Consider the following 144179-nt stretch of genomic DNA (forward strand, 5'->3'; position numbering starts at 1 on the left):
AGTTGAATCTTACAAGTTTGGGTGTACTCTTCCTTTGGCAGTAATGGATCAAAGAGTTCTGAGAGTGTCCAGTGGAACAGGGGCTGGACCCTGCTGCTGGGGCAGAAGGTCACTCGGAGGTGTCAGGGGTTGGAGCGTGCCTATCGCTAACCTGTGCAGAGAGAGCGAGGCCCGCAGAGGCCTGGCAGGCAGTGCTTGTGTTGCCAGAGACCGGTGGCTTCAGGGACCAGATCCACAGCAGGCACAGACAAGACTCCCTAATGCTAAGGGCAGGTGGTAGTGCGGTGCCTCACAACCCTGGGTACCCCTAGGAAGTGTCGCACTAGGTTGTGTCAACATGTCATGACACCACGCAATGACCAGCCAACATGACAGCAAGGCAACCCAGCGGTGTTTCATGGGGCCCCCTGAAATTATGTTAGGGTGTGACTGTCCTGCACGTGGGATGTGGGATCTTAAGAACATCCTGGCGGTCCTGATAATATTGGACCAGTGAGTAACCCTAGGTGGAACAATCAGACCCTTCATTACAGTATGTGTTACTCAAAAGGTCTTACAGCCAGAGTTTCAAAAGTATTTAGGCACCTAGAGATGCAGATAAGCACTTCTGAAAAAATCTCACTAGGTGCCTAACTCTCATGGACTTAAAAAAGTCCCACCGCCCACTGAAATCAATAGGCATTAGGTGCTTTTGAAAATCTCACTTAAGCACCTAGAGACCTGTGAATACTTGGCCTTAAGAACAAAATGTCTATTTTGGATGGATTACTCAGTGCTGAGCAAGACCAAGCTACAAATTACCACAGCTAGGAGGGCCTAAGCCTAATCTTTGGAACCCATGGGACAGTCCTCTCTACTATGACCTAATTTCTAGAGCTGGGAATTTCAAAGGCTCTGCGTTGGCTTAACCATTCTCCTGTTTTAGTCAATGGTAAGATTCCCTTTGGCTTCAATAGAATCAGAGTTGGGCTCAAATCCTTAAGAGGTATTTAGAGGCCAGACTCCCATTGAGATAGTGGGTCTAACTGAGATCAGCTATACGCTAGTGCTTTTCCACTGAGGTTGGTTGAATTATTCCTACTTACCATATACCAAGTTTTAGCTTAGCCTGGAATTATTATAATTTTGATTTATTACAACAGCACCTAGAGGCCTACACAGAGAATAGGGGCCTATGGGGCCAAGTACTGTACAGACACATAGCAAGAGACCATCCTTCTCCCGAAGGACTTGCAATCTAAATAGGCAAGACAGAATCAACATCCCATTTTACAGACAGGAAACCAAGGCAAGAGGTGTGACCAAGGTTAGAGGAACTTTGTAGTAGAACTGGGAATTGAAGCCAGGTCTCCCAAGCTGAAGACTTAACCCACAAGACCATGCCCCCTCTTCCCTCAAACTTGTTTACTAACCCTTGCTCTGGGTTTGTATTTATTAGTATTCCAACCGGACAACTGATTCCAAACATCTACAAATACATACAAACAGCCTCTGCAGATGGCTTTAGTGTCTTTTCAGTCAATGGGCTATCCTTTCCCTTCCATCAAAGGATGACCTCTCTTTATTTTAGTAAGCCTTTTGACATATTCCCACATGATAGTCTCCTAAGCAAGCTAGGGAAGTGTGGGGTACATGAAGTTACTGTAAGGTGGATGCACAACTGATTGAAAGATCATACTCAAGAAGTAGTTATCAATGGTTCACTAACAAAATGGGATGGTGTATCTAGTGAGGTCCCACAGGGGTCAATCCTGGATCCAGTACTAGTCAATGTTTTCATTAACGACTTAGATAATGCAGTGGAGAGTAGGCTTATAACATTTAAGGATACCACCAAGGTGGGATGGGCTGCAATCATTTTGGGGGACAGCAATAGAATTCAAAACAACATTGACAAATTGGAAAGTGGGTTTGAAATCAAAAAGATGAAATTCAATAAAGACCAGTGCAAAGTACTTCACTTGAGAAGGGGGGAAAAAAATCAACTGCACAACTGCAAAATGGGGACCAACTGTCTAGGTGATAGCACTGCTGAAGAAGATCTGGTGGATCACAAATTGATTATGAGTCAATGTGATGCAGTTGCTGAAGAGGCTAATATTCCGGGGTGCATTAACTGGACTGTTGAATGCAAGACATAGGAGGTAATCATTGGAAATATTCAGCACAGGTGAAGGCTCAGGTGCAGTACTGTGTCCAATTCTGGGTGCCACACTGCAGGAAAGATGTGGACAAATTGGAGACAGTCCAGAGGAGAGTAACAAAAATTATCAAAGGTTTAGAAACCTGACCTCTGAGGAAAGACTAAAATAATTGGGCATATTTAGTCTTGAGAAAAGAAGATTGAGGGGGACTTGATAATAGCCTTCAGATATGTAAAGGGCTGTTATAGAGGATGGTGATCCATTGTTTTCTATGTCCACGGAAGGTAGGACAAGTAATGGGCTTGATCTTCAGCAAGGAAGATTTCAGTTAGATAGCAGGAAAATCTTAACTATAAAGGGTAGTTAAGCACTGGAACAGGTAACAAGAGAGGTTGTGGAATCCCCGTCACTGGAGGTTTTTAAGAACAGGTTGGACAAACACCTGTCAGGATGATCTAGGTTTACTTAGTCCTGCCTCAGCACAGGAGCTGGAGTAGATGACCTCTTGAGGTCCCTTCCAGTCCTCCATTTCTGATTCTAAGCCTGCTGGCCTCTTTTCCTAGGTTCATTTCACTGGCTGTTATTCCTTTGAGTCATCTCATTGCCACTGAACGTTTTCTTAATTTGTTTAATTTCAAAGCTAGAGGAGGGCTGGAGAAAGTCACCAGACTGGAGGCCTTGGAGGGAAGAGAAAAGGTCTCAGTCCCCTGCCTATGGCAGATACAGCATCCACAGTGGCAGTACCAGCTTCCTCCAGACTAGAGTTGGGGCAAAGAGAAAAATAAGGTCATGAAATATCTGGTATTTCATTGTCTCAATTCTGCTGGAATCAAAATGCAACTCTTCCTCCTGCCCCCGCAACACATGTTGAATTTTCAGAATTAAATGTTCCCCCTTTTTGCTACTGCATAAAGTGACCACCACCCAGGGTCCTCTCCTCCGCTCCTTCCCATTCTGTAACTTCTCAAAGGTTCTTTAACTTTGTGAATGTGCTGCTTTGTCACTTTTCCAGAGTTAAGGAAGTTTTGAAGAGTTACAGAGTGGAAACAATGAAAAAAGGGATATAAACAATACTTTTAGGCAGTATCTACTCCACAGCATTCAGCACCAGGAAAGGCAAGGGGGGGGGCGGAGAACAAGTTTCCCAGTTTTCAAAAAACTTAATAGTTTCAATTCAAATCAAAACAAAAATTCTCATTTTGATTCATTTCAAGATTTCCCTTTAACAGCACCAGCTACCCCATCTGGCTACCGGCTAACCAGGGCCTTATGTTTCTCCTCTGTCAGCCCAGACCCGCTGCTGGCCTTCTATTCTGGTTTGGGTGGAGAAATAACTAGGCCCTCTGGCTAAATCATCAAAAGAAAACCTCAAAATAAACATGGAACACAAAAGTCTTCCACTCCAATCTCAAACTGGTCACAGCCCCCAAGGGTATGTGTTCTCATGTCAGTCCTGCCTGGGCTTCTTTGACGTGCTCCTTACATGCTATCAAGCTGTAACTCTCAAGGCTTTCTACCTGGAGTTATTTGTCACCCTCCGAGTTCTCCACAGGCTTCTCCTAGCTACCCTTCAATGGCCTGATTTAACCACATGATCTGCCTGTTGTGTGACATTGCTCATTTTCTCCACCTGGGGAGGTGAGCTAAGTGTATCACAGGTATGGCTGGACCCAGTTCTCTTTGAAGGGCCAGCCACCCTATCAGCTTTTCATTGAGAATTACAACCCTCTCTCCCCAGTTTTTGGTTGAAAAGTTTCAACCAACTCTACGCCCCGACTGATCCACACATGTGCCTCAAACCTCATCTGAAAAGCCCATCTGTAGGGATGAGAGGTTAACGGGGCTCTGTGCTCACTCATTCTTTGGCCTCTCTACTTAGACTGCCGATAGTGGAGGGGGTTTGTGGCATGGACACCTGCCCCATGACAACTAGTCGGAGACCAACTCGTTTAATGTACGACACCAAAACCCCCCCAAACTGTCAGTCAGTTTTGGTCTCTACCAATTTGAGCCGATCCCTTCATATCCCCTTAACACAGCCAAAGTCTGAGTTGCCTCCCATTTGCTAGCCTGTTTTTTGCACACTTATGGTGGATTTCCAAGATCAGAATCTGGCCCCAAGTCTTCTTGCAACTGGCTTGTTGCAAGTTTATTCATTGACTTTGATCAATCAAGTTCAGGAACACAGGGTTCTTTTTAGAAAGCTAGAAAGCTGGGCAGACATCCCCAGAGACTTGCAATGGGGATTTGTTATGTAAGGAAATGTGCTTACCCATGCAAGGGGAAAACAGTGCCCAGTAATACTCAATGCGTGTGAAAGTCACAGCTTGCATTGTATGCCTCGGTGTATATCACCATTCCCCTTGCAGATGGCTGCTGCCTCCTGACATGACACTGCTGGGTTCTAAAGCAGAAGACAGGGTCCATAGGTAATACAAGGACCCATTAATCTGGATGGACTCGCTAATGACCCAAAGGTAACTCACTGCTCTGTGAGCCGCCTGTTATTCTCAGTGGATCAGGCACAAAGTGATCATTACAGCTGCCAGCAAGCAAAAGTAAATCTTTACCTCAAGCTATAGAAGCTTATGCTCTTAGTTCTTGAAGGCCTGAGCTCAGCCCTCACCCCGTAATGGAAAAGTAGGTGCAAGACTGCATCCCACTGACAGCTTGAAGTGTTGCTGTTTCAACCTCAAGTCAAGCTTCCTCTGCCCAGTGCGTGTAGGAAACCCTACTGTTATAGAGGTTAAGTGTACCCCTTTGTGCCTCAGCCACAGGCAATGCAGCTGCTGCATGTGGAAGCTAGAAACTTGGCCCTTTGCTCTACATGGTAGCAGCTTGAGTTCTCCCTCTGGAGATGCTGAGCTCAATCCCCAGAGAGGATGGTTGCTGTCGGCATCAGCTTTGAAGCACCTACACTAAGCCCCAAGGTGCTGGATGCCTAATTATTCCTTCAAGTGGCCATTGTGACACCTGCCCTCTTGCCTGACTCACTGGGGACATCCAGACCAAGAAGCATGAGCTGCTTGAGCATGAGAGCCCTGTCTGGGGATGTAAGAGACTCATCCTCTGTGGATCGGCACAGGAGGAGACGTGTAACACACAGAAGTGTAGGATAGCGTTAATACCAACATGCATTACTGCCTGTCTAGTTCCTGTTAGAACTCTTTTCACCTTGGTCACCAAACACACAGCTGGAAGCTTCCAGTCACTAGCCACCCTACGCTGGGATAGAACTGGGGATTTCCCTAAATATCCTCTTCCTTATTTTCCCTTGCTTTGATTGAATTAAAAAGCCCACCTGGGAAGCAGGGAGTCTAAAAAAGATTTGGGGGCCATGGTGGATAATCAGCTGAACGTGAGTTCCCAGTGTGATGCTGTGTCCAAAAGAGCTAATGGGATTCTTGGAGGCATCACCAGGGGATTCTTGAGAGGTTGTTTTACCTCTGTAATGGGCACTGGTGTGATCACAGCTGGCACACTGTGTCCAGTTCTGGTGCCCACCATGCAAGAAAAATGTTGATACATTGGAGAGGGTTCAGAGAAGAGCCACAAGAATGATTAAAGGATTAGAAAATGCCTTATGGTGACAGACTCCAGGGGCTCAAGCCATTGGATTTAACAAAAGAAAAAGTTATTGGGTGATGTAATTTGTCTGTTAAATATTTGTTCCCTGTGTGGATGCTTATAATAGTGCCTTCAATCTAGAAGTTGAAGCTAGACAAGTTCAGACTGGAAATACTCGATCAAAAATTTATGCCTTAACCATTGGAACAATTTACCAAGGGTCGTGGTGGATTGGATTCGCAACTTTTCAATCAAGATCCAATAACTTTCTAAGACATATCCTCTAGTTCAAACAATTTAGTTCAAGGAAGTCCTGTGGCCTGTGTTATGCAGACTAGATGGTCACAGTGGTCCCTTCGGAATTGATAAGAAATGAATATTCAGATCTGGTGTTCGAGACTTAAATGCTACAGATCAAAAGGCCAGAACACCAAATCTGGCTTTATAATAAATCAATATTCAGAAGCGATCACTGTGACCATCTAGTCTGACCTCTGGCATAACACAGGCCACCAACACCACCCAGCACTGGCATGCTGACCCCCCCAAATCAAAACTAGACCAAACTATTACAGCCCAAAGGGTATTAGACTGTTAGGCACCACAGTCAGAGATCAGGAGGGACCAAGGTGCCAGAATGCCTGAGGCCCCTGCAACGGGAGGAATTGATTAAGTGCGATTCTCCTGGTGACAAAGGAACTGGTGGCAGAGATTGGATCCAGAACAGAACTTCCCCAAAGTTCAGATGGGATAAGGGTTTGTTTTGGGTCCATTTCTCCCTCTGGGCTTAATGGTGGCTGCAGCCAGAGGACAAGTGAAGATAGAGCTGCACGAGGAGCTCAGGGAGCCGTTAGAACCTCTGGAGCACCCTGGCATGCTTTGGGGGCTATGGTATGCGTGGTTGGCTCTCTCTTGGGAGCACCTAAGCCCAGGAGAGCATTAGCAGGGCATCATCGTTGTACCCAAAGAGTAGGGGTGGTGCAGAGGCTGGTTTGTACAAGAATGAGTGGGGACTGGTTCTATCCTTGGAGTGGGTAGGCATTATCTGTCCCTCTGATATTAGATTTGGGATTGGCACACAGTCAATGGACTACATTGACTAGGACCCATGCAATTCACACACTCAGCATAGGACTGGTGCATCCCAGACATGTGTATGTTTCACGCCCACTTAAAACAAGCCCACTGAAGAGCAGCTTGTTTAGCCCGGAAGGGATAGAGAGAAACAACATGACCGAAATTGCCCTCTCTCTGAGAATGAAGAGTTTTCAGCAGTCCTGGAAAATACTCGACACATATTCGGTGGGTGGGCTTGATAGTGTGACAGCAAAAATATTTTTCCTCAGTTTGTTTCTGGCTCTTTTGCAGCCGACCAGAAGCCAGATCTCTTGGCTGGGTCCGGTAGACCTCAGGATGTGTAGGACAGGCCTGCTAGCTAAGCCAGCTGACGTGAACAGAAGCAGTGGATGCGGGAAGTTCTGCTACAAGCATTTCAACTTAATTTGGTTGCTTTTAAACACAGTTTCAGAGAAGGAGCTGCCCTGGAGCTCCTTGAAAGACATCCCAGGGCTCCTCCTTCTGGGCGCTGAAGTTTGAAGCAGGCTGTTGGGGGGTGCAGGGGGAACTAGGGAGGGGCAGTTTCCCCCTTGTTCAAATAAATGCACCTATTTAACATGCAGAACATGGAAGGAAGGGGAGATCCCCTAATGAAGTGGTTGCCATCTGAGCCCTGACTCAGAGTGCTTTCTGAGAGTTCTCTAGGCTCCCCTCTCACAAGTCAGTTCAGCTAATCAAAGCTCACCACTCCCGGACCAACACACATTCCAGTCTCCCTCACTCCTCCACATACATATACAAACCACGACTGGTCTATAGATGGTAAATCAGGTACTGCCACCTGCCCTTTCTCATGGCACCAGTACAAGAGGCCATCCAGTGAAAGTGAGGTAAGAAAATAAGAACTGACTTTAAAAAAGAGTGTGTTTCCTTGTTTTACATAGTGCATAATTAACCAGGGGAACTCGCCTCACCGTGAAAATACTGTGGCAGAGACCTCAGAAGAATTCAATGTTTCTATGTGTTTCTCATCAGTTCGGGGGGCAGGGGGAGGAAGAGCTCAGTGGTTTGAGCATTGGCCTGCTAAACCTACAGTTGTGAGTTCAATCCTTGAGGGGGCCATTTAGGGGTTTCTGGGGCAAAATTGGGGATGGGTCCTGCTTTGAGCAGGGGGGTTGGACTAGATGACCTCCTGAGGTCCCTTCCAACCTTGATATTCTATGAATCTATGACAAACGAAAGCTTCCACAATTCTACTAGATTGGATCAAAAATGTACATAAACCCACATTACATGGCATAATGCAGCTAACTTACCAGCAATATGAAGGAACTTCTCCTGTGGGTGGAGGGGGCAAAATTGCTGCCCTCATCTGACTGGCGGTGGAACTTTGACTCAGTTTCCCCCATCTTCTTTTGACCTACTCCAGCCATAAGAGTGTCCAACCAGACCACATTAGTGTCCAGCCCCTTCCAGGGTCATAGAGTCCTTTGTGAAAGTCCAGCAAAAACAGACACAAACTAAACCTTCAGCCTGGCTGGGCTCAGGGCAGGTGTGTGTAGATTGCTCCTGCTGCATTTCCTGCCCTGTGGTTTGATCATCCCAGGAGCTGCACGCTACTCCTCTTACCCAGGCTTTCCAGATGGCTCTAACTTGTCAGGATCCCTCTCTCAGACAGGCTTCCAGATCACCCCTGGAGGAGCATCTCTGGTCTTTTCCCCCCTTCTCCCTCTTTGTTTCCTTTCAGGTTGCTTTCTAGAGAGAGGGCACTTCCCACCTTCTCCTTCCCGGGTCCTTTCCTCACTGGGCCTCACCCAGCTGAGCTTTATTTCTAATTAGGGTTGCCAACTTTCTAATCGCACAAAAAACCGAACACCCCTGCTCCGACCCGTCCTGCCCCTTCTCTGAGGCCCCACCCCCTGCTCACTCCATCCCCCCTCCCTCCATTGCTCACTCTCCCCGACTCTCACTCGCTCATTTTTGTCGGGCTGGGGCAGGGGGTTAGGGTGCAGGAGGAGGCGAGGTCTTCAGGTGGGGGTGCGGGCTCTGAGGTGGGGCTGGACATGAGGGGTTTGGAGTGCAGAAGTGGGCTCTGGGCTCGGGCCAAGGGGTTCAGAATGTGGAGGTGTGAGGGCTCTGGCTGAGGGTGCAGGCTCTGGGGTGGGGCTGGGGATGAGGGCTTTGGGGTACGGGGATGAGGAGGGGGCTTTGAGCTGGGACGGGGTTGGGGTGTGGGCTCCGGGTGGTGCTTACCTCAGGCAGCTCCCAGGAAGCAGCTGGCATGTCCTTTTGGCTCCGCATGCTGCCCCTGCCTGCAGGCACTGCCCCACAGCTCCCGTTGGGCATAGATCCCAGCCAATGGGACCTGCAGAGCCAACGCTAGGGCCAGGGACAGTACTTGGGGCCCCTATGGCCACCCCTGCGCCTAGGAGCTGGACATGCCAGATGCTTCTGGGAGCCCCACTGCGCTGCCAACCGGACTTTTCACGGCCTGATCAGCAGTACTGACCGGAGTCACCAGGGTTCCTTTTCGACCAGGTATTCCAGTCAAAAACCGGACACCTGGCAACCCTATTTCCAATTAGGCCTGGCCACCCTCCAGGTGCACCCAGGCTGGTGAATTGGCCTCTCGGGCCCATATTAACCCCATCACTGCAGGTTATTCCATTATGGGGTTTCTTGCTCCTCAGTCTGAAGCGTCTGCTGCTGCCCGCTGTCGGAGACGGGATAACGGACAAGCTGGACCATGTATCTCACCCAGTCTGGTAATTTCTTTTCTTTTGGTTGGTTTTTTAAAATTTATTTATTGCTCTCCCTTCTCCACCCTGCCACTCATTTTTCCACTTCTCTTTTCCTTTGTGGGGCCCTGGCATGTCCTTCACTTAGCTTGTTTCATACATTTTCAAGGTCAGTGACCCCTGCCTTGGTCATGCTATCAATAACAGATATACAGGTAAGGTGGGTGACCTTAAGATAGAGGTACAAGTTGCCAGGGGCAACTGTCACTCTTGTGGGTGTGTTAAGCAATGGGCATCCTTAGAGACTTTCCTGTAAATATGTGTTTTATTTTTATTGGGCTGGAACAGAAACACATTAAGGCCCCCGTCCAGCAAAATGTTTAGCTACCTGCTTCACCCCATTGAAATCAGTAGCATTTCTTACTTGCTTAACTGCTTGGCTGGACTGGAACCTCCAAGGCCCCGGGAGGCTTTCTAGAATGATTTCCTCCAATCACCAAATAAAACATGATTTCCTCCAATCACCAAATATGACAAAGCTAATCAGGACCCTATCTTGCTATGAGGCTAATCACAGTAGTAAGCATTCTGGGCTAGATTTTTAAAGGTATTAAGGTGCCTAACTCCCATGGGAGTTAACTCCCTATGTCTAATAAGGGCTGTTTGAAGGTTTGAGCCCATAGAAAGTGCTAATTAAGACCCCCCTAGTCCTGCAAAGACTTGTGCACCTATTGAACTTTAAAAACAGGCGTAGTCTCGCTGACTTCACTGGGCTTACCCAGGTGCTTGACCATAAGAGTGGTCATACTGGGTCAGACCGAAGGTCCATCTAGCCCAGTTCCCATCTTCCGACAGTGGCCAGTGCCAGGTGCCCCAGAGAGAATGAACAGAACAGGGAATCATCAAGTGATCCATTCCTTGTCGCCCAGGCATGGGTCACTTGATGTTTGCCTGTTCTATTCATTCCCTCTGGGGCATGAGTTAAGCATGAGCATAAGTCTTCGGAAGATCAGGGCCCAAATCAATAAACTACCTATCTGAGCTCATCCAAGTGAACAGGGGTCTCTGCAACGGGCTTTGGATCAGCTCGCTATCGTCCACCACAGTCAAAGGACAGACTCCTGGTGATGTCTGTGGGACATGGATCCAGGCCGAAGAGGCCAGGGTTCGGTAAAGTGTTTAGGCAGCTGCTTAACTCTGAGCATGTGCTGCAGTGCTGTGCGACATGCATCTGGAACAGGATGTTCTGCCGCTTTCGGAGCCTGGGGCCAGCCAGCCCTGTTCAGAGGTAGATAGCCCTGTTAAGAATAGGTTGGGGGCTGCTAGTTTGCAAGGGGTCAAGTGCTGAGCACCTGATTCCTGCAAAGGCTGAAAGCTCAAGTGAGGGGAAGAGCTGTTAAGAACCATGGAGACTCTGGCAAGGAAGCCCTGGGGCAGGAGAATTGTTTAGCTGTTGGATCGATGTTGAACTGTTTTGTTTTGGAGTTTGGCTGAAAACTGATGGGGCATTAAAGAAGTGGTCTGGACAGACTGGTTCTTTGCTGGGCTGGGAGGACAGCCAGGCAGCCTGCAGGGACCAAACACAACGGCTTGTGGCAGGTCACAAGGATCAGAAGTGAAACTGGCTAAAGATCATCACAGACTAAACGAGTTCAGGTTTGTAATTCAATTTGATCTACATAGGTGCAAAGTACTGTTAGGGTTATTACTGCAGATCAACCTGCACCCTGAGTGAATACCTAGTGTAAACCAGACTAATGGCGAAAAGTCAACTAGAGCTTTAAAATCTGTTCGCTTTTAGTAAACTAAGGTCCATAGTAATACACTGTGATAATAGTTAACAAGACACTAACTAAAATCAGATTTCTGTGTCAAAATATCTTGCCTTCTGCTGTTACCAGTACTGCAAAAGGCTCTGATCCTGTAGCTGGTTTTGATAGCGTAGACTCCTGTACAAATGTGAAGTTCAATTGACTGAATTGTGGCTGCAGGAGCATAGGGGCCCATGCTAGGGGATCTCATGTAGGATCAGGGCTTATAATAACTGAAAGGTATGAGAGGAAAAAAATCTATCCTCTACTTTTTTTACCTGTTTACTTTGTACATTTGACAGGCCATCAGTGTTTGCCTGGTTCCCTGCCCTTTCAGCAGGTGTTGACCTTGCTGGGAAGCATTAAGTATATACTGCTGGCTCACAATTGCAGATGGCTCCATTTCCCCACTTGGCTATAAGGGAGATGGGGAATAGCTCTCTAGAAGGAGAGGACCTAGGGTGTGAGCTGAGCAGTCCTTGAGGAGGACCCCTGGGAGCAGCTAAGCCTTGGGATGGATTTTGTGTTCCTTCCTTTGGAGCCTGTGTACACCCAGGGAAAGGTGCAGGATGACCCAAACTCATTAAAAAGCCAAAAACCCAACTGATAAATTTTCAAGCTGATGGTCTCATCTTAAGACACATGATGCACACGACTGTCCTTAAGGTGGAGAACTGTCCTTCCTGGGATATAGCTGATATGAAAGGTTAGAAACCAGGATGGAGGAGCTGAGCATTCTCAAAGGTCATACTCCCCTTAGCCCAGACTCCATGAATGCAAGGCATGAGCCATTCCAGAGCTTCTTTGGGGAATCCAGTAACATCCCCCTCTCAGTTCCTCTCTGTGGTACATCTGGAAAACAACATTGTAAACAGCTGTTCACAAATCATGAGTCAGGCCATCACCCCCCACCCCCCAAAATGAGATTGGCTTAAAAATCATGAGCCTAAAAACTTTTGGGTTCTCTCTACTTGCCTCCAGGTTCACATTTTCAAGACTTTCTCTGCAACCATGAGAATAGGAACTTTCGGACACTAAAAAGACCCGGAAACCTCACCTCACTGTCTGACTCCAGGAACTGGGGCTTTAAGAAAAACCCTAATGGTCGGGAGACTTGGGATAGAATGGAGAGAGCTTGCAACACTGGGAAGGGATCTGAGATAGTCCATTATGGTGACGAGGAATAGTGATTGCTTGTCAGCAACATTTAATGAGGTTTAACAACTGTGGAACAGACACTCATTTAGGAGTGTCACCCAGTTGTTAAGCCTCTTTGGATGTATCCTAATATTCACCCAGTAACAGCTGCTGTAACACATGTTGATGGTCAAGGAGGTGGGTCAGCCCCCTCTGAGCGTGGCTGGTAAGGAGAGAGAAAGTGGTTCCATGGCGCAAATTAGGGGTGGTCAAACCTCTGGTGCTTTGAGGTTGTGTGAATGAGGCCCTTGCAAAATGACTTAGACTCCATGTAGTTTTGTCCCTGTTATGTACATCTGATAGGCCTGATCCCACTTACAGGAGACTCACTTACACCTGTGCAGGTGAGATCAGCTCAGGCTCTGTGCCTTGTTACTAGAGGCAGAAGAACAAGCCAAAAAGCTGGGTTGACACAACTGGAGGATCAGATTGTGCCCTCTGGATTGGCTTTGGCAGGGTTCCCTGGGGTCCCCTCCCCAGGCGAAAAGAGCGTGGGGGATCCTGGAATTTGCACAGAAGGTGACATTCACTCCTGTGTGGAGGGCTTGCATAAAGCCCAATGCACCACTTAAAGTCCTTAAAAGAGGGGGTTTTAAGTGCTGCACGATGGTGAATTTCAATGGGAGGAGTGAGAGCGGGGAGTGAAGAGGTTGGAGGATCTGGGGAAGGTGATGTGAGGTAGCCATTTACAGCTCCCTGATTCACAGGGCAGATATGCAACATCTTCAGCCCGGGCATAGGCTAGAAAAGCTTGGCTCCTACGCTAATTTACCCCCACCGGCAATGGTCCCTTAGGGACAGTACACCAGATGGGTATAACTGGAGTACAGCACATTCTGACCGGGTCCCTCCTCAGACCCCCCTACCCTTGGCCCTGAGTGCGTATACAGGGAGGTGGAGCCCAGAAGTGTGATATGCTGGCTTTGCGCCAGCTCAGAGCTCCCTGCACTGGGGAAATTCTTAGCTATGCAGATCTGGCTGATTGCTGCTGGAAAAGAACAGAGAACCTTTCCCCCATCAATACCTGTCTATGAATATTTGAATAGTGGAAACACCCTGGAGGGAGCAATTGTTCAGGGTTATGAGCAGGCGTCACGGGGTGAAAATAAGCAAACAGATATAAGATGAAGATCAGGGAGAAAATTCCTAACTGCGAGCTCCATTAGATTGTGGAATAAACACTAATAACTTTAAAATAATTACTCATTTGGCACGTCTGGGCTCATTGACACCTCAAACACAGCATGAACGCTCTCTGAGGTAGATAACTGATCTCTATTTTCCAGCTGGGGAAACTGAGGAAGGGAAGTGTGAGTGATTTGTCTCAGAGGGAATCTGTGTCAGGGCAGGAATGATAGCTCAGGGCTTCTTGGGATAACTAGCCCTCTCCATCCCTCACTAGACCGCACCGCTAAAGTCATTGCAAACTGGAACCTAATGCTAAATATACTGTAGGAAATCTTACTGGATTGGCAACCAGGGATGAACGACGTGACCTCATAGGTATTTCCCTTTGCTCTGACTTCTATGACTCAACCCCCCCACCCCCCCATTGAGCTGTAGTCATTGAATCAGTGAGGTTTGGTTCACGCTGTCAGAGCTCTGGCTGAGTGGCCACTTGTAAGAGCTGAGTGGTTGGCACTTTGGTTTCTGCCAGGAAATGCCTTCAGAAAGAGAGAATGTTTTGGGGGAGCTCGATGAAAAATAAACCAAGGGGAAAGGAACGAAACAGGAAGTGAAAATAAAAGGATGGAAGTTCAAGCTAATGTTTAAAAATGGTAGACCAGTTCAAGTTTCATGCAGTAAAAGAGAGCAAGTCAAGGGTTCATTTAGTAAAAGAGACAAGATGGAAAGAAAAATTGCTTCGATCCTGCAACTGGCTCTGCACTGGCTGAGCCAGGAGCCTGAGAGCTGACTCACAAGTCACAGAGAGGGAAAACTTGAAGTCACCCTGGTCATTCCCTGTGATCTAATGGGGCTCCTATAGGCACAGGGCGTGTGAAGCAGCTGCTGGTGTTGTGTAAGGACATGGTTGCAGAGATCAAAGCTCACCCCCCCCATTTTGGAAGGCGAAGTCTGGCCTACAAGGGGCAGATGTGACAATGGCTTATCCTCTTCGGGGCAAACCTCTAAACAGCAATCACAAACAATTGAAAAGAGCTGCCATTCCATTCCATCCAGCGGAGGGCCATAAGATATGTGCTCTGTGAAGTAGGAAGTGAGACTAAAGGCGTGGGTGGGGAAGATTCTAGGCAGAAGCATGACTAGAAACAGGGTCGCTTCCCAGACAGGACTGTTTTCTTGTTACTAATATAGTTCCTTGTTCAGTGTCAGAAGAAAGTGACTCTGTGATTCTTCACCATTGTTATATGACAGGCAGAAGCATGTATACACACACACACACACACACACACACTAGCTAGCTAGCACATTACAAATAATTGAATTCATCACTGGTGAGTGGACCACGTTCCATGCCTTGGTCCCCAGTCATTCTCCACGGAGCCTTCCAGCTCCAGTCCGTTATTCCAATGATAAAGGACTGTCTCTTTATCTTACAATTCCCTAGCAGCACCACTCGCAGGTTTAGCTGTGGTTGTAAGTGTGTGGGGGTTTCTTTTTTTTTAAATGCTCTTTCTTGAAATGCGGAGTGGTTGTTTGCTCAGTCTATTCGTTTCGGGCAAGCTATTGCGTGCCCACTGAAATTCTGCAAAACACAATCAATTAAAAGGCTTTTTAAAAATGGCTGTTGGTTGTTTTAATGGCTGGTAACACCTCTATTAACGCTGCGCGGTATGTCTAGGCAGCGGTGCCCCCTTCTGGGTGGAACGTCAGACCTGCTCAAATGAGTGTCCCATAGGTGCTGAGCTGGGAACAGGAAGACCTGCATTTAGCTTTGGACTGCGACTTTCTAGGGCAGTGATACTTTGAAAATCCTGGTTAGCCACAGGTCTGTTTCAGAATGGCACCATTCATACTCTATATGTGTGGTGCATACAATGCACCCTAACTGTATTCGTCCATGGTTAGACTCACCAGATATAATGCTGTAACACTGTTATGTGCTATACTGAAGTCATTATATACTTCCTTTTTTAATAAGGGAAAGGGATCCGATAGATGGCTTATGTTAGCAAATGATCATGAGAACAATGCACATCCACCACCTAAACATTCAGCAGAGTATTTAGTCAGGAAACACATTAGTTTGGGCAAAGTTGTAGACACCTTGCATGTGCTTTACATCTGCCTCCCGAAAGAAGAAATCTTCTTGTCAGCTCCTGTTTTGCAACTCCTGAAAATGCCCTGTGTTGTCTCATTCATAAAAGAATCACGTGCAGTCTGGACTTCAAAGTGAATTAGCTTCATTTCCCTACTCAGCTTCAAGAGCGAGGAAACAGCGAGATGTTATGGCCACTCCACCTTTCCAAGCACTCTTGCTATTTGCACTGACTGGCCATGTAGATTATCATTCCTTTCCACTATCAGAATCTCTCTCAAACACACAAGCCTGTTGCCTTATTCTTGCTCCTATTTGGGATGAAGATGGACGATGGGTTTTAAAGCATCTTGTCCATCGGTTGAAGGATTTGTGCCAACCCTCCCAAAGAGGCATTTGCAACCCCACTCGTAGTTTCTAAAATGTCATCTATTTTGTGCAGATCTCTCTCATTGAAACGGTGAGAGGTCAGCAGGCTCATGCAGTATTTCCCAACCACTTATGGGTGCCACCAGCACTGGCTTTCCTTAAGAAACAACTCCCTGCTGGGGCCCAGAATGAAACTGCTGCCTGCTTCTGCATTCAGTTCTGCACATTGCAATTAGCTGGGGAATCTGGGCTGCCCTGAATTTGTCCAGGTAGAACCGGAGCGGGGTAGAGTTCAGCTGGGTGGCAGCTGTCTTGAGTTTCTTTAGTTAACCAGAGATGGAACCCTGGGCCACGGAAGGCTCCATGACACGTTGGAAATATTTTTTGCTCTCTGTGATGTCTCCAGCTAGGTGAAATGCAGTCTGAACTTGATCTTCTCTGAAAGTCACCGGACAACTAGCTGAGATCTGCAAAGCTGGGCTGGTGCTAGGAAAAGCTCAAAACCCAGAAGGGGTGTGTGTGTGCGTGTGTGTGTAGATTCCTAGGTGGAAATGACAAATGGGTATAATCAATAGGAAGGGAGAGTGAGCCTGATTAGCGCCTGAATCTGCCAAGCGACTGCCCTGGGATTAAATTGCCCCTGAAGACTTTCCCCACTTATCTACCTCTGCGTGGATGAGGTTCTGACCTAGCCTGTCTGCTGGGGACAAGCTTCCTTTGTCCAGAGGAGGTATGTAATCTTGGCCAGTACATTACGTGTCCTCATCTGTGTCTGATCCACAGACAATATGGGTTATATGCAGCTGATCTGGCATACTGGTACCTTTTTCATATTGCCTTTTTATTCTCCAGTATTTAATTTCATTGTACCAAAAAGTATCTAGCTGCTGAAAGAGCCTTGAAAACATGAGCTGCATGGAACTGACACAGCGAGGTCTGCCTGCGTTTGAAGAACCTGAAACAATAGCTGAGAAGCATGATTGGCACCCTTTATCTCAGTGGGTTCTAACTCAGATATGTGATGCTAACATTGTTGGCCCTTAAAGGATTAACTATTTCACTGCTCATCCAAGCAGGTAAAGAAGGAGAATTGGGGATTATAGTTTGAAAATTCATACAAGAGCATGCATAATCATAGCCTGAACACCTACATCATCTACTGGAGGTGGTATCTGGAGGCTGAATCTGATTTTGTGGGTGGAGCTTGGAAATGTACTCCCCTCCCCTTAAACTCAAGCTGTAGAGATGTGCTTTTTCAGCTCTGGAGGTCCCTGGTTCAATCCTTGGTGTGTTGTACAAAATGGCAGCCATCATGTGAGCCCTACAAAGAGCTATAAATGGAGGCAAGGTTGGTTGCTGTGGTGAATGCTATGTCGAAGCTGCTTGCTCTTTAAGAACCCTCTTCTTGAGTCCCTGTGGAGGCAGGATTTGGCTGGCCGTTAGTATGTGTGGTTTGCATGGAAATGGTTCCCTCTAGGCTCACACTCTGCCAGCTCCCTCTTCAAAGCACCTGTCTTCATGGTAACACCCCCAAAGGGCACTCCAGAGCAGAACTAAGGTCAAGGGTATACAGTGCAGGCTTCGGGGGCCAGATTTGCCCACAGAGAGTGGCTGAGGCATGAGAGGAGAGGGAAAGGGACAGAGTGGAATCCCCTTGCCAGCAGTTGTGTGGGGAGCCCCTCACTCCCCACCGGAAACATACATGCTCCCACGGCACGGGAGAAGAAGCAAAACTTTTCTCAATGAAGTTCCAATTCAGAAATTTCATGACAGATAAATCTCAGGGTTTGGGAGTTTTGTCTGTCTTCTGTTTTTCAGGTTAACAATACTGCAAATCACACTCTGGAAGTGAAGGGGTTGGTTAAACTGCTTGACACTACTGGATATGAGGTGGGCATTAGCTGGCACAGCAAGTATTTAATGTAGAGCTATACAATTTCCTAGAAAGTTTCCCGCTCCTTTACTATATAGCAGTTTGTGCACATATACACACACTTGTGTGCAGGCTGTCTCATATACACTCATAAACATAAATTCATAAGTGGTAAAATTTTCAGATGACACAAAAATTGGGGGAGTGGTAAATAATGAAGAGGCTAGGCCCGATCTGTATCACTTGATAAACTGTGAGAAAGCAAACAACATGCCTTCTAAAACAGCTAAATGTAAATGCATACATGTAGGTACAAAGAATGAGGTCCATACTTACAGGGTTGGGGGACTCTATCCTGGGAAGCAGTGGCTCTGAAAAAGATTTAGGGTTTTGGGGCTCATGGTGGATAATCAGTGGAATATGAGTTCCCAGTGTAACTCTGTGGCCAAAGGAGCTAATCTGATCCTGGGATGCACATACAGGAGAATCTCGAGTAGGAGTAGAGAGGTTATTTTACCTCTGTATTTGGCACTGGTGCGCCTGCTGCTGGAATATTGTGTCCAGCGCTGGTGCTCACAATTCAAGAAGGAGGTTGATAAATTGGAGAGGGTTCAGAGAAGACCTGCAGAATGATTAAAGGATTAGAAAACATGCTTTATAGTGATAGACTCCAAGAGCTCAATCTAGTTAGCATAACAAAGAGAAGATTAAGAGGTGACTTGATTTTAGTCTATTAGTATCTACAAGGGGAACAAATATTTAATAATGGGCTCTTCAATCTAGCAGAGAAAGATATAACACAATCCAGTAGCCGGAAGCTGAAGATAGACAAATTCAGACTGGAAATAAGGTGTACATTTTTAACAGTGAAAGTAATGAACCGCTGGCACAATTGACCTAGGGTTGTGGCAGATTCCCCATCACTGGCCATTTTTAAATCAAACTTGGATGTTTTTCTAAATGATCTGCTCTAGGAATTGTTTTGGGGAAGTTCTCTGGCCTGTGTTATGCAGGAGGTCAGACTAGATGATCACAATGGTCCCTTCTGACTTTGGACTCTATGAATTGATATAGGACCAAGATTTTAGTCTGGTTAAATGGGTCTTGCTGCCCAAAAAAGTTGGGAATGCCAGAAAGATTTTTCTATTTTGGCCTCAAGGAATTTCTTTTTAATTGACATGTTAACAATTTTATGATTATTTTATTTTGATAGTTTTTATAACGTATGCACCTGGAGGTTGCACTAGGTGCATTTTACACATGGAAAAATAAATCCATTGAAGTATCACCCCCATGTCCCTGGACTTTATACTTCTTACTACGCCAAAACATTCATTCACATACATGTGTTCATTCTTTGTCTCTCATTCACACACATCCACCACACGCTCCTGGTCATTCATGTTTATTCACATATGCACATTTCCTTTGACTCTCACTTAGTCACACACTTCATACTCACGTCCATGCACACTGTATACACTCGCATGTCCACAAACTCACATATCCCATTCATTCAGGCACGACAGACACGCAGGCCCAGTGAAGCTCCTGCACAAGTTCCACATGCTCATGCTCACAATCATGCACGCTCAGTCCCACTTTCACATGTCTCTCTCACTCCTGCAGTCACACTCAAGCATAGATGCACACTCCGCACTCTCATGCGCACAGTCATGCTCAGGCAGCTGATTCTCACGCTCATGCACACAATTCTCACGCTTATGCGCACGATCGCAGTCATGCTCCCCATTCTCACGCTCATGTGCACAATCACGCTCACACACCTGATTCTCACACTCACGCACAGTCTCTCCCTTACACACACAGACACACACACACTCCGTGCCTCGATCACTCCCCTCCCGCCCAGCCCGCTATATCTGCCGGCCTCTTTCCCAGGGAGCTCCCGCCTGCCCTGTTGCAGCTGCTCCCAGCCCGCCCCTCACGGTCCCATGTGCCGGCCTCTGCTGGGGGCGGAGCCTGAGCCCCTAACCCCGCCCCCTCCTCAGTCGTCCCCGCCCCTCCCCGCAGAGCCCTCACGGCGTGTGGGCGTGGCCTGTGGGCGGGGCCGGCCCCCGCGGCCCCGCCCCGCTCCCGGCTGGGCGCTCGCTGCCTCCCCGGCTATAAGAAGGCGGCTCGGGCAGCCGGAGCCTCATCGGGCTCTGCGGGGAAACGAGATGATCAGCCCTAGCGCTGTAGCAAAATGCTGGATGGACACCTCCTTCTGGGATGGCTCTCCTCCTGCGCGCTCCTAGTGCTGCTCGGCGGCGCCCCGGGACCCTCCGCCGCCTACTTCGGGTAGGTCCGCCGGGCGCCCCGGCCCCCAACGCCGCACCCCCGCTTCCCCCAGGGCAGCTTCATCCGGCACCCCATGTAGCTTCCCCCTGCACCCCCGCTTCCCCCCAGGGCAGCTTCATCCGGCTCCCCCTGCACCCCCGCTTCCCCCCAGGGCAGCTTCATCCGGCTCCCCCTGCACCCCCGCTTCCCCCAGGGCAGCTCCCCCTGCACCCCCGCTTCCCCCAAGGCAGTTTCATCCGGCACCCCAATGTAGCTTCCCCCTGCACCCCCACTTCCCCCAGGTCAGCTTCATCCGGCACCCCACCTCCGCTCCCCCTGTACCCCCATTTCCCCAAGGCAGCTCCCCCGGCACCCTCATGTAGCTTCCGCCACTTCCGCGCGCCCTGCACCCCCGCTTGCCCCCAAGGCAGCTCCAACCTGCACCCTCACCTCAGTGAGGCCAGCGCCCCCCCTTCCCCCAGGCTGCATTCCGCCGCCCGTCCCCTGCACCCTTTCGGTGCCCCTGGCGCTCGCAGCCCTGCACCCACCGTCTCGCAAATAGCCCGTGAGCTCCCCCCGCTGCACCTTGCGCCCCCCCAGCTCAGCGGCGCCCCGGGACCCTCCCGTCTCCTCTCCCGGGCCGGTCAGCCGGGGCGCCTCCCTCCATGGTCTAGTCCCCCGCACCCTCTGCAACTGCCCCCTGGACCAGGCGGGGGGCGCGCCGCCCTGGGCGTGCTGGGGCTGGCTGCAAAGGGCTTGGCTTGCGCCGGTCGTACTCGGGGGGTCGCCAAGGTGTCTGTCTCTGCCCCTCCAGGGCGGGGATGCTCCTTCTCTTGCCTGGTGCAAGGACTGTGTCAATGCCCCCCCCCACAACCCCTTCCTGGCCGCCTGGGGCGGGTCGAGGCCAGGGATCTAGCCCACATCTGGGCGCCTTCCCCTTGAGGCGAGATGCGAAGGCGTTTGGGAGCCAGTTCCCCTAACCCTGTACTGTGGCTGACCCACCCTGCGAGTCCTTGTAGCTGGCATCAGCTGGCCGGGGTGAGCCGGGGGCCAGCCCTGGGAGCCGGCGGAGTGTGTCCGCGTAGGCACAGAACAGCAGGGAGAGCAGTCGGGTGGGTGTGGAAGGGACACAGACCGGACCCAGCCTCTCCTCCCCAATTCACCCCGCTATCGGCTGCTTCTGGTGGAGTCACCCGGCTCCGGGAGCCTTGCTCGTTGTCAAGCCCCTGGAAACCGGGCGCAGGACGTTGCTCGTCTTGCATTTCCAGGTTGTCATTAATCCCCGGGAGTCTAGAAGCTGCAGGTTGTTGCTTGGGAGCTGTTTGTTTGTGTTTAAGTGGGATTCTCCCTTCCCCCCCCCCCCCCATTTCTCATAGCAATTTACAGCACTGAGTTGTATTCATGGCTCTTGTATTTGGCGTCTGCTTTGAATCTCTCCCTGTAGCCTGGGCAGACTGGCTGAGATCATTTGAACTGGGGTTTATTTAAAAATAAATAAATAAATAGTGCTGATTCTGGAGTCTTATTTTGTCTTTCCTGTAATGTTTAGTGGAGGGTAGCAGTGCAGTCTCCAAGCTGATATTTTGCTTATGTTTGTGGTCCACCCTCCCCCACCCCCTTCCCTCTCTGCATACAGTGCAACTTCAGGGCACGACTTATACAATGGCAAAAGGCACGTTGGTGGGTCTGTTCTAGGGATCCAGCTGCTCCTGACTCCAGAGCTCTTCTGTTTAGGGGTCATGTAGCTTTGAAATCAAGTTACTCTTTAGTTTCACAAACAAAATGTGACTTCCAAAAATTGGCAGTAGCTGGGAAAACGCGCTCTCTCTCTCTCTCTCTCTGTGTGAGGGAGTGATTTGCTTTGGGATCTAGAGGATGGAGAAGGGATTTGCACACTCAGCGAGGTGTGGTTTTGTTGTTCAGTTGTCTAAACTTGCAGTACATCATGGGAAGCCCCCTTAAGGGATAAAAGCTCCTCTGTTCTTCCCCCCCCCCAAGAAAATGACCATAAAACACACTGGCAAAATCCAGATGTTTACAAACTGTTTTATAGAAAAATAACTCACTCTAATTGTTTTTTTCCCTGGCTCGCTGTTCTGTTGAAAGTGTCAGATCATTGCTATTATGCACCTCCTTTGATTTCCTGCCCCAGAAAGCACAGTTACAGAACAAGTTTTTGTTCCTGTATCTCAAGACCCTCTAGTCTCGAAGTGTTCATGTGGGTTTTTAAATGTAGCTTTTGAATTGGTATTTGTGTCTGGCTGGAACACCCCAGATTGGTCTGGTTCAGTGATTCTGGGTCTAATTTCCCAGCTTTTTCTCTTAAAGGAAGTGGAGTGACAATTGCACTCTGATTGGTGCGTGTATACCAAAGACCAGTAAGCTTGCTAGTGCTAGCAAAACCCTTTCTAGTCTGCAGGTAAAGAACAGTGAGACATAAAGTGTGGGGGTTTTGGTTGGAGGTTTGCAGCTTTCACTGGTCTTGTAAGCACTAAGCCACCTAAGCTGCATGCAAAGCTCAAGACTGGTTCCTGTTCCGCAGATTCCCCTGCAACAACAGCAAGCTGTCCTGGAATACACCTTTTCTTGGCTACATGGCGCCTCTTGGCCCCCTCTCCTGCAGTGTGAATTTGGTGTGCGGCTAGCATGGGTGGACCCCTGACTTCCCTGCTCTTGTCACCTGTCACGCCCTCCCCAAGTTTTGAAGAGGGTGCTTTGCGTGCAGTTTCACAGTTACACCAGCAGAGGGTTCCGTCAACCCATGAATGGAGCTATGGAGTTGGAGGGGCATTGACTGGCGGAGGCTTGCAGGTGTATCCTGTTCTCAAAGAAAATTAAATATTTTCATGGGAAAGCTTGCTTTGGGGGGGGGGTCTTCTCTGGGAGGATCCATTCTCTCAATACGCTGAATTGGGGTCTAAAGCTAATCATGTGTAAGGAGGAAAAAGTACATTTCCCTCCCCCGCCCCCCCATCTGCTTTCTTCTCCTGCTTTACCTCTGCGTCCTCCTGAAGACCTGGCTTTCCCTTTTAGCAATAGATCTCTCTATAATTCTTCCCATGTCAGTCACTGGGCTAAAACCTCACAGTGGCAAGATCAACTGGTTTCGGTAGAGAAATTTGAATTCAGACACTGAAGCAGTCGGGGCAGTTCAAGTCTTTTATGCTCTGTTAATCCTGGTATAGTTGCACTGCCGGTGGCTGGGGGAAGCATTGTGGGGTTATTTCTTGTCTTTTTCAAAGAATCTCTGTTTTGAAATGGGATCAGCTTGCAATGGGTAGAGGGAGCAGGATGGAGTGCAATCAGGAGAGCCAGTCCAGTAAACCAACATGAAATCTAATAGTGAGTCTAGCTTCTGCCTCTGGGGTTTGTGTACTTCATCACCTTGAGCTACACAATCCCCAGTGAGTGGTTTCCTAATGGAGCTGAGATTTCCTCTTCCAGTAAGACATGTCTATTGTCTTGCTCTGTGGTCTGGCAAACTTCTCAAAACACTGCTGCTTGCCTGTTCCCTTCCCAAACCCATGCTGTTTAACTTTTTGCTCCTGGGCTAGCTTCGTGAGGTAGGCCCTCTCCTTTTGTGATGGTTTCGTGGTAAGGGTCCTGCAGTCCCGCAAGCACACTGAAGTTTGTGCCTTCTGCAAACTACATCACGCAGCATCTAAAATATCAGACAACGCTAAGCATTTGCAGTCTGGCTCTAATCTCTATGCTGACTGGGGATTGTTCCGAGATCTGTTTAAACCATGCCGTGCTAATGCTGTAGTGGAACAGGTAGTCTATTGCAGCTGTTAGGAGTAGCCTTTCCTAAAGTCTGCCTCCACTGGCCAGTTTAGATTATAGGCACTTCAAAACTAATAGTCTGGGTCAAGAGAAGGGCACAGTGAACATTGCACCTGACTTAATTCCAGATTCCCTTCTTGGTCTCAGGGAATTTCTTGCATTGCTGAGCAGAGGGGCTGTTTGTGTTGCTACTTGAATTCTCTAGACTGGGCTTGATTATTCTTAAGCATCTTGCGGGGTAGGTTGGGGAGGAAATGCTGGCTGTTCCACCTGCTAGGTGAGCATCCCATTTTGCTGTGCAAAATGAAGTTTGCTTATGTTAATTAAGCATCTTTTCTGTTTAGTTAGAGCCCTGCAAATGATTAGCATCTGCTGCTAATACCTTCTTCTTTAAAAGGACTAAAGCAGAGATCATGCTCACTGAGCCTTCTCACACACCGAAGAATATTCAATAACTGGGTTCATGGTCCTTGTTAATCCACAACAATACATGATTTACAGAGTGTGCATGGAAGGTATACTTGAGTGTACTGCACTCTTTAGTATGGGGACCCCTAAGGTTGCAAATGGAAGAGCTTCTGCTTTACAAGCCAGAATCAGGGTGAAAAGACAACCCACAGGGCACTAGGTGGCTCTGACAAACATGAATGTGATCAATTAGCCCATGCTGCCTAGCAGCATGGGCTGTGTTTGACTCCCCTTGGCCTGAGTTGGAAAGCTGATCACCTCCCTTGCAAAGGTCTCCTGTGAGATTCTTCACTTAGGTATGAGACTAAAGTGAAAACTGCACTAAGGACCTAATCTCCAGGGAAATGCTGAGTCAAATTCTGCTCCTAGATCTCTACCGGATTAACCAACATATACCCTCTTTCAGCATACTTGGGATTTACACCAGAGCAAAATCTGCCTCATCTTGTTGTTAGCACCTGCTTTTAAAGCACCAAGACGTCTAGTGCGACTCTAGCTTGGCCTCCAGCACCCACCCCAAGTGGCAATGCTTCTCTTTTGGCTGTTAAAACTGACTTCACTTCTTTGTGGAGCCTTTCCTAGGAGACGTAAACATCTCAGCAGTGATTCTTTAAAGTCTCCATGCAGAGAGGGGTGAACTGCAGGCGGCCGTGTTAAACAGATGTCACCCGGGAGCTCCCAACTTGGCTGCTCCGTTCCGCAGTCCGAAAAGGAATTGAGACAGCTGTGGATGATGCCTTCTCTTCTCCCCCCCCCCCGCATTCCACCCAAACGAATCGTTTCAGGGAAAGAATTCGGTGTTTCCAAATGGGTGGCCTACCCAGTAATTAGTGCCACTGGGACAGAAATTGTGCATGGTTACATGTTAACGAGATTGTGTCAGCGGGCAGTAGCGCTGGTGTCTGCTCGCCTGCAAAGGAGAGACTGCAGAAGTAGCAGGATGGTTTAGCAAGGCTGAAGAGTGTCCCTCTAGAATGTAGAATTCAGGTTGATGGTATGAACACAATGGTGGGGGGGGGCTCCTTAATTTTCTTCTCTGGATTCCTGAAGGCCCCTTTCGAGACCGATCCACTGGGAATTGTAGAGTACCTGAAAAGTGGTGAAGGAGGGAGAAAATATAGCCTGTTTTTCCTTATCTTAGTTCATCAAAGTTCCTTGCTTTGTGTACATGCTGTATTGTAGAAGACTCTCTTAATTACTAGAATCACACAAGACCGTGTTTGTAGTCCTCTGGTTATACCATGTTCTGTCCATGAAACTCAAAGAGCTTTACAAAGGCGGGTCAACATTATCCAGTAACAGAAAGAAAAGGCATAAGCTGTTTTGCCTGACGTTGGACTACCAATCTGTAGCAGATTGGAACTTGGATCTCATGACTCCTGTCCCTTTAATCCTAAGTCTCTTCTTCCACTTGGGGGAGGAGAAGCAGGTGTTTTGTCAACTGATGTGCTTAGTGTAATATTAGATTGGAAGTGACTGGTCACAAATGTTGTTCCTGGAGTGATGGTGATGGTTTGGTGCCCAAACAAGTCTGAATTCAGACACTAGAGATGGAAAGAATATATGGTGGTGGCCCAAGGAAGCCTAACAAGCTTATTCCAAGAGTACTAAAGTGTATTTAAATGGAGTACTCTAATCTGTGCTGATAGGGCCTCAGCTGGAGTATTGTGTCCAGTTTTGGGTGCCACATTTCAGGAAAGATGTGGACAAACTGGAGGAAGTCTAGAGAAGAACAACAAAAATGATTAAAGGTCTAGAAAACATGAACACCCCGCCCCCCAAGGAAAGATTGGAAAAAATGGGTTTAAGTCTAGAGCAGAGAGGGAGGGGGGGCATGATAGTGCCTTTTCAAGGACATAAAAGGCTGCTCCAAGGAGATGGGTGAAAAATTGTTCTTCTTAATGTCTGAGGATAGGACAAGAAGCAATGGACTTAAATTGCAGCAAGGGAGGTTTTGGTTGGACTTTAGGAAAAACTTCCCAACTGTCAGGGTGATGAAGCACTGGAGCAAATTGCTTAGGGAGGTTGTGGAATCTGTCACTGGAGGCTCTTAAGAACAGGTTAGACAAACACCTGTCAGAGGTGGTCTAGATAATACTTAGTCGTGCCATGAGAGCAGGGGACTGGAGTAGATGACCTCTTGAGGTCCCTTCCAATCCTGTGGTTCTATGAACACTGGGTAGGGGAGAAAGACCTGTGATGACAGAAGAGGAATCTGCCAAGGGAAGCGTGTGTGTGTGTGGGGGGGGGGGCAGGGAATCTTCCTCCCTTGTGTCTGTATGACTGACTTCATGAAGTCTAGAGCAGTGGTTCTCAACCAGTGGACTCCTGGGGGGCTGTGAGCAGGTTTCAGGGGGTTTGCCAAGCAGGGCCAGTGTTAGACTTGCTGGGGTCCAGGGCAGAAAGCTGAAGTCCCACCACGTGGGTCTGAAGCCAGGGTCCTGAGTCCTTTCCTCTGGGACTGAAGCCAAAGCCTGAGAAACTTAGCTGCCTAGGGGTCCCCTGTGGCATGGGGCCCCAGGCAACTGCCCTGCTTGCTACCCCCTAACGCCAGCCCTGGCTTCTATATGCAGAACACCAATTATTGCGGCACAGGTGGGCCATGGAGTTTTTATGGCATGTTGTGGGGGCCTTGGAAAGAAAAAGGTTGTGAGAACCCCTGGTCTAGAGAACATGCTGTAGGAAACAATCCTATACTAGCTCCTTAGGGTAGACTAGGTGACCTACTAGATCAATCTAGGCTCTTAATTGGCCTCAATCACTGTAGTACTTGAGTCTCCCAAACTGAACTAACAGGCTTTCTCCACTAATGTGAGGCAGGCTTTCTTTTCTTAAGAACCTAGATTTTCAGTGATTTGGGACACGCCTTGAGGAAAGGACAAAACTGCTAGGGTAAAGGGCATCGTAAGGCAGAACTCAACTACAAACAGTGATGCATGCCATATGAAGGCATCTCCTACAGATTGGCTTTTTCTCTTCCATGAGTAGTTAAAGATGTTTGCTTCCAAAATACTAAAAGCACTTAGACCAGCTGCATAGGATGTGCCAAACTTTTCTCAAATATCTTTTGATAATTGAGGGGGGTATCTTGGAGCAGCCCAAAGCTAAAAGAAAAATCCCCAAGAAAGCATTGCGCTTCATTTCCTTCTCCATTTTTCTTGTCGCTTAAAAGCTTTGGGTTATTTTGCTCCTCCACTTTTCTTTGTAGGGCAGATGTTAGGATAACATTCAGGGAATCCCTGTGGACTTTGCATTATTGGTCTCTGAAGTAACAGATGATGAGATTAGCAGTGTCCTGCTTGGGTGACTGATCATTAAGACCAGGCATGTGTGCCATCCTACTACAGGTGAGTAGGAAGCAGAGGTGGCTGTTAGGCCCTGGTGTGTGTTTGGTTCTGAGATCAGCTAGGGTTTTTCTGCCAATAGTCTGTCGTCAGATCTGTCCCACTGCAAACACTTGACAAGTCAAGGTAATAACATTCTATAACAGTTGTGTTAGTGGTATCCATCTTGACAGACCCCAATGTTCTTCGCAAACCTCACTGACCTGTACTCTACACATGGATTGCTATAGCTACCTCTGGGGTCAGGGCAGGCTGGCTGGGTCACAGGCCAGCACTACAAGCACTTGCTGCTCAGGAATGCCTTCTCTGGCCCCAGATGCAGGCTGACTCTCCTTCCACATCCCAGGGGATGTCCTATACCCACTTTTGGTGCTTCTCCTGCATCTGCAATGTGGAGTGACTTCCCCTACCCCGGTTCACTCCAATGTTCAGAACTACTTACTGGTCCATAAGCATTTCTGTCCTGGCAGGCCAAGAAACACTTGCCCTTTAGTTTGGGTATTGCCTGGTACTGGTACTCTTACCAAGTGGTCCCACAAGTCATGAGACTGGATACCTGCATACTTCTGTCCATTATAGCACCTTGGGTAATAAACAAAATTAAGGATTCTATTTCTTTGTCTCCAGTTAACAAAGTCAATGTAAACATACTCTAAATAATATCCTAATATTACCTTTCCATTTAGGGAATTTCTGTAGCTGACATTGGATGGTGGTGTGATCTAGGGAAAGTGGTGCATAGACTCAAGGTGTTACCTATGCTGCAGGTTCTTGAACTCTAGTATAGACTGTGGACTAGTTATAACACACTCAGGCCTGTACTTTTGACAAGTACCATAGGCTCTTTCATCTTTCTCCAGAGTGAAACACAGCAGCTGTTTAGAAAAATGAGCTATGATGGCAAGTGAGGAATACTGTATCCAGTTGAAACTACAGCTGGAATTTATATAGGCAGAATGTAATTCCCCAAATTGGAATCTGGCCAGGAATGTGGGTCTAACACCCCTCAATGCTGTTTAACGCTTCTATGGCACTCTTTAATGGTCCCAGTGGTCCATACAGATGTCTCAATCCTCCAGACCCAAATGTGTGGTCTTGGAATCCAAACAAGGACAACACGCAAAAGTAGTACAAGAGGGAACTGGGAAAGGGTGAGAGATTCTCTAGTCCCTTTACTACATGGGACATCGGTTCAAGACTTTGCTTTTCCTCACATTTACTCCCATGAAGTACGAGGAAGGAGCATTTGGTTTGGTCCTGAGCTGGAATAGTAGTTTCTTCACCCCCTTTTAAAATGAGTGAGGTGCATGTGTGGGCTTTTTTATGGATATGATCAACAAACCATGATCTCCAGCTTCCAAATTGTAGGCCTTGACCTGGGTGAGTTCAAGAAGCCGCTTTTAACGACCCCTCCCCCCCGCAGAGGGAACCACTTACACAGGAGCAGATGATGAAGATGGAATCATTTACATTTTAGCCTACCTAACAGGAGTACCGGACTGTATTTGCAAAGTGCCCTGAAGGTGGAGCTGATTGGGGTGGGGGGCTGCTGACCTATTCCTGTGGCTCTTTGGCAGTGTACACTGGTAAATTCTGGCCCCTTCTCACCCCAGGCTTGGAGGGCAGCTCTTGCCCATATACCTGATGGAGTCTGACCTTAATGGACTTGCTGTTGCCACAGCAGCACGTGAAGGCCAGTGTTTTCAGACCTGGATGCACAAATCCACATGTGAGTGCTTAACTTCCTGGGATCTATCAGCTCCCTCTGCCAGAAGTGTGCGAGGCAATCTGGGAAAGGTTGCCCTACAGCCTTGGGAGAGGAAGGATGGCCCTGCACTTCAGGAGGCCTGGGTTCAATTCCTGGATCTACCACTTTTTTTATTGCCTCAATTTCCCTTCTGTAGATGGGGGCTAATGCTTTTTCCTCTTACCTGGATGTTCAGCACCTGAGTAGGTAACCTTGCTTACAGCACCTAGTACAACCGGGCACCAAATTGGCTGGGGCTTCTAGGTGCAACTGTCCTCCACTCCTTAAGGAGGAGATCATCAGCTCTGAGGAGTTTAGTGTCTGACTCAGCAGGGTCTTTTCTTTCATGGAACTGGCTATGCAGAACTTGACACCTGAAATCTTTAGGACTCTGGTCTCCTGGTGGAGGGCCAGGTCAATGATTAACTTGCTTTTTGGAAGCTGCTAATCACAATTAAAGGAAGTCCAGTTTGCAGCCTTACAACCCCAATTCAGAAAGCTCATGTGTGTAATTATTAAAGGGCTCATGCTTTATCACCGCATAACCAAGTTGCCTAAAACTTATTCAGTGGCTGGTAATTGAATTAAGTTGCAGGGTGGGTTGGTGGGACTGTGAACAGAAGGGGCTTGAACTGAACAAAGACAAACCTGATACATTCAGAATGGGGAACTATCGCACCAGACTCTAGGTCATGTCAACATTTGCTTGTCCCCCTCCCATTCCCATCAGTTCATTGCTAGCTCAAGGAAAACACTTTGTAGCACAGGATGCTCTGCTGGGCTAACCAACATCAGTGATATCCTTTTAGGGCAGAAGGGAGGAAAATTGGGGGTACTTCTAGGATAGATATATTTCTCCTGTATTTGAGGAGATGGTGAGACTAGAAAAGCAACTGGGGTAGAAGGTAGAAGTGCATTGATCAAACTCCCAGTGCAATGCTTTGGCCAAAAGGGCTGTTACAGTACTTGGCTGTATAACTTGGGGGAGTACTAAGCATGAAGAGGTGAGATTCCCATCATACATGGCATGGAGGATTCCACTACTACAATCTTTGCAGTTCTGACATCTACCCTAAATAGGATGGTAAATAAGGAAAGGATCAGGGAAGAGTAGCGCACAAGATTCATAGTCTGGAAAATGCCCCCCTACACAACTAAGAGCTCAAGCTTCTGCAATAATCAGAAGGTTAAAAGGTGGGTCGATCAGTCCAGACAGTATCTACGCAGGGAGAAGACCTCCTCAAAGTTGAGGATGCTCTAACCTAGCAGACATAAGAGCTGATGGATGGATGGCTTCACCTGCCAGCCAAATTGGAAGTACAGTGCAGACCTTTTTCAGTGTGGGTAATTAACACTGTAGCAGCTTCCCAAAGGATGGGGTGAATTCAGTTACTGAACTTGAGGCAGGAATTGCTGGGTGAAGTTGTGGGCTTGGTCATGCCACATCATCATGGTCCCTCTTAGCCTTTAAATCTACAGCTCTCAGCATAAGCATCTTTAGCTATTGTCACAGTGCAGTAAGTGAGGCTGTCTCCTCCTGAATGGAGATGACACCAACCAACCTTGGGACTTCTAGGGACTGACCCCAAAGTCACTTGAAAAGCTCCCATTCACTTCAGTGTGCTTTGCATGATACCCCTAATGAACATGAGTCTCATGAAAGACTCCATAGATCACCTTTATATTCTGCTCCAATTTAGTGTGGTACAAGCCAGCAGAGCTAACTATGGCTCTTAAATGGAGTGACAGAATCTCACCAGTCAAATCCAATGTGGGGAGCAGGCATTCACGTTTGTGCTACCTCTCCCTCCCCCTCATAGTAATAGTGATGTATAAACTCAAAGGGAGGAAACCATTTTTTAACCCTCCCTGCCCATGTTAAGCATCTGATCTTAATTCTCAACTGAGATGGAAAACTTGATCTAAAGGCTTGGAACTGCTTATGAAGAAGCACCCTTCCCCATGTTGCCTGAGGCTTGTTTATTGCTAGTATCATGCTAATACCACATGCCACTGTCTGAATCTGCAAGCAAAACCGTCCAGAAATGCACATCAGTGGGTGGCCCTTAGGTTCTAAGTGGGGCAGCTGGGTCAGACACTGTAGCACAATGTAGTATCTAGAAGCTTGTGATCTAAAGCTACATCTTAGACCACATGGTGGCAGAGACCCTGTGATGTGCTCTGAAGACTGTACCCCTACCAAATACTGAGCATTAGGTAGCCCTGGTTGTAACCAGCCAATATACATGTGTCCACTTACTCATCCTGATCTGTCAGATCCCACTGCTGGAGAACTAGTCCAAGTCAAATGACAGGTTTCAGAGTAGCAGCTGTGTTAGTCTGTATTCGCAAAAAGAAAAGGAGTACTTGTGACTTTCTTTTTGCAAATACAGACTTGCACGGCTGCTACTCTGAAACCTGTCATTATGCAAGGCACTGAATTTAGCCGTATGGAGTGGAAATCTATCAACTTCATGAAAAAACTCAAGGTGCCACAAGTACTCCTTTTCTTTCTCCAATTCCAGTGGAACCCAAGCCAGTGGACTGAGATAAAAGTTAAATATCTTAAATGCAACTGTCTTTGTTTAAAACAAACCTTCATTTGGGAGGCTGGGGAGTAGGAGGATAAAACCTTTAAGGCAGAATTTTGATTTTCGTTGGAAGGGGTAAAGTGTTAGCCTAAGTATTTCTTTTACTCCAGGATTTTCAAAGGAGTCTATGGGAGCTAGACTGGCTTGAAAATCCTGACAACAAAGTCCAAAAAAAGTTCCTAGTTCTTTAGAGCCTTACGTGTGTTTGTTTAATATAGATCATAAGAAAGTCATAAAAGCCAAGTGCTAAGGAACCATTCCAGTGTCTAAAATAGATCAAGATAACCTAGTCAGAAATCATTTAGTTCTGTATCTCTCATCCTTTTTAATGTCAAAGATGCTGCAAAATGAGCTGTCATGTTTCTACAAAATTTAGTTCTGTCACAGAACTCCCTTTTTACTTCTAAAACTAGACAGCAAAATAAACTATTTGACTTCATATTCATGCAGTCTCCAAGCGCAGTCTAGATCCAGAATCTGACCTTTGCTGGATGAAAAGCTGATCTTGGTTAAAATCTCAGACCTTTTTAATCTACCACAGTAAGCTCTACTCCTTATGGTAGCAGCACAGTGCAAAGTAGTAACTAGAACAGGGAGTATTTCATGACTTTACATAGATAAACATATTGGCTAAACTCAAGGGAATTGCTCTGGCATATGGAAAAATCAGAGTAGCTTTTTATATAGTGTTACAAACAACTTCATATTTGAAATGGTCAAAACAACTTTCTGACATGTGTAGTTCTTTGCTTTTGCTTCCAGTATTAAATCATTTTTCCAGAAGAGTCAAGGGTGGGGAGCTATCTTTACAAAAACTTGAGGTGAGGGGAGTAATTTAAAAAATATACTTGCACTTTCCCAAGGGTTGCAAATAAGCAAAGATACTTTGTAGATATTCTATGAGCGTGTCTAAACTGGAATAGATCTGGTGTTAAAGCTCTTAGTTTGTACTTGGAATGCAAACACTGCATCACCTTTCATGATGAGACAGATCCTTATGGTATTACTACACAGATCCCAAGTCAACCCTCTTTATATTAAGACTAACACTTCTTCATTAGAAGTCTAGATTGCTCATTCACCAGCTCTTACAGGATGAGACTGGAAGAAAAGTCACATTGGTCTGGTTTTTATTGACCTAACCATCCAGCAGAGCTACAAGATCATTGATAAGTATCTAGGGAAGACTGAAATAAAAACTCCTTTTGACAATGAGTAGCTGCTGCAAAAATGCTTCCTTAAACTGGGGGGAGGTGGTGACAGAAGGCTTCAAAAACTGAAGTTATTTAGTTGCACTATACCTAGTGGGTAGCTATGTAACAACTGTCCCGCCACTGTTGTGGAAGGATATGAGAAACTGTGCATTGACCTTCAAGGATGGAGCATTCAGGAGCTTAGAATGGGCAAATTGTCTCCTGGGTCCTTCAAAGAACTGTAGAATGTGTACTATAGCCCATCTCTCAAGGGAAGTAGACCTAGGCCGTGAGGTTCTGGCATTCTGGACTAGAAAATATCTGAGAGGGAGCACTTTCATTGGGGGCGGCAGCAGGTGAATTAAGTGGCTTTTCCCTCCTCTACTGTGAATCCACCCACATAATCCTTGCTCCTTCCATGGAGCACCAATGAGTTTATCACTTGGGTACCTTAGTCCACTCTAAGGAATAACATTGTCACTAATTCTGATCCAGTGAAGATCTCACTGCTTGGAGAAGGCTTTGTTAAATTTTTAAGGGAGAAACTTTCTAATGTGCCTCCATGATTTTAGCCACAAGTCCTCTTGTGAATCTGTGGGATTTGTGCTCCTATATCTTAAACATTCCTGAAATATTTCACCCACCCCAGTATCCTCACCTCAATCTGTTGGTCATTCTAACCTGGTATAAGCAGAGGCTCTCATTGATTTCAGCTGTTTTGTAAACTTGTGCCTGGATAGGTTTGAGATGAGCCAATTCATTCTTAAGAGCCCTGTTAGGGTAAACACCAGTCAGACACCTCAAGCTCCATCTTCATGAGGTGCCTTATTTATGGCTGTTTCTGTTGCCAATCAGCTGCATAAGATTCCTGAATTTAAAATTCCACAGCTGTGTGAGACCCATATGAGGGGAGATTAAGACTGAGACTTCATCTTGGAAAAGAGACCACTAAGGGGGGATATGATGGTCTCTAAAATCATGACTGGTGTGGAGAAAGTAAATGAAGTGTTCTTTACTTCTTGCCATAACACAAGAACCAGGGGTCACCCAATGAAATTAATAGGCAGTAGGTTTAAACCAAACAAAAGGAAGTATTTCATCATACAAAGCACAGTCAACCTTTGGAACTCCTTGCTAGAGGATATTGTGAAGGCCAAGATTAACTGAGTGCAAAAAGGAACTAGATAAGTTCATGGAGGATAGGTCCATCAATGGCTATTAGCCAGAATGGGCAGGGATGGTGTCTCTAGCCTCTGTTTGCTAGAAGCTGGGAATGGGCAATGGGATGGATCACTTGCTTACCTGTTCTGTTCATTCCCTCTGAAGCCCCTGGTGTTGGCCACTGTCGAAGACTGGATATTGGGCTAGAAGGACCTCTGGTCTGACCCAGTATGGCCGTTCTTATGGTGCATTTGTTGAAATGAACAAGTGGTATCTGATGCCCAACAGGGAAATGGAGTAGGAACATATACAAGACTATTGCCCATAAGAGTGCTTAGTCGTCATCGTCTCCTGGACTTGGCACACACACAGTCCAGGTTGTACCAAGTTGTTTTCAGCATCTTGCAAAAATCCAGCTGTAACTTAAGACTCTGGTCTCTACCGCTTTCACTACATCCTTGACTTGCACGTGCAATTAGATATTGATTCTGCTCTGTGAACCCTTCTAGGTCAGTTTCTGGTTAGTCAGCCATGCCTTGAAGGAGTGGGTGCTCCATGCAAACAAGTGTTGCAGGTTTTTTTTGTTTTGTTTTTTAAAAAGCTTCCCTTTTAAAAACTCCCTGGTTGTGCCTCTCCTTCAGGCAGATCTATTCCTAATGCTCAAATAAAAGGCCAGATCTCTAAAGACCCATCAAACTAACCAGCCTGATTCTAGTCCCACAGCCCTGTGCGCATGCCTTTTTCATAACTGCAGGCAGATCCCAGACAGCCCACAGGCAACATAACCCCTCCAATACACCACCCTGACTTGGCCCAACAAGATCCCTTCTATAAGACACAGCTGTTGCATTCGGGCTCATAGGTAGCATGGCATCAAGTTGGCATGTTCTTCCCTGGCTTTGCTTGAGTAGGCACTACCAGCTTCCGGTCAGTCTTGTATGTTGGCCCTAGGGATCCAAAATCTCATTAGACTGGGTCTGTGTGGGCCAGGACAGAGGTGAAAACCCTTCTAGGGAGAGCATAAGATGGACCAAACAAGGGTTTGAGTGGGTTGGTCTGTCAGTGCAGTGTAACTTCTCCTGCATCCTTCTCATTTCTCCCCAGCTAGTCCTTCAGTCCAGTGTACTACAAATTGCCCAGGGTGAAGAACCCAATGAGAGCATATACCCTTGAGGAAATCTAGTCTCCTGACTGGTTATGTACCATCCCACAGGCTTGGGTGGAGGCAAGGTTCTCAGAGCTAGGGGAAAGGAGCAGGCTGCAACTTGCGTTCTTGCACAGACTAGTCTCAAAACTCAGGCACATAGCAAGTGTGTCTCTAAAGGAATCTAACACTGATCTTGTAGGCACTTACTCTGCTCAGATGCCTACATTAGTGACTGCTTCTTCTTGTGTACACACCAACTCTACTGGTACCTGAAACTTTTGGGTCTTGGTATTCTGAGGGGTAAATTCTGCCCTTATCTACCATATGCCCATGCAGCTCCCACTTATGTCAATGGGAGTTGTGGGTGTAGCCAAGGTTAGCACTTTGCTCTCACACACGTTTAAAGACAACTGCAAGACCAGCAATGGTGTCACCAAGTGTATAAAATCAGCCTGCTCTCTGCAACGAGTGCAGAAACGCTCCCATGTGGAGGGTACTGACCAGGAGGCGGAAATGGATGGTTGAGATGGTAGGTGTGGTCTGGAGAGCTGACCACTGAGCTCTTATGCTCAATCACAGAGAACTTATTCAAGACTGTCTCCAGAAATTACTGCTTGGCTCTCTTCTGGAAGAAGCCCCACCACACGTTAGGCTACTGGACTTGCTGTTCTAGACCTAGATTCATAGATGGTTTGGGGTTGTTTAAGGTTGAAAAGACTAGATCACCACAACGGGTCTGATCTTCTGCATAACACAGGCCCTGGGAGTAAATTCAGGGAAGTCCTATGTGAACTAAAGTGATCTCTTTGGAAATTTTAAATCAAGATTGGATTTTTTTCTAATGGTGGACTTGATGCCATCTGGACAAGAGGATGCAGCATTAAAATTCTTGATCAGTGTCATGAACTGGTTCCACTTATTCCTGAAGTCACTTGCCTATCCTTATCTTTATTCCAAGCATGGAGCTGCAGATTGGTTCCAGAATGACAACCCACAACATACCTGTCTCTGTGGCTTTTGTTTGCTATTCCTGTTTTGTATTTACAGTAGCACCTGGAGGCTTTGGCTGTGATCAGTTCTGACTGCAAGGCAAAGTAGTCTTCACCCCCAAAGAGTTTGCAATCTAAATAGACAAGCTCGATATAGAGGGGGGACATGGAAGCACTGGAGTTAACTACCTGACACTAAAAATGGGTCCACAGCATTGCTGGGAACAAAATCAGGTCTTCTGATGACCAGTGCCAGAGGGAATGAACAGAACAGGTAATCCTCAAATGATCCATCCTCTGTCACCCATTTCCCAGCTTCTGGCAAACAGAGGCTAGGGACACCATTCCTGCCCATCTTGGCTAATAGCCATTGATGGACATATCCTCCATGAATTTATCTAGATCTTTGTTGAACCCTGTTATGGTCTTGGCCTTCCTAGCATCCTCTGGCAAGGAGTTCCACAAGTTGACTGTGTTGTGACTACTACCTATGCAGCCTTCTTCTTAGTGCATGGTAATATGGGATTATATTTCATTGCATGAGCCCCTGCTGTGGATTGGGCAGATTGGCAATCCACATGCCTGAGAACAAAAGCATGCCAGAGATGGGGATTCCAGTCTAGTTGCTCTTCATGTATCTGAGTGCACCCTCTTGTGGCAGAATGAGGGCAGCTGACTGTGGATCCAATGTGTAATAAAGCTTGCACTGAAGTCTGAGGAATGGGGCTGAAGGAGGAGGTGACATGGAGCTAAATGATGGCTTTGAAGCCTCAAACTCCTTCTGAAGACCTGAAGCCACATGGGCTGGCTAGCTAAATCCCCAGTGATCTTCTACATTCCTGGCCAGGTGCCTCTCTTGTGGCCTGGACCTTCAGTGAAGCACCTCACAATATTATGTGGCTATAGAATGAGGAGCAGTCAAGCAGTCCAGAGGTCTAGGAGGGGAGCAGGGGTAGAATTTGCTTTGAAGTGCCCCTCCTCCCCAATCAGTAAAGAATTCCAAGACCAGTAACCACAGATCAGGCTTCCAATGGGTCTAAGTGCTGCTTGGCATGGCATGAATGCATTGCAGGCTAGAGCAAAAACAGTCTCCTGCAGCAAGAATAAATCCTGCACTTGTTCTGTAGGACAGCATTGTCTCAGCTTGTTACTGCCTTGCACCAGCTGTCATTTTTGTCCTCCACAAAGGCAGTATTTAGCAATCAGACTGCTTGAGCTCTCCTGCTGTCTGACCAGGTGACACTCTAAGATCCCAGAAGATATGTGCATACATGCTTGCCCTGTTAGTCTTTTTATGGGACTGTTGCTGGTGGGTTGTACTTGGTCAATTGTTGACCAATCTAAACTTGCCTTCCCTGAAACCAAGTGAGATTAGACCTCTGACTGTCCTTCCTCATTTAAGACCCTGCATTGGGACTCTGGAGATCTGGGTTTAGTTCCTGGCTCTGCCACAGTCTGTGACCTCTGGCAAGTTACTTAAACTCTTGTAAAACAAGAATTCTCTTGTGTACTGAAGACTTTAAGCCCTCCTGATCAGGAACTCCTATTATGCATATCTAATGCTCCTTGCACAGGGCTCTGATCTTCATTGAGACTTCTGAGTGCTACTGGAATATAAATGTCTTGCTGGTCATAGTTCTCCCTCTCCCCCCTGCAAAACAGAAGCCTGCTGCTTGCAGACTAGATGCTGCAATGGGAACAGTAGCTCCAAAGGAATGCCAAGAAACACCAAAAGAATGATCTATTGATCATGTGGCCTAAGCCAACAAAGCTGGAATCTTCCCCCAGTGTTGTCCCAAGGTGTTTGGTCTTGCATCAAGTCTGATGCTTAGAGCTTCATCTGCTGGGGTGTAGCAATGTACCTACTGTGACAAAGTTCCTCCTCCTACCTTGGTGGGTCTTGTGCTTATTGGCAGATTTTTGCTTGCCTTGGAGCTTCACAGCATCCCTCAGTTTGGCCATTTTCATGAACCCACGGTCCAGGTCCCATGAACTCCTCCTGTGCCTGACCAGGAGTTGGGAGGTTTGGGGGGAACCCGGGCCCGCCCTCTACTCTGGGTTCCAGCCCAGGGCCCTGTGGAATGCAGCTGTCTCGAGTGCCTCCTGAAACAGCTGTGTGACAGATACAACTCCCTAGGCTACTTCCCCATGGCCTCCTCCCAACACCTTCTTTATCCTCACCATAGGACCTTCCTCCTGGTGTCTGATAATGCTTGTACTCCTCAGTCCTCCAACAGTCCACATTCCCACTCGCAGCTCCTAGTGCCTCTTGCTCCCCGCCCCTCACTCACACACCACAAACTGAAGTGAGCTCCTTTTTAAACCCAGGTGCCCTGATTAGCCTGCCTTAATTGATTCTAACAGCTTCTTGATTGGCTGCAGGTGTTTGTCTTAATTGTCTCCAGAAGGTTCCTGATTGTTCTGGAACCTTCCCTGTTACCTTACCCAGGGAAAAGGGACCTACTTAACCTGGGGCTAATATATCTACCTTCTATTACTCTCCTGTAGCCATCTGGCTCGACCCTGTCACATTACTTACAGCACAACATATGGCTGCAATGATGGAGATGAATGTCCAGTGTGCCTGGTGCTAAAACAAGCCTTGGCTTAGGCAAGAGCTACTGTCCACTGCCTGAGCTCCTTTATTTAGATATTTTAAATTTGAAGGATGAGAATGAAGAAATCTGACCAATGCAATGGAAACCTTCAATTCTCTTCAGTCCCATGAGGAGAATAATAGTTTCAGACTGTAGCTAGGAATGAACTTCAGTTGTACACTGCCTAGCCCAGCCAGGAATTCTAGCCAGGAAAAATATCAACAGTTCCATTAAAAAGTCTGCTGGTTTGCTAAAGTAGTGAAATAAACATACCTGTAGGCACAACCGGCTGAACCACACAGGAAACTTTAACTAGAATGAACACACACAGATGTACTCCTTCTTTCCCTGAATATCTACCAGATAAAAACACTGGGCTTGAGTGGTAATATGTAGATCAAACAGCAGCCATGTGGATTATTAGTAGTGGAAGAACTCGTTCAGATCAAAATGAGAAGGGCTCAAATGCACACTCTAGAAGCAAAACCAAAACTCAGTCTAGTTTTGTTACCTACCAGCTTCATGCTACTGTACTTAGCAAATTCCATCTGGAACTAGAAGGGCCATAATGACCAGCAAGAGGCTTTAGGTAACTGGTTTTCTGGCACAGAGTTTTACTAACTTGGTGGTGGTCTAAATTGGATTTTGCAGTTTAGGTCCATCTGGGCAGTATTTCCAGCCCAATTCTGTAGAGCTGGGACTTCAAAAGCACTTTCGGTGGCCATAAAGATTTGGTATCTTGTTCTAACTTACCTCTACTGCCAGGCAGTAATGCCCAATGTGTTTCTAGAGCATTCCCTATTTACTGGGCATGTGCAGGGCTGAATTCTTCCAGTTCCATCACAAACAGTTTGGGTCTAGTTTTGTCGAAGGCTTGAACCTTGCTTCATTTTAAAGGCTGTAGGTGGAACCTGCAATCCTACAAATGCAGCAGGCAGTCTCTGAAATTTGCACCAGTCCTCAGCTTGAGGATTGGTAGACGAGTCAGGCATGAGGGCCAAAAGAGATGGGAATTTCTCTGAAAGAAAACCAGCCAGCACAAATCTAGCATCCAAATGACTGGCCTGTGGGGTGGAGAATAACATGTACTCTGCAAGTGACGAGTAGTTTCAATCTCCTGGAGCCTGTAACCCACTAAGATTTTTGTGGGGAGGGAGTTTTCATAGAATTACTGCTACCCTCATGGAGGGGAATGACCTACCGAAGGCTGCATTGCAAATGTGTCCTGCATGGAGGAGAGGCTAAAGCCTTAGTGAAATAAGCTCCCATGAAGTTCCCAACCCCCAAGCAGACTTGTGTATAACATTACAGGCAAAGTGATCTACCTACTGCAAGTTCAGTAGATTTCCTCCTCTTCAACCCCCTCACACCCCCCTTCATACACCTCCTAGATGTGGACAATGTCATCAGATTAGTTCAGCCAGGAAATCTTTCTACAAACGTGATGCCTAATGAGTTAAATGTCGCCATACCAAAGCAGTGCCTAAAAATTAAATGGGGGTGTGGTGTGGGTTTTTTTTGGAGGTGTTCAGTCTCCTCTTGCATTCCCATGTTATTACATTCTTGTCTTTTTCTTCTCTCCCCCCCCCCTCCCCCAACCCTGCATGCATCCTTTTGGCCATGCTACTTGCTTTTTCACTTAAATCCAGGGCAGCAGGACAGTGTCACTTTTCTCTGCGGCTTTAACCCACTGGAGTACAGTGAGCAGCTCCAATAACCACACCGGGCCCCTCATGAGCTAGGTATCCCAAATAAACTGCAAGTGGCGGTACCATGAAAAGGAACCCTCCTCACTTGTTAGTGGTTAGCCCTTGTTGTGGTTTACTCTGGTTCTTCACTTCAGACAGCTGGAGTGAGGGAATGAGACTTCATTCCTCAGTCTTTCAGTAAGATTTAAGGGGGGCTGGGAGAGAGAATCCTGTCAGGCATGGGGCAAGTTAATGTCCACTTTTCTGGGGTCTAACTTCAGCTGTCCCAAACCAACCTCCAGTATTAACACCCCCCCCCCCAAAAAACCAAACAAACAGTGGAACAGTGTCTATGGAAACCTGAACTCCTCTCAATCTGGGAGAGGTGTTGGCACATGATGTGGGAGACTTTTCTCTTCCTAATCTTGGCATGGGTTTAAATTCAGAAGCCTCTTCTGAGATGCAGGTCTGAAGTCTCACAAGAGACAAACCATGTCCCCTAAGTTGATGGCTGTGATGTGAGGGGCAAGAGTGAAAGACTGAGGTTTTCAGAGCAGCCCTCTTCATAAGGAGGCTTAGTTTCCTGATGTCTGTCATTGCAAAAGATGGGATCTTACTTAAAAATCCAGCCACCCACCTCCCCTGTGCTCTAGAGACAGCTGCCTGGGTAGAACAGCCTGCCCAGCAGCACAATGGGTAAGTGCCAGGGGCTTCATCCCACTAGTAAGCTTTGCCGCCACCAACAGGATCAGAATACACGACCCACAATACAAGAAGGCCCACTTGAGTACTGCCCTGAAAGCCAACCCCTTTGGAGGAGCTTCCCATGCAAAGGGAATTGTTCTTGGAAAAAGCTGGTGTAGAGACTAAGCAGCCCAATTCAGCCATCAGGAAATGTGTCAGAGTCCAGCTGATCAAGAACAGCAAGAAACTAGCAGCCTTTGTTCCTAATGACAGTTGCTTGAACCTCAATGAGGAAACTACTGAAGTTCTGGTTGCCGGCTTTGGCCGGAAGGGATTTCCAGTGTCCGCTTCAAGGTTGTCAAAGTAGCCAGTGTTTCTCTTAGCCTTGTACAAAGGCAAGGAAGAGACCACGGTCATGAATTCCTGTCATGCCATCTAAGCTACTAATAAACTTCAGGTTGATTTTAAAAAACGAACAACCAAAACATTGAAAATTCCTTGCAGGTGGGCTGTTCTGGGAACAGCCCGTGAGGTTATTCATAGCACTCTGCCTTGTTTCAATGTTCAAAGGGTAGGTGGCAGCAAAGCAGTTGAGAAACAAAGTGTTAAAACCTGTGACTGAAATGTCTGCAATCCTCATTGCTACTGTTCCTTCAGCCTGCCAGAACTAGGGTGACCAGATGTCTTGTTTTTTAAAGGGGTGGTTCCATATTTAAGCCCTCCTGCAGGTGTCCTGACTTTTTCTTTAAAAAGGGGAAATTGTTCCATATTTTCTTTCCCCCTCTTCTTCTCTTCCCCCTCCCCCATCAGTACTAGCAGGTCCTGCTGCTGGTCAGATCCCTGCTCGCCAGTTGCCCACGCACCAGCGCGGGGGCTGGGGGGGTGTGTGTGTGTGTGCAAGGCTGGTGGCGACACAAAGATGCAGGGCCAGCCGCTCCCCATGCTGGTCCGTCAGCACAACCCCTGCTGCGTGCTGGCTCTTGGCCAGCAGGGCCCCATCCTGTTTCCAACCAGCATGAGCTGCGGTGGCTGGTAAGGGCAGGAGACAGCCAGTTACATGTCGCCTCTTCTGCCCCCACACTGGCCCTTTATGTGCTCCCCCTTCTCGCTGTCCTCTCCCTTCTTTGCCCCTTCACCCACCCCACTACTCCTCCATATTCTCCCCCCCCCCCCCGCGGGTGCATCCTGCTCCCAGCACACTGCAGAGAACCAGCCCCAGGTCAGAGCACTTCCCCCCCACTGCCTCTAGCTGGAGCTACGCTCTGGGGGTGGTGGTAGGGGGAAGCTATTTCCAGTCAGTTTGTGCCTCTCCTCCTCCTCCCCGCTCTGTCCCCTAGGCACCCTCCCCTGCTGAGCCACCTCTCTGGCTGGGTTCACGGAAGCCCCTGCAGTCCAGTTCCTTGGGCCCTGGTGCACAATGCATCTTAGGGCTTAACCCCTTCCTGCCCACGCTGTAGCCAGGGCACAAGAGGCAGCTGTTGGGTTACATCTGTGGCCAGCAGCAGCCTGGAGTTGTTAGCTGCCTTTTGACATTGTGCAGGCAGGAAGGGACAAGCCGCTTCCAGCCATAGGGGAGCAGAGTGAGGGGGGTGACTGCGAGGGGAGAAGAGATACTGGCCAGGTCATCCCTCCCCTGCAGCTGGAAGCAGGTCCTGGCCCTTCCCTCCCACAAAGTGCTGAAAGGCTGCTGCTGGTCACATTCTGGTATGAACCCTGGCAGAAATCTGGGGAGAAGGGTATGTGCCCGCTGCCCCGCACCACACATGTTGCCTTGAAGATGTGGTACCAGGAGAGGCAAGTCTGTCCCAGGGGCCTAGCCAGGCATGGAGGGCAGAGAGCACCGGGCAGGGAGGGTTGGGTCAGTCAGTCACCCCTGGTGTGTGTCCTCTCCCTGTGCAAACCATAAAGCCTTAAAGATAAGAAGGTAAATAAAATGAATCCAACTACACAGGATTTCTTTTTAACACTGACTCAGTCAACTTAATGTTAGTTTGAATGTTTGTACTGCATAGTTCTGATTTTTTGCTGTTGAACTCGCTTAATATGAGTAATCTGACCAGGTGGCCCATATTCAGCATGGGGAAATAAGGTCACCCTAGCCAGAACTGAGGTTTATTTCGCCAGTAGTTCTGTCACCTTCTAATTTCCCATCTCTTCCCGCCTATCTCAATTCCTGTACTTGGTTCAGCACTATTTAAGAAATACATGGACCGTTTGGGTGCTCATAGGAGCAGTTGACCATTTCACAGGCTCTCTTTCTGGGAACAAACCTACAGTTTGCTTTGCTCAAACTTTTCATCTTTCTAAAGAGCCTGCTGTGGGCATGACATGCCAGAGAGACTGTAACAGACCTTGAACAAGTAAGTCAAACGTTCCATTGTTACCCTCTCCTGGACCCTTGAGTTGCCTCTACATGGTGGTCTTTGCAAAGCAATGACTCTAATCTTTTGAGGAATCTGCTACATGACCACCATTGAGGTGTTGCTTATTCAGATGGAGGGGTGGATGAGGTTACATTATGGGCGGTCTCTTTATTCAGGCTTCAAGAATTGTTCTGATTCTGGCCAACCTCTTGCTATGGAAGTTCTTGTAACTTTTTGTCAACTTTCTTGACCATGTGCCTAGCGTGACTTAAGAAGCTTTTGGCTTCAGGGGGTTGAAATTCCTTGGTGGGACTCGTCAGTACAGAAATGGGTGGGTAAACATGGTCATGTTCATACATAGCTGCCTGGGTGGGTGACTGTGTTTTTGTTGGTTGTGTTCAAAGCTTCTGAAGCTCTTCAGTTACTATAAACAATAGTACCACAAATGTTCATTTTGCAGCATTGTTGTAGCTGTGTTGTCTCTGGTATGCTGGGACCAAGGTGGGTGAGGTAATATCTCTTTCTTTGACCAAGAAGTTGGTCCAGTGACAAGCTTTTGAGCACCACAGCACTCGAGGCTTCTAATCTGTCCCATATGGTTAGATTTACATGGATCTCCTACCTACAGGCCACCACAACAGGTGGAAACCCAGGGGCAAAGACTGATGCTCCTTGCAAGCAACAGACTGATGCTTGGCCTTTCATTCCCAGCTCCCAAGTTGTCCAGTCTTAGCAACCAGCTCCCAGGTAGGCACCTCCAGCCTGCTGCTCCTGTGCAGTCAGCTTCAGTTCCCTCCTGAGCCAAGCCCTCCTACAATACTCAAGAGCTTATGAAGGGAGAGGCAGCCATTTCAATTGATACTCCTTGCATAGCAGGGAGAAAACTGAACCATTTGTGTCTGGAGATGGCCCTGCCAGAGCTGAAGCAGAGCAGTGGAGCAATATGGGGACATCTTAAGCAGCAGTGTCTACCGTGCAAGACAGGAGTGAAGGTGTACAGAACCTTGTGGCTGTCTCCTTAATTTATGGCATGGGGTTCACTGCTTAAGCACATGCAAGCTGACATCTGCCTGCTCCCACTAGAGATGGTGAAAGGCTGTCTTCTTGTAAGCAGGGGAAGTGTCCCGCTATTGTGGGGAACTTTCCTGGCTTCTGCACTACACCAGTGAAATGGGCTAGCAAAAGGATCTGAGGACTCCCCTTCCACTCTCCTGTCTGGCAGAGTCCTCATAACCCCAACAAGGCTGGGCCCAGGATTCCTGGGGGGCTTGACCCTCAACCCTGCCGTGGTCACCTAGGACAGGGGCTAGGGTGTCCCCGCTCCAGGGTACTCTCTCTGCACTGGGCCCTTCTCTGACCCACTGACCATTACATGCAAGTTAAAGCAAATGCAAGTTATTTAATCAACAATTAATTTTAAAAAGAATAAGGAATAATGAGATAGGTTAAAGGAAACCCATCACACTGCTCTGTGGCAGGGAAAATCACAAACAGTGTCTCTGGAAAATCCAGGCAGTTCAGTCTGTTTCTTGTAAGTCCCAGGTCTTCTGCTCAGGCCCTGGCTGTGCTGCAGGGATGCCGTGGGTTGGACACTTGCTCTGGTGGTGGCCACACACTCTCAGGCTCCAAGTGGTAGGACTCTTCTTCCCAGTGTCACCCTTGCCCTGTCAGGGTTACGATCCAAGCCTGGCCTGCAGAGCCCTTGGCTGAGGCATCTCCCTGTGCTGGGCCCACTGCCCAGGGTCCCCCCTCACTCTCCCCAGCTGCTCACTGCACCCGGCTCCAGACTGCTCCAGCCCCAGCTGCACCACTCGGTCTCTGCACGGCTGCTGCTCTGCCTCCAGCTCCCTGGGCTGCTTCTTTGGCCCCTCTGGCTCTGGTTGATGCAGCTCTGCTCCCAGGACAGGTCTGCTCTGCAGGCTGCTTCTGTGACTCTGCTCCCAGCACTGACCTGCTTCCTGCGCTGCTTTCCTGGCCCCTCTGGCTCTGGTTGCTACAGCTCTGCTCCCAGGGCAAGTCTGCTCTCTCTGGGCTGTGCCTCTGGCTTTGGGGCTGCAGCTCTGCTCCCAGGACAGGGTCTGCTCTCACTGGATCTGGCACAGCTCTGCTCCCCAGCTCAGCTTGCACCCCTGCTTTCTCCTTAGCTCAGCTCCACTCTGTCTGACCCAGGCAAATCCAGCTCACACAAAGGACAGGACCTCCCTGGCCTCCTGACTCTCTGATTAGCCTGCTTGCCCGGTCATTCAGGCTGACCTGGAGCACTGGCCTCTCCCCATTGTTCCTGGGGGCTGTCCGTCTCAGGGTCCTGATTTCCCATCAACCCTTCCCTCTTTTTTAGTACTGGGAGCTAGCAACTAAAACACCCCCACTGAATGTTAGTAAGGGGGGAAACAGTCCCCTTACATTCTGCAGGTTGACACACTCCAGTAGCTGCTAGCTAGCAAGCTGTGGTCTCTGCATTACCATGCAACAGCACATGTATTACATGGCGGGAGGTGCATCCCTGTCTGAACACTGTGCTAAAGCCAATGAGGTGGTGAAACTGAAGTTGGCACAAGAGCACTGGGAGAGAGGAGTTGCTTTCTGGGCTCCAGGCACCTCACATGGATCATGGTTACAAAGGACCAGAACATCTGCTGTTTGATAGTTCCCGTGCTGTTCTTAGCACCGCAGCCTGGGCTCTAGTCCGAGACTTGGTGCTGTGGGTTTTCTATTGCAATATAATGTACCCTCAGTGTCTTGGGATCCTTCCTTACAAAAGGGTGGGATCCCTTTAGAGCAGGGACTTTCTTGGTTCTTTATCTAACAGAACAGGCCCGCCAGTCCTGATTGCACTAGAAGTAAAACCTTGTAGCTAGGAATTTGTGTGCTCAAACTTCACTCTAAGCTAACACAAATTTTTAAGAACTCTATTTCCTGTCTTCCTGACACTACTGCTGGAGGCAGTGGCTGACTCCTGCAACCCCTTGGGATATGCATGCACAGAAATGGTCCGTGATCTTGAGGTTACCTCCTGAGTGTAGCTGGACTAAGACTCTATTTCTCCCCCCTCCCCCTAACTCCAGAGACATCTAGTGGGTAGCCACGTGCCAGTCATCACTCTTCCTGACCCCCCCCAGCACCTCCTTTCCACCTTTAGCACCTGTCACCAACCCAGCTCCATAGGGACTGCTGTGAAATAGCTTGACTATGGTATGTGGGGTGAGGTGGAGGAAACAAAGTGGAATAGAATCTTTGTTGGGTTGGAGTGTTAGGTTTACAAGCACTGGACTAATGGAGTGATTCACCTAGCATCTATGTAGATAGCAGTCTGGATTCCTTTCTGTACACTATACTTGCAGTGAGGGTGAAGGGGGAGAGACACACTTGTACTTTGAGATGAAGCTGCAATCTGACTGGGAATACTAACTAAACTGTGGCTCCTCTTACTTCATAGGGTATGTCCTGTTGTCCCACTACTGACCTCAACTCCAGCTGCAAAATGACCTGCTTTTTGCAAGAAAGGAGCAGGCTGGAATCCATAGAGTTCAGGTGGGGACTACTTAATGATGTGCAGATGGCTTAGTGAGTGAGAGGAAAGCCTGACCCCATTCAGGTCCTTTCATCCCAGGCTCTTGACCTCTCCCACCTTAGGAGACGTGGTGAGGGGGGACAACCTGTAAATGGTTTGGTTTGCTCTCCAGAGGATGTGACCCTCCTCCTTTGTCATGCACTGGAATAAGACAACACTGAAGAATAACAAGATATTGAGATCTACCACTACCAAGCCTTCTGAAGACAAGCTTACGGCAGCAACAGCCTTCCTCCAGAAAGGCTTCTGGAGTGGGACTTTCAGATTCTGCAACTTAAATGGATAATAGCAAGACCACTGAACATGAAACCTTCTACCTTTTTAGGGCTTGTCTCAACTTGAAGTACTGCAGCTGTATCAATGTAGTACTTCAGTGTGGACCTTCACTATGCCAATCGGAGGGGTTTTTCCACTGCTGTGGAAAATCCACTGCCCCTGAGAGATAGTGGCTAGGTTGACAGAGGGATCCTTCCATCAGCCTAGCTCTGTTTACACCAGGGGTTTGGTTTGCTTAACTACACCTCTCAAGGGTGTGGATATTTCCACACCCCTGAGTGATGCAGATTGGTCAATCTGACTCTTGAGTGAAGACCAGGCCTTAAAGTGTCACCCTACCTTCAGTTTCAATAACGCAACTTATTTTCTACTATTTACCTCTTTCTGGAGGCTTACTTAAGCGAAGGTCCTGTAACAGTTCTTTGATGTCCATTCAGAACAGTGGAATTAATTGGCAACCACTGTGTAAATCCTACTGGTTTTTTGGCTTACAAACATGCAGGCTGCAGATTAGTGTATTTCCTGGTTGCAGAGGGCCCTTTCATAGCTGTTTGAATTCTCAGTGGGACATACCAAGCTAGACTGACATCAGGAATTATAAGAATTTGTCCTCAATAGAGTCCACCTTTCTCCCACCCACTAAAAAAGTTGGGACATATAGAATTAAAGAAGAAACATTTGACAGTTTATTTTAAGGCTCCTGAGGTCCCTTCCAACCCTGATATTCTATGATTCTAACTCCTGAATAACTTGATAAAGTAGGACCTCCCACCCCTGCCCTCCTAGGAAAACCTTGGAAGTAGGTTAATGTGCACCACAAACTCTGGCTTTCCCAATTATCATGCAATGAAAACTTTTTAAAACTCTACTTAGCTTCAGCAGGGACCTCCTAATGATCTGTGTGAATGGCAGAGCTGAACAGAGAAATTTTCAGGTGAGAATTTTTCCCATATTGGGACAAAATTGTGACCCTGAGCTTTTTGGAGGAAAAAGGCTGCAGGGCTGGGTCTCCATCTCCCACTGGTCAGTCGCTTGCCCAGGATGAGAGACGCCCAGGTTCGAGTCTCTGCTCTGAATCTGGCAGAGCAGGGGCTCGGACCTGGGTGTCTCTCATCCCAAGTGAATTCCCTAACTCCTAAAATTTGTTTTATTTCCAAATAGCTGAGTTACTTCTGGTCAGCAGGTATTTTCTGCTCTTCACATGTATCCAATTAAAATGAAAAGGAGTACTTGTGGCATCTTAGAGACTAGCAGATTTATTTGGAATGCATCCAATGAAGTGAGCTGTAGGTCACAAAAGCTTATGCTCAAATTTGTTAGTCTGTATTTGCAAAAAGAAAAGGAGGACTTGTGGCACCTTACAGACTAACACGGCTGCTACTCTGACACCAATTAAAATGGTTTCTCCCAGGGTGGGAAGGTGCCCCCCATGCATGCACACCTATTTTATTGTACAATTAGATGAAAGTGTTGCTCTTGATGCTTCATATAAAGGCAAAAAGTGCTGGCACCTTCCTCCTGAAGTATCTGGTGGAGGCCAGCATAGAAGACCTTTACCCAGTAAGAGTAGCAAAGTAGCTTGATGGTCCACAAGGCAGTTTATTTGCAGGCTGCAAGATGACCTCACCATGGTCTTTAGTCCAATGCTTATCTTATGTCTAAATGGTCGTGTCCATACCCTATTGCAAGTTTCCTGGTATAGTGTCTCCTTTGACTGGGGTAGTCAATAGGCAGACAGTGAGCCAAATCCTGACTGCCAGATGCTTTTGAACAGACCCCAAAATATTTGTATTTATTTTGAATTGGTTTTTCTCTGGAGTCTGGACCTTCACTATTCCTTGACAAAGAAATTTGGAACTCGAAGGAAAAAATTGACTGCCCCTGCCTTAGCCACTGAGTAGAAGTTTGCTTTGTACATAACCCTCTGCATTAGATATTGTGTTATAGGAAACCCTGAGTGTTTACACACAACTCAGCTGAACCACATGCAAGACTTTTTTTTCTTTTTCTGGTTTTGTGGTGTAGCTCTTCTATAATTTGCACATACTTCAGGTTGAACTTTATTTTTAAGCTGTACCCTCCAGTTTTATCATTTTGAAATACTCTGGAAATGTAGTCACTTTATTTAGTTGGAATTTCCCTCCAACTTAAAGAAACTTTCAACTTGGCTAATGTTCTTGCTTAACTCAGAAGAAGCTATAATAGATGGCTCCTTTCATCTCTAGAGTTAGGTGTCCTGATTCTCCTTTATTAAACCCATGTTAGTTCAGTGAAGTTGCTCCCACTTCTCCTCCATGCAAGTGAGAACAGAATTGCTGATTCATTGTTGAAGGTGGCAACACTAAATAAACTTGGATATCCTTCACCTGAAAAATTGTAGTGGGGAGGGAAATCACAATTCTAAGGGGTTATCTTTTTTTGTTTTGTGCTTAAATTAACTGATGGTGGGGGAATAGATTTGTATAGACTTGCCATTCATTCAGGAGATGCATGAATGGTAATCCAATAGCAGTAAGCTTCTGCTGTGGTGGTCCCTGGAAAACCAACATCACTGGCAGATAGCAAATGGGCAAAGTGCTTGGTTGAGGTGCTGCTGTGCTTGATCTGTGATTGCAAGGGTGGGTTACACGTACAGTGCTTTGAGGTGGTAAGACTTGCAGCTTAACTCTCTCTAGCTTGGGGAGCAGGGTAAAGAATGTTGGAGGACTTCTTAGCCTCTGTGTAAGAGGCACCTGATGAGTTATCTTCCTTGGAAGACCCAAGCAATTCCAAGAACTACTTCAGAAAGGAGAAACAAAGATGGCGCTGATTCACTGAACTCCAGTTGGACTGGAAAGTATATATCCATCACTAGTCACCTTCGGTCTTAGAGTCAGAGGAGAGGCTCTTTGTGCTAAAAGAGCATTGTAATGAAACTTCACTGTGGAGCATCAACTTCTTGAATTAAATAGGTGCACTATTTCCTAGCAGTTTGTCTTAAGACAATGAAGCTTCCACCACTTCCTTGGCCTTTGTATAAACTCTCAGTATCCTCCGCCTGGATTTTGTTTAGCTAAAATTTGTCCAGTTTCTAAATTTCTCCCTCCATCTGTATTTACATGCTTGCTCTGCCATTATGCTAGCAACACCCTCCTAACTCATCAGTTAGCCAGCTGTACATATAGTTCAGCCTTCCCTGCAGATCTCCAGCCCCTTGACCTCTTTCCTCTGAATACTCTAGTGTGTCTGTTTTTTTGTTCTGGTGATGAACTGAATGTTATGTTCCAGGTCTTGTCATCCTAGTCCATGCAGGAGGATAGATTTGTTTTTAGGAGGGGGATTGTTTCACTGCTTTCAATTTGTTATGGCTTCTAACTTACTGGCATTACAGCTTTCCAGGTTTTTCCCTTTTTTTTTTTTTTTTTTGCATTTATGTCCCTAGATGCACAGTAGAATTTAATCTGAATTCCTGCCACTGTCTCCAGCCTTCCCAGATTCCTTGTCATTTGTCCCTTACTAGTTTAGGGAAGGGGTGAGGGAATTCTACCTTCCACACAACTGAAAGGAGGGGGAATGTTGGTAGCTGTCCAACAGCACACAGCAGCGACCAGTTCCGAAGACCAGTGAAATGCCATATCCGATGGCAGTAGCTGACTGGACTACTGTAGCTGCACAGAGTATCTGTTGTAGAGCTGGGTATTGGAGAAATGGCATCCACTGTAACCCACCCAAATCCAGTTTAGTTCCTTGTCTCCCTCTGGCAGTAGAGCGACAAGCTTATGTTTGCTACCATCTCTTGAGCTGTAGAACCATTTGCTGGAGCAGTTGAAGTTCATGCTTTTATATCCATGGTCCCCAGTTAGTCTCTACAAACCTCTTATGGGCAATGATACCCTGGTCAGGCTCAGGAAGGAGGCGAGAGTTCTCATTTTATGCAGAAGATGAGATTAACTAGCTCAGGAGGTCTCGTCTTGGCTTGTTGACAATGGGCCAAATGCTAACCTTTTGTAAGTGTGTACACCTCCAATGACTTCACTGGGAGTTGCACACCTGTACTGAGGTTCAGAATCTGACACCAGGTGTATAAATCCCTCTCCTTCCTTTGACATGGCCACTCCTTGAAATCCTAGTAGCTTTTTGACCCACCTTCTAAATGGGGGGTGAGTGGGGCTGGGGGAAGTGTTCTAAAGCTGTACTGTTTTTAAGAATGTTCTAGGTTTGTTTCCCCAGGGCTTATAACTAAAAACAGAAGCCCTTCATGGGACTAGGGGCACTTCTCAAGAAAGCTATTGGACTGGACACATATATATTTTAAAAGGCAGTTTCTGAAAAGTGTCTGTAGAAATGGAGTTGTGTGGTTTCATGTTTGCTGGGTCTCCTGGATTTCTAAATCAAAATTCTATAGGCAATATGTGCCAAGTGTTTTTGGTTTTTTTGATCTTTCAATGATAATAGTGTGACCTGTGGGCCCAAGATGTGTCTGCACAGGTGTCCTGGAAGGCATGACTTTTAAGGCAGTGAGGTAACATGGATGTAGCCAGAGGCCTAGTTTGGCCTGCTGAGCACCTCTAGATGGAGGTGTGATGGCAGGGACCCAACTTGGTGCATTTATGGGGCTGGCAACTGCAGGGGCAGAGTCTTGCAAAGTGACGACAGAAATATGGACTCCCACAATCCAAGTTGCTGGCTTTTTTTTTTCTTGGAGGGGGAAGCTGGTTTCTTTAGGGTAGAACCTCTCTGTAAGATTAAGTGGCAGAAGAACCATATTGTAAACTGGTTCCAGACCACTATAAAGAACAATCCTGTGTTGGAGTAGATCATGGGTAACATTGTGATAGGGCTTTCTCATCTGCAGTCTCACCCCTTCCAGTTGACACATAGCCCATTCAATTCATAATCTTGATGTAACAAAACCACCTTGTGGCCTCTGTATTTGGGTTGATCTAATTTGGGATGGCAACCATTCCTGAATCAACAGCTTTGGGCTATTTTAGGTGGTGAAAATCTGCCATTGGCACCACTGAAGGAATTTACCAGTAGCCAGCTAATTGTGTAAATGTCCACTTGTTAAGATCTTCTTAAAGTTTTTCCCTAATCTGATTGGAATTTGTTATGTTTAATACTCGGTTGATTCTGTTTTTGGGGGTGGAGGTTTAACTTAATACATTGGATACATAATCAATACAGGAAGGAAATGCTTCTCTTAATACACCAGTCTGTGTGATTTTTGGAGAATAGATCTTTTTTATTTTGACCACTCTGTGTAAAGTACTGTGCAATTGTTAAGAGTGGAGAGACTCATCAGCATCAATTTGTTCATTCCACTCTCAGGCCTCAATTGAAACTGGGGCTCTTTGTACAAACATGCCAAGTAGGCCACAGCCCCTGCCCCCAAAGAGGTCTCTGAGACCAAAGGTAGGAAAGGGAGTGTTTTCCCTATTTTACACATGGTGGTGTCTGGGAATGATGCACAGCAGCTCCCATTGAAGTCCATGACCAGCCCAGCTGCAATCACTCACCACCTCTTGAAAATCCTACTCTAGGTGACATGTCCAAGGTTGCACAGGAAATATCAACACTTCAACCACATTCCTTACTTTCACTCTTCTCCTCAGGTAAGAAGGGCAGGAGCAGTTTCTTGTGGTGACAGGCAGGGGTCTGGAGGACTCCCCTGTTTTCTACTAAGGCTTACCATGGACTTGGTCGAGGGGCCTCAGCAAATTTTCACCTCCCTTTGCCTTCTAGGCATGGAACTCGGTCAAGTCAGTGGAGCTACTGGCATGCGTGAAGCTGGGCATGTACTCAAGCACCTTGGCTGAATCAGGGTCTTGGTGTTGCCTTGCATCCATCTGTTTTGGCTGTGCAAGACTCAACATAAGCTGAGGTCTGGATCCGATTTGGTCTCCCTCTAGTTGTGTGTACTCATGGGATCATGGCAATCCATGTTTCTCTAGCTCAATCAGTAGATCTATACGAACATCACTGCCCTTCTACACAGGTGATGATCCCTGCTAAAGCTGCACATGTGCTTCTTTCTAAGCTGTTCAGTTCCATCACACTCTTGGGGGGGCGGGGGAGGCAGGATGTCACTGTCCTACGTTTTGCTGCTATTTAGGATTGGGAGCAGTAGCTAGGATTCCCTCTGAGGAGCTGCTGAACTCCACATCCATCACTTGGAAGGAAGACTGCATGCAACACAAAGCAAACTTGCTTTCCTCCTTCCTCCCACAAGGTATCAACACCAAAAGTTAAACCACAGGGCAGTTCAAGAGCCACTTATCCATTGCTCTTCTCCCTGGCTCATATTGACTCCCCGGCTACTTCTCCAGAAGGCTGCCAATGGATTTGTATATCTGTTATTACACCACCCTCATGACCAGAGGAGGTGAGCACCTTCCAGTAGCAGATTAAGAACTGTGGTGAATATCTTATCGCATTGTTTGCAGTGTGGCTGTGGCTGTGTTGGTCCCAGGATGCTCGATAGACAAGGTGGGTGAGAATTTTTTTCCTTATTGGACCAACTTCTGTTGGTGAAAGACATGCTTTTGATGGAGCCCTTCAGCTCTGTGTAGCTCAGAAGCATGTCTTTAACCAATAGAAGTTGTCCAATAAAAGAGATCACATCACCCACCTTCTCTCTAGTCTATCGGAGTTCATATTTTCTCTCCTTATCTTCCTATGGGGAGGGGGGTGTGTGCACTGAAGTGGTACCTTGATAGGGTTTTCAGTGTAATGCCACACTCTTTGTTAGAGCTTGGAGCCAAAAGTGGGGAGGGCTGCAGTGGTCCTTAGTTCCTGAGTGAGTTCATTCCACAATCCAGGACTGGTCCCAAGAAGGCTCTGCCTCCTGCACAGATACTTAACCTAACGAGGGAATCTCTTAGAGCAGTGGGCCAGGTCTTCAGTTGGTATAAATTTGTAGCTCCATTGACTAGCTGGGCTTTGCTTACACAGCGCTTGCCCAGAAACAGTAGGGTGCATATCACTTGTTAATTACAATTGTTAATAATAAGAAAAGGAGTACTTGTAGCACCTTAGAGACTAAATGAATTGGTTAGTCTCTAAGGTGCCACAAGTACTCCTTTTTCTTTTTGCGAATACAGACTAACACGGCTGTTACTCTGAAAATTGTTAGTAATAACACTTCCACTGATTCGCTTCAAAAGCATGTAAATACTCCTTCAAGGGAGACTGGGGTATCTTAATTGCCTCCTCTCCTAACTCACTAAGGACAGAACCAGCCACTGCCCTTCTTGGGTTCAGTAAGAAAAGCCTGTACCATCCCAGAGGCATAATCCCCATTCATGCATCCTGGTTTCTCCAGTGCCCCATAGGTTTGTTTTTTCACCTGTTCAATTTTTAAACCTGCCTCCAGGATAGTATGACACTAAAGCCAGTGGCTGAGTGAAATAGCTATCGCTGCTGTGCGGCAGAGGAATTGCAGAGCTGTAAACTGCTCCCGAAATAGAGCAGATGATGTGTCAAACTGCCCAACCATCCAAATGCTCTACGATCTGATCGCTGTGGACGGTAAAATGGGGACGGGTGGACTGTTTGGAGGAGCTGGGATGGAAACTCATGCACCTTCTGCTCAGCTGTGCACAGCTCAAGGCTAAAGCCTCTTCTGACGGTTCCCAAATGTTTGGGTGAACCCTGCTGAATCTTATCTGCACCTGTGGCACACAAGTGCCGAATACAAGGAGAGAGGCTGTTCCAGAAATATTTCTGCCCCCCCCCCCAAAACCAGGGGTACTATCTTAGAAAGCTCCTATATCTAACTTTGCTTTTGTGGAAGGCTCAAATAAGCATAGAGAGCCAAAGCTTGAGACTTCCATTAAACCCTTATCGTATTTAAACTATTGTGCTCTAAACACGCTACTTAATATCTCTGGGCCATTAGGGAAACTGTTGCCTTTTGCCAGAAGGAGTCTTCCTTCTGTAAATCTTTGTTGGCTGAGCCAGGGCTAGAAAAAACTCTGCATTTGAACGAAAGCAGGATTTCTAGGACATGCAGGATTGGGGGAGCGTGGAAAGGGAGAGGCCAGTGCTTTGCATGACGTCCATCATGGAGCTGTTTAAATTTGGGAGGCAAGGCTTAACAAAAGGCTGGCTGAGGTGTTAGGGAGACAAATGAGTGATTCATTACAAAGTCAGATGTGTTTTTTGGCACTGGAGCGGACAGACGAGACTGACATTAACACATGGCATGCTGCGAGGATTATTGGCGCTGTGCCACAAATGCCCATGTCCTGAAGAATTGAGGGCTAGCTTGACTCCTAGAAAGAACAGGAGGACTTGTGGCACCTTAGAGACTGACAAATTTATTTGAGCAGAAGCTTTCATGGGCTACAGCTCACTTCATTGGATGGAACATATAGTAAGAATAAACTTTTGTAGTGATAATCAAGATGGCCCATTTAGACAGTTGAAAAGAAGGTGTGAGGATACTTAGGGAAATATAGTCAATATGTGTAATGACCCAGCCACTCCCAGTCTCTATTCAAACCCAAGTTAATGGTATCTAGTTTGCATATTAATTCAAAAGCTCAGCAGTTTCTCTTTGGAGTCTGTTTTTGAAGCTTTTCCGTTGCAAAATTGCCACCCTTAAATCTTTTACTGAGTGGCCAGAGAGTTTGAAGTGTTCTCCTACCGGTTTTTGAATGTTATGATTTGTGTCCATTTATTCTTTTGCATAGAGATCTTTTGGAAAGAGCAGAACTGTCACCATTCTAGTACCTAAATCCAGTGGATTGTGTAATCCAAGTAGAAGTGACTCCCCTATAAATTTATGTCCTAATAGCAGCAGGGTCCTAATACCCAAAAACCCTTTTGGATGTGCTCTAATATTGCTTATTAACAGGAGGGCCACGTGAAAATAACCATAGGCAACACCTAGCACCTTGGTAGGTGACTAAAGTGGGGACAACTCATTTATAGATGGGCCAGAGATGCCGGGTGCAGACCTGGATAGGGTGGGGGTTGGATTTTGATGCCTCTCTAAAGGACCTTATACCCTTGCTCATGTCCTTTGTACCTGCTGTGTCCTTTGTAGCCACTTTGGAGAATTGGAATTTTGAGTGCCTTTTATTTTACACATGAAACTACTAGCTCACGAAAGCTCATGCTCAAATAAATTGGTTAGTCTCTAAGGTGCCACAAGGACTCCTTTTCTTTTTACTAAGCATGGAAAGCTCTTGGGCTAAAATCTCTAGTGCACTATATTGATGTAATTCTGTTTATGTCAATGGAGCAGCACTGGCTTATGCCAACAGATAACATAGCCCATGGCTGTACGCTGTTGCTGTAATGACTACCCATTCTTGTGACCAGAGATCTTACTCACAACCGTCACATCAGCCTTGCCTTCTCTTGCTGACTCAAAGGTGGGAGGAGGGGATGTCTATTACTTGAACTGTCGAACTTGTAGCTGTCTCTTAGCTGCTGTTTTCAGCAAACCAAGTAGGGGGTGGGAGATGTCCTAGCTTCTGCTGCAGCTAATTCTGGAGCCTCTGTCCCAAACAGTGGGGCACTGAAGGGGTTAAACTCCCCCTCCCTCAGCCTATTGCTTCTCCTTCCACTACTTTCTTCTTATGCCTCCCTGTACCAACACTCCACAGCTACGCTTTGCCTGCGATCTAGTGGGATCCATGCCAGAAGGAATAACCTTAAGCCAAAAAAAGTATCACTAGAATAATTAACAGTTCTGGGTTGCTAAGAATTCTCCAGGAGGGTGGAGAGGGGGTTGTCCATGGAGCTGGCCAACCAATGCGGATGAGGGAAAAGACTGAGGCGAGAATATAACTCCTGGCACAAACTGCGGAGGGTGAAGCTAATGCTGTCTTAAATTTGTGAGTGAAAGCTCCCTGGCCCACGCATTCCACTGGCACCAGAGTTCACCAGCAGGTTTTAAGTTGAGTAAAAATCCTCCATAAATCTAGCTGATGGTTGTCTCATTCCTGAGAGGATGAAGGGGGGGTGGGGGGCAAAACCCTACTCGCTTACAAACAAAATGGGTTGTTCCAGGGGAATTAGGTCACTGGGAGCGCAGGGTGCCAAGCTACCCAGAAGCTCCCAAACGAGGGAGTGAATGTAATCATCGAAAAACAAAAAACTGAAGAATGCGGCAGTGGTTCCAAAGCTGACATGTGGCAGGGAACTGGTCAACCTTCTGGTATGAGCCATGCTACAAGCAAGAGAATGTTGAAAAGACCAGTTGAGCTGGAGTCTAGATGTGCACATTTCTCACGTTTCCATGCTGGTAAATCTCTGCTCTGCAACCAAAAATCCCAGCCTTAGTTAAAATAAAGGCTTGGGGTGGGGGTGGGGGAAGCAGCCCTGGAAGCTTCCAGAACAAGCCTTCTTGTGAGGAATAGAAGGCTTGGGGGCCTAGTCTACACTTAGACTTTAGATCAACACATTGCTGAGGGGTATGGCGTTTGGGTATCAGTCCACCTAACCCTTGGTGTAGACACAGCTAGGTCAATGGAATAATGCTTCCATCAACCGAGCTACTGTTGCTTGGGGAGGTGGCTTTCCTACAACAATGGGAAAACACTTTTTGTTGTCGTAAACTGTCTATGCTATGGGCTGTAGCTATGCCACTGGAGCTTCTCTCAAGTGGATGAGCCCATAGCCTTGTGATTAAGGTCAAGTACTGGAACTAGCTGACCTGGGTTTGGTTCCTTGCTCTGCTGTTGAGTATCTGCATACATGGGCTTGTATCTTCCCCTTCTGTAAAAGGGTGGTACTGCCCTACCTGAAAGTAGTGCTGTCAGGCTTAACTTATTATTTGTAAAGCTCTTTTGAGGGCTATGGAAGCTTAAAATGTTTACTTCTGGTTGGCAGGAGGCAAAAATAGCCTTGCTGTATGGTATTTTGGTACTACGGGTCCTATACAGGAATGCACCGTAATGAGAACTCTTCCAACTGTCTTCACCATCTCACTGGAGCCAAGTCACGAATTCCCAAAGTTCAAAGCAAAAGTTCAGCATTATCAGCTCATGCTGTGAAGCATCTACACTTCAGGGGCAAAATTAACCCACCATCATATGCCATCCATGCCCTTCAGGAGAGGGCAAAGACTGAGGGAATCACATGGAAGTGGACAGGCCAGCAGGGGAGAGGTGAATTTGACAGGCCTTGATGTAAAGATGGCTGAGGGCACACAAAAGGATAACCTGATGGGAAGTAAAAGGAGAAGAGGAGGGCAAGGATGGGGCCCTATGGGCCCCTCATGGAGAAGGCAGGAAGGAGGACCCTCTGAACAAAAGAGCACTGAGGAAGATAACTAAGGGAAAATGAAGTGGCAAAAACCAGCCCCCAGAGGGGATGATGGTCATCGGTGTCAGAGGGGGGCCGCTGACATTGAGGATGGAGTTGGCCCAGAGACTTATCTATCCTGAATTTGACTCTGAATTCGGTATCTTACTGGCTAAACGCTGTATATTGCTAGCACGTGACACGCATGTTCCATGATGTGCGTGCAGCTGCCTGTTAGTTTCCAGATAGAGTAGATTGTGTTAGGTGTTTCCGAGGTCCAAACCAAAGTGGTGTGGGATCTGTCTACCTGCAATGCCCCCTTCTGTGGTGGTGTGACACAGGGAGGAATCAATAGGGGCTTTCCACCTAGCTCTCCCTTAATTTATAACTGAGGGAGCTGCTGACAGGATGTTCTTGAGGGGCAAGGTGCTTGACTTGCACTGAGACACCCAGAAGGCCAACAAATCTGGGCTGAGGTTTGGAGGGAATCTTATTGTGGCATGGGGGTAAATGGTGGGTGGGTTTTTTTTTTGTGGTAGCCAAAGTGTGTGTGTGGGGGGGATTTCAGTTTTGTGCTGAAGTTCAGAGAATGGTGGAAGTTTGCTACTTTTTTTTTTTATGGTGATGGACTTCTTGATGGCTTTTTGGATCAAGTTGGATTGCGCATTGAAAGTCTGGTATAAGCATCTCCTGTTCTGTAAGTTGGAATCTATTGAACATACTAGTTGGATGGCTACTTTGGGAAACCTGAAATAACTTAAGGGAGGTTCCCCATGACTTGTATTGGTAAAATCAAAAATCTCTTCAGTTTACCTCTCAGGTCTACAACAGAGCTATATGCTGTATTCCTCTTACAGACAACTAAATAGCTAGTTACAATTCACTGGTGTAGTATTTTCTGTAAGCACTGGACTAGTGAAAACAACTGTGGTGAATGCTTCATGAATTACTGGCCTTCAAAGACTAGGCCGGGCATCAAACAGATGTCCAGATTAATCTCCATTGAAGTCCATGTAATTGTCCCAGAGAGAAATTGGACCCATTAAACTAAAGTAGTGTTTCTACTTTGTAGAAGGGGGTATGATGTGGGCCCAAGTTAGGAAAGCTATGGGGAGGAGGGGAAAATCCCAATTTGGAATTGCTGGAAAGCTGGAAGGAAAAGACATCAGATCTGTTCCACATGGTCCAGTCTGAACTAGTGTCTGGCTTCCTTCACTTGAGTCACTGGGCTATATTGTGTGCTCTGCAGAGTCATTGGGCTGTGACATACACTCATACTGGATACAACAGAGTTGCCTCTCAAAGCCTTTTTGGGAGAAAGGAGAAGGTCAGAAGGAAAAGAGGGGCTGGCATAGGCAGTAGAACTGCCGGCAAAGTAGTCAAGTAAAAAGGGAAGATACCCCCCTCCCCCAGTGGGTATCGTGCAGATTTACCATGCAGAAATCCTGTGGAAGCGGAGAGTGGACTGCTGGATTTCACCAGGCCTGGCATTCCAGGCAGATATAGCCGAGCAGTTTTCTTGCAGTGATGTGGCTCTGCTTGGCTCAGACAACTCCCGATTTATGTCAAACTGGGAGTGCACTCACTGGCTTCTGCCTCTCTCGTCCCGCTTGGACTGATCACCAACAAATCCTCTTGCTAGGTAGAGAACTAAAGCTTTAGCTTAGAGCCTGTCTAAAACCAGGGCTCATTGGGGAGTAGTATCTATCTAGAAGTTCAGGCAAATCCATATTGCCACAAATACGTAGCTGTCTAGGGACTTTGCCACTGTCCGTGTGAGGCACGCTATGGTAAGCTAGAAGTTTCAAGATCCAGCCCTGCACGCATGCTCTCTCTCTGAATATTAGAGCATGGATCACTGCAATTTGATATTAGAGGGGAAACCTTTTAGCATTGTAGGGCTGGGCACACCTGAGCATCCAGGGTAGTACCACTTGCCAACAGTTTATTGCAATATTGAAAGTAGATACAATGCCAGTGTCTCTTTAAAAAGAGATGAGACTAACTTTAATGATTCCCAACTAAGCACTGCATTTTGCAGTAAGATGCAGACTGAATGGTGACACATGACTAATATAAATCCACGGTCACTATTAGAAACTGTTCCCACTAACAATAACCACCTCCTGGGGGAGGAGCTGGGATTGTTCCGGGAACACCTCTACCGTCAAATGCATCCTAGACTTTTTGCTGAAATTATCTGTAGTGTCCAGAGGCCACATCCAAGATCAGGGCCCCATTGTGCCAGGTGCTGGGGAGAGAGAGAGATGCATAGTAAGAGTCTTGTCTAAAAAGACTACAAGACCGGCAAAGGGTGGGATGGGGCACAGTAGGGTGAAGTGTCTTGCTCAGTGTCACAGCAGGCAGTGGGGAATAGAACCCAGGTCTCTGACTTCCGGTCCAGTGCCTGACCCGCTAGCCCACTCTCCCTCTTAAGGGCCAAAAGTAATTTTTCTTAGAGCCACCTGATTGATAAACAAGCAGTTGGGCTCAGTCCAGGACTTAGTGGAAGGGCATTTCCCCCTCAAGTCAAAATAACACCATCGCATGTAGCCTCCTAGGTGGCAGTTTAATCACCAAAGCTGAGGATTTTTTTTCCCACAGGGGGAGCATACGTGAACTTCCTTCACCCCGACAGAGCCCCGGACTCCTGGGCAGGAACAGCTCAGCCTCTGTGCAGAGCCCAGAGGGCATCTGACTTGGACACCATGGCCTCACAAGACCTCACTCAGCCTAGGTTGCGTAAAAGGACTTGATGGATTATAAGGGTTCCATGCCGTGGCAGCCCTAAGCTAGCATTTCAGGCACCGGCATTGACATTCCCTGGCGCGGGGGGGGGGGGGGGGGGGGGTGTTGGTGGCACTTTTGAAAATGCCACCTCAGCCCTTGGAACGGTCACAGTAAAGTCCTGATACTGCTAGGGTGGCACCCCCTGCTGGAATGGGCATAGATTTCATGCCACAGATGCATATTACTCTGCATCATTTGTTCCCCAGGAGTTCTTCGCCTGGAAGACGGGCTCTGTGTAACAGCTAGGAGAGGCGCACACTTCATTTTACTGTTTTTTTTGTTTTTTTTTTCTCCCCCCGCCGCCTCATTTCTTGGTTTGGTTTTTCTGAATGGGACGACAGGCCTTTGTTGGTCAAGTAGCAGCAACTGCTACTGACCCTGTAAACTTGCTTTGGTCACGAGACCCCTTTTTATAACTTGTTCTCTTGCTTTGGCCTCAAGCAGACCTCAACAAAAAAGCCATGAAGCTGGGTTGGGTGATAAGTGTCCATTATCATGCTCGTTGGATGGGTCTTTTCTCACTGAACTGAGCAAAACAGGGGAGTTTTTTTCTGAAGCTTCAGCGTGGTCATCACTTACATTTTAAGTCGGCGTAGCTATGGCACTCAGGAATGTGGAGAAAAATCTATACCCCCCAGAACCTTTGGCTCTGCCCAGCTAACCCCAGATGTAGACCTAGCTTCCCTTGACCTAGCTACCTTTGCTTAAGAAGGTGGAGTTACATGCTTTTTTCCAGAACTAGAGTATGCCGCAGGGTTCTAGCTACAGTGCTGCGATAGCCCCTGGAGTGTAGACCACCTTTTAAGGTCCGAAGTTACTTCTGAAGGATATGGAGGAAGTGATACCAAACCCTAGGCTGCTGAGCAAAGAGAAGGGCCGGCAAGCAGGCTGAAATCCAAAGAGTGGACTTGAATGATTTTTTTTTTTTTTTTTCCCCCCCCACTCACTAGTCAGGACTCTGAGCTAATGAGCTGTTATACTTTCATGGTAGTCAAGTTCCATCTTTGGAGATGTCATTCAGGCACCTTTCTGTAAAATTTTATTAAGGGGGTGAGCAGGAACCGGTGGCAAGGGTGGAAACCTACAAACTAGAGTTGTCCTATCACCTTGGCTATCAACCACAAGCCCCATGGTCAATCCTGGAAGCATCCTGCAAAGACTCTTTGCACAGAGCAGTTAAAACATTCAGGTTACCACTGATCCATTTAATGCTTCGATATTTTACCATTTCTCTGGCTTTCCAAACACTAATCCCAAGCAACTGCTAAAGGCCTGAACTGACTGAGGGTTTTGGAGTGTTGCTATCTCAGTACTGTCTTTAAAGCCTGAGCTTTTTGATTAGTGACTAATTTCAGGAGCCGGGGGGGGGGTGTGTGTGTTTTTTTTTTTTTCCACCCCCCCCTTTCAACTAGGCACCTTGAATGGGCCTTATTTTCAGAAGATGCTGAGCACCTGCCCTCTGAAAATCTGCTCCCTTTAAGGAGTCCATTTTGGCACTGGAAAACTGAGGCACCAAAAATCATCAGTCACTTTACAAAATCTTAGCCATATTGTCCATGTAGATGTATGTCCCCCTCATCTATTGTATCAGACTGCTGCACAATCCTGGTGGTGTACATCTTCTGGAATATTGCAGTGAGTGGTTCCAGATCAAGTAGATGAGTAAATGGAGGCTGACTTGATTTACAAAATATGCCCTCCCCCCCATATTTTTCTTTTCTCTTAGATTTGCATGTGCCTCCTAAGTTAGCTGTAGAAATGTCAAGGAACAAACCGTTCAGGCAAGTGTGCTGATGGGTACACATGGTGAATGGCCCACCGAATTTGTTGCAGCACATAAATATTGCATGTTCATGTCAAGTAGCCCTGCCTCAGTGAGGTTGGATGCCCCTTTTCCTTGGTAAGTAAAGGGCCCTGAGCATGTGTTGTATCCACATCCCATTTACAAAGAGGTTTAAAAATTACCTTTTTTGAAAACCGTCTTTGGGGAAAATGGCTAGTTTTTTGGAATACTTTCACTCAATTGTTTGTTCACTCTTTGATTTTTTTTTTTTTCACTTATCAGTGCCTCCCCCTTATTTCTTTTTGTCCCCTTTTCCTTCAGTCATTTTAAAAAAAAAAAAATCCAAATACTTCAAAAGTGGCCAAGAGGTGGGGGAGAACCTTAAACAAAATCAGCAGAACAATTTTGGAGAAACAAAATGGGTCCCTTTTTTTTTTTTTAATCCCACAGAAGAACATTGACTTCTATAAAGTGGCTTTTAATGTTTCAGTCAACTCAGCTGGGTGTGGGGGCTCAGATCAGGACTTGGAATACAAATTTGTTTGTAAAGAAATATCTTGGCATTCCAGCTATTGGCTGGGGATTGATTGCCTGCTTGGTAGGGAGAATCCCTATGTTTAACATGGAATTCCTCCTAAACATTAAAACAAAAGGATAACTTTTTAAGGTTCTAGAACCTTATTTTTAACTCAAAGTTGTCCATTTCCCCCTCCCCTTCTTCCTGCCCTGTCTTTGCTGCCCTCCCCCCATATTGGGCCCTGTTAGGGGTCTGCAAGTTCTGAAACCAACAGAGTATGCTTCAGTGAAGGTGAACGCCCAGCCCCGCACTCGCTCTGTGTGTGTCTGTGCAGGGCTGAAACGTTCCAGTAAGCTTTTTAATTCTGGCTTTAGCAATTCTTCCTTTTTGGCTGGGGGAAATGCATCTTCAGGTCCCTCAAAACCCTGTATAGTGATTCCCATTGACTGACTACACTGGCACCTGGCCGGAAGAGGGCAGAGCCAGGAGAGCTGGCTACTGTTAGAAAAACCAACAAACTGCTCATGCTTCCAGCAGATGTTCCTGCAGCTTCTTTACTCCCTGGGGCCGCTGCCAGCCTGGTCAGCGTCCAGCAGCCAGTCACTCGACACCAGGAACAGTATGCTAGCTTCTTTTGTTGCACGTTGTACAAGTCAAGGACCTTGTGCTTGAAGGGGATGGGACACCTATTTTCCCCCCCCGCCCAAGCTCCCAAATCACTTAACTTAGAGGAACAAACTTGAAAACTAAAGCCTCTTGGTGGCATAACTCACCCACCTTCAGGCCTAGGTTCAGGTTATGAGAGCAGGGGGGGTCATTGCATAGAACCCAATGACTGCAGAGCCATAATGCAGTACATGTGCTGTGTGTCTCTCTCCTTTTCATCCCCAACTCCGTGAGGCAGGGTCTCCAGCCAGTGGCTGGCACCAACTGGAGATGCTAGAATGTACTTTGAGCATGGTAGCTGTTTTTCTGACTAGTCCATTCTCTTTTGTCACTCCCCAACCTTGTGCCCCGGTCTCTTCACAGGCTGACTGGGAATGAACCTCTGACCATCCTCCCTCTGACTTCAGAAATGGAGGAAGCTGCCGTCAAGGCCCATTACAAAGTGTGCGACCGCCTGAAGCTGGAGAAGAAGCAGCGCAGGATGTGCAGGCGGGATCCAGGGGTGGCCGAGACCCTCGTGGAGGCCATCAGCATGAGCGCCCTGGAATGCCAGTACCAGTTCCGCTTCGAACGGTGGAACTGCACCCTTGAGGGGCGCTACAGAGCCAGTCTGCTGAAGAGAGGTAAGTGGGGGGGACGGGGACCAGTAGGGGATTTGCTCAGCCTTCTAGAGCAGTAGTTCTCAACCAGGGTACATAAGGTGGCTAGAAAGACTGGCTAGATTGTCAGGCTCAACGGCTAGTGATCAATGGCTCCATGTCTAGTTGGCAGCCGGTATCAAGTGGAGTGCCCCAAGGGTCAGTCCTGGGGCCTGTTTTGTTCAATATCTTCATAAATGATCTGGAGGATGGTGTGGATTGCACCCTCAGCAAGTTTGCAGATGACGCTAAACTGGGAGGAGAGGTAGATCTGCTGGAGGGTAGGAATAGGATACAGAGAGCCCTAGACAAATTAGAGGATTGGGCCAAAAGAAATCTGAGATTCAACAAGGACAAGTGCAGAGTCCTGCACTTAGGACAGAAGAATCCCATCCCACGCTACAGACTAGGGACCGAGTGGCTAAGCGGCAGTTCTGCAGAAAAGGACCTAGGGGTGACAGTGGGCAAGAAGCTGGATATGAGTCAACAGTGTGCCCTTGTTGCCAAGAAGGCCAATGGCATTTTGGGATGTATAAGTAGGGGCATTGCCAGCAGATCGAGGGATGTGATCATTCCCCTCTATTCAACATTGGTGAGACCTCATCTGGAGTAGTGTGGGGCCCAAAACTGGACACAGTACAAGGATGTGGAAAAATTGGAAGACATCCAGAAAAGGGCAACAAAAATGATTAGGGGACTGGAACGCATGACTTATGAGGAGAAGCTGAGGGAACTGGGATTGTTTAGTCTGTGGAAGAGAAGAATGAGGGAGGATTTGATAGCTGCTTTCAACTACCTGAAAGGAGGTTCCAAAGAGGATGGATCTAGACTGTTCTCAGTGGTAGATGACAGAACGAGGAGTAATGGTCTCAAGTTGCAGTGGGGGAGATTTAGGTTATCTGTTAGGAAAAGCTTTTTCACCAGGAGGGTGGAGAAACACTAGAATGCGTTACCTAGGGAGGTGGTGGAATCTCCTTCCTTAGAAGTTTTTACGGTCAGGCTTGACAAAGCCCTGGCTGGGATGATTTAGTTGGGGATTGGTCCTGCTTTGAGCAGGGGGTTGGACTAGATGACCTCCTGAGGTCCCTTCCAACCCTGATATTCTATGATTCTACATCCTAGATCTCTAGAAGACCTTTTCAAGCCACCAGGGGTACAACTCCTCCTCTAGATATGTAGCCTGTTGTAAAACTAGGCCAATAAAAAGTACTAGCAAAGTCAGTACAAACAAATTTCATAGAGACAATGACTTGTTCATACTGTTCTCTATGCCATACCCTGAAATGTAAGTACAGTAATTACATTCCAATTGATCATATGGTAAAAATGAGAAAGTTAGCAATTTTTCAGTAGTAGTTTGCTGGGACACTTTTGTAATTTTATGCCTGCTTTTGTGATCAAGTAGTTTTGAAGTGAGGTGAAACTTGTGGGTATTTAAGACAAATCGGACAGAGTTACAGCAGTCTAGAAAGGTTGAGAGCACTGTTCTCTAGAACACAGTGGACCCCCAAAGTGGGGTATGGTAACAATGGATCCAGTAGTATACTCACATACACGCCAGCTACCAATTGACTTCAGTGGAGTTTCACAGATGGACTCAATAGGCCAAATTATCTGCCCTCTGTTCTGTCTCTAAATGCAAGAGTTTTAACAGAGGGTAGAATTTGCCCCAATCCACCCCCCAGACTTTTCTTTTAAGGTAAGAAACGCTCTTAATAAACCATGAAACAGAGTGGTGCCTAAAGAGTACACCACTTTCAGACCAAAATGCTTTGAATCTTCTCCTCCTTAAAATGAAGGCATAAGCAGGATGTGCCCAGCTGCTTTATTTTGTGAAAGGGAAACAAAGCACAAATGAAGGGGCATAGAGGATATGCTGAGTCAGCTTTTGCCAGGTCCTAGTGCAAAGTAAACATTGCAAAAGCTTCATTTCATTCAGCCCTACTTGTCCCGGCCTGGAATGGCTCCAGGTCGAGGACAATATGGATGGTTAATTTACACGGTCTCTGTGAGCCGCTCTGGAGAGCAGAAGAGGGGAGTGAATATTGGTGGCGAGTCTTGTAAGTCACATAACCTTGTGTGAAGGGAGGGAACTAAGTCTCACTAATACTGCATACAAATGAAGCTAGTTGGAAGAGGCAAAAACCCATTTCCTGTTTTCCCTAGTGGAAAATAAGATGATGTTTTGGCAAAGTGCTTAGAGATTCCCTGGGTGAAAAGGGGGGGCTCTGGAAAGGCAAAAACTAACTTTAGACTCTCTCACCATCCCCTTTGAGATGGCTGAGTAATGCTATACCCCTCTTCCAGACTGAGACCCAAGAGACATTAAGGGAAAGTCATCCCATCAGTGAGAGCTGGGAATGGAACCCAGGTGTCCTGACACAAACACTTGCTCGGTGGCATGCTGTGACATTTTGAGTCAGGCATGCAACTGTACACTTGCTTGCAAAATGGCCTTGCACATACAGTGCATGTGAAGTCTCTCTGTGCAGAGGTTGTCATTTTGTTCAGGGAGTAGATGGAATCGTTCTGTGGGTCTGGCTGGTCATGGGGCATACAACATGTGTCATTCGCGTATGCACGGCACAGTACTGCCTCTGCTCTGACCATGAGACACTCCTTCCTCTCTGCACCTATCTTCAGGTAGTACAAAATTTAATCACTTGACGTGTTGGGTCTAAACTGATGGCCTGTCCTTGACTGTGTGGAACAAGGAAAGTCCTATGAAACCCTAGACTCTGAACCTGAGCTATAAGACGTTTAAAAATATCTCCGCTTGCCAGAACTACCCCTGGTTAATGGAGCTTACAGAGTACAAGCTCTTTCTTATACTGACACCTGGAGGCCACAGTCTGTTCCTTCCAGCTGAGAGCTGGCTTGATGGACAGCCATTACCACATTAAAGGTGCTTGAATTTTAGCTGCCTAAAAACATGGCTTGTCATAACAAATGACAGCCCTGCAGGTTCCAGTAGTCTGCCTGCTGCCTCGTTGTTCCATGTTTTATTTCTCTGGCATTCTCTGCCCTCCAGAGGCTGTAAATCCTGCCGATATTCTGCCTGTAGCATAATATGCTGCCCTTGGAATCTTTCACTTCTCTACAAGGGGAGTTCTTGGTTCCTGTCTCGGCACTGCAAGAGCCATTACCCTGGGGCAAAGGGGAAGGTGTTATCTAGTAATCTGCAGTTACTCAAATGTGCCAGCATGGAGATAGCCGCCCCCCCAGCTTTCTTTGAGCTACTGCACCTTTTGAAGGAGGAGAGAAACTTGCCTGTCTTCTCTGTATCTTGCATTTGGTCACCAAAAGTGCCTGATCACTGGGTTGTAACTTCCAGATAAGTGCTCCTTTTTAACGATTTTTTTAAAAAAAATCCCTTTAACTGTATGTATTATCCTCTTTGGATGCCCTTTTTGGAGACTTGCAAGTGATCTGGAAATGGCTGAAATTGGATCACTGTAGATGGCAGGCTCTCCAGACACTTGAGGTTAGAATGCCTGCATTGATTTAGAGTCTATTATCTTGTTACAAAATATCTTGGTGCAATCAAATAGTGCACTGCAGAGATGGCTCTAATTCTGGCCAGAGCCAAATGTCACATGAACTTGACTGAACTGGCTGAGCTGCCGGAGAGAGATGATACGCAGGCCGGTGGGCATTGGGAATCTAAGCCTCAAAGGATGGAGGAGGGAGAAGTGGAGAACAAGCTTTTATACCTTTATGGGCTGGTTGTGAAATCAACCTAAGAGGAGCAAGCTTACATTGAAGTTTTGCCACTAAGCAGTGCCGTGGCAGCATGCCAGCCAAATGATCCCTTCTCCCCAAATTCATTTTCAGGCTGTGTTTTGATACGCCCCCTGCAGTGCACAGAGCCTGGGCTATTTTATCTGGGGCCTGTTGCGCTCCCTGTGTATCCAGGGTAGCATTGTATTGACAAGGCCAAGAACCCAGATGCAAAAATGCCTGTTGCCTTTTTCTAGCACATCTGTTGCTGGCTGTTTCACATTGATGGCTGATGGCGTTTCCTTCAGGATCTCTAGCCACATAATGTATTTTTGATCTCCTGTTCCAATATCATGCTTTATACTGTAAGCAGGGTCTGAAGGAATGCTTCCCTGACAGCTAGCTGGGAGGAGAAGAGACTGTATTTACATAAACACACCCACAGTTTGCTCCTGCTCTTTTTCCATATTCATCATTTACAGCTGTGTCAAAGGATCAACTTTGGCTGGTGTTGGGTACAAATGACCTTCGTACTGAATGGTAACCATATTTCAGCACCCCAGCAATGTTGTAATTTATTGTAGGAATACAGGAAAGCAGGACTGTGCTTAACCTGTCCCAAATGAAGGGGGGCACCCTCCATCGAAAAAACCTTGTTAAGCAGGGGCTTGAATGTCGGAGCCCTGTGAAAGTAAAAGGGGGTGGGAACAGGAGTTGTGGTGTCCTGGTCAGGAGGCTGCACTGCCCTGCGTCCCCCCCCTTCCCAAGGGGTCCTCTCTAGACTGGCTTAACCTGTTTTTCTCCTAAAAGGAATAGAGCTAAATAGGGTTCATTAGGAGTCTCTTTTGAGCAATTAAAACAAATCAGAGCTGAAATCACTTGATGAGGCAATGTTTCTGCCCAGCATGCAAAAGAGCTGCAAATCACTGAGACTGATGTGCAGAGGTCCCCCCGTACCCCCACACACCCCCAGGGTGGGAGGTGAACTCTGCAGATGCACCTCTGAACTCTGGGTCTGCGCTGACCAAGAGCAGCAACTGTGAGTGAGGTGCAGAAAAGGCTCAAGCATGTAAAAGGGACTTTTGGGTTGCTGGACTTAAGAACCTGAGGGGAAAAGGGCACTGCCCAACCTACTTGGGAGTTGGTCTTTTTCTCATGGTTTGTGTTTATGAACCCTGTTTGTGGTGGTTTCCCAAATTAATGCCAAGTTACTTCCCTCCTTTTATTAAGTTTCTTTTCTACACTCAGACTGTGTGTGCTTGCAAGAGGGGAAGTATTGCCTCTCAGAGGCACCCAGGGGTGGTATGTTTCAGAGTAACAGCCATGTTAGTCTGTCCTTGCAGAAAGAAAAGGAGTACTTGTGGCACCTTAGAGACTAACCAATTTATTTGGGCATAAGCTTTCGTGAGCTACAGCTCACTTCATCGGATGCATCCGATGAAGTGAGCTGTAGCTCACGAAAGCTTATGCCCAAATAAATTGGTTAGTCTCTAAGGTGCCACAAGTACTCCTTTTCTTCAGGGGTGGTATGTAATTTTCCCAGGTTACTAGGTGGGAACTTGAGCCAGTTCTGTGTTGGATCGATGGAAAGGAACCCCAGCTCTGGCTGCCACTGGCTCCACCTGGCAGAAGGGTTACAACATGGTTGCAAATTCTCATTTCTGTACTTTTATAGTGTAACACTGACAGACCCTGGCCGTCGGCAGGTGGGATCGAATCTGGGACCTCTTAGAGATTGACAGCCTTGGCTAAGTGGTCTCAGTGCCACTAGATGGGACAGAGCACCACATCCAGGAGATGTGTGCATTACAATAGCACTCGCAGCAGCAGCAGAGAGACCAGTGTCCTACTCCAAAAGCACTCACCTCTATCCCTATCTAAAGGTTACCACCTCTAGCTATATGGAGCTTATGACACACACCTGAGCAGTTTGGAATCCCTTCAGTGGAGCACACTGCTTCACCCTACAAATCTAGGAATCTCTCTGCCAAATCCAGTTTCTCCTCTGTTCTGTTAACATCCAAAAGTTAGCAGGAGAAAGTTGCCACAAACCAATATTGGTGTGTTGAATGCTCCCATTGATTTTTACATTTGTCAGTGGCCGCTCTATAATACACAATCTGTCCTGTGTGACGGGGATCACTTACGGCAACTGAGCACCCCTGCCATGTTTGGAGCAAGTCTGCAACTCTAATAGAGGTTTGCCTGCTTGAGATGGGCCAAATCATGGGGTTGTGTGATGATTATGTGGCATGGGCAACAGTCACCTTCAGCCACTGCCCTTTGAACGTTGGGTTTTGTAACACCTTTAGAGTCTAGCCTGTCTGGTACCAAGATAAGAAACAGCCAACGAATGCTGCAGTGGGTGGAATTGGGGATTTTCGTAGGGGCCATGCCTCTCTGCATTCGTATTGGGTGTGGGGGGGGGAATGGCCCTGTGTAGAGATGTTTAGCTCTGTGTGGCCTGCAGTAAATGAGGGGTGATGGGGGTTCACCCACCCCAAGAGCACCTCCTCCTGGCTAGGCATGGCACAGCAGCGTTCTTGCCATATGGTGCCCCCTGCTGATGGCCACTCTACTGTGGTGGTGGTCTCTTCCCATAATTCAGTGCTCTCTTCAGAGCTCAGCCCTCTGTTTAGGTCACTCCATGGTCCCCACTTCCAGAATATCGGCCTCACACAGGACCAACTGTATGGAGGGCACCTCCAGCAGATCTGTGCCACTTCCCAGTGGCTGGTAGGGGAATCCCAGGCCCACCCTCTACACTGGGTTCCAGCCAGGAACCCTATAATCAGCAGCCAACTCCAACAGTTTCCTTCCTGCTGTTTCCTTGGGCTTCTTCCTACCCTGCCTTCTCAGGCAAGACATTCTTTCCCCACAGGGGTTGACCCTTCTTCCGGGGCTCATTCTTCCCCCTGAGCTTCCTCCTTCCCACCTGGTCTCTGACGGCAGACTGGTGTCCCTGCAGCCTTCTCCTGCTACTACAGCTTCTCCCCCAGCTGGGCTTCATCAGCAATTAATATTTATAAATCCCTGGGCCTCCTGTCCAGAGGCTTCTGGGCCACCTTAACCCCTTCAGGGCTGGTGTGGGCTCAACACCCCATCACATTGGGCTATGACAATATAATGCCCAGCTCCTAGACAGAGCCTTCCATCAGCAGATCTCTAAGTGTTTCACAATCTCTTGTGTTTATCCTCCCAACACTCCAGTGATGTAGGGCAGTGCAGTTATCCTCATTGTTCAGATGGGGAACTGAGGCAGAGAGGCCAAGTGGCATGCCCAAGGTCACACCGGAAGTCTGTAGTAAAGCAGGAAATGGAACCTGCATCTCCCAAGTTCAGACTTCCAGTAGGCCCTTGCTGTCAACCTGACTCTTACATAGTGCTGTGTCCCTAGAAATCCATGGATTTGGGAATGCCCTGCAATGCTAAAACTGGTGCTGGCCCAGCACCATGTAATCTCACTCCTGAAACGACTGCTTTGCATGGCCACTGCCCGATCCCGTCTAGCAGTGTGAACCTTCATGTCTTTGAGTGACCGACTAACTGACAGACACCAGCCACTGTCTCACCCTTTGCTTGAGTGATTCACAAGATAGGGATTCTTGAGTCTGATCCAGAACCGAATTCTGGGATCGGATCTCAAACATGCAGTAGCTTTGTCTTGATAGTAGGGGACCTAGGAGCCATTTCTGTCTTCATCAGCTCCTTGCGTAATCTTGATCCAAGTCACTTAACCTGTCTGTGCCTCAGTTTAATTAACTGTAAAATGGATACAGTCGCTACATTGTGGGGGGGTGTGCATGCACGCAAGACACTTTTCAAATGTGACAGTGCCTTTTGGTAATGGGCCAGCTGCTGTGTAGGTCGCTCTCCTCCCTGCTCAACTCTTTGGATATTTATAAGGAATAATAACATACCTCGTTTCCTTGAGCTCATGTGCTTCTGGAGCAGAAAGTCTTGTTCATATTCCCCACTGTAACCATTTAACTGCAAGTGGTTCTGCTGTGCAACACAGTCATGGTCATGAAGCTCTTGCTGACCTCAAATTTGTTGTTTGTGGATTACTTAATGAGGATTTTGACTTGTTCCTCTGCTGGTTTTGGAGGCTGGGGATCTTCACAGATGCCGTCCCCCCCCCCCCCCCCCCCCAAAAAAAAAAAACCCAACACTTTCCCTCCTTCCTCTCTGACTCAGGTATGGGCCTGGTCTATACTAACAATTCCTAACCATCATACCTATGCTGGTATGAGTGTGGTTTTTGTTTGTTTTAACTGGCATAGCTATGCCAGTTAAAAAGCCCTACTGTAGATATAGTTTATAGCAGTATAAGTGTCTTTGCCAGCATAGCTTCTTTCCTAGGGAACTGGAGTGAGCTATGCCAGTAGAAGCCCTTTTTATGCCAGTATAAACTGCATCTACACTAGGAGGGTTTGCTGGAATAGCTACACCAGCAAGTTTCCTCGTGTAAACAAGGCCTTAGCCACACATAGGATGAGAGCTGCAGGTTGAGTGCTGATCTGTCCTTTCTCTCCTCACTTCTCTGCCATAGAAAGATTGTTCTTTTATATTCTCCAATATTTCACTCTGTCATATAACCCTGTGTGGAGTAATGCTTTTGGCATGACTTAATCCCTTCAGTCCAGTCCATTGGAGATAACTGTGTCCAGCAAGGCGGTCCTGCCACAAAGTAACACTGTCCTTTCTCTTCCTCTCCTAGGTTTTAAGGAAACAGCCTTCCTTTATGCTATTTCCTCGGCCGGGCTCACCCACGCCATGGCCAAGGCCTGCAGCGCTGGGCGCATGGAGCGCTGCACCTGCGACGAGGCCCCTGATTTGGAAAACCGAGAGGCCTGGCAGTGGGGCGGTTGTGGTGACAACCTCAAGTACAGCAACAAGTTTGTCAAGGAGTTCCTAGGGAAGAAATCCAACAAGGACCTGCGAGCCAGGGTGGACTTTCACAACAACCTTGTGGGCATGAAGGTGAGAGACTGCTCCTTCCAGCCACCCAATCTGGCTCCTGTGGAAATCGGCTCTTGTGGGAGTTAAGGGATGGTCTGGGTTAATTCACTTTGCCTTTCACCTCCCTACAGTTGGGTCTGAAATGGAATCAGAGGAAGTCTCCCCTCCCCATCTTCTGGACTTGATCACATCTGGCTACCTCTTGATAATACCATGGCCACTGCCAGGGTGCATGAGCACCTCCCCTCAGGAGGAGCAGAATTGCACGCTGTTGCTGTCAGGACTAAGTTGCCTCCTGCAGAGCTTTTGAGAAGCTTCCCACCTTCTGCAGCAAGGGAGACTTGGATTAGATATTCAGATAAACATTCTGTAAACTCTGGAATAGGCTTCCCAGGGAAGGTGTGGAATCCCCATCAATGGAGGATTTTTAAGAACAGTTTGGACAAACCTGTCAGGGATGGTCTAGGTATACTTGGTCCTGCCTGCATGTAGCTTAACGTAGCCAGGATAGTTTGCCCCACCATCATTCAATGATAACTAAAGATGCAGACAAGAGGCTGTTGTGTTTGACCTGGCTTTGTTCACTCTGGCTGGCAAAGCAATGCTACCCCTGGGTTGGCCACAATAAGAGCTAAACTGTACTAAAACCTGGTGGCTAAACCCATTGGTATGGTGTGGCTGTAGCTGTTTTGGGTAGAATAAGAAGCGTTCCTTGTAACCTGTTTTTTTCCTTGTGTCCATCTTGTCACTTGTACATGGAGCTGAGCATTAATTCCCAGGGATAACAAGGAGAGCTAGGTGCGCATGTCAAGGGAAGTGTGGGAACCCTCTGCTTTGGCAGCCTCTCTAGCCAGATACCTTCATGGAGGGGGATGCCAATAAAGGGTTAATTAATCCAGTTCAAGGTCACGTTTCTTGGCAACCTCCTTTTCTTTTCCTAAAGAAACTGGACCTGGCTTTTTGTGCTCCAGCTTCTCCAACCATTGACTAGCACCAAAAGCTAAATTGATAGCTGTGATGGGAGGGCTGCTCGAAAACCAGCTGGTGCCTTGACTTTTTTTAACTAAATGGGGGAATCTACCCTGTGTTTCAAAATAGGCAACTCTTAATATGAGTTAGCACAAACCAACTTGAGAGACTGCAATAGAGCTCCCTTTTTAATATCTAAGGTACCTGTAGGACCCCTGTTACTGTCGTATCTGAGCATCTCCCAGTCTTTAATGTAGTTATCCCCTCACAACACTCATCTGAGGTGTGATCCCCATTTTACAGATTGGAAAGCCAGTGACTTGCCCAGGGTCACATAGGAAGTCTATGGCTGAGCAGGAAATTCAACTTTAGGGCCCTAGCCTGGGACTTGGAGCCTGAACACTGGGCCACAACTGTCCACGTTAGGGGTTGCCCTGGCTTAAAGGCATCCGTTTAGTTAAACTAGTGTGGACCAGATGCATCCATGTAGTGCACCGTAGAGCCTGCTTTGGGTTGGCTTGGGGGGCGGGCAAGAAGACTCCTCCCTCCCATAGCTTGCCTTCAAGAGAGCCCTACCCAGACACTCTCTCCACTCCTGCCATGGACCAACACTGGAACAATCTGGTAAAGGTGCAGCCCAATTTTGGGTGGTCTCTCCCCGCTTCTCAGCAGCATGGATTGCCCCTCCCGCTATCCTGGCTAGATTGTCGGGCTCAACGGGTAGTGATCAATGGCTCCATGTCTAGTTGGCAGCCGGTATCAAGTGGAGTGCCCCAAGGGTCCGTCCTGGGGCCGGTTTTGTTCAATATCTTCATAAATGATCTGGAGGATGGTGTGGATTGCACTCTCAGCAAATTCGCGGATGATACTAAACTGGGAGGAGTGGTAGATACGCTGGAGGGGAGGGATAGGATACAGAAGGACCTAGACAAATTGGAGGATTGGGCCAAAAGAAATCTGATGAGGTTCAATAAGGATAAGTGCAGGGTCCTGCACTTAGGACGGAAGAATCCAATGCACCGCTACAGACTAGGGACCGAATGGCTAGGCAGCAGTTCTGCGGAAAAGGACCTGGGGTGACAGTGGACGAGAAGCTGGATATGAGTCAGCAGTGTGACCTTGTTGCCAAGAAGGCCAGTGGCATTTTGGGATGTATAAGTAGGGGCATAGCGAGCAGATCGAGGGACGTGATCGTTCCCCTCTATTCGACATTGGTGAGGCCTCATCTTGAGTGCTGTGTCCAGTTTTGGGCCCCACACTACAAGAAGGATGTGGATAAATTGGAGAGAGTCCAGCGAAGGGCAACAAAAATGATTAGGGGTCTAGAACACATGACTTATGAGGAGAGGCTGAGGGAGCTGGGATTGTTTAGCCTGCAGAAGAGAAGAATGAGGGGGGATTTGATAGCTGCTTTCAACTACCTGAAAGGGGGTTCCAAAGAGGATGGCTCTAGACTGTTCTCAATGGTAGCAGATGACAGAACGAGGAGTAATGGTCTCAAGTTGCAGTGGGGGAGGTTTAGATTGGATATTAGGAAAAACTTTTTCACTAAGAGGGTGGTGAAACACTGGAATGCGTTACCTAGGGAGGTGGTAAAATCTCCTTCCTTAGAGGTTTTTAAGGTCAGGCTTGATAAAGCCCTGGCTGGGATGATTTAACTGGGAATTGGTCCTGCTTCGAGCAGGGGGTTGGACTAGATGACCTTCAGGGGTCCCTTCCAACCCTGATATTCTATGATTCCCGCCCCGCACACTACTCCCCAACCCTGGCAGAATGTGTCACGGGTGCCTGAGATACAGCAGACGGGACCTGCACCTAATTCACTGGGCTGGCAACAAACTCTAGTCTCCTTCCAGTCAACAGAGCAACTTCTCCATGGACAAAGGCTATTAAATGTGCCATGTATTCCTAGGTGGTGGTATTATTCTGCCCCATCCATTTAAAAAAAAAAAAAAAACAATAAAACCAAAAACCCTAGTTTTGCCTCTTGGTAGAGGTTCTGACTTCACTTCTTGACACCCTTGATGTGTCAACTGTAACTTCCCGCAAAGACTGAAATCCTCACTGAGCTGGTTATGCCCGTTCGGCCTTGCAAAGTGCTTCCCATATGACCTCAATTGCTAATGAAAGGGCAAGCTTGTCTAGCGTGAGGATGAGGTAATTAGACTTTGGACCTCTCCAGCATCCTCTTTATTGTGAAGCATGAGCTCTGAATAGCCCACTTATTAAAAAAGCAATTTCCCTTCCTCTGCCAAATGTACTTGAGCTCACTCAGCTATTCTCCCCACGCACCACCCCCTGCTGAAAGAAGTCAACGCCACAAAGCTCCATGGCTGGCAGCAAAGTGGAAGAGGCTCAGTTATATTACAAAGCGAGGCTGGACGCTATTCCACCACCCTCTTCACCCCCTCTTTTGTAACCCATTAATGAAAAGTCAGAATGTTAGCACACTCAATTAGTTCCACTGGGCTTGAGTAAGTGATGTTTTAATTAAATTTCGTCCATGTTTCTCAGCGAAGTATCATTAAACGTGACTTTGCAACTGTCTCTCTGGAGCGTTGCTAAATTCCTGTAATCCCACAAAGGCCTGACCTTTTCCCTGAGGCATGTTTGGTCAAGCATGCCTTACCAGTCTGAGGGGCACTACGAGAGGGGATGCAGCTACCCAGGAAGGACCATTGTTCCCAGCCCTCTCTCCCTTCCTCCCAGTCAGCTGAAGGGGACAGGAACGTGGGTGACTGTCAGCTGCCTCTGCAGGGTGGTGCATTCAAAGGCCTGTTCCACCAGGGAGGATGAGGGTGTAGAGCAAAGGAGGCAGAAAAACTGCAAAGCAGCGAATTCCCACTGCCCAGTCTCTTGAGACCATAAATCCATCAGAAGTTGTTCCCCCTCATGCAGTAATTAAGTTTCCTTGCTTTATTTTGGAGTAACCTGAAAGGCCAGTTGAGGGGTTTTGGCCTGCTGAGATTATGTACAACTACTAAAGGCCTGTTCCCAAGCCAGCTGCTGAAGGCTATAAAATGGATCCAGCTTATTTCAGGTCTCTGCATCAGTGGGGTGTTTCTTTTTTTCCCAAGATCATGTTTGTAAGGGCAGGAATGGGAGGGAGAATCCTACTAGAGCACCGGTTCCCAAACTGTGGGGCATGCCCCCTAGGGGGCATGGAGGAACATTTGGGAGTGGGGGAGAGATCAGGGCAGGAGCACCACCCAGCCATGGTTCTTCACCTGGCCCTAGCCTCGGCCACAGCTCGATTCTTGGCCCCGTTTCCCGTGTCCGTGCCATGCCCCTCCCCCCCCCCAGGAGCTGTGGCCCTGTTCCTGGGATGGGGTGCACAATCAGGGTAAGGGCGGGGCACAACCATGAAAAGTTTGGGGACTGCTGTACTAGAAGTGGCTTTAGCAGCAGGTCACTCTTCCCCTCAAGGCCCACAGGGTACGTCGGACCCCAGTTGGTAACAACTAGGGATAGCTGTGCTTTGGCTTTCAGCACCAAGAGTGTGGTTGGGCCCCATTGTAACTGCCAAAAAAGAGGAATTTGGTTGGTGTCCATAGGGAGCTCTCAGACTGAATGGTCTGGCTGGTCAGCTCTCCTGCCCCTGGAGGTGACCTCTCCATATGAGGCCTGAGGTGGAAGTCTAGCCTGTCCCTCTCTGGGGTACTGTCCCTGGCCCCAATCACTGGAGTGTCAAACTATCTGACCAGAATGCACTTTGAGGGGGAGAAGTGCTAATATCACCATCTGTAAGGTAACTGAGGCATAGAGTGACTTATCCAAGGTCACATAGGACCTCTCCTAGAGCAGGGACTTGAACCTAGGACTCCCACAGCCCAGATCGCTACACAATCCTTCCTTTTTCTACCTGTCTTTATTCCCTGCAGACAAGGAGATTTCATCTCCAGAGCTGTCAGGCAGGGCTTCTAAGGCTAAATGCACGCAAGGATGTGTAATGATCACTCCTTTCAACAAGTCAAAGCATAAGACACAAGCATGTTGCATATGCAATTCTTTAGGGGTACATATGGCTGCAAATTGTACCTGCATTTTTCCATCCGCAGCAAATTGCTCCTGCAAAATACTGGCATCTGGAGGGTCAATTACCTGACCTATACCTACAAATCAAATGGCTAGCAAGGCAACTGCAGGTAGAAAGATACAGGCATACATTTTATTTTTCCAGGTTCAGATCTGCCTTGCAAAAGCCATTCTGAAAAGGAAGGCCTGACCATGAACTTGCCCCTGGAATTCTTTCCAAGTTAACCCATCAGGAAAAGTACTTATCCCTCACAAAGTGCTTACAAACATTAACGAAATCAGGAAGAATCTTGAAGCTAAAGTTTCCGTGCAAAACACTGCTTTAAAGCTGGGTTACATTCTTCTAAATATCATTAAATTGAATAATAAAAAAAATCTAAATGTAAAAGCGGATAGGGGAGGAAACAGATGCAGTTATTGTTTCTAGAATGACCATCTAAAGGGAAGTTCTGTTAGCATATACCTCTTGGATTTTTCTTTCCCTGCTCTGAACACGTGTCTGAATCCACACCTGGAAAAGTGTGAGGAGCAGGTTATTGATCTGAGTTAGGGAGCTGCAGGCTGAGCTCTAAGAATAAAACCGTCTAAGAATTCCCATGACTATGTGCCCAGCTCCTGAGTTTAGACAATTCCAGGAACTGGTTTAAAACCATTCAACGGTTGATTGCCTAGTGGGGGGCGAATGGGGATCTGTGCTCAGCGTTTTGGCTAAAACTGCAAGCTTGTTTGCAGAATGTCCAAAACTCTAATTTTTGTTTTTAGACTGGACTTTAGCTGGCGACCAAGCGCAGGCTACAGGATTATGCCACTGCATTGCAGAGTGGTGCTCTGCTGTGATTCCTCTTCCCCGAGTGTGTGTCAGAAGTGGGGTCCTCCAGTGCTGGATAATCAGTTAGCTGCTGTGTGAACAGATGAGAGGCAGAGAGTCCTGTGGTACCTTATAGACTAACAGATGTATTGGAGCATAAGCTTTCATGGGTGAATACCCACTTCTTCGGAGGCATATAGTGGAAATTCCCAGAGGCAGGTATAAATATGCAAGCAAGAATCAGGCTAGGGATAACGAGGTTAGCTCAATCAGGGAGGATGAGGCCCTCTTCTAGCAGTTGAGGTGTGAACAGTAAGGGAGGAGAAACTGCTTTTGTGGTTGGCTAGCCATTCAGTCTTTGTTTAATCCAGAGCAACAGAGATGCTCCAAATTCTTGAAGTGGTGTTGTACCCTAATCCTCTTCCCATGCATCCTTAAAGGGGATTAAGTGAGAGACGCCCAGATAATCCTGGCAAGTGACCCGCATCCACACGCTGCAGAGGAAGGCAAAAGTCACATGGCCTCTCCAGTCTGACCTGGGAGAGAATTCCTTCCTGATCCCACATAGGGTGATGCATCCGATGAAGTGAGCTGTAGCTCACGAAAGCTTATGCTCAAATAAACTGGTTAGTCTCTGAGGTGCCACTAGTCCTCCTTTTCCATTAGACCCTGAGCATGTGAGCAAGAACCAGCCAGCAAAGCACTAGAGAGAGAGAGAGAGAGACTATGCTCTGCCACCTCAGAGCCCTGGCCTGCTCAGTGTCCCATCTCCAGCTGTGACCATCCCTGATGATTTAGAGGACAGAGAAAACTCTATTTAAAAGAAGTTCTCTTCCCCCGTAAATCCAGTGGTGTTGAAGGCAGCGTGGTCGAGTGCATCAAGCAAAGGCCTGGGCATAGAGCAACCAGGCTTCTGTTCCTGGTTCTGCCCCAACCTGCTGTGCGAACTTGCATCACCTTAGTATCACAGCTGAAATATTTCTGATGTAAAAGGACCCCAGTGGTAGATGCAAGATCAGAGTAAGTCTGTGAGAGATGGGGGCAAAGCGGGTAACTCGGCTCCCCATGGGCTTCCGCTCAACTAGCTAGTATGTGTTCCAATCGACACTCCCTTCTCTAAACTAGAAAGTGTGAGGTAACCTGACCTAACACGCTGCAGAAATCCTATTCAAGCCACACGTGCCATCCCCCTTCTCTCCCCTCCCACCGTCAAGTTACGGCAACCGGCCTGAATGAGCTGGCGTTGCTACTGCTCCTTCTTGGCTATGCTTCTGTCCCAGGGGCCTTAGCACCGGAATCCATTCTCCAGCACCGCGCAGACCTGTCCACCAGCAGGTGCCCTCTCCTGGCTGCCTCTCTCTTGCGATGTGGTGAGACCCCCTAAGCCATGGCTTTCCATGGAAGACTTCCATGAGGTGTGACTGATTGGCAGTGAGGGAGGGTGGCTGTGAGAGGAAGCTCACTAGGATTTTCACTGTAGCCACCTCGTAAGATTCTTGAATCTTCACGAGCCCCAGAAGAAGAAATTTTATGGGGAGCTTGGTATGTGTCCCTGTTATGCACCAGCACTGTAAATGCACCCTTCTGGAATGGAGGAACTGGTACGCTCGTTAAAAATAGGGGAGTAGAAACTTGATGCTCAGTTCCACCCTGTGCCAGGGCTGAGTAGTCCTGGCTGTGGGTAACCATGGGTCTGGCAGGGAGATCAGGACAATGTTGCCAGGTTTGTCTGGTGGTTTCAATACTTAGTTCATAAACTGCCGTGTTTCTTCTCCAACAGACCCACCTCCATCAAACACAAAAACCTCAGCCAGACACGATAAATCTCTACTCACCTTTGGCCCTGCAGTGAAGGCTTGCACCCATAAAACCTTGCAGCCTGCATTCTTTGCACTTGCCTGTCCTCTAGGGGGTGCCATAGGGTCTTGCGTTTCCTCCAGTGCTGCTGGCATACCTGCAGAGATGGGCCAAGGTGGTCAAATTGTCCATCCTGTCTGATACTGCAAGAGTGTCAAACAAGCATCTTTTAAATGGATCTGAATACATCTGGCACAATCACATTATACAGGATCCTACTCACCAGCCAAGTCAACAGTGGGGTGCCAGAGGTAGATAATCTCACGCACTGGGTTGCTTGCCGGAGCACAAGGGAGTGGGTTGTAGGAGTGAGGAGGAGAACCAGCAGCCTCAGGAGTTTGCTCCAGGAGCGTGAAGTGACTGCAGTACAGACCTTATGCAAGCCTCTCTCGTCAGCTTTGCCCAGCACACTGGTGGTCTGGGCATGAAGTCAGGTATAAGAACTTGTTTCAGTTTTCACTGGGGGAGTGGGGTGTGGGGGGAGAACCAGTTTGAAGTGACTGCAGGAGAGCAAGCATAGGGGCTCTCTCTTAGTGTTTTGAAATGTGTTCTGTGTGCTCTTGTCTAACGTTGTGGGATTTCTTGCGGAGTTGGCTAGACAGTTTGGCACATAGCGTGTAACAGCTTCTGACCAAGCTGGCCCAGCTGAGCACTGTAAGCAGTAACACATCGCTCTCTGTAACCCGTCACTTGTTTGAATGCTACTGTGTATTATTGGATTGCATTTGAGAAGGTCTTGGCTGTCACAGGAATGAAGTGTGACCATTGGCTGGGGTTTGCTTAAGGCCATACGATGCGAAGCATCTTTCTAAAAATGACTGTAATATCAGGATTGGGCCAGGCCCCAGCTCCCAAGTCCATGACCTATTGCAGATTTGCATGTGGTGGATTCATGCCGCCAAGTAACTAAGAACCCGTTGGTCGGGGAAATGGATTTAAGCCAGTCATCTGCTGTTGTGGGGCTATAACGTAGGCTGACACCGTCATGGGTGGGAGGGGGGCGTGAAGGTTGATTTCAAGACACTGAGTAAAGCCAGATGGCCCAAAGGAAGAGTGCTCAGCAGTGGTACCTTTTACAGGAGGGAGCTTATAAAACAGACTGTGTTCTGCTTTGCTGTTTTAAGGGATGGTTATAGCTTGTCCGTTTAAAGTAAAAACAAAGCCTCTCTCGTGGAAAATATGGAGCTGGGCGTTTTACTGCCCTCTGGGGTGGGGGGAAGAACCAGAACTATAAAAAGATTATTCCAATCCATGAAAAGTACAGGCTACCCACGACTGTCCAATTAAGGTGTCCTCTTGGTTTTCCCAGCAGCTACAAAGTAGTTGCAGGGCTCAACCCCCCTGTGGAGAGGGATGGGTGGAGTAGGTTACCTAGCCCTTTCTAAGGGGGATGGGCTCCAGCAATAAGAAGTCTCTCTGGGACAGTCTGGTAAATAATGCCTTCAAATTGGACCAGATCCTCCACTCGGCTAAATCAGTCAGTGGAGCGATGGCGCTTTGTTCCAGCTGAGAACTTGGCCTGTATTTCCCCTCTCCTTGCAGTCACCTAGTGCTGGCCGCCTCCGTCTTCCTCTATTAAACCAGGCGACTTCTGCAGCAACCTCCTTTCCTGCAGCACTGGGCCTCCCTGCGTCCTGCCATCTTCCCTCCCATACCTCCTATCTCCTGCGAAAACACATTCCTTCCATTGCCCAGCCCCTGCTCCTCCTGAGCTCCAAATTATTTCGACGTGCAGTAAGTAAGAACAGCCTTTGTACAAATTAAAGCTGTAACGGGAAGAACTCCCTAGGTTGACTGGTGTGTGTACACCTTGGAAATAGATACTGTCGGTCTTTCCATTCCCGCCCCAGCACTTCTCCGAAATCACATCCTGCTTCGGATGTCTCCATCCCCTGACATCAGCCTTTCCGCAGCCACAGAATGCGATAGTGGAAGACTGAGGACACTCGAGTAAAGAAATAAACACCTTGCCTCCAGGCCAGACGCTACCCTTGCAGCCCCACAGAAGTCAATGGGTTTAAACAAGGGCAGAATCTGACACGAGACCCCGTACAAAGGTGTCAGTTTTGGTTTCAATTTGCAGGGCTTCCCAGCGTCCTTCAAACTCAAAGCTGGGGTGGGGAAGGAGAAGGACTCAAGTGGAACTGCCCCTCCTTTGTGTGTGGGGGGTGGGGGGGGGCTTGAAATCGTGCAACTGTGGCCTCTTTGAAAAGCAGTTGGTTTTCCCACACCCAGGGTTGTGACCCACTGGGTAGAGCAATGGACTTCAACTGAGGAGACCTGGGCTGTTCCTGGCTCTGCCAATGGCCTGCTGGGTGACTTGGATAAGTAATTTCACCTCCCTGCCTCAGTTTCCCCATCTGTACAGTGGGGATAATTATGAGGATCCTGACCTTTTTGTCATAAGATTGTGTAGGCTCGCTCTGTAACATACTGTGCTGAAAGAGGGGAGGGATAGCTCAGTGGTTTGAGCATTGACCTGCTAAAGCGAGGGTTGTGAGTTCAATCCTTGAGGGGGCCATTTAGGGATCTTGGAGGGGAAAAAAGAATTGGGGATTAGTCCTGCTTTGAGCAGGGGGTTGGACTAGCTGACCTCCTGAGGTCCCTTCCAACCCTGAGATTCTCTGATTCCAAGAGGCTCCAAGATTTGCCCAACTAGCATGCCTTGGAGGGAGGCAGGAGATGGGAGAATAAAAATGGCCAAAGAGGCCACATGAGTCACTGGTGTGCTGAAGTCTTCAGCAAACCTGCATAGCGTGCTCATGGCTCTGCCGCTCCGCCATAGACTCTTTGCAAACTAGTGGGCTTCGATTCCCGGCCTCACTTGCCGTCGCACTCTGGGTCACATCCTATCCCTGGAAGGGCCAGAAGAGCTTAAACTGTGGCTCTACTGTGGAATGGAGGCAAAATACCATAAAGGCTGGTGTTTCTTAAATGCAGCCACCCGGGGCTTTTCTTGCAGCCACAGCTTCCTGGGCTGTGATGGGGAGGGCAAAATAGTGCCCCTCTCCCCAGATGCACTACCTTAGTGTTGGTAGCTGGGGCTGCCAGCAGGGGTTGGGGCCCTGTCCCCCTCTGTAGTCACCTGGGGTACAACACTGGAGGAGCAGGCAGCCGGTGTGTTCCCCACCTTCCCAGGGGTGGTGGGGCTCAGGCTTCTGGCTTGGGCTTCAGCTCAGGAGTGGCAGGGGGCAGCAGGCTCTGGCTTCTGGATCCAGCCCTGGGCACTGGCTCTGTGGGGGCAGGGTCCAGCCATATGGCTTCTGACTCCATCCATGGGCCCCAGCTGCAGGACTTTGGGTTCTGGCTTCAGGCCTCACTAACTCCCCCACCTATTTCCCCTGGCCCTCCCCCAGGGTTTAATTTGTCCCCAGGCTTGCCTGGGCTGAGTAAGTCTGCTGTGGAAAGTGATACTTGTATGTTTGCTAATCTCACTTTTCAGAACAGACTTACTAGCTGTCAATAAATAAATGACAAAGATTGCGATGTGCATATTTATTTGATTTTTCCTAAGCTAATTAAGTGTTTTAGGAAAAAGGGCAAGAGCGGCCGCCAGCCAGAGTTGGTGGCCATACTCTGAGGCCACCAAAAAAATTGTCCTGAGAACCCCTGGTATAGGCCCTGTGTATCCTGCATCCCACTGAGATCTGTAGTGGGCCTCTCTGTGCTATGGGATAGGAATGGAAGTGCTCATCATGATGGGTCTTTCCACATGACTACAATGTGCCTAGAGAACAAGTAGCTGTCTCCATTAATATGCCTCTTATATGAAGCCACAGGCTTCTACCCCCACTGAACTTCCTCATAGTTCCCACTCTTTTGGATCACTCAGACTGAGGCTTGGACCCCTCGAGCCTCTTACATCAACTGGATTTTGAGAACGCCATTGAGGTCTCTGGAGTACCATACACTATATAATTGGGAGGGAATCTGACCCTGCACAGGTAATGACCTATAGCCTAGTGACGTATGCAGAATTGCTTCTGAAGGCTCCAGGTTTTTAAAGACTTCGTCCTTGCCTGTAGCATTGAATAGGGGAATTATTAACCCCAGGTGGTGACTAGGGCTGGGCGAAACCTTTTTTCACTGAAAAATGCTGATTTGAGTTGACTGAAACATTTTGCCAATTGGTGTCTATTTTGGAAAACTGCTTCAGCCCAGGGGGCCGGTTCAGAAATCTTGAAATGGTTTAGTCCTTTCCACAACAATGTTTTGCCCCCCCCCCTGCTTTTTGGACTAAATTCATAAGGGGTTGTAGGAGCCATTCACAAAGTGGTGATGGCCCCCTATCCCAGTGGTTAACAGTTTCCAGTTCTTACTCCAGAGCAGGGATTCAAACTGGGTCTTGCATCCCAGGCAAATACCTTTAACCACTGGGCTCTTGGGTATGGGGGTGGGGGGACATCTCCTTCTCCCTTTTGTTAATGGTGCTTACTTCCTCTGTGAATCTAGCCCTTTGCTTCCTTCCCCAAAAATGTTGGTTTCAGCTTGACCCAAAGCAAACTTTTTTTAAAACTGCCAGTGAACCAAAAAATCAGTTATTAGCCCAGCTCTGCGGCTGACACAATGAGATCATTGTGTTCACATACGTGAATGTGTTCCATCCTTTCCCATCTGAACCTCTCCTTTTGGAGAGGAGAGAACAAAGGAGCGTCCTGGATTTTCATACCAAATTATAGCATGGTTCATTAAGCCTCCGCTTGGCCAGTGAGCAGTGATACTTTGTGAGAACCTGTGCCCGCTCGCTGTAAGTTCTGGCAGCTCTTTGGATGAGCTGTCGATCTGTAGAATAGGATCATGAACTGGAGGGAACCCTCAATGATCTTGGTTGTATGCAAAGGTGTCCTGTTGATGTACTCAACTGACTGGTGTCTGTATGCTGTTGGCATCTGCTCGCTGGAGTCTGAACTGCTCAACTGTTTCCATAGGTGCTGCCCTGTGATGCGGGTTCTGTGCCCTCATGTGATAGGGACCCTATGCTTTCTGGAGCAGGAAGGTTGTGGCAGAGGTGGAATTCCAGTCATGAAGTTTTTGATTAGAGCGTAATGACAGCTGTGAGGTTCTACAGGGCTACTGATTTTACAGTAGCTTTCTCCTGCTTCCTCTCTTACTGTGTTTTTGAAGCAGGGTAACTCGTTCTCAGTATGCTCAACCTGAGAATAGGACACTTCACTAGGTCTTAAATCCCTCCAGAACCTCATGCCTACCAGCAGGACAGTGTATAGTATGGTCTGAAACCTAGTGAGCTGCTTCTCTGGTGTTCCCAGATGCTGCCAATTTGGAATCTAGCATCCTTGTGCACTCACGCGCGCTCTCTCTCCCTCCCCCCCCCCCCCCCACCAGGCATCGTCGCACTAAAATTACTGTAAGTGACGCATCTGAAATTGGCATAATAGGCTCAAACTTTTTTCGAAGTGTAGCCCGCAACTCCTGTGGGTGCTCCCCCTCTATTCATGATTGCTTATCTGCCTGTGATTAGATGGGGGAAGTGTTTAGCTGTCTTTAATTGCAATGTAGTTACTGGAAATGGAGGAAAGCCTGCACAATGTGACCAGCAAGTATCGTGCAAACCACTGGTGGTCTATGGACCACCACTGTAGAAAGACTGAACTCTAGAACCCGACAGCGGGCTACTAGAGGTATGAATCTAAGACTTGTAACAAAGGATTACATTTAACCTACCCAAATGAGTCTTAGAAATACTTTTTTTGCTTAACCACTAGTAGTTGTTGGTAACTTACCATGGAAGGGCAAATGGTAAAAATGATAAGCAAGGTGAACATTAGTTATTCATGGACACAGGAATGATCCCACTGCAATATACAACTTCTGATTCATCCCAGCTTGAAAAATCTACCTGTGCAAATATAATGGGTAACAAGAAACTCCAGGTTAGTACCGCAGGATCTCTAACCACTTCAGATATTAACTAGCCAAGCATTGCAACTCACCTGGGAGGCCAGGGAAACTGAGATGCAGAAGAGTTAAATGACTTGTCTAAAATCAGTGTGACAGAACCAGGGAAAGAACTGTATGCCCCCAGTTTCCTGCTCCATCCAGGAGATCGCTCTTGAATTGCCATGATTTCATGGTTTCACAGGGTAGCCTGTAGACTGTTTGCTCGCTCTGTGGTTACATTTCTTGTGCTCCCATAAGTGACTGACTTTCTCTTTGACTGCATTCTTCTATTTGCAGGTCATCAAAGCTGGCGTGGAGACTACTTGTAAGTGCCATGGTGTGTCCGGATCCTGCACTGTCCGAACTTGTTGGCGGCAGCTCTCTCCGTTCCATGAGATCGGCAAGCAGCTGAAGCAGAAGTATGAGACGTCCCTCAAAGTGGGCAGCACCACCAACGAGGCCACGGGGGAAGGGGACATCTCGCCACCCAAGAAATCCACCCCTGGCCACAGCGATCAAATCCCAAGGACTACAGATCTCGTCTACATTGATGATTCCCCCAGTTTCTGTCTGATGAGCAGGTATTCACCTGGGACTTCAGGAAGGAAATGTTACAAGGACAAGAACTGCGAGAGCATTTGCTGTGGCCGAGGTCACAACACACAGAGCAGGGTGGTCACGCGGCCATGCCAGTGCCAGGTTCGCTGGTGCTGCTACGTTGAGTGCAAGCAGTGTACTCAACGAGAAGAAGTTTATACCTGCAAAGACTAATGCGTGCTCTGCCTAATGGATGTCCTCTGTGGTGGGAGATCGTGATCTATGAGAACTACACATGGAGACAAACAGGGTTTGACTGACGTTCTAGGATCTGAAAGCTATGTTGAGACATAAGCACTTTGTAGGGTACAGGTGACCCAGCTGTGTTGCTGTTTTTTGTTTTTTTGTTGTTTTTTTTTCCTGTAGACTGAATTTTAACCATGAGGTCCAACCGTGTGGAAATAAGTGCCTGTCACCATTGGGGTTAGGTACCAGTAGACCCTCACCAAAGCCGTCCATGAACCCATCAGCTTGATAGATCACTCACTTACCTTGAGGTGTTGATTATTTCACCAGTCCTCCGCAAAACTCCTGGAAATCTACCCGACTGTCCAGACAGCCAAGCAAATGAACGAGAGAAACTGACTTAGGATCTTTTTGCCTTGAAAAGTTGTGATCAAGGTAGTAGTGGCTTTCCAAAGATAGGGGGTGGGTAAAGCATAGAGAGTACCAATTGTTCCTCTAGTGGAATTTCTGCAGATCTAGCATACGAAGCTCAGACCCACTTTTGAGGGTAGCTCTTTGTCCATCTTAACTCTGGCTCCATATCAGTGTTTTTTTGATCAGTGAACATAGCTTCAGAAATGTTGAGGTCCCTCCAGCTTGCCATGTTGCAGACAACAAAAAGTTTGGGAAGAGTTCCAAGACACACTCGCCCCCTTCAGTCTGATCGGACACTCGTCCTCTTCACATGTTCTTCAGATGCAGGTTTTTAGCACTATCACTGTCTTAATTGAAAAAATAAAACCACTAGCAGACCTTTCACTTTTCATTTTGTATAGGGTTAATTTCTCTTTCACTGCTTGTTGATTAGACTCACCCTGTGGCAGCTGCTTCAAAAACCCAAATGAGGACTCTTTAGCCTTTATCTAGGCTGAATTGGAACTTATTTTGTTTTGATAGTCGGCTTATGACCATATCAATTCCGTTGCATCTCAGAAGGCAAGGCTGACTTGATGCTTGCTTGCGTTGTATAGCAGCCATTCTGGACTGGATCGGACCTTTTGGCGAAGATTTTATTTTACTAGTCAGCATTCCATTTATTCTAGAACATGGCACAAGCTATATGTAAGACCCCATGACTTTAAGCTTTTTTTTTTTAACCACTAGATTGAGAACCATATTTTTAAAGGTAACAAACCATGGGATTCCAAATGCCGAGTGAACATATGGTTCTACCCAACGGCGGACAAAGAAACAAAAGCCAAATGCAATGGCCGAGAGCTCCAATGCTGTGAACTAGATGACAACCGTCCCTCTTTTTTTTTTTTTTTTTTTTAAAGAGGATATTTACAACCTAGTACTTGATGTGGCAATGTTCTTCGGTCATATAACACTGCTGGGATCAGAAGTGGCTGGTAAATGCCTTAACGAAGCTTTCTAAGGAAACACTGGAGAGTGGAGGGCATTTTTGTTTGTGTTTTTTTTTTTTTGTTTTTGGTAGCAGTCTTTGATTGTCTAGTAGTAGTGATTGTCACTAGTTTTATAACCCATATCTGGCTTTCAAGGGAGGAAGGCTGACTGGCTAAATATTTTTTTTTTCCTTGGCTTTCAAGGATAAATAGATGGTTGTGTAACAAGAGCCATGTGACCTTCCAGGAAGGACTATCATTGGAGCGTCTTCTCAAATAGTAGCCACTAATATTTAAGGTGTTCATGTGCATCTACTGGGAAGGGATCTTTTCCTAATCAACAGATAACTACCGTCCAGCCTGGCCTGTTGGCATACTTTTCTTCTGGGTGGGTGGGTGAGCGGTGGGGTGGGGAACAGTGCGAGAGGGAAGGTGTTTTTTTCCCCTTTTTTTTTTTTTTTTTTTTTTTTTTTTAATAGCTTTACGATCCTGCAAAGCAAAACATACTAGCTCTTTCTTTGTACACTTCTGGAGACTGGGTGCACTGGGGAGGGTGGTGGGTAGTTCTGGGGCACCACCTGTCCTTTCTGGTGACCTCTGTATGGTAAATGCACATCGACGCATTGAATGCGAGGTATAAGGAGGATTCCGCGACTTCTGCCAGATGTGCCAGTTCGAAAGTCGCACACAAGCAGTTTACCTGGTGGTTTGTTTTTTTTAAATAGACTGAACAGAAACCTATTAGTCAGTGTGGATATATATGCATAATTATATATAAATATTGAACGAACATTTATTTATTGTAAAGCCTTTCAGAAGGACCTTGTGGTTTCAATGTGGTATTATGTCCAATCTCTCTCTGACACAAACTCATTGCAGTAATATTTTCATATCACCTTTTTCCCCAAAAGAGGCTTAAACCCAGATCCAAACATACCCCAAACCTGAGGAATTTTAGATTTCAGTGGCTGGGTCCAGACCCCTCTCTACTCTCAGCAGGACAGTTACATGCTGGATTTCATTTAGTTTTTTGTAACGGTGGGGCCTGATTTCCCCTCTCCTCCCCCAATCCTTTTTAACCTGTGTATCCGTATGCATTGACCTGTCTGGGGTAACACCACACTTTTGTCAATGCCAGAGGACAATGAAGCCCTATATATGTATGGAGAGCCCTATATATATATGTATGGCACTGACACTGAGTTTGGGGGTTGTGGATGGGACACATCAAATAGGGTAGCTTGCACATGGTGTATATTTCCAAGCAATGTGTTTGACAACGGAGAGAGAGAGGCTGGGGCAATAAGGCAAACTAAACGATCACAGAGAGGTAAAAGGCAAAGAGTGAATGAACTACTGAGTGAAAGAGCTCTTCTGTGTATTATAATTCACGCACTGAAGCCTGGATGCTTTCTGTAAGTATTTAAAAACAAATTGTATTTATGTTAATTTGGATATATTACTTTCCTGTTATATATTGTAAATAGTAAGGTTTATTCTCCTGTGGTTAAGCAAAACTATAAATAACTAAAATAGTAGCGAGGCACATGCATTAAATGTATAGGCAGTGTATAAAATATACTAACACCCTGAAATCAGAACTTGCCTTTTTGACCTAAGGAGGTATAACATACACACTTGGTTTTGTTTTTTAAATCCCAGGGGTTTCCAATATTTGCCTTATTTTTGGAAAATAAATGGATTGGGGGGAAATTAGGTCTCTCCCTTGTGGGAAGGTCCTATAGAACTTAATTAAGATGGATCCAGTAGTGTCTTTACAGAAATGCCTCTGAACGCTAAAGAGAATTATAAAAGTTCCTAACTCTTCTCTCTAGGTTTTTTTAAAATGATCTTATGGAATTTACCAGAGAATTTATATCCCTGCTGGTAGCTCAAAAAACCCTGTATAAGACATAAAGATAAGCATCTGGAGGTTGCTCTAAAAACATCTATTGACTTCATCCATATTAAGTTCTACTTTTCCATAAGGGCTGGTTTTGCTGTCACTTATGCCAGTGTAACTCCATTGCAATTACTCATTATATAAAGCTGGTATGAGAGTGGAATTGGACCCTGTCTCTGTCATGGTGCCATTTTACAAGGAAAGCAAAGCTTAAGCTTTTTTTTCTTTCTAAAATGGACTCTTGCAGCAGATAGAACTGGAGAGGGATGGCAGGGTGTGTATGGGGAGCTTTCTGCTGTCCCCTCCCCCTCTGGTGTTTTTGGGCTGGTTCTCCTTTATCTGATCCAGCAAGACTTGGAAGGTAGTGGGAGGGTGCAACCATTATTTATATAATTTTATTGTAATTTTTTATAATAAAGAAGTTAGCCGATGGAAGAATACTTTTTTGAGCAGTGCGTTTAGCTATGTCAGAAATATAAAAATATTTTTTGTAAACCAGGCAAACTGAAAACGTTTGTTTTATATTAGATTTTTCTATTAAATAATAAATCCCACAAGAATAATTGTTGCACCCATCATCTCTTTAACAAGCTTCTGAACTCTGCAACTGACTTCCATATATTGGATGTGAAGAAGTGCAAAACCAATCCTAAATGTTACAGTACTGTTCTCTTCCAACTTCAGAGGCCTTACCTTGGCAAACCAAGTAGTATTTACCTTAAGGTGACGACTGTGTTTGTCCATCCGTTCCTTCCCTCACACTGAAATGAGAATTTCTGATCAGAGGTGGAGGGAAGCAGAAGTTTACAGTAAAGATGCCCATACCTAAAATTTGTCAGCTGAACTTCTAAGATCTGCTCTGTATCGGGTGGAATATAACGAATCCAGGGCCAAAACCACTGTCCCTGAAATGAATGAGGCTTTTGCCAATGATTTTTTCAGTTGGAGCTGCAGAGGTGGCTATTAGGAAAGCAATGGGGGGTGAGAGGGGAGGAATGAGAACACATGGAAGGGTTTAAACAAGCAGGACCTAATTCTGGCCTCCATCACACACCGCTCTCGCTGACTTCAGTTCAGTAGTTGTTGCATGTGAATGTGAGGCTGGAATTGTCCGTTGCAGCTAAGGATGCTTGGCAGTCCTCCTTGGAGGCAAAGGATAGAGTTGGGGACCTGTTGTCAAAAGCCATGACTTACTGTAGCTGGCTACTTTGGAAAGGAACATGAAGGGGATGAGGGAGACTTAACACCTGTCATGTCCTCGGCCGGCCATCTACACTCCTTCCTGTAAGGAAATACCAGGAGGGTGGGGGCCTGCAAACTTACTCTTTCATTGGCTCCACTTTTGCCATGGGCATTAGCCATTTCTCCACCTTTTTGCCAAGTATCAAGAGTACAAGCTTGATGAGGGAAAACCTTTCTAAAGGGTCACTGCTTGGAAGGGAGCATTTAGAGGGGAATGGTCATTTGCAAACACTACTTTTAATGCTCGTGAAATGTTCCCAGCAGACATCCCAGGAGAGTTGAGGCCTTTCTGTAGCCCACAGAACAGCTGCAGGCCGGGCAATGCCATTGCTAGCTTCTTTCCCTGCCTGTTCATTTCCAGCAGCTACATAGTTAATGCAGAAAATCTCTAGTTTCCCTCACCCGTTCAGTCCTTGGGTTATGCATTGTGGGTGGCTTTGTAAAATGGGTTTCACCTGAGAGGTGCTGAGTGCCTTCCTCTCCTATTGATGTCAGTGTGAGGTGGAGGATGCTCAGTACCTTGCAGGATTGAGCCTGTACACATCTCTCCATGAGGGCCTGGGCTGAGATAGTAATTTACTTCCCTGCAAGTTGCCAGAAGATCGCTGAATTGGTGACTGGATTTAGAGTGCAATGTGGGGCTAAAATTGGATCAGCCCCCCTAGAGGGAAAAGAGTCCATAATACAGAACACTTGAATCTCCAGTCACTTCTCAGCCTAATGCTAATGGTTAAAGCAGAAAGAGTATCTATGATGGGAAGTTCTATAGCTCCAAAGCTTGTAGGAAAGAGTAGAACAGAAATGCAAACAGCACCTTCACTTGGGTGCCATTTTATGCTAGCTCTTACTTTAAAGGGATCATGCTAAGTGGAAAACTGAAGTTAATGAAATACTGAAATAATGGAAATGCAGTTCAATTGGATCCCCCCCCCTGCCCCCATCCTTTGTGTTCAAATGCACACGGCTCAATGTTTTCTGAGAGCCAAGCTTTGAAAAGTCACTTTCTTACCACAACCCACTCTCCCATTGCGCATGCTGTATTCGTAGGGGTTGTGCTGGGCTGGGCTGGCCTCCATTCAATAACGAGTGTAGAAGCACTTAGTCTCTCTAAGGAGTTGGAGAAATGCACTTAAATCACACAATTTGCAAAGAGGTATGAACAGGAAGCTGGGTTGCCTGTTGCATTTATCCCAGCCTTGCCAGCTCTCTTTTTTTTTTTTTTTTTTTTTTTTTTTTTGTTAAATTAACCCAACCCAAACTAGCCTTTTCATACTCTGCACGTGACCCTCCCTTTCCATTTTGCTACAGTTCCCTGTGTGGTCTGAATGTGGAGTCTAGGATTTGTTTTGTGCACTTGAGAATGGCATTTCCTTTTGCAATGGAGATGGGGGACTGAACACTAACATATGAAAGATTAGTATTTTCTTTGGGTTTTTTAATGTCTTATGGGAGCCTAAGTTATTTTTCTCTACCTCATATGTACAGCTTGTAGGTATAAATCTGATTCTGAGTGACTGTTGAGAATGTATTTAAGTTATTTAACATCTTTGTATAACAAAAGCCAGAACAAATGAAACAATAAATGTATTTTAAATTATAATGACGTCTGTTCCCCTTTCTTCGCCTGTGCTGGCTGGTGTCTGATACAAACTCCTCTAGGGCAGTGGTGTCTGATCCTTTCAAAAGAGATCAAGTGGCCACAACCCATCCTTTGGGGCAGCTTCTGGACTGTTTCCCAATCGTTTCAGGCTGCCCTTGCCATGTAATGGATGGGCATCAGGGGGAGCTGTGGAAAAGCCGCATCAAGGAAGGGGCAGTAGTTATGTGGTGCTCCCTGCTCATGTCAGAGCTGCTCCTGGGGCTGGAGGGGTGGGATGGAGTTTAGGAGGCCCTACTCCATCTCTGGAATGATGGGGCTGAGCCAAACATTTCAGTTTAGAAATCTGAGGTTTTTTTTTTTAAATACAGTAGCCCTCAAAAGCAACAATTTATAACCTCAAGGACCACAGGCTGGATGCCCCTCCTCTAGCACGTCAGAAGACATAAGGGGCTATTAAGGCTTAACCCTGTACTCCCACCCATTTGAGCAAACGTGTGCGAGTTAAGGTTGTGCAGGGTGATATTAGCTTTGGACTTCTGTTTAACTTTTGGTAAGATGCCAATACACAAGAGCTAAAGTATAGCAAAGCCTCGTACAGGCAGATACTCCCAACCAAGCTCTCACCTGAGATGGTTCCCTCTCCTGTTTGCCTTTGTCTTGCCCTAAATCCCTCCGAGCCAAGTGAATAATGCACAACAATCCTGCTCATTTTATTTAGAGATACGGAAGTGCGTACTTGAAACACATGGCATAAAAGTCAGCAGAAATAAGAGTATATGTGTCTATGGATTCACTGATAACTTGCAGGAAGACCATGAGACTAAGTCTGGAGGGCTGGCCACTACTAAAGGTACAGAAGTTCAAGTAGCTTGGGTTAATAGTACAGGACAAGCTGGGAGCTCAAGCAAAAATTTACAAGCAGAACAGAAAAGTCTTGGAGAGAAGCAAGCGGAGTGATCTGTGCTAGGAGAATGCCTATCCAACGGAAAAGTAAGATCTACAAGACTATAGCTAGAATCATGCAAGAGTGCAGGCCACTGAGGAAGAGATGAGTGCAGCTCTTGGATAGAGTGGAAATGAAAATGTTTGCAATGAATGAATTAGGGGAAACATTGAAGAAAGTACCCATTGTAGAACCTGAGGGAACTTGGGTTAGATGGTTTGGGCATGTGAAAAGGAGATCGGAAGAATATATTGGAAACGGTGTTACCCTCCCCTTCTAAGTTTAAGAGAAGGGTTGGAAGAGCCAAAACTAGATGGCACACAAGGATTTGATTAGCTGCAGAGCTTCTGGGGAACTGCTTCAAGACAGACTAAATGGAGAGGGACTTGAAAAGCTGGTCCCACTAAGGCTAGGAAAAGAACTTGTAACTCATTCTGCTGCTGCTGTGTTAGCAGATTATCTGCTGGTTGAGGACCCTTTTTCCATAACACATTTGTCAGTTTGTGGGGTTCCTCAACCAGACTTCTAAAGCTAGCCTTACTAGCCTGGCACTAAATGCCAACTTCTGAATGTTCTACCCCAATGGGATTTAGGCCTTCAAGAGGAGGATCTCAACCTTTAATGGCTCTGAGACTCAGGTGCACAAAGGATGACTGTATTCATGGTATTTCCCAGCACAATACAAACTGGAGGAATGGCACCCTGTGAACTGGTTGCTATGGGGTGTTAAAATGGAGATAAATACTAGTTTTGATGGTATAGCATCCCTACCTGATGCCCAAAGATTGCGGTCTTGTGATTTGCTAGTTCTGATACCTATCTAAGGTACGTCGTATGTCTCCCATTCCCACAGCATCTGACCACCTCAACATTTATAGCGTGTATGCTCACAACACTCCTGTGCAAGAGGGCAGTGCTAGTCTCATCCTACTGATGAGGTGGAGCAGTTAAGTGACTTTCCCAAGCTCACCCAGGAAGACTGTGGCAGAGCAAGGAATGGAACTCGCGAATCCTAAGCAAGTGACTTAACCACTGGGCCATCTTTCCCTCTACACTAATACTGTACTGTGTGCACTTCAATGCTGTACTAACTGTGGGACTATTAAAAGCCCTAGAAGTTCTTCAGGGTTGCCAGTGCAGGGCCTAAACGATAAGGATGTTTCTACACTGCAGTTAGACACCTGTGGTTGGCCCATGTCAGTTGACTTGGGCTTGCAACACTTGGGCTACAGGAGTGGCACTGAACCTTTGCAGACGACTGTCCCCCTTTCAGCAGTCTGATTTGTCTTGCATACCCCCAAGTTTCACCTCACTTAAAACCTACTTGCTTACAAAATCAGACATAAAATACAAAAGTGTCCCAACACATAATTACTGAAAAATTGCTTCCTTTCTCATTTTTACCATATAGTTTATAAAATAAATCAATTGGAATATTAATATTGTACTTTCAATGGTGAGTTTATAGAGCAGTATAAACAAGTCATTGTCTGTCTGTCTGAAAGTTTAGTTTGTACTCACTTTGCTAGTACTTTTTGTGTAGCCTGTTGTAAACTAGGCAAATATCTAGATAAGCTGATGTACCTCCTGGAAGACCTAAGAACCACTGGGCTACAGGACTGTCAGATTGTAGTGTAGACTTTTGGGTTTGGGCTAGAGGCCAGGCTCCTCTCTCATGGGGCCCCAGAGCTTCAGCTCTGCCTTCAGCCTGAACTTCTGTGCCCCGATTTTACAGTTTTGTAGCCCACGCCTGCATCAGCTGACACGGGCTGCCTACAGGTGTCTAACTAGAGTCTTAGGGTATGTAATGTCTACACTGCAAAGAAACTCAGAAGGCATGTGGACATGACACTAAATTTTTGAGAAGCGCTTTTAAAAAGAATTCAAGTAGTCTCTCCCAGGACTTTTCTCCAAATGCCCTTTCCTTTCAGATCTGTGGCATGCAGGGCTTCATTTGTAATGAAAGAGGTGCTGGTGCTATAAGCCATTCTTTCTTTAAACTTTCAAAACTGATGCATAAGGCTACGTCTTAGTCACTGGTATGTTTAGTAAAAATCATGGACAAGTCACCAGGCAAAACAAAAATTCATGGCCTGGTGACCTGTCCATGACTTGTACTATATACCCCTGACTAAATCTTAGGAATGCTGTGGGTGCTCGTGGGGGGACCACGGGTGCTGAGGGGTCAGCCTGGGAAGGGAGGGTGCCATGAGTGCTGTGGGGGAGGTGGTCTGGGGTGCACTGCAGCTGCTTGGGGCCTGGGACCCCTGCAGCTGCTTGGGGTGTGGGGGGGAGGAGAGTTGGCAGAGCTGGCAGGTTCCTGACTTGGCTTCTCGGAAGCAGTGACATGTCCCTCCCGAGCTCTTAGCTCTGCCCACTGCCAACTCCGCAGCTCCCATTGACTGGGAGCCGTGGCCAATGGGAGCTGCAGGGGTGGTGCCTGTGGGCGGAGGCAGCGCACGGAGCGAGGAGCTGAGGGAGGCACACGTCGCCACTTCTGGGGGGAGCCCCACCAAGATAAGCGCTGCCCTGAGCCCCCTCTCAAACCTAAACTCCTGCTGCTGTGGGGAGGGAGGGGGATTGAGGGTGGTGTCCCGAGCCTACCCCGGCACCAGCCGCTGCGACTGGCCCAGCAGCTGCCTGAGCTGATCGGGCGGCCCCGGAGCCAGCCACACCGGCCTCTGCAGAAGTCACAGAATCCGTGACTTCCGTGACACTGGCAGCCTTACTGATGCACCATGCCTAGAGGTGCTGGGCTATGAATGGCCAAGCCTCGAGTTGCTGGTGCTCAGCCCTGGCACAGATTAAGCGCTGGTGGCATGCAAATGCCCAAAACTCTCATAGGTCACCCTTGCAAGAGTGGGGGCCTTTAGCACTCATGCAGGGGGCACAGTGGGCTGCAGGGGTGTGTGACAAAGTCTCCCAAGGGAAATGGTGAAAGCCTGGTGGCTTGAGATGTTAAAAAAACAAACCAAAAAACCAGGACTAGGCAAAGCTTGTACTGCAAGGCATTCTCACAGGCTCCATGCCCTGCTAGAGAGAGAGGTCCCAAGAATTGCTATGCTTCACCACAGCAATCAACAGCACAACTCCCATCAAAAGATCTGTGGGTGAGCAGGATAGAGGGAGCTTTATGCCAAACACAGGTCTGAACTTGGGGTTGCTCCCATGGTCCAGTTGTTGCAGGGCCATGCTTGGATTTTAATACGGATGCTGTTGTAGGAAGCGCTGTGACAGCCTGTTTGTTCTTCCCTATGGCTGGGGAAAGGGTTTATTCGGAGAAGGCAATGTTGTCTGAACGAGCCATACATTTTTCACCTTCCTCTGCAGCATGAGGCACGGGTCACTTGCAGGTTCAAACTAGTGCAAATGGTGGATTCTCTGTCACTCAAACTCAGCCAGAGGTTAGGGGTCTATCACAGGAGTGGGTGGGTGAGGTGCTGTAGCCTCTGACATGCAGGAAGTCAGATTAGATCATGATGATGATCCCTTCTGGCCCTAGTCTAGGAGCCTTGTCCATATCATTTTGGTTTCCGTTCATGAGTGAGGCCTCTGGGTGTGGAAGATGTTTGCAGTGAAGGGCTAGCCTAGGGCAAACTACAGGCCAGGAGCAAATCCCTCCCATTACAAACCACTCCACGGAAACACGATGTCTGTGCACTGACCTACCACTTTGCCCCATAGGTGCAGTGTACCTATGGCTTAACAGGTGAGCCTGCTTCTTCCAGCCTGAAAAACCTCGCTGTATTCTGCAGAAGTCACCAGACTCTAGGATTTTTTTTTAATTAGCAGATACAAAACTGGACAGCACACAGATCCATAGCCGGTGTGTAGAAAGAGGCAGAATGCCCTGGGGTGGCTGTCCAGGTTTTTCTGCTTGCCCCCCCTTTGAGTCTTGCAGGTTACGCTCTAAGGCAGAGAACTGACGCTATCCAGTTGTGGGGACTGTAAGGGCTGCATCAGCAGTGGATTAAACTAAGTGAAGCTCTTCTGTGTATGTGTGCTATTTCTAGGTTACTCGTCACTGTAATCTCTAAAGGGAGGGGGGAGGTTTCTCAGGTGCTCAGTATCCTGCTTTGGGGCTAGATATCTTGGTTTTTTTTCTATATACCTTAAGCGGTGGCTTTCTCTGAGCCTTTTACAATGAGTAGGAATACCACAGGAGGTTCTATGATGAAAGATGGTCAACATCCCATCTAGCCTACAAGCCACATGGAGCCACATTTTCCATTTCTTTCAAACCAGACTGGCACTGTGATCCATTGGATTATTAGTGAATGCCAGCTGTGCCCAGTAATTGGTCAATAGTAAGTTAGTAATTAACGGGCTGGGGCCCAGCCGTCTTTCCCCGCACCTCCTTCGCGGGCAGAAACAGCAACAGCATTGAGATAAGACTTCCTAACTTCTAAGCTCCGGCTGGTGTTGTGTAAGGAAGTCCTGGACAGTTGTCTTCTGTTTCCCTCCGTCACTGTAGGCCCTGTGCACGTGCCAAGCATTTAAAAATAGAAATCATAATTTCCTTCTCGCTTTCTCCCTTCCCTGACTGCAGGAGAAATAGTTGGATTAGCTTGGATGTTTCCAGTTTGCACGGGAGAGGGCATGTTTGTGTATCTGCCTGCGTGCATGAGGACCGTTCATTGAGGGAAAGCCAGGCTGAAATGAGGTTCTTGCCTTTCATTCTGAAGGTGGTTTAGGTCCACAGTCGTTCTTGTTTCACATGTCAGGGAGCCCTGTAGTCTAGATCAGGCTCTGGTGAAAGCTCTGTGTCCTGTACTCCCTTGCTAATTGACCGTTTTGTGGTTTTGGCGGCATGTAGCTATTGTCTGAGGCCAGGGTTGCGGAGCTAGAGGCTATTACTCAAATGGCTCCAGTCAGTTTCATGGAAGGTTTTGAATATCTGGACTGAGACCTCGAACTGTACTCTAGTTCGAGGAGAGCAGGGCAGAGACCAGAGCCCTGGGTAGATGGGCTCATGGTGACCTTTGTTGCTCAGCAGAAGGACTTGCTGTGTGGGTCCACCAGCTGCATTGTTTTCCAGGACATGATGATATAATGAGTTGCAGTAGTGTAGTCTGGAGGTCACGTGAATGGATCATGGTAGCCAGGTTGGAGTCCGACAGCTGGAGAAGGTAGCCATCTGGCTAGTCAAAGATGAAAGTGGGTTTGGGTTTTTTTTTGGCCACCATGACTGTGTGGGTATCCAGTAGGATTTGGGATTGCAAGGCAAGATCCCCAAGACTGTGGAGTGAGTTAGCAATCTGAGGGCAGATGTTCCTAATGGAGAGATGGCAAATCCTTGGAAACACTTTCCTCTTCCTGCCAGCATCGGTCCTGCCTGCATCCAGCTGCAGCCAGCTGTCTTGCATCCAGATGTTGATCTCAGCTAGGCATTGAGAGAGCTGGGAGATGGCTCTGTTTTATGTTGGATGTAGAGTGGGGTGTTGTCTTTGCTGGCTCTTCAACCTGACCAGCTCTCCCCGTGGCTTCATATAGATATGAATACCATGCAAGAGATGAGCTCTGGAGGTGGAAGACAGTTGCATGTAATGACCATTCTGGGTTCAGTCTGAGAGGAAGGACTTGAGCCATTTCAGGGTGTTTCTATTCTGCAGCTTCCTGCCTGATGGATAGCATTGCCTGGTGCTCAGGGGTATGGAATGCTGCAGAGAAGTCCAGCAAGGCTTGCACTTGATCTCCTGTTCGCTGATGAGTCACCCGCCAGGCCAACACGCGTTATCTCTGTGCCATGCTCTGAAGCCTGACAGAGGGATCCAGGACACTGGCAGCTGACAGGTGGCATTGGAGAGGTTGTGCTTTGCTGGCTTAATAAAGGGAGGCCAGACTGCAGGTGGTGGATTCTGGGAGCTCTTGGATTGAGCAATGGTTTCTCTGGTATTGGTGGAGCTGGTGCATGTTTTAGGATGGGTGGTAGATTCCTCTCATCAAAGGAGATGTGGACAGTCCCAGTTAGTGGAGGGCCTCAGATGTTCTTGTCTCCCCTTTACGGTGCAGGAAGGGCCAGGGACTGGGTCACAGGAGATGTCGTGGAGGCCCTGAGAGCAACCAGAGACCACATCACATGCCAGTGGACCATGTACATGGAAGGAGGGTGTTGCATTTCTGCCCCAAGCCCCTCTTCTCCATTTCCTATCCGCTGCCAGGCTCCATGCAGGGGGCTGAGGCAGGGAAAAGGAAGCTCCCTGCTTACTCCATTGGCTCCCGGTGCTTGGTGGCCCTGCAGAGCAGACATTGATGCCATTACACTGGGGCTTTTCCATTGTCTGCACCAGCCCTGGGTTAGGCTTGGCACAGTGAAGGCTGATGCCAAATGCGGGGTGGATTCCATGGGAAGGTCATGAGCTTCACTGCTCATTATGCATGCGTCCTGTTAGACCCTCTTGGGTTCTGGTTTGTTCAGGGGCTAAGGCACTGGAGTTAGGGACTGTGGGACATGCCAGGGGGTGTGTGTGGTGGGAGGTTGGCACTGGAAGGAGGCTGACTGGAAGCAGTGATTGTTGAGGGCAAGGTGGCTAATCTGGGCATGGGTATGGCATGGGAGGGAGCACAGAGACAGAAATGAACAGAGCATTGTGGCGCAGAGGAGACAGCAGGGGAAGGGAGGTAAAGTGAAGGCACGGGGTGAGCTGTGACAAGGCCCTGAGGAACTGGAGCAGAAGCTATGGCTGGAGAGTGTTTGGCCAGCCTCGAGAAGGGAAGGGTGTAGGCGGTGTGATCCGAGCTGGAGACCCCATGGGGCTAGCTCCGGGCTGCCTCCTGCCAGACCTGCCACATACCTTTGGTGCTTCCCTTCTGACCTTACGTTACACTTCCTGCCAGTTGGGGAATGAGAAATTGCAGGCTAAAACCTCACAGCCAGTCTCTGCCAGACCCTTAAAGAGCTGCTAATGTGAGTCGTAAAGCCGCAGTAGCCTCGCATCCAGCCACGTTTTGACAGCTGTTCCAGCAGCGGAAGGAGGCGAAGCTAGAACACATATTGTAAAAATTTGGGATTTAAAAAAAAACAACAAAACACAGAATGAGAGAGTCTGTCTCTCTCTCGCTCTCTCTCAAAATAAAATAATTAAAGCCAAGGCTCAGCCCATCTGCCTTAGGCCTCACTGAGCCCTAACGTGTGGGGTGGCAGATCTGCTGAGAACAAGTGGAGCCCAGTATAACTGGGACATGACACTTAAAATGCAATGACCTGGCATTGGTGCGTCACACGCTCTTACCCATGCAGCCCTCTATGGTTCTCAAACTGTTATGATCTCTCCCTACTTCTTTCTGTCTGTAGTAGTTTATGCCCCTCCCCCACCACACAGGTACATATACCAATTAAAAAAAATCAACCTGGAACTCTCACTAAATATTAAAAACAACACGGCCTTGATTAACAGAGCTCCGTCAGAATGCACAGCGCCATCGGAGGACCTGATTAGTCTGGTGGAATCAGTGTTGCTAATTATTCATTGCTGGGGCCCTACCAAATTCACACCCATGGAAAGCGCATCATGGACTGTGAAATCTGGTCTTTTGTTTGTTTTTCCCCTATACTATACAGATTTTTATGGAGGGACCAGCGTTTCTGTAATTGGGGGTCCTGACCCAAAAGGAATTTGAACGGGGGTCATGAGGTTATTTTAGGGGGGGTCATGGTATTGCCACCCTCACTTCTGTGCTGCCTTCAGAGCTGGACAACCGAAGAGAGGTGGCTGTTGACTGGGCGCCCAGCTCAAAGAGTACAGAGTGGGGTGGTGTCGTCTTATCCTGGCTACAGGGTTTCTTTCTCTAGTCTACAGCAACCTTCTCCCCAGCCCACGTACACCAGATCTCAACAGCCACAGGCTTAGGCGGGGTTTGTGGAACCCACACAAGGATCCGATCTGACTTTTGAGGCTGGCAACTTTCAATAAAAATCTAAAGCCGAGGGCATGCTCCAACAGCCATTGAAGTCAACAGAAAGACCTCCATGGGCATTGGATGGTGAGTGAGTGCAGTTCCAGGTCCAGATCTCTGAGTTCAGGCAAGTCTCTCAACCTCTATTATTATCATTAATTATTTCTATACAGTAGCACTTAGAGCTCCGAACATTATCAAGGCCCCGCGGTGCTGGGAGCTAGGAGCAAAAGTCCCTCTCCTGCCGAGGCTGCAATCTAAATAGAGAAGACAGAGGCACAGACTTGCCCAAGGTCACATAAAAGGGCAGGAGCAGAGACAGAATTGGAGCCTGGATCTGCTGAGGCCTTGTCCACTAGACCATGTTCTTCCAGTCTTTAATCATCTCCCAAACTTCTGTTCCCTTCCTGAGGACTTTTGACAAAGCAGGAGAATGATGTTTCTGCTCTGGCAACATTTTAGGTTGTTGTCTTGTCAGCTTCCCTGGTCAGTGTTATCTTCTGAGGTGTAAATTACAGGAACATGTGTTGTGAACTGTCCCTCACTGCTCCCGCTACTTAAAAGAGAAGCACACGAAGGCTAGTCTAATTAAAACAGGACCCTTCTCTTCCAAGCCATGTCACTGTCAGCAGAATTGTAGAGCTGTGCTGGGAGTTCGGACAGATGAAGCTCAGAAGGAAAATGGGGGGTGGGGTGGAGAAAGGTCAGCTTTGGAGCCCTCCTGAGCGCCACTGGGGTCTTCAAACTTGATTTGGAAACCTTGTGATTCTTCTCTCCTTTGATTTCAAAGCTTTATTACTATCCTTATTTGTTGTCATTGGGGAAGTGGGAGTGGTTTACAGGCTGAGAAGAAAAGTCCTTCCATGCAACCTAAATAGCACTATATTGACAGGAAAGAAATGTCAAAGTTGTTTGACTGGGGTGACATTGCATGGCCTCTTTATAGCACCTGGTTTGGTTTGGAAGATGAGGGTGGATTGATTGATTGGAATTGGGTGGCCCAGGAAGGAGTGCTAATGTGGCCATTGGGCTAAATGGGAATGCTGGATGTAGAGAATATGGGAAAGGAAAGAGAGTGAACAGTTAAACTTGATACTGATCTTAGAGAGAGAGAGAGAGAGAGAGAGAAGGTGGGTGAGGTAATATCTTTTGTTGGACTGACTTCTGTTCGTGAGAGAGACCAGCTTTCGAGCTTACAGAGTTAAACAGAAGTTGGTCCAATAAAAGATATTACCTCCCCCACCTTGTCTCTCTAATATCCTGGGACCGATATGGCTTCAACAACAATGCTTACATGGTACTGATCTTGTGAATTCCAAGGGGGCTTTTAGTTAGTGTTGTTGTGGGTTTAAATTGCAATGCCATCTGATAATACCGGGGAAGCACCTAGTGTGGGGGAGAGCTGAGTTTTTAGTCATGTGAAGGAAGAAACTTTTTAATTCCACTTCCACTTATGGCTTGGGGCTGCAAGAATGGAAACTAAATAACATTTTATTTCTCAAGTTTTGGAATTTCCTCGAGCTTTGTAAAGATTTGGCAGGAGAAAAGGCCTGGGGATTGTAATTGTATCAGAATGGATCTGATGGCCATGCTAGCTCCCAGAGCTGACTGGAAAATGGGATTTTTTCACTATGGATAATTTAAATTTTTTTTTAATGAAAAATTTAAAACCAAACTCTTTCCATTTGGATATGAGCTGTGGTACCTCATGGAAATTGTCGTTTGTGTGCCTAATGCTCCTATTCTCCTCTATGGACTGGGCTCCCTGCATCTCCCATGACTACATCTCCCATGATGCACCACACTGTCCATCTTGGTGCACCATGGCAGTCCCTTCATCATGGGATATGAAGTTTGGCTGGGGAGCCCAGACCACAGAGGAGAATGAGGACATGAGACACTTGAACTAAAGCTCCCTTGAGGCACCATGGTGACATATCTAAATTAAAATATTTTGGCTTTCAGATGTTCATAATTTTTCTGAAAAATCAAAATTTTCTGCAAAAACAGACTCTGTTCTTGAAAAATGCCATTTAGTTGAAAACCAAACTTCCCACTGATGGAAAAAATTTGACTAACTCATGGTGGCTCCATTCTGGTATGTGTGATGTCCTGGAAAGATTCCCTGTGTAATAGCATAGACTCCTGTTTTCAGTGCCTTGCCTCCCACCACCTGAAACTGCCCCCTGCCCTCCAGATCCTGGATGACTACCTGCTTCGGTTTTCCATCTCATCCCCCAAAGATAGCACTATGCTGGGGCACTGGCTCAGAGCAAAGTGTATCTCCTGTTGAATCTCCATCACTTCCTGAAGGGCCGTGTTTTTTATTAGTAGTAGTTGTTTTCTAGTGACACTAAAAGGCCCCAGTGAGAGGTTGAGGCCCCATTGTCCTAGGTGCTGTTCATACCTATAACAAAAACACAGTACCTGTCCCAGAGAGCTTACAATCTAAATATCAGAGGAAAGATAACAGGCTCTTCCTGGCAAGGTTCCCCTCCTAGCAGACATCAAGCCAAATGCTGCTTAGGTGTAAGAAGTGACAAGACCACAGCTTATGGTGCCTGAGATTCTATTGGTTCGTGCCGGCTCCACATTGCTTCTTTGCAAGCATTTCAGCTGGTTCTGGAGTTGGGGGATGACGACTCCCTTTTGGTTGGAAACACCCTTTGCATGATTTTTTTCCCCCCCACAGCAAGAGGGGGCAAATGTTGGGTAAAACTCAGTGTTTGCATTGTCATCTCTGGACTCCCCTAGGGACCAGCCCCAGTGGGTGGAGGACAGTCGGCAGCAAACTGGCACTACTTTACTGGTGGGTGGAGGTTAGATTAGGACAACATCTGCCTTTCTGACCTGTGTTTGCCAACAAATTCCAGGCACACATGATCTGGCTTTTTTGTTAATATGTGTTTGGGCCGCTTATGGAATTCTGATGGGTTGGAACCTCCTGCATAAGTTGGCAGGGGTGAGGTTTTTTGCAGGTGGTTGTTTTTTTTCTTTTTTCCTTCTAAAGCAGCATCAGAATGTTTTGGAACTAGGTCTCAGGCTTGCTGTGCATGGAGCTTCCGCCAAACATTTCCCCCCTCCGGACTCAAAGCTTCTCCTACAGGTACCCTCTACTCCAGAGTGAATAGGTTTTGAATGCTTGGAGTCAGATTTGTGCTGGTGTTCGGTGGGTGAGGCAAGAGCCCTTAATAAAGTTGAACATACCCTTATGAGAGCGTTTCCAGCAACCACAAATGTCAGCGCTGGTATTTGTAAGTAGCTTTATGTAAAAATCCATGGCATTTGGAGTTTAGGTTTGCGCCCATCTTAATTAGCTAGCTAGCTACCAGAGCTGGTCAGATTTTTTGCTCATATTTTTATATCCAGAAAAAAAATTGAGAGAATTTTTCATAACGTTTTCTCCTTGTTTTTTTCAGCAGCTGTGGAGCTGGTTCATTTTTTTAAGTTTTAAAATTACAGATCCCTATCTGTATAATGGGATGGTAACACTTCCTTGGTCTGTCTTGTCTGTTTGGACTATGAGGCCCTAGCTGGAGTAGTGTGTCCAGTTCTGGGAACCACAATTTAGGACTGAAGTGGAAAAACTGGAAGAATCCAAGTGCTAGAGGAGCCAACTAGGGGGGGCGCTTTTCTTGACCTGCTGCTCACAAACCGGGTAGAATTAGTGGGGGAAGCAAAAGTGGATGGGAACCTGGGAGGCAGTGACCATGAGTTGGTTGAGTTCAGGATCCTGACGCAGGGAAGAAAGGTAAGCAGCAGGATACGGACCCTGGACTTCAGGAAAGCAGACTTCGACTCCCTCAGGGAACGGATGGCCAGGATCCCCTGGGGGACTAACTTGAAGGGGAAAGGAGTCCAGGAGAGCTGGCTGTATTTCAAGGAATCCCTGTTGAGGTTAAAGGGACAAACCATCCCAATGAGTCGAAAGAATAGTAAATATGGCAGGCGACCAGCTTGGCTTAACGGTGAAATCCTAGCGGATCTTAAACATAAAAAAGAAGCTTACAAGAAGTGGAAGGTTGGACATATGACCAGGGAAGAGTATAAAAATATAGCTCGGGCATGTAGGAATGAAATCAGGAGGGCCAAATCGCACCTGGAGCTGCAGCTAGCGAGAGATGTCAAGAGTAACAAGAAGGGTTTCTTCAGGTATGTTGGCAACAAGAAGAAAGCCAAGGAAAGTGTGGGCCCCTTACTGAATGAGGGAGGGAACCTAGTGACAGAGGATGTGGAAAAAGCTAATGTACTCAATGCTTTTTTTGCCTCTGTTTTCACTAACAAGGTCAGCTCCCAGACTGCTGCGCTGGGCATCACAAAATGGGGAAGAGATGGCCAGCCCGCTGTGGAGATAGAGGTGGTTAGGGACTATTTAGAAAAGCTGGACGTGCACAAGTCCATGGGGCCGGACGAGTTGCATCCGAGAGTGCTGAAGGAATTGGCGGCTGTGATTGCAGAGCCATTGGCCATTATCTTTGAAAACTCGTGGCGAACCGGGGAAGTCCCGGATGACTGGAAAAAGGCTAATGTAGTGCCAATCTTTAAAAAAGGGAAGAAGGAGGATCCTGGGAACTACAGGCCAGTCAGCCTCACCTCAGTCCCTGGAAAAATCATGGAGCAGGTCCTCAAAGAATCAATCCTGAAGTACTTGCATGAGAGGAAAGTGATCAGGAACAGCCAGCATGGATTCACCAAGGGAAGGTCATGCCTGACTAATCTAATCGCCTTTTATGATGAGATTACTGGTTCTGTGGATGAAGGGAAAGCAGTGGATGTATTGTTTCTTGACTTTAGCAAAGCTTTTGACACGGTCTCCCACAGTATTCTTGTCAGCAAGTTAAGGAAGTATGGGCTGGATGAATGCACTATAAGGTGGGTAGAAAGCTGGCTAGATTGTCGGGCTCAACGGGTAGTGATCAATGGCTCCATGTCTAGTTGGCAGCCGAAGTCAAGTGGAGTGCCCCAGGGGTCGGTCCTGGGGCCGGTTTTGTTCAATATCTTCATAAATGATCTGGAGGATGGTGTGGATTGCACTCTCAGCAAATTTGCGGACGATACTAAACTGGGAGGAGTGTTAGATACGCTGGAGGGGAGGGATAGGATACAGAAGGACCTAGACAAATTGGAGGATTGGGCCAAAAGAAATCTGATGAGGTTCAATAAGGATAAGTGCAGGGTCCTGCACTTAGGACGGAAGAATCCAATGCACCGCTACAGACTACGGACCGAATGGCTAGGCAGCAGTTCTGCGGAAAAGGATCTAGGGGTGACAGTGGACGAGAAGCTGGATATGAGTCAGCAGTGTGCCCTTGTTGCCAAGAAGGCCAATGGCATTTTGGGATGTATAAGTAGGGGCATAGCGAGCAGATCGAGGGACGTGATCGTCCCCCTCTATTCGACATTGGTGAGGCCTCATCTGGAGTACTGTGTCCAGTTTTGGGCCCCACACTACAAGAAGGATGTGGATAAATTGGAGAGAGTCCAGCGAAGGGCAACAAAAATGATTAGGGGTCTAGAACACATGACTTATGAGGAGAGGCTGAGGGAGCTGGGATTGTTTAGCCTGCAGAAGAGAAGAGTGAGGGGGGATAGCTGCTTTCAACTACCTGAAAGGGGGTTCCAAAGAGGATGGCTCTAGACTGTTCTCAATGGTAGCAGATGACAGAACGAGGAGTAATGGTCTCAAGTTGCAGTGGGGGAGGTTTAGATTGGATATTAGGAAAAACTTTTTCACTAAGAGGGTGGTGAAACACTGGAATGCGTTGCCTAGGGAGGTGGTGGAATCTCCTTCCTTGGAAGTTTTTAAGGTCAGGCTTGACAAAGCCCTGGCTGGGATGATTTAACTGGGAATTGGTCCTGCTTCGAGCAGGGGGTTGGACTAGATGACCTTCAGGGGTCCCTTCCAACCCTGATATTCTATGATTCTATGATTCTAATCCAGAGGAGAGCCAAAAAAAAAAAAAAAGATAAAAGGTTTGGAAAACCTGACCTATGAGACCTGCTACAGACTATGGACCAAATGGCTAGGCAGCAGTTTTGCAGAAAAGGACCTAGGGGTTACAATGGACGAGAGTGGGTGGGTGAGATTCTGTGGCCTGCGTTGTGCTGAAGGTCAGACTAGATGATCATAATGGTCCCTTCTGACCTTAGTATCTATGAATCTATAAGCTGGATATGAGTCAACAGTGTGCCCTTGTTGCCAAGAAGGCTAATGGCATTTTGGGCTGTATAAGTAGGGGCATTGCCAGCAGATTGAGGGATGTGATCATTCCACTCTATTTGACATTGGCGAGGCCTCATCTGGAGTACTGTGTCCAGTTTTGGGCCCCACACTACAAGAAGGATGTGGAAAAATTGGAAAGAGTCCAGCGGAGGGCAACAAAAATGATTTTGTTTGAGGCTGGAGCAAGAGGAGAGGCTGAGGGAACTGGAATTATTTAGTCTGCAGAAGAGAAGAATGAGGGGGGACTTGATAGCTGCTTTCAACTACCTGAAAGGGGGTACCAGATGACAGAACAAGGAGTAATTGTCTCAAGTTGCAATGGGGGAGGTTTAGGTTGGATGTTAGGAAAAACGTTTTCACTAGGAGGGTGGTGAAGCACTGGAATGGGTTAATGAGGGAGGTGGTGGAATCTCCATCCTTAGAGGTTTTCAAGGCTTGGCTTGACAAAGCCCTGGCTGGGATGATTTAGTTGGGGATTGGTCCTGCTTTGAGCAGGAGGTTGGACTAGATGACCTCCTGGGGTCCCTTCCAACCCTGATATTCTGTGATTCTGTGAAAAGGTTGAAAAAACTGGGCATGTTTAGTGTTAAGAAAAGAATACGGAGGAGCACCCAACAGTCTTCCAATATTGTAAGGACTGACTGTGATCAATTGTTTTCTATGTCCACTGAAGGTAGGACAAGAAGTATTGGGCTTAATGTGCAGCAAGGGAGATGTAGGTTAGATAGTAGGAAAAACTTTCTAACTATCAAGGTAGTTAAGCTCTTTGGAATAGGCTTCCATGGGAAGTTATGGAGCCTCCATTATTGGAAGCGTTTAAAGCCAAGTTGGACAAACACCTGTCGGGGAGGGTCTAAGTTTACTTGGTCCTGCCTCAGCACAGGGGGCTGGATTTGATGACTTCTCAAGGTCCCTTCCTGCCCTACGATTCTGCAATTCTGACCCTAGCTCACCCCACTGAGAAAAACACAAATTGGACACCAGGGTCTATTTTGTTCCACCAACTTGCGAGAAGTTATAAGATAAACAAATAAGATAAACACTGGGCCTGATCCAATTTCTATAGAAGTCTATAGAAAGACTCCCATTAACTTTGTCATTTATCCGGTTCCTTGGCCATCCAATTATTAGTCTCCTGAATTTCGGGCATGGAACATGTCATCGGGTCCATGACTTTCTCAGTGTCTTTGGAGGTCAGGAGGGTCTCAGGCTAGACAGAAGAAGTACACAGAAGGGGCAACCAGCTCCAGACCCTCTCTGCTGTCTCACAGCACTCTCTGATCCCTCTCCATTACTATTATCATGATAGCTCCTAGAGGCACTAGCTGAGATCAGTGCTAGGTGCAGTACAAAAACCTAGCAAGAGACAGTCTCTGCCCCAGAGAGTTTACAGTCTAAGGAGACACGACAGACAAAGGAAGGATTTTTATCCCCATATTACAGATGAGGAACTGAGGCCCAAAGGGGGAGTGGCAGAGCTAGAAACTGAACCCCAATATCTCCTGAGACCCAATTCAGTGCCTAAACCCCAAGTGTATCCTTCCTCTCCACCACTAGATGGCGCTACAGGAGAAGGACATGGTTGTCTTTTAAAGGGCCAGCGCGCTACCTCCTCAGATTATTACAAAATCCATGTATCTGACTCTGAGAAGTTTATTATAGGGACTGTCAAACAGCCGCACGGAAGTGACCCTTGCCTTTAGGAAAGCAGCAGAATCATTTTCTTCTTCTTGTTAAGAAAAAATCTTAGAAACAAAAGTCAGTTTTGGTCTTGTTTTCAAACAATTCTGTTCAGCTGAGGTGTAAATCTTTTCTTGGAAACCAGGTAATCCACCTGCACTTCAAAGGCAGACCATCACGGGGAAGGGAAAGCTAAAGCCACATTATTATTATTCCTGTTTATTTTGTGCATTTGATAGAAGGTTTCATGCCAAGTATGGCAGGTAAGGTAAGCTGAGGCTGTGTTAATGAAAAGAAAATAACGCCTGAGTTTGGCGTTCAGATAAATTAATAGGGAGAAAAAGGCTTCCTGCAGCTAGGGTATAATTATTCATTGTTCTTTATTTACTTAATTTGTTATTGCAAACAACGGTTTTATGCCCATCACCCTGGTAACTAGGCACATGATACGACTCTTGGAGTATCAATAAGAGAGCTCTAATACCTCCAATTTTACCAGTAAGTAGGAGAGCAACATTTTGCATTAGTTGGGAAGGCCTGGGCTTGGAGTTGCTTCTGAAGGTGGCCAGGGTAGCGTCGAATATTATTATGCTTCTTCGTGTTCTCCTCATGGATGGATCATCCCAAGCAGGCAGTGGTCCTCCAAATAATGACACAGGCACAAGCTCAGTAAACAACAGAACAGCATCTGTTTGTTACTGGAAAAGGGTACAGAGGTGCCAGCCCCAAGCACTAAAAAACTGTGAGTCAGATCCCCCCATAGATCATGAGATTGGTTTAACAATCATGAGATTTAAAAATTAAAAAAGAATGGGGCTCTTTTTATTTGATCTCTGACCATTGGGTTGCTCTCGCTTCATGTTTTCAAGCTTTTCTTTGCAACGGCAAGGGCTAGACATTTACTTTATAAAAAAAAAAAAAGGGGTGGGGTGGGGAGATTCTCATACAAAGTCCCGATTTCAACAATTGCCCTTTAAGAAACGCTAAATACTGTGAGATTCAGGAGCGTTGGTGACACTGCAGGGGTAGCTCCTCTCCTGTTGCTGCTGTTGATGTAGAAAAGAGTCTGGCTTTCTCCTCCACCGCCCCCCTTCAGGAAGAACAAATGCACCCCCCACCCCAAACTTCCTCAGACAAGGGCCTTTTCCTTCTGGGTGAAGCCCATCCCCTTTTGGGGCCATCTGTGGGTGTGCTTCTTTCACTGCCAGCACAGAAACGCTTGCAACAAATATTTCTGCAGCAAGGGTGTTCCTGTGAGTGCTTCACTCTTGGGACATTCATTTCTAAGGGTTGGTTTGGTCTGGTTCCAGCATGGGGACAACGGTTTTCATCGTTACTTATCCAAACTGGTTCTCCCAGCCCAGATTATACTCTGCTGGATAAGATGTAGGCACAGACTCCATTCTCCTGTAACAAACGCAACTTGATGTGTTGGTATTATTTTAAACTGGACGTCACCCCATGTGCTCTTGTTTTCACCTCTCATCGAAAGAATCCCCTCCCTGTTTTTCCCCTTGCAGCAAGATTCAGTGGCTTCCCTTTTGTTTTATTTAGTGATATTTAATATTTATATTGGTTCAAAGACTTTTGTTCAACTCTCTTCCAGCTCACAGATGCTCTGGGTGAGAAGAGCTACGAAAAAGGCAACTCCGCTGTTTCAAAGCTCTGAAGGGTGGGTTTAGTCTGGAAAGTAACTGTCTGCGTCTCTGTTTGCTTTGTCTCTCAGCGGTTCCAGATCGCATGTGCTCATTGGTGTTTATATTTTGCATTGCAGCTGTGCCTCGGGGTTGAGATCAGGAGCACATGGAGCTAGGCGCTACGCAAACACATCTCAAAAGGACAATGCCTGCCCTGAAGAGCTTAGCTGTGTTCTCTTCACTGCCAGCCTTGCAAACACATCTGCTTATCAGGCTGGGTTCTTTCCATCTCATGCCTCGTGGGAATACAGGAAATACCAAAATGGATCAGAGCGGGGATCTAGTTAGTCTAATATCCCATTTCTGTTGGGTTCTTTTTATTTGCCTCATGATTTTTGAGCCTTTAAGTTACACTAAGGAGCATAAAGAAAAGGAGTACTTGTGGCACCTTAGAGACTAACCAGTTCATTTGAGCATAAGCTTTCGTGAGCTACGAAAGCTTATGCTCAAATAAATTGGTTAGTCTCTAAGGTGCCACAAGTACTCCTTTTCTTTTTGCGAATACAGACGAACACGGCTGTTACTCTGAAAACATGCTCCTTAGTTTCAAGCTTTTCTCTGCAACCATGAGTAAAACTGGGCAGAAAATGACCATCAAAACAGGTTTCCATCAGAAAATGCCGATTATTTGAAAAAAATTTATAAATTTCCACAAAACTTCCCACAAAACAGAAATTCCAACCATTTTGAACCACGAGGGCTAGAAACGTACTAGGAAAAAAAGAAAAACACTGAGATGCTCAGGAAATCACTTTTGTGTTCAGGAGCTGCGGCTTTCAGAAAAATATCAAATATGAGAGTCTTGGTTGGGGCCTGTAGGTGCTGCTTAGAATAAAACTAATAAATAGCTGGAATTAGACTGTCTCCATCCAAATCCCAGAGTTGCTTTTGTTGTTTTAGTGGTGGGCCGGTTTTTGACCAATTTGATCAGAGTGGTGGAGGCTGGGGGTTTAGAGCCTTTTACCCAGACGCATGGCACAGGTGGTAATAAGAGAGTGCTGGTATTTCATTTCAGGTATAATATGACACAGAATCTGATTGGGCTGCTCTGCATGTGCATATCCGGTCTTGGTGATTCAGGTTACTTAGATGCTAATGCATGGCTCTCTTCTTTACATCTTCTAACTACAGCTATTTATTATCAGCATCTACAGGCCCCAACCAAGATCCAGGCTCTATTCTGCTAGGTATCGTAGGCACATATAGTGAGAGACACTCCCGGCCTCTAAGAGCTTACAACCTAACTGGACAATGAAAACAGAAGCACTGAATGGTGAGGTGATTTGCCCACAGTCAATGATGGAGCTGGAAACAGAAGCTAGCTCTCCTGATCTCCAGTCCATTTTCCTATCCACTGGACCATTCACAGTGGGCTGGCTGTGAATGTTGGTTGGTCTTGCCTGTGAAGTTCTTCAATGTTGCAGAACAGAATAGGGGGTTCACGCACCAGTCCAACCCATATTCAATAGCGAGGGCTGAAAATGTTCCACCGTGACCGTTCTCTTTTGGAAAATGCTGATTAGAAGGAATCAACGCATTTGGTGGGAATGGACAGATTTCATCGAAATGTTTTGTTTCGACGATACCCTTTCATTCTGACTTCATCGTTTTAATATTTGTTATGTAATAGAACATAAAATTTGAAACATTACAATATAAATGGTTGAAATGATCAGTTCTGATATTTTGACTTTTCATCCAATTTTGGGACAAAACCAAATCTTGAAATCTAGGGATTTCCCCCTACCCCCATCCCCAGTCAGTGCTAGTATTGGTAATGGTTTATTGCCATCTTTGTTCAAGGTGAGCAGGATTTGTGGGCAAACTCAGTCTTGTGCCGAAGATCTATATTTTGTGAGCTTATGTGGGAAGTAGCGCCTGGACCTTGGGCAAACCACCTGCAGGAGGGATGCATTTCACTCTTGATGAGCAAGGGATGATAAGTCGTTGCTGGGTGGGTGGTTTAGCAGTATCCCTAAAGGGAGAGGAACCTCAGGGCAGGGAAATCCACACCTTCCCCCACTCATCCCCCTCCAGTTGAACGCAGTATTTCATTAGAAGACAGTGAGAAATTTTTATTGGAATACTTTGTTGAATTCTTTGAAACAGAGTAAAATTAAGACAACTGGGGACTTAGGCGCAACCCATCCATCCCTCCCCCTCATCCTACCCTCCATGCTGTGTCCCCACCCCTTCTTGGTGAGGCGGCAGGTTTCAGATTTAAGATATATAGGACAGTTCACACCTCTTGGAGTTATAGGTTCAGGCTCTTTGCAAACTCAAGCAGGCATCAGTTACACTTAGGTCAGTGTTTTCAAATTTTCCTTTGCTTCTATGAGTGTTAGGAACAGAGGGTAAGATTTTCAAAAGCCCAAGTGACTTAGATGCCTAAATGACATTGAAAATCAGACTTTTGAAAATGTAATCTATTTGTTGTCATTTTGTAATTAACACGGCGATTCTGATCTCACTTGACTGCAGGAGCTCAGCCCTAAGCCTCTAGTGTCTATGCCTTATCCCAGCCTTGAAATTATAAATTTGAAATCATAGAATATCGGGGTTGGAAGGAACCTCAGGAGGTCGTCTAGTCCAACCCCCTGCTCAAAGCAGGACCAATCCCCAACTAAATCATCCCAGCCAGGGCTTTGTCAAGCTGGGCCTTAGAAACCTCTGAGGGAGGAGATTCGACCACCTCCTTAGGTAACCCAGTGCTTCACCACCCTCCTAGTGAAATAGTGTTTCCTAATATCCAACCTAGACCTCCCCCACTGCAACTAGAGACCATTACTCCTTGTTCTGTCATCTGGTACCACGGAGAACAGTCTAGATCCATCCTCTTTGGAGCCCCCTTTCAGGTAGTTGAAAGCAGCTATCAAATCCCCCCTCATTCTTCTCTTCTGCAGACTAAATAATTCCAGGTCCCTCAGCCTCTCCTCTTGCTCCAGCCCCCTACTCATTTTTGTTGCCTTCCGCTGGACTCTTTCCAATTTTTCCACATTCTTCTTGTAGTGTAGGGCACAAAACTGGACACAGTACTCCAGATGAGGCCTCAGCAATGCCGAACAGAGAGGAATAGCTAAAAAGCATTCCCAGAGGTTCCCTCCTTCTGCCATGTTAACGATGGCCCTTTTTTCGCAAATAGGTCTTGTATGCAAACAGATGGGCATTCATGGGAGTACCGTGCTGTGCCAGCAATCATGCACATCTTAGTAATGAGGAGCAGAGCTTTAGTTGCCCCACCTCAGTCTCAATTATACCCAGTGGGCAAATGATGCTGAGTGTAAGGGAAAGAACCATATTTCTTCCCCCCACTGCTCAATATTTACACACAACCAGGTTGCTTCTGGTGGTTTTTTCCTTTCACCCAGCTGTGCCATCCAGCCTCACACTGCTTTTATTTCTTTTCCATACTGTATGCATTCTTCCCAAGCCCTCTGGAAAAGGCTCTGGGGGCTAACACGGAGGTAGTGTAGGTAATAAAGTAGACGTCATCAAATGCTGTGCAAACAAGTTATGTCACACTGTTTAGTAAATCTGTTTTTTTCTCCCTGACTGTGGAAAGAACCTGCCCTTTCAGAATGCTGGAAAGTCTAACGTCGGCCTTGTTTTCATGTTTGTATTTCGTTGAGCTAGCCTCCCCCCCCTCGATTTCTCGATCCTTTGCGAGGAGCCCACTGTATCTATCCTTGGTACAGACTGTGGTTGGGTAACTGAGGATTGGTATCTCTGTGAACAGAGCACAAATCTCCTGTCCCCGTCCCCCCGCAATGCACCCATCCTTAGCACCAGAAAAAATCTCTGATTGCTAACGTGAGCTCTATTTTCGTTGGCGTCTGGCAGACATGGAAATGCCTAGTTTTCCCTTGAAGACCAATTATAAATCAATACTAAACAGCTGACTGTGCAAGCAACTGCTATATGCAGAATACTTATTAATCAGTGCCAGAAAGCTTAGCCTGCAAAGGACGGTGCAGTGGGCCCTTCATGTAAGATGGGATTGCAGAGTGAATGCGTTCTCAATGGTAGTATCCGGCACATAGGCAGGGGAGGACGTGGTCTAGAAACAGACAAATGCCTGTTTCGTTGATAAGACGGTGAATACAGAGCACATGTGTCTCTGTGTTGATATCCACCTACCCGGGGCCTGATCAAAAGCCCATTGAAGTCAGCAGAAAAGATTCCCATTAACCTCAATAGGCTTTGGGTCAGGCTCCAAGTCAAGTGAGGTTTTTCGGCCCTGATTCAGAAACTCAGTTAATCACATACTAGGATGACCAAATGTCCCGATTTTATAGGGACAGTCCCGATTTTGGGGTCGTCTTCTTATATAGGCTCCTATTACCCCTCCCCCACTCCCTGTCCTGATTTTTCACATTTGCTTTCTGGACACCCTACTACATACTTACTTACTTTAAGGACCTGAGTAACCCAAATTATGTACTGACTACTCACTTGCTTAAAGTTAGCAGACGGCTAAGAGCTTTGCTGAGTGTATAGGGACTGTAGGAAACCTATCAGTGCCCTCAGATAATATATTGATGCAAGTATAAAAGCCTAAAACCGGCAGTATATAAAACCCGAGGAGAAATGGAGGAGTCAGCTTTATAAGGAGTGAATGCACCCATTAAAATGGACAATACCTTTTTATTAAAAAGGCATCCTTCAATGGCACTACAGGCATTCTCTCCTATGAAACGCATTTCCTAATATATCAATAGTTGAGTAGCTTAAGTCCCTGGAGCAATGCAAAAACAAAAGGCGAATTCTTAGCTGGATATTACATCGGTACTTATACATGCCTTAAATTTATGGCTATGCAGTGTAGTTGTAGCAGTGTCAAATGAAAGTCCCAGGATATTAGAGAGTTCGCCAGATAAAAGATATTACCTCACCCACTTTCTCTTTAATTTATGGTGCGTATTTGATAAGGGCATAAGAAAAAGATTTTGAAATAGACTTTCCAGGAAGGTGGCAGAACTTCCCATTGTTTAACACATTTAAAAGTTGGTTTGACAAAGACCTGGAGAATATACTCTGGAGCACAATCTGACACTGGCAGGCAAATGGACAAGATGTTGACCTAAGAGGTCTTTGATATGATTCCATGAAAGGAGGACAAAATGCTTATTTTGGTTTCAGGGTTTAATAGACTTGGAGATATTTCAAGCTACTGGAGGCTCCAAAACTGGATTGAGAGTGCTTCCCTTTTTCAGAGGCTCTAGACTGGTCTGGAAGGAGGAACAACATCACTGAGTTAAACAAAGCCTTTCCCACGTTACCTTTGGGCCTAGGGTCATGTTTTCAGCTGAAGGCTGCATCCTTTATTTTATTGCTTTTCCTTCTACCCTGCCCTGCTACTGAATCCTGCCGGTCCACTGAATGCCATTAAGCACCAGGCCAGTGTGACGAAGACAATGTAGAATAAAAGAGAAATTAGGCTCCTAAAATAACATGAATTGTCTTGTTTGTTGCTGTCTTTCACCAGGCTCACGTCTTGTGTATATTTAGGTTTTTCCCTTCTCTCCTTTGTTTGCACTGGCTGTTGACACTTTCCCCAGTGCTCTGCAATCAGCTGTATTTTCTTGTAACTCCAAAGACTTCACTTTCTTAGTTTTCCGAGGGCATGTCAGGAAGCCAGAGTTCTTGGAAATGTCGACTCAGAGGGGAAACAGGTGATGTGAACTAGCCATGAGTAAGGCTGGAGCAGTGGCGGGAGAAGTGTTGGATTCCGAGTGTTCTGTGTAAATATAGAGCTCTTGGAGAACAGCTCATCTTCACCTCCTTGCATTGTGTGTGTCCTTTTTATTACCCAGTGGGGCTGTGTGTTTTGGATGGCACTCTCCTGCTACAGGACACAAAGACGGGTCCACCAAAGAACATTAAGAGAGCAGATAAACCTTGGGAAACCTCTGAATCCAAGCATGAGTCATCACAAGAGCTGATTTGAAAGGGCAGCTGTACTAACATTGACTAAGATGCCTATTAAAAATATTGGCAGCCAAAGAAGGCTCCCTTGCTATTTGATCATTCATTCTGGAAATTAGCAAAACAATCTGTAGAGATTCTGAATAATATTTTCATGTCAAGATAAGGACTTTTAATTTTTCATATTTTATGATTTTGTCTTTATTTTACTCAGGAAACAGTACGCATTTGAAACACTCCTCCTTAGCTCAGACGAACTTTTTATTTTTTTTTAAACAAACAAACAAAAAATCCTACATCCCTACCTATGACACTTCCTCAAAACCTCATTATTTTCCCCTTTCCAGTTGTTCTCTGTGCCCCTGTAGTAGGGGGCTAGTGCACAGGCTGGTTCTAAAGTTGCCAAGTTTTTAATCGCACAAAACCGAACACTCCTGCCCCACCCCAAGGCCCCGCCTCCTCTTCTTGGCTCCACCCCTGCTGGCTCCATCCCCCTCTCCCTCTGTCGCTTGCTCTCCCACACCCTCACTCACTTTCACCAGACTGGGGCAGGGGGTTGGGGAGCGGGCTCTGGCTGGGCTCTGGGGTGAGGCTGGGGATGAGGGGTTTGGGGTGTGGGAAAGGGCTCTGGGCTGGGGATGCAGGCTCCAGGTAGGGCCAGAAATGAGAGGTTTCAGGGTGCAGAAGAGGGCTCCGGGCTGGGGAAGGAGACTGGGGTGGGTGAGGGCTCCAGCTGGGGGTGTGGGCTCTGGGGTAGGGCTGGGAATGAGGAGTTTGGGGTGAAGGAGGGGGCTCAGGGCTGGGGCAGAGGGGTGGGATTTGAGGGGGTGAAGGCTCCAGCTGGGGGTGCAGGCTCTGGGATGGGGGCTGGGGATGAGGGGCTTGAGGTGCAGAAGGGGGCTCAGAGCTGGGGCAGGGGGTTGGGCTGCGGGAGGGGGTGCGGGGTCCCAGCAGCGCTTACTGCGGCTCCCAGAAAGTGGCCACCAGATCCCTGCGGCCCCTAGGTACATGGGTGGCCAGTGAGGCGCCGCGTGCTGCCCTCGCTTCTGCAGGCGTTGCCCCCACAGCAGCCATTGATTGCGGTTCCCAGCCAATGGGAGCTGCGGAGCCAGCACTCGGGGCGCGAGCAGTGCGTAGAGCCTCCCTGGCCACCTAGGGGCCGCAGGGACCCGGCGGCCGCTTCCAGGAGCTGCGTGGACCTAGGGCAGGCAGGGAGCCTGTCTGAGCCCTGGGTCCCCGCTGCACCGCCGACCGGAGCTGCTGCACCGAAAACCGGACGCCTGGCAACCCTACCTGGTGCTGGTAAATGAAGGGCTAACTCCAGCCCTCCTTGGGCCCACCTAATGGCTGTCCCAGGGTCTCTCTGTGCCAGTGATGCAGAGGGGCTACTGGGCACCTGCTAGGGCCTCTGGGGCATAGCCCCAGCAGCAGAATTGCTTTGATTGACTGTGCTCCACCTTCACAGGAGTCCCCCCATGTAGGGGCACGCCTGGAAGGACCAGGTGTCTGCCTGCAGCAGCACCAGTCTCTGGGCCACCTCATGAGCGCAGCTGGCCCATGGTAGGCTGCCTGGTTGCCCATAGGGCCCGATTGGCTGACCAGCGCTGTAGCCCAGCTGTAGCAGCAGTTTGGTTGAAGCCTTTGCCCTGGGCTGTGATCAGGGCCGGATTTACACCTTACGTGCCCTTAGGCACAGCATCTTCAGTGCCCCTCCACCCACAGACTCCCTACTGCCCAGCACCCCCTGCACAGACCCACCACCAGAACTGCCCAGTGCCGCACACAGACTGCCCAGCGCCCCAACACGCGCAGACCTCCCCCCCCAGCACCCCCACAAGCCCCTTACTTCCCAGCACCCCCACCCCCGGCTGCCCAGAGGCCCCCCACATCTCCCCCCAGAGACCCACTCTCCCGTGTCCTGCCCCGCTGGGAGGTGCTCATGTACACAGGGCTGAGCTGGCGGCCAGTCGGGGGTCACTCTGGCCCCTTGGGAGAGGTGTGATCAGCCAGGCTGGAGCAGGAGTGGGGCTTGCCCGGGCCAGGCTCCCTCAGGACCCGCTTGCTGGCAGGGCCCCCAGCGTTGGACTTCTTCTGAGCTCTTCCCCTGCCACAGGGAGCTGCTCCGCCTTTCCTGCTGGCAGGAGTGCTCCAGCAGGGCTGTGTGGGGCAGTCTCCCCCTCAGCTAATCCCACCCCTTGCCGGGATCTGGGAGCGGCGAGACTTTGAATTTTTTTTTAGCATGCGGCTGGGCCGCCCGCAGCTGTGTGCTTATTGGGCTGCATGCAGCCCACAAGCTGAGAACTGCTGGCCTGTGTATGAACTTTTTAACTTTTAACCCACTTTTAACTTTTAGGCACCCTTAGAATACAGGCGCCCCATGGCACGTGCCTACGGTGCCTAATTGGAAATCCGGCCCTGGCTGTGATATCTCCTGTTTGTTCCCAGTCCTGTTTCAGCCCTGTTCATGCTTCGCCCCAAGGCCTGTTCCTGCTCTGGGCCCAGCCTTGCCTCGTTCTAGGTCAGTTTTTCCTCAAACTTTTGTACTGGTGACCCCTTTCACATAGCAAGCCTCTGAGTGTGACCCCCCTAATAAATTAAAAACACTTTTTAATATATTTAACACTATTATAAATGCTGGAGGCAAAGTGGGGTTTGGGATGGAGGCTGACAGCTCATGACCCCCCCCCCCATGTAATAACCTTGCGACCCCTTGAGGGGTCCCGACCCCCAGTTTAAGAACCCCTGTTCTAGGTAATCCGCCTCTGTCCCTTGGCTCCAATTCCTGACTTCAGCTCTGACCCTTGGCTCTGGCATCTGGCCTCCGGCTCTGGCTATGACCCTGGGATCTGATTAGTGACTACCAACTCCTGCTCTAACCATTAGGAATGGCTGTCCAAGGCACTGTGTCCGAAATCATGGGTGTGTTAGGGCTGGGCTAGGGGCAGGCAGACAAAGTCAGGGTGGACCCCCCAGATCCTTTCCCTGACTATATTTAGTTCCTGCCACCCCAATTTTTTTCCAGTGGGGAGAAAAATGAGGGCAATTCCCCTCTCTCCCACTCCGACAAAACAAAATGAAATTTTATGTTGAAAAATGGAAAATTTCACAGCAAATGTCAAACATGAAAAAGCTCATTTATTTTATAATTTTTTGTCCCGCTAAATATACTAACCTTGCTTTCCTGTCCATCTGTAGTTGTGATCCTAAAAGCCATCCCAAAAGAACCCAGCTCTCCCATTTAATCATAACCTCAGCAGGATATGGACTAGACTCTGTCCAAGACCCGGTTTGGATGGGAATTGGGGGAATGGGGGGGTGACTTTAAGCTATCTTTGTGCTACATGGATTCTTCCTGCTTGGTATGGCTCCCAGAGTAAAATAGTAGAGTAGCTCATGAGGCCATAATGGCCAGACTGGGTCAGACCAGTGGTCCATGTAGCCCAGTATCCTGTCTCTGACAGTGGCCTGTGCCAGATGCTTCTGGCATTTGGAGGTTTAGGGACACCCAGAGCATGGGATTGCATCGCTGACCATCCTGGCTAGTAGCCACTGATGGGCCTATTCTCTTTGAACTCATCTAATTTGTTTTTTGAGCCCATTTGTACTTTTGGCCTTCACAACCTCCCCTGACAGCAAGTGCCACAGGCTGACTGTGTATGTTGTGAAGATGTACTGCCTTAAGTTTGTTTTAAACCTGCTGCTTCTTCATTTCATTGGGTGACGTTCCCCCCCCCCCCCCCGTTCTTGTGTTTTGTGAAGGGGTCAATAACACTTCCTTATCCACTTTCACCACACTATCCATGATTGTATAGACCTGCCCTAATAACTTATGGTAGTCTCTTGACACCTATCAGTGGGCTGTGCAGAGCTCAGGGTTATGACCACTCCATCTCCTGGTCCCAACTCCACCCCAAACATGCTTCCTACCTTGGGGCTGCAGGAAACTTACACTATCCACTGACCTTACATAGCTCCTATGCCAGAGGAACTCTCCTTTGGGCTGCCGTGATTTCTCCATGGCCCCTCTGTGCTACCAGAGTGATGTAAACTCTGGTTCCGTGTCCTGCTTCTCATGCTACATCTATTCATAGAATCATAGAATATCAGGGTTGGAAGGGACCTCAGGAGGTCATCTAGTCCAACCCCCTGCTCAAAGCAGGACCAATCCCCAATTTTTGCCCCGATCCCTAAATGGCCCCCTCAAGGATTGAACTCACAACCCTGGGTTTAGCAGGCCAATGCTCAAACCACTGAGCTATCCCTCCCCCCCATTATTAGTCTTTTAGTATTTTGACCTTTCCTCGCATCTTCCAGACCAGGATCTGCTCAGGAATGAATGACCGCTCTGAACCGTCTGGTGATGCTTGTATTATCCTCCCCATTTTATGGATGGGGCAAACCAAGGCATGGAGAAACCCAGGGCTTGATCCTGAAAGGTGCTGAGCACCCTCTATTCCAGTTGACTCCAGTGCTATTTGAGGGCACTTATCCACTCTCAAGAGGTGCTTAGTACCTCTTTGGCCAGATTTGCAAAAGCACGCACCACCCAGCAGCTCCAGTGAGCAAAATGACGAATCTCTCCCCACTTTCCTCCCACTAAAGAACCATGGTAGGCTTTGAGGGAAGTACCTAAGGTAAAACAGGAAAACTCTGACAGATCCAGGGATAGAGAATCCAGATTTCTTTTCTCCTAGGGCTTTTGCTTTAGCCACAAGACCATCCTGTCCCTCTTTAACCAGGAGACATTTGATCTGACTTACTCTAAGATAATGATATGTTGTTCCATTGTGCTCATGATGACAATCAATTAGTGAAGGTTTTTGGATAACCAGACATAAAGCTAGTGGCACCCTGATCTTTCCTGAAGGAACCAAATGCAAGAGTATCACCTAGCCAGCCAGAGCCCACCCAGCGAGTTGCAGTCTGGTGCGTTGACAAAATCCAGATTTTGAATCTTGGAGACTGGCCCTTTTAATGGATTAAACATTGTATTTTGTGGTTGCCGCTTAAGAAAGTGGACCATTCAAAGAAGCAAAATTTGCCTGGCTGGTGTCTTCATCCTTCAGATTGGAGTCATTTGTCTTCCTCCTTCCCCCCCTCGAGTATACAAAGAAGTAAATTTTGTCTCCATGATACTTCCTTGGCTGAACATGACTCAATAGCTGGCACTGCAGTTGAGATAATCATAATAATCGTGTCCTTTTAATCCATTACATCGGTCCCAATGTTGTGTATTACATATATAGTTTAAGGTTTGGCTCATGTATCACTGACATACTTCAGGCCAGTGAAATATCAGGACTAGTGTCAGGAATAAAACAGCATTGTTAGTTGCCTGCTTTCATCCCATGCCAGACACCTGCAGCTCTCCTCAGGCCTCAAAGAAGAACTAGCTCTGTAGAAATGTTCTATCCAACAGGAGTTCTTTCTCGATGCTACATTATTAGAGGAAAGGGATTCATTAGGGAGAATGGTTCATGACTAGGTGTGTGTGGGGGGGAAGCAACTCAAAGAGGATTGGCTGATGTAAACTGGTGTCGCTCCATTGACATCAACAGAGCTACGCTGACCATTTACTCCACCAGAAGATCTGGAGTAGTGTCAGTGATATTCTTCATGATGTTCTGAAGCTTACCCCTCTCTGAATTTTGAGTATATTTGAAGTATGGCATACTCCATACCCTCAGAATTGACCTAATGGTGGTTTTCTGATGGAGGCTGCTGGATATTACAGATGGAAATGTAAAATAGCTGTAAGGGAACAGAATCAAAACCCCAGCAGTTGGCATAGGCTTAGTACAGATTAATGCTGGAGGCTAAAGCCCAGGGCTGGGAGTCAGGGGATCTAGGTTAGATCCCTGATTCTATCACTGACTGGCTGTTTGACCTTAAGCAAATCACATATGGCCAGTTTTTTCGAGAGAGCTCTCAATTTTGTCATGGTCCCATTGTTGGGTGCCCATCTTTAAACCCCTCTGGGCCTGGTTTTCAGAGGAACTGAGCACCCATTGACTTCAATATGGGTTCTGTGGGCGGTTGGCATTTCTGAAAACTGGATTGTAGCTGTCTCAGTTTGGGTACCCAGAAAAAAATGGAGGCACCCAAAATGACAGGCCACTTCGGAAAACCTGTGCCTCCCTTCCCTGCTTCTGTAAAATTGGGATACTAATGCCCATTGAGGTCAACATGAAAGAATTAACTTTTCCCCAGAGTGGCTGCATGACAATACCTGAGATTGTCATCATTCCCAATTCTAAGAACAGGCTTTGGGAAGCCAGTATAGGCTCTTGGGATGAAACTGACTCAGAATTGTGAGGAAACCTCACTGAGAGGTTATGATGAACACAAAGGCCAAAAGTGGCACCTTCCAACTCACAATTTATTTGCCCAAAGAAATCCCCTATTAATTTTTATGGCACATAAATACCAGAAAACCAGACAGCCCCATGTTAATTAGTGACTGGTTTGGACCTTCACCTTCAATCCAAGCCAAACTAGAATCTTTTAAGAGGTTTGGGGGTGGGAATAAAATGTGGATAACCTGGTTTTGTTGCTTCTTATAATTTCCAAGTACCTCTGACTAGACATGATAATTCAGGATCTGATGTGCTGAACTATTCTGAGAAAGGCCAGGGTTCTGGCTACTTTAGAGACCAGGGATCAAGTCCAAACCTGGCTTAAACTGGCTCAATTCCCATTCCAATCGGCGGGCCCTGCTCTTGCTTTTGGGATGGTTGTTTAACTACCCCTCTCCCCCATGTGCCCTCTTGGCAGCTGAGAACAGCTGTAGTGCTCCAGTGAACGGTCTGCAGGTGCAGGTTCTTGGAGGCCAAAGTCTGGGAACTTTTGGTGCAGGACCTTTTAGAGCTTGAGCCAATGTCTGTAGAAGTCAATGGAGATGTCCCCACTGACTTCAGTAAGCAGATCCGGGCGCCACTGTGGAGCTGCCTTACTGGAGACCCGGTCACAAGGCCTACGATTCCATGTACGGCATTCTTTCACCCCATCCCAGTCTGCTCTTCCAGGCCAGACAAAAGAGAGGAAGGCCCGTAGAAGGTGGGTCCAGAACTGATACACTGCTCTCAGGGTGCTCAAGCAGTTCCCACAGAACTCTGTCAGCACAGCCCCACGTGGTTACCGGGATGTATCATCCCATCAACCACATCCCTCGTGTGCTGGAGTCCCCTGGAGCCTGTCGTTATGGCTTATCCCTTTACAGAAAGCCTTTGGACAGAATTTGGGCAGGGCATGTCTGGAGCCAAACTCAGCCCTGGGATGTAAGGTAACTCTACAGGAGTCAGTGGACCTACCCCGAAAATTAACTTGACTCTTAGCACCCAGATGACTGATAGGGGAAGGTGTTTCCGAAGGCCTTTAAATCATGGGGGTTGTCAGTGATTAATCTTGGGATTATCTCTTTGCTATCAGTTGTTGGCAGGTTTTTTTACTCTTGTGTGGGTTGTTGTTTTTCAAGAGGCCTGTGTGATGGGTGCATGGCTGCAGATAATAAATTAGCTGGCAATCTGATATATGAAATAGTAAGATCTGACAGCAGATGAATCCAATGAATTATTGGCCATTGGAAAGGAAAAAGAGGTATTTCTCTGTGCATTGCACCTGCTAGTAAATCACATTGAGGTCCTGCTCCCAATCTTTTTAGGGGTTAAGAATGTGTCTTGGGCATTTTTTTACTTTGCTGCTGGGCTGTTTGTGATGGGTTGGATCACAGAAACCCCCTTGGGGCTGCCAACTGACTTGCCAAGACTACTTCTGCCCCTGCTTTCCCTGCCCCCCCAGCTTGGGACTTCAGTGCCCTGCCTGGCTGGAGCCAGACCTGCTAGCCTGCTGCAAACCCAGACCCAGGTCTGAACCACATCCCCTAACAGCTGTAGGCTTATCTGAAAGCAGAGTAAGAAGTGTTCCTGTCTCCAACACTCAGATGCCCAAGTCCCAATGGGGTCCAAACCCCAAATATATCCATTTAACCCTGTATAAAGCTTATGCAGGGTAAACTCATAAATTGTTTGCCTTCTATAACACTGATAGAGAGATCTGCACAGCTGTTTGCCTCCCCCCCCCCGCCCCAGGTATTAATACATACTTTGGGTTAATTAATAAGTAAAAAGTGATTTTATTAAATACAGAAAGTAGGATTTAAGTGGTTCCAAGTACAGAACAGACCCGTTTACATGCGGATGTCGGGAGTCAAGTCATCATGACTGTGTGTTAATGGACCGCAGGTTAAGAGCGCCATGCTGAAAAAAGTGTCTATGATTCACTTAGAGAAAACGCCGTTATTTTCTGCTCTTTCTGGCTTGCATTTTTTTCTTTCTTATGAAGTCTGTCATTTGCCGCAGATGAATGATTTTGATATTTTCTGCATTTTGCTTCTCCATAAATCTTACAACAGTTTCTACAGCACTAAGGGCTTCTGTGGGCGAAATTTTGACCTTTTGAATGACATCCTCACCATCACTTTTGCGGTCTGACGTAGCCTCACAGCCCGTTAATATTTCTTCCTCAGACAGAAATTCTGAAGTCAGGCAATCTTCATCCATCTCCAGCCACTCGGTAATTATTTCCGGCGACGTATTCAAACTAAAACCTTTTATCATTTGAAAGAGAAGTTTACCTTTATCCTCTTTTGTCTGCGTGCGTGTCTGTAGGATGTCTTCTTCTGAAAATCCTTCAAAGCCTTCTTCTGAATCAGGGGCCACTGCTGGAGTTTTCCGAGTCTGAGCCGTCTTTGATAGAACAGGCATCACCGAGAGCCTTCATCCAGCAGTTTTCAATGGACTTTTGTTTTACTCTGTCCCAAGCTTTTTTTAACTAAATAAATAATTTTCTTCATGTTAAACTGTTTCAGGAATTCGGAAATGCCTGAAGACGTGCATGACACGATCGCTGAAATCAGCTCCCGTTGATAATTGTTTTTAAAATTCTGAATAATGCCCTGGTCTAAAGGTTGAATTTTTGATGTTGTGTTGAATGGTAGGTATAGCACTCGAATTTTTCCATCGCTCGATACCAGTGATTCGGCTGGAGAATGGGCTGGACAATTGTCAAGTAGCAAAAGTGCTTTGGCTTTGAGTTTTTTCAACCGCAGATGCTTACAAACAGCTGGAACAAAGCTGTTCTGGAACCAGTCGTTGAAAATGCGTCTCGTCATCCAAGCAGTTTTGCTGTTAGCGTATATTACTGGCAGTTTGGCTCTACTGAGGTGATTAAAGCGGCGAGGGTTATGAAAGCAGCCAACAAGAAGAGGGGCAAGCTTATGGCTGTCCATCTTATTACTACAAAAAAGAACAGTCACACGATCTTTTATCTTTTTAAATCCATCTGTTATCTGTGTCTCGTAATTAAAGGCTAAAGTCTTATCAGGTAGCAGTTTTGCAAATAAAACTGTTTCATCACCATTATAAAGTTGTTCTTCGTGGTAGTATTCATTTTGTAAAATAGATTTTAACTCAGCGGGAAATGCGTTCGCGGCTGATTCATCAGCCGATCGGCTTTCTCCAGAAAGCGATACCTGCTCTATGCCATGACGCTTTTAAAAACGACTCATAAACCCCTTGCGGGCTTGGAACGATTCATCCCTCATTACATTTCCAAATTTTGTCGCTTGGGCTTGAAACACTGGCCCACTGAGTGGCATTCCTTTCAGCCTTTCCTGAGCAAACGCCATGCCCATGGCTTTGTCTATTGTGGGTTTTCCTGAATAACGCACACATTTTCCTTACGCCCCACAGCAGAATCGATATTTTGTACAAAGCTGTTCAGTTTAGATTCGGTTTTTAGCCATCCTCAGGGAGTAGATTCGGCAATCCCAATATCTTTTGAAACTTTGGCCTGGGTTTCTCTGCTATTTACTCCATCTATTGCAGCTAGCTTTTCTTCTACAGTGTAGGAATGCTGACAATTGCCCTCTGCCATTATATTAGGCCTATGGTTAAAATTTTCTCATGTAGTGTATATATATTACGATATAACTACTATATATTCTCTCTCTCTCTCTAGTGTGACAATGACTAAGCGTGCACGATAAGTCTTTACCTATATCGGTAAAGACGTACAACTTGTTTCCGCTCTGCACTTCCTGTCGATTTCTAAGTCAGTGAGTTAGTGAGCAAATCTATAGCGCTACATAGCAAGTTCCTGTACCGCGTGTTCTTGAGTCTCGCGTGTTAAATAGGTAGCACTGGGAGGCATGGCACTACCGCGTGTTAAGCAGATTCACGCGTAAATGAGTCTGTGCTGTAGTAACAGACAGAACAAAGTGAATTACCAAGAAAAATAAAATAGAACACGCATGTCTACGTCTAATACAGTAAGAAAACTGAATACAGCTAAAACCTCACGCTCAGAGGAGTTCCAGTAAGCTTCCTTTTACAGACTAGTTTCCTTCTAGTCTGGGTCCAGCAATTTCTCACACCCCCTGAAGACAACACAGTGTCTTGGTGGGCTGACTAGGGAAATGCGTTCAGGGTCAAATTCTGGCTGCACTAAAGTCAAATCAAAACTCCCATTAACTTCATTGGAGCCCGGCTTTCCCCCTCCATGTAGTGGGGGCAAAGCACAGGGCAGGAAACCAATGGGCTATGGAGGAAGATCTCATTTTACCCTTTCCATGGTCGTGTAGTGCCTTTAATTCCCAGCACAGTCCCACTTGTTTAATTTCTCATCCCTCCCATGTAACAAAAATAAAACAGTGACGCAATCAATAAATCAACAAATCCAGGCAGGGTTTTCTCTCAGCCATCTTATTTTGGTTCAGTTCCATCGGACCAAGCCAAAGCACAAAGAGTAGAATTCTGGTCCATTCCTGCTCCTAGAATGATTCATGCTCCACCATGTTGTGAAAGCCATTTAGCGAGATGGGCTGCCTACTTAGGAAGGAGGGAAAATGTTAGGCCTAGGGTCATATCAATCTCTTTTGAATGGGGAGACTAAGCAAAATACAATATCCAGGTGACTAGACCACAGAGCGGGAACAGTGAGGCAGACTGTAGGTAGCACAGTGGTAAATGATGTGTAAATAAACGCATGTCTTCCAGACTAGAGTGCACCTGTGGATCACAAAGGTAACTGCTGGTGTGGGTTGTGCTATTCTCTGCTGTGCTCATACCTATTAAGGGGTAGAAGACACCCTGACAGTGGTCTCTGCAGATGGTATGACCTGCATGCCCCGTACAAGTCTATACAACTTTAACATTGCACCTTTCCTGGGGAAAGGGAATGTGTTTGAAGCAAGAACTCAACGGTAGGCCAAGGAATTTACCCTGCAGGGTTGGGAACGGAGCTAGTGGGCAATTTTTTATGAGATTTTTTTTTTGATAGGAAAATGCCAATTTGTTGAAACCTTTTGCAGAAGAGTTTATTTCAGCAAATCTGTTGGGATGGTCCCTAAGGTCCAGGATGAAATTTCTGGCCAGTGAGACCCCAGAATAGCCTTCTTGTTAGGGTACTCATGTGGGGAGGGGGCTGCAGAAGACCCAGATTCAAATCTTTCCTCTTGCAATAGGGACTTGAACCTGGGTTTCCTACATGCTAGGTGAGTCCCATAGCACCCAGCTATTGGCTAGTCTGGGTGGGGCTTTCGCACTGTTTGCAAAAAATGTCAAAAGGTCTCAGTTTTGTCTTGATACAAAGTGGGAATTTTTTGGAAATCTCAATTTTTTTCATAGGACGGGAAAACCATTTCCTGACCAGCTGTAGCAGCGCATCCCATGTGGGACAGAGAGAATTTTATGGGCTTGGGACTGTAGCGTATGGGATGGGTCTGGCCTTTTTGTATGTAGCATGTTTGATTTTTATATATACACTAGTGGACGAGATTGTGCAGGACAAGGGGGAATTGCAACGTGGAGATTTGAATGGGAAGTTAGCAAGGGAGACCTGTCGCTGTGTGCATGGGAAGGGAGAATCCTGCTTTGGTTTTACATTTTGTGTGTGTGTATATATATCTCTATTGATATTTATCGCTATCTATATGATGTGTATATAGAGACATACACACCGTCTTGAAAGAGATTGTACGCTGCGGTCCAGAATCTGCTTCAACTTAATCCTACCCATGCAGCGCCATGGCAATCTCTCTCTCTAGGTTTTTACATCTTAGCATCTGAACACATTTGGTCCCCTGCTTCCAGAGGTATCTGATCAGCTACGCACAGGTTGTGGTTTTTTAGCCAAATTCTGTTCATGTTATTGTTACCTCCTCCTCCCCCACGTCTGTCACTCATGTGTTGTGTCCTGTCTGACATGTCGATTGAGAGCTCTCCAGGGCAGTGACAGTCTTTGTTACTTAGCTGTACAGCACCTAGCATGCATGGAGATCCTTGTCTGGGGGTTCCTAGTTGCCACCAAATACAATCAAATAATCCCTGTGGTGTGGCTGGGCTTGGTGTGTGTTGGGTCTAATTCTGGCTGTTGATGTAGGGGTGGTTGGATGGTGCTGGTGACCTGTGATATAGAGGAGGTCACCCAAGATGATCCTGTGGTCTCTTCTGGCTTTAAACTCTATGACTATATTGGCCATTTAAAATTACCCGGTCCTACTACACTGGCAAGTCTTCCTAATGAAGAGAGTTTGGGATAAAGACCACTGAGGCAGTTGCTTTCATTTTGGGCATAAACCTGCAATGTTTTTAAAATCTTCTAAAATGCAGGATATTTGCTCTTGGTATTGCACCATTTTCCAAGGGAGGAATCCCAAACCCACTCTCCCACACTTTTCTTTCTAAGTGCACCCCCAGCTCTTCACGTGTGGCACCCCTTCCCATTCCCCCACAAACCATTGCAGTTTGACTCCCTCCAGGGCTAGGGTCAGGTTCCATTCAGAAAGCTTGCCTGCAGTGCTTGTTGCAAGCCATTCATTAGCAAAGCAATGATCTTCTCCCACATGGTACCCACTCCTTGCTATTGCGGATATTTTGAAAAGCACTTTAAGGCATCGCTAACACACTTTTCCATGCTGCATATCTACTGCAAGAGGCAGGTGTAGGACCAGATTCCCAGCTGGCATAAATCAAAGTAGCTCCAATGAAGGTAATGGGGCAAGATCCCCAGCCGGTGTAAATCAGCAATTTACACTAGCTGAGGATTTGGTATCTGAGGTGGAACTGAGTTCAGCAAAACTAAAAACTTGTATCTGAACTTTGGTGAATTCAGTGTTTGCTTTGGAACAGAACCCAGCACCTGGACTGGAATGTTTAAGAACCTGGATCTGAATTGCCTTCTGGTTTTGGCTTTGCAAAATCAAAACCCTGGTCAGTGCATTAGGGAGATAGCTTCGGTTTTGTCCTAGCTAGACCTTGTTCTCTTCTCACTTGCACTGGTGTAAATTAGGACTAACTCCAGTTAGGTGTCTGGAGTTACGCTGCTTTAAAACAGGTGTACATAAACAATCAGGCCCCTTTCATTCAAACAACGGGAGGTTGCTGTCCACTGAAAGCAGTTAAGTGAAAGAGACACAGAAATATGAATACAGAGGCATTTTATAGCAACGGGTAAAGCTCACAATATATCTGATTTGAATCAGTGCAGGCAACAGGCACTCAGATGCTACTGGAACGGGGACTGTATATTTATGGTAGGAAGGTGTGTCGATAGACAGGAATCGAGAGTTGCATGGGAACTGGAATTTCCATTTTGTGGGAAATTCTGCAATTTTGAAATTTGCTTCGATATGAATCCGAATGAAAATAAAGAATTTCAAAATTTCCCGTGAAGTGACATTTCTGGAAAAAATAAATCGACTCAGCTGAACTATTTCATTTGGATAAAAAATCAAAATCAATATTGACATTTTAAAAAAATTTGCAAAGCAATTGGAAAACAGCAAGGGGTTTCCCTAATGAAAAATCAAAACATTCCAGTTTGGTAATGTCAAAACACAATGTTGTTACTTTTCTCTCCCCCCCCCAACTTTCTTTTCTGAAATGAAATGTCATCAAAATTGGCATGTTTCCACCGGAAGCTTTGATAAAATGGCATTTTCCATCAGAAAAACGTTCCATCTGAAAATTTCCAACCAGCTATCTAGGAACCTAGATCCTGGACACTCTTTGGGCCTGATTCTCCACTGCCTTGCACTGTACAGGGTTGGAAAGCAACCTTATCTGAACATTGATTCTGGTGCCCTGTGATTTTGCAGAATCAGTGTTCAGATAAGGTTGCTTTCAAACCTGGATTCTTTTTTCTTCTCCTCTTTGTGACAAAAGCTTTATTTACTATGTAGCTTTTCCCTTGCCAAACCCCCCTTCCTTCACAGCTCCCACCCTCCCATTGTGTGCTGGATGCATAGCAATATCTTTAAGTAAGCCTTGTATCATTCTGATGACCTTATTACTCAGATACGTGTATCGCACTTGCATGAAATTGGAGACTCTGATGTCCTCACCAATACGCAGGGAAAGAAATATTCAAGTGGTGAGATTACAGGGCAGAGCCAATGTGTCCTACAGCTGCAATAGATCCTGATACTGTCTGAGATGGCCCTGGGGGCTCGCCAGCTAGGTAACATGAACAAAGAGATGGTTCTACTTATTGCGATGCATTCTCAGTCGTCTGTGATGCCAACAGGCTACAGTGGCTCTATGCCATAGAACCCTGCTCGTGGTGATTGGATTGGTAGCACTGACCCCACACAGGCTGTCTATGCCTGGTGGCAAAGTGGTTTGGGGAGGAAGTAGTTGGGGTGTGTGTGTGTACGGGAGTGATAATTTCAGTACGCCACTCTGGAGCCAACACTCCGCTCTTTAGAAATGTCCCACGCTTAGACGGCCCGACCCAGCTCTGTTTTGTCCTCACCCTCCCACCCTTCAAATGATCTCTGTTTCCTTCGGCGAGTGTAAATTCTGCACAACTGGTGATCTTTGCTCTTCGAGCTAGCCTTTTATGTTTTTAACATGCTGTGGAATGCAGGATTATGCGTTGTAATGCGGCATTAGGATCCTTAAAGGTTAAGATCTTGGTTCCCAAAGTCATTTTTCGGCCCATTGCTTTGCTAATGAAAAAAAGGCAAGACGGATTTAGGAACGGGATCTGAGGGCTCACAAGGGGGGGAAAATGAAAATTAAAAAACATCCCTCCCAAGACATAAGACCCAGGAGCCCTTCAGCATTTGAGGGAGTCAGCAATTTAGTAACTAATCCATTTGGCAAATGCAGGATGGTGCATACGGCCATTCTTCCCAGCCTGGGGTTTTTGTGTGGGGAATGTTTGCTGACTGAATTAAGGGAAGGGATAGGAAAATACCCCACTTGTTTCCATGAAGGCAGCCGAATAGCCTCACTAAGCCCAGAGCTCCCCAGGCTGCAGGCTCCGGAGGCGGACGTTGCTAGGCCTTGTTCCTGAGAGTCTGGGAAGGATAAGAAGAGAAGCTGCTGCCGTCTTGTGAGAATTCCTGTTTGCTTGTCGGCCCCGCCGAGTCAGGGAGAAGTTAATCCTCTGACATTTCACCCATCAAACACAGCGTTGGCTGTGGTTCAAGCCAGGCTTAAGTGGGAGGCAGGGGAGAAAGGGGAATCGGGTCGTAGGGGGGAGGAGGGTGGGAAAGTGTGAGACGCCAAGCTGTTGAAGCCACCTTGGTTGGCAGGGAGGCCCTGCTGGAGGGCTCTGACTCAGCGCGGCTGGTGCTTAGGAGGCGGAAGTGTGTCTAGACTGACAGGGTTCATGTTTCTTTTATCAGCGCGCCATCCTATATGGTAACGAAACGGCTCGGCCCCTTCCCAGTGCACAGGTGGGCATGCATGGGCTGTTGTGTTCTTTAGATCAGTGCGTTTTTCTGAGCTGTGTGTGTGTGTGGTGGTAGGGCTTTCCCCACCACTTTTGGGGTGGTGTGTAGTCCTGGTCGTGCAGGAAGGAGCAAGCCTCACTCTCCCTCGAGAGCAGGAGCTGCAATTGTGCATGGCCCTTTGGAAGAGGCTTTATAGCTGTTCTGTCTGCTGTGTAGCCGTGGAGCAGCAAACGTAAAAGAGAAAGCTTGGCTCGGGAGTTTAAGGGCCTGGACCAGCACTCAGCTGACCTGGGTTCAGTGGCTAGCTCTTCCATGGATTCCCTGAGTGATATTGGACATGTCCCTTACTCTCTCTGAGGCTTAAATCCCCATCTGTAAAATGGGAAGAATAATGTGTCTCTTATGAGTGTAAGCACCTGGGCACATGGCTGCATCTTTCTAGATGGCCATGTACTGCTTTCCACAGTGGGCCCTGATCTTGGATGGGTCCTCTAGCTGCTAAGGAATATCAATAATATACAGCTGGCTGGGAAATGGAATTTCCACCCTCCACAAAATGAAGAGTTTTAAACAAACAAAATCCCTCATCCGGAATTGTGACAAAACATTAAAAAAAAAATCTCAACATTTTTCACGGGACAGAAATTCCAAAATATTTTGTTTGGGAAGCATGGAAGCAGCTTCCTGGCCAGTGTGAAGGCTGGCCAGTCAGCCAGGCAGGGAGCTGGGCAGCTGGAGAGCTTGGTAGCTCACCAGGGGGGCCACAGGGGAGGCTAGCAGCTCGGGAAGCCAGGTGGGCTGGCAGCCAGCCACCCTGCCTGCATGCCTGGTTTCTGTTGATAGTTTCAATTCCATCAAATCAGCGTTTTCTGACCGCAAAGCCTTCCCTCAGAAAATGTCTGACCAGCTGTAATAAATAATAATAATAACAAGACACGATCCGGCCTGCTTATTGCATGGTTGGCTGCATTTGGAAGCAGGGTTTTTATGCCTGCACTGAAATATCCAGTTTTATCCCTTAGCAGAGACTGGCCCCTGGACTAAATGTCCCATTTATCAGGTGATTTCAGTTCCTATCACCTTCCAGAAAAGATATACGAGCATGTCTTTAGGAGTGTATGTAAGAAAGGTGAAGGCTTGGTGAGCCATGCATTGGGGTGTCCTGAGGAAGAGTAAACCTTCCTTTCAGCCTCCATGCCTGATTCCATTCCCATCAACACCAGTTTACACTGGCATAACGCCATTGGCATCAGTGGAGTTGTCCATGATTTACAACAGTGTGTAAGTGAGAGCAGAACTTTTGTGCTTTGGAGCGGTGTCCTAGATGTCAACCTTATGTCCCAGGAGCAGTGCACTGAGACTGGAAAGCAACATACCGAGCGCTATGTTATCGGGGATCCTAGCAGCGCTGCTGGGGTATTTATTCACACTGAACTTCCTAAGTCCCACCCCAGCAGGCACTGAGCTCAGTGTAAAATTTGGCATGAATTATTGAGGGCATCCTTGCCTTTGTTTTTCCCACAGCCCTGGTCAAGAATCTGGAGGTGATGTCCTCAGAGCATTGCAATGAACAGTATCCAGCCTGTGGACTTGAACGAGTTAAATTGAGCTGTTAGGTCATCAGAGTTGGGTCTTCATTGCCGCTTTTGCCCAACAATGGCAAGGACCATTAGAAGGAGGAGGCGTTGGAAATGCGTTCCCCCGATTGGTTGTGCTCGTGGGGGCAACATCCCTGGAATTGCCCCACTCTTCACAGGTCCGGCAAACCCTCAGACGTTCCAGCCAACAGCTCACAGGAAAGGCGTCTTTTTTTCCACGTCAGTCTCCGGTTCGTCTCCAGCTGAGCAACAAGAGGCTCCCGGACTAGGCCACAAAGAAGCAAAATGATCATGCGTTAATCTAAGCCTGAGGCAATGGCACTCCAGGACCTCGAGTGACAGCAACGCTGAGATATTTTCTTGCTTCCCTGTCGGTATCCCCCTATAGTGCCTGCGGGACGTTTGGGAGCTTTGTGACCTGTTCTACAATGCTAGGCTGAGGCTTTAAACACTTGGATGTGGCATAAATATCATCAAGGGGAGGGTCCTCTGCAGTGTGCCCTTCTGTGGAGGGACGATCTCTGAGGCTGAGGGAACAGTGTGTTCTGCTGGGTTCCCTCTGCCATGGGTTTGTTTGTCTGAGATCCCAATAAGGGGGGCACTTACAGCCTATTGATTTCTTTCAGTATGTCTACGCTACATTGTAAACCCAAGTCTGTGGGATTCTGGACTTGGTGTTTCCAAACCCATGTTAGAGTGTCCACACTGCATTATAAACCTGGCTTTACAATGCCTGGACCCAGCTCTCACAGCCATGCCAACATGCTCATGCTGCACTATGCAGACCTTCTGGCTTGGGTCCGCAGCTAGAACTGCATCCACACTGCAAAATGACAGGGCTTGGATCATACAGAAACAAAGTGCGTGAGACAATATCTTTTACTGGACCAAATTATGTTGGTGAGGATCTGACTCAGGCTCTGACCAACCATCTAGCATGGTCCTCGATCCTGAGTCAGACTGATTTGTGTGTGGGCAGAAATGGGGCTTGGACTCAAATCTGAGTCAGACTCCAGGCTTAGTATGCAGTGTAGATATGCCGTGTGATGTGGCTACTTATCCACTGGGACTAGCTCATTCTGTGAAGGCCACAAAGGGGCCATCATGTGTTTGAAGATTTTTGATACTGATGGATTTGAGCTGGACTCAAACCACTGATGTAGAGGTGAAAGGCTTTGTAGGCAAGTACCAATTCTTTGAACCATCTATCTCCCGATGGTCTGTTGCTGCGAGGGGCAACCTTTCCAACACCTGACACTGCATTTGGCGTGGAGAAGAAATGATGCAGACCAAACCAAGAGGGCGAAAGACAGAGGAAATGGAGTAGTTTCTTTTCTTTTCACCAGGTTTCGTGATGACCCGACTGATCTTTTCAAACATTACTCCTATGCATTTTTTCATGAACTCTGTGAATCTGGAATTGATTCCTGAAAAACCTACGAAGCTGGGCCAAAAAGGAACAGGGTGTGCTCTGAATGTCATGAAGTTGTGAGCAGTGGGAGAGTTGAAGCAGGATGGCTTTGCGCAGCAGGTCCGGAAGATGAGGGGTGCATTTCAAACGGGGTTGCTGGAGAGTGCAATGGCTGTGCGTGCTGAGACAGGGCATGGAGAGCTTTTGATTGGAGAGAGCTGGAAGGAGAAATAGAAGCATTTGAGAGAGCAAATGGGATGGGCTCAGTGCACATCACCTCTGCTATGACGTTCTCAAGCCCAGCTCCAAACCCCACATATCTTTCCTATTACTGCAATTCCCAAATGCAGCCCAGCACAGCAGCGTGCAAAGTACAAGCCGAAGAAATGCAAGTCAATAATTTACAGCGTTCTCCTATCACTTTACATGGAACAGACCACGGGCCTAGCAGTGTCATCATATCTAATGGAAAGAGTGATGCAAAATCTCTGCGATCATCCCATTTGGTCCCACGTGCCCTGTAAAAATGGGATTTAAGGACCAGCCCTCAAGAACTGGCTGTGACTAACTCTAATCTGACCCTTATTTCTTATTTGGTCTCCTGCCCTTTCCCTACGCTTCACACAATTTATGCATATATGCCTGTAGCCAGAAAGACATAATCACGTCCCGTTTCTGGAACACAGGTTGATGGGTTGGTTAGAAGTTTTGGATGTATCCAATTTATCAGGGCCTGACCTATGTGACGTGAAATGGTGGTCTCACACCAGTTAGTACTAGACAGGTGGCCATGTCATCAAAATCCACTGGCACTAATTGACCCCCTTTGTCAGTAGAGAGGCCAAGGATAGAATGATCAGTAGAAAATGAACTGCTCTCTCTCTCTGTAGGAAAATAGTTAATGGTCTCTCCAGGTCAAGATGCAGGCATGCTGGTCGAGAGGGGTGGGAGAAGATTCTGTCACCCCATCAGACTTGTTCTGTGGATAAAGCAAACTCCAGCTCTGTCAACTGAGCAGCTACACAATGCAATGAAATTAAAGGGGAATTAAAAGAGGGCATCCCAGGGCTTGCAGAAATAAATCAAAAATCTCTCAGAAGAGACCAAAGCAATGAAAGGACATTGGACAGAGTAATCACAACTCCTTCACTGTAGCAAGTGCCCTCCTATGCCAGCAGGAATAGGGACAGTAGATTAAGTTCTGATGAGAATACTGCCCATCCCTGCATGTGTTGTACATATGAGTCAGCCACTAAAGTCCATGTGAGCTCCATGCTCTGATCAGAGACTCATTAAAAATCAATGGACAACCTTGGATCAAGCCCTGTGAAAGCTTGAAGATGAGAGGAGTCTTTGCTGTCACCTATGATCCCCATTAAGAACAATTACTTTGGCATTTGCTTAACAAGGATCCTGCAAGCTATAATATTAAAGGCCATAGGAAGAACGGAGAGTGGGTTTTCTTTTTGTTTTCTCTCACTCTATCTATTTTATACCTACAGCTAGATCATCTGTGTGTGTATCTTTTTTTCTTCCCTTTGTCTCCCTATTAATAGAGCCAACCCAGGTATCTGGGGGTTTTGCCATAACTTTGATCATTAACTTGGTTACACCCCAGGTACATCTACTCTATCACTGGGAGGAGTGAATGCAGCATGAGGGGACAGCTAATCCCTGATGCCACCGGGTCTTCACTGCTATTGTTACTCATGGTAGCTTTGGTCCAGCTAGGCTCAGGTGTAGATGGGTCTTTCCAACAGCAGTGTAGACACACCCTCAGACAAAAGTCACTCAAGGCCTGAACAAATCAGAAGCCAACATCGGTCCTTGGTCATGTGCAGTGACCTGCTCAAGAAGTCCAGGGGCTGAATTTGGACCTTGGGGAACTGCGTCTTTGTGAAAATCAAGTGAGAGCGGCATGTATGAATCTGAAGACAGAATGTGGACCCAGGTGTTCAGGTTTCATGCTCGCCAATTTCTTTTACAATGTGGTATTCAGATGGTGGCCGGTTGATTTTTACTTGGTATTATGCTAGCAATGTGTGAAGTATTAAAACCAGGATTGAAATTGGCGGGGGGGGGGAGAGCAGGAGAACCCCTGGCTGCCATCTGAAAGCAGAGAACCAGAAATCAGACATTAGTGGGGAAGCTGTGTGAGCTAGTGATGTCATGCTGGGACTCAGGAGATCTGGATTCCAGTCCTAGGTCTGCCACCGATCCAGCCACTGGGCTGATCTGTTCTGATTCACACCCCTTCTCTTGTTCGTTTTTAAGCTCTTTGGGGCTGCACCCAATCTGTTGTGGCATCTAGGCCCTACTATACTAAAAACAAACAATTATACCCTAATTTTCAAATACACACACTGGGCCAATTATTTTCCTGGAAACTTAAATTACGTTATTGCAATTTTAGGCAATAATGATGGGAGAAAAGGGTATGTCCTAGGAAATTCATGACCAGCTAGTCAGAGCTGATGGGTCAAGGTGCAATAAGGCACAGTATTGCTAAGTATACATTCAAAATGGAGCAGGGGTGAGGGTGGGAACTGTAGGCCTCTGGGCCAAATTCTGATCTCAGTCTCACCGGGATAATTCTGTTGTTGTCAGCAGAGTCACACAGGATTTACACCCAGCATAGCTGAGATTAGATCTGGGCTCTGGTTCTTTTGGTGGGTGACGCAGGGACAACTGGTATAGCTGTTATGTACAAGGCATTCCTAGGAGATTCATGCCTTCTCTGTTAGACAACCGCATGGCTTGAATCACCTCTCTGCATGCCATTCATCTTAGAATTTCCCATAAGCCTCAGTCCGAGGCCTTTTGACTGCAGGAGTTGGGAGCATCTTTTCCCCCATTTCAAGTGTCTCCAGATGCTGTTTGGTTGGTGCAATTAAAGGAAGGAAATATTAGTGATATTCCCTTCTGCCTTGGCTCTCTCCCCTCTTATTTATAAAGAAGATTGAAGGATTCTGTGCTTTGGTAGCTAGGACCATGCATTTGTGGGTTAGAGGATCTAGATTCTAAGTCCAGCACTGCAATGGACACACTGCTTGAGCCTGGATAAGTCACCCACTCATTTTCTCTAGCTGGAAAAAATGCCGGTGCTAACATTCAACCCCTTTTTGTAATGAGATCCCTGGACGGAAAGGGCTCCGCGTTATTCTTCTTAGCAGCTGGCAGGATGTGACCAACAATGTAGGGCTTCATGCAACCCAGTGACTTTCATGGCGAGAACAGATCTAGCAAGTCAGGCAATGGCACTGAAATGCCATCCGCTGAACTGACTCCTGTCCCGGCATTTCAAGTTTCAGAAATTATTGGTCTGCTCATTAGCAGCTTTATTATAAGCCTGCTGCTTTGCATGCCAAAGGTTGCTAGCCAGTGATTACCACTCAAAGGAAAAGAGACGGCGTGACCGGAAGGTCAGTATCAAAACTGGGACCATGTCCAACGTAGAATCATATCTATTTTGAGGAGTTCATTGCTAGTTTTAATTAGGGAAATCCTTGGAATTTTGATCAGCCCCATGGCATAGCTGCAAACACAGGAGGCTCTTGGTTTGGAGGTCACAGACTCAGCCTCCCCCTGGGCATGACAGTGGAATTAGTATTCTTTAAGAGGTGAGCCATATGTGATCAGGGGAGCGGGGATATTGTGGATCAGATCTGGCTACCAAAACAAGGCTGGGAAGAGACGGGTTTCTGCACTGCCATTGGGGCCTTTTGCTACTGTGCTGTGACGTGCATAGAGATGGGACGACTGATATGAGAACAGCATAACTGACAGGTATATGGTGTAAGTGTTATTGGGGAGTGATCCTTTGTGCTGCTAACTACCTGCTGGGCTTCACCCCAGAGTAGGCTGCATTCCAAGGGCAACGGATCCCGACATAGAGTTGGCATTACAGTGTTCATTTGTAAAGTCTTCCCCTTATGCATCCCAGATCATGTACAGCAAGTTGTTGCTGTGTTTGGAAATGGTCTTAGTCACGCTTCCCAGCCCCACAGATCCTCGCGGGTGTGTGACTGCCATATGGAAAATGTTTAACTGACAGGTGGATGCCAGCCGTGTGTGAACCAAATGGGGAAGTGATGTGAGAGCAACTGCATGCGGCACTAGTGCCCGAGAGCTGTGAAAATGGCACGGCTGTGGTGTAGTCACTGTGCCAACCTTAGCCGTTTTGGAGGCTAAGGGCAGCCAGCTGTTCCTTATGGAACGCTCCCTAATTTCCCACCAGATGCTCCTGATCAATGATGCTGACATATCTGCTCCTTATTCTCAAGATTGATTAATTCCCCTGGATTCCAATACCCTTTCCCAGGGTCCCCCTAATAAAGGTGGCAGTGGGGAAGCAGCCAGATGGGTTTGTATTTTTTTTTTTATAGGGTCAGGGCTCGAATAGCTAGTTTGGGTTTTTCCTCTTCCTGAGAATAACTCCTCAGCTCCGGCAGATTTGGCACCTTCCATCGCTGGCACCGTACGTCACACCATAAAAATCTCACTCCAGCAGGAAAGGGCTAATACGCAAGAGAGCTTTCAAGAGTCTGATGTAACCCACATGCTTTATTCTGCAGCATGGGAATGGGAAAGAAGCAGTGGGGAGGACGGATGGATTTTAGTTGAGTACTCGGTCTCTGCCCAAGTGCAGAGGGCAGGGCAGGACAATTCAGCTAGAAGGGCCCACAGATCTCTAGAACTAGGGTATGGCAGTTACTGGACGTGCTCACGAGCTGTTGCCGAAGCTGTCTCGGAAGATTTAAGGAGTCCCGATACTTGTCGTTCCTTGGATACAGCACCTGAGGATCAGTCAGCTATTAACGCCGGGGGTGGAATGCTGTTAGCTGGGGAGACCCCCGCCCCCCAATGACTGTTTGCTGACAGGCTTTTGGAGGGACACTGAGATGCTGCCGTTCGTCTCAAGGTCAGAGGAGTCCAGGTGACGCACAATCCATATTATGGCCACACTTGGAGAACTGAGAAATCATCTCTGAGGGCGTAGAGCGGTGTAGTGTCAACATCGAGGTAGCTAGGTCGATGCAGCGTCAGTGTAGACACGGTGTCGCTGATGTTGACTGTTACTGACTTTCAGGGGCTGTCCCACAATGCCCCACATGGATCGTACAATCGATAAATTGCCCAGGGAGGTTGTGGAATCACCATCGTTGGAGATTTTTAAGAGCAGGATAGGCAAACACCTGTCAGGAATGGTCTAGATCAGGGGTTCTCAAACTTCATTGCACCATTACCCCCTTCTGACAACAAAAATTACTACACGACGCCAGGAGGGTGGTGGGGGGAAGAAGCCTGATCCCACCCAGTCCCTGCCAGCTCAGGTGGGGAGGGGCCAAAGCCAAAGGGCTTCAGCTCCAGGCAGGGGGCCTGTAATCTCAGCCCCACTGCCCAAGGCTTAAGCCCTCAGGCTTCGGCCATAGACAGTGGGGCTTGGGCTTTTGCTTCAGCCCCTGGCCCCAGCAAGTCTAAGCCAGCCCTGTTGAGACCATTAAAACAGGAATGCAACCCATCTTGGGGTTCCAACCCACAGTTTGAGAACCGCCAGTCTAGATAATACTTAGTCATGAGTGCAGGGGACTGGAGTAGACATGAGTGCAGGGGACTGGACTAGATGACCTCTCAAGGTCCCTTCCAGTCCTACCGTTCTATAATTCGATGATACAAGTGAGCCTGGTGAGGACACGCACCACTGACACAAAGAGTAGACATGTGATGTAAGTACTGCGGCCGCTGTATGCTGACGTAAGTTTGGTTGACTTAATTTTGTAGCGTAGACGTGGCCTAAGAAACTGTCTGGTACTCTCTCTTTAGAGCTGATTTGGAATTATTGACCCCTATTTAGCAGGGTTGTACATATAACAGCCCTGAGGTTTAATTCGCTGTAGTGCTTTCTGAAAAGGCCTGAAAAGACAAACCTCAAGCCTGTGCTTTGGCAAAGAATTAAGCAGGGCAGTGCGATAGAGTTGTACATGTTATATGTGTACAGCCCTTAGCAATAACAATATAATAAAGAATTATATTAGTAAACAATGGTGATAAGGTTGGGAAAGGGAGTAGCCAGTTGAAAAATGGGAGGGAGGGTAGTCATCAAAATTTTCCCCAATTTTTATTTTGAATATATAAATTTTGAATTTTGAAATGTCTTGGACATTTGAAAAATTCAGATCAGTTCTACTCTGTGCATCTCCCCACCCCACTCCCCTTCTGCGAGTGTATTGTCGATCTGCGGAACTCCCTGCTGCAGGAGGTCATGGAGTCAAATAGTGGAGAGATGGGTTTTTTAAAAGGGCTGGCCAACTTTAGGAGCTGTGTTTAGTGTAAACAGGCATCAGGCTTCAGGGCTTACCTGCAAGCATCAGGAAGGGATAGCTCTCTCTCTCTCTCTCTCTCTCTCACACACACAC

General features: G+C 47.1%; 1 protein-coding gene and 1 pseudogene across 1 annotated transcript; both read left to right on the top strand.

Annotated features, from left to right (window-relative positions):
* Positions 1 to 20181: 20181 nt before the first annotated feature.
* Positions 20182 to 88509, top strand: WNT9A (Wnt family member 9A). The gene is made up of 4 exons (XM_077809534.1): positions 20182 to 20276; positions 65215 to 65474; positions 73930 to 74192; positions 88036 to 88509. The coding sequence occupies exons 1-4, from the start codon at positions 20182 to 20184 to the stop codon at positions 88507 to 88509; spliced, it is 1092 nt and encodes a 363-aa protein (XP_077665660.1).
* Positions 41656 to 42086, top strand: LOC144261097 (small ribosomal subunit protein uS12 pseudogene; annotated as a pseudogene).
* Positions 88510 to 144179: the final 55670 nt, after the last annotated feature.

Source organism: Eretmochelys imbricata, chromosome 2 (assembly GCF_965152235.1).
Source record: "Eretmochelys imbricata isolate rEreImb1 chromosome 2, rEreImb1.hap1, whole genome shotgun sequence".
NCBI classification, from domain to species: domain Eukaryota; kingdom Metazoa; phylum Chordata; order Testudines; family Cheloniidae; genus Eretmochelys; species Eretmochelys imbricata.

Coding starts and splice junctions, on each gene's coding strand:
- WNT9A (XM_077809534.1), top strand. CDS start 20,182: ATGCTGGATGGACACCTCCTTCTGGGATGGCTCTCCTCCTGCGCGCTC. Junction 65,475..73,929: donor AGCCAGTCTGCTGAAGAGAG/GTAAGTGGGGGG, acceptor TTCCTCTCCTAG/GTTTTAAGGAAACAGCCTTC. Junction 74,193..88,035: donor ACAACCTTGTGGGCATGAAG/GTGAGAGACTGC, acceptor TTCTATTTGCAG/GTCATCAAAGCTGGCGTGGA.